A 135109-nucleotide genomic window follows, 5' to 3' on the forward strand; every position below is an offset into this window, starting at 1 on the left:
CAGGGGGACGAGCTTCGGCTAATTCATGGTATTTGGATCAACAGCAATTACTTCACTAAATCACATATAAGCCTGTCCGTGCAGCGGACAGAAAAACCCAGGGATATCGCTTTGGGCTTTGGAGCTGACTAACAAATGTAGTCACTGCTGACCGAGACTGGACAGTGATCAAGAACTAAGCAGAGGCATTTGAATGTATTTGTGTTTTATTGTCTACACTCAGCAAAAATACAGTTTCACGGCATGTGCCATTGAGGGTTCCCCAAAGTCATCCACAAGATTTTAGTTTATGTATGTAGTTAAACCATAATTGGGCGCCTGGCTATTTTCATAAGAAATACACAGCCAATGAGTCACTGCTAAAGAGCTTAAGCGGTGTGTTCCTGTGGCTTTACAGTACTTAATGTACAATAAAGCTACCTTCATTATTAGCCATAGCATCCCAGGGAGTGCATTTATTTTGTGTTTTCTTTTGTGTTCTTCTTTCAAAGACAGTGGGTGATTCCAGACATGGACAGCAGCTTATTACATGAGCACGTGATATGGAAAGCAGATTCATTGCTTTCAGTCTGGCCATGGGCATACATTACGCTTGCATTCTAACAGAGATATAAAGGGTTAATAAGGACACTGACAGTTCCTCAAGACTCCAGCTCCAACTCTTTGAATATGTGAAACAGATGTATCAAAACCAATTTTCAGAGGCAAAGGCTAAGTATGGCAAAAAGGCCCCTTTTTCCTCTCTCTAATAACGTCCTTGCCTGGAATCATTGAAGGCTAATCAAACTAAGTCCTTCCCTTAAACCTGAACAGAATACTAAGACAGGTACTGCTAACTGGGCCAAGATCCGGTGGTATGGATTTCACTGTGTGCAGTGCCTCTGGTGTCCACTAGGGGAACTGCATCATCACAGTGCATGTACCTACAGCCTTTCTGCTGAAGTACAGGCTGCATGGTAAAACTTGAGCTCTTGTCATAAGCACTGCAAACCTCAAGCTGTTGTGAGCAGAGTATTTCAGTTTTGCGCACATCATCTTTGTGATCAGATGAGACCAAGATCAAAACTCGATTTATTTAGGACTGGGGTGAGGGTCAGGGACCTCTATCTGGTCTGAACAATGTGATGAGATTCAGTTATGTACGTAAACTTCCTGTGGCTTGGGGCCGACTGCAGGAGCTCCGGCAAAAGCCTCCAGCTCCACCCCGGAGGTAGACCCTCTTTATCCAGCTGCGACTCAAAGGGCCACTGAGCATAAGTAAGACTTCCCTCCCTTGGGAATCCCCAGTCTGGTCATCGCCAGATGCCAGCAGTCTGGATATTCGTGGGCTGCGCTGTGGATGCTGGATGGTATGCATGGGCGATTCAGGACGCAGGCTTTGAAGAAAAAAGGGGGAAACCTTGGCCTGGGGAAACCCATAGCCCTTTCATCCACAACACAATGCTTTTTCAGGCCTTCAAAAGAAACACTATTCCTGCACTTATCCGCTGTGATGATGACTGAACGCTTTCTCCCCTTCTTTCCAGTGCATGTCACACCAGTTCCTGAGAGCAGGGACCAGATATGGCGCCTGTTCGAAGGTAGAGGCTTTTTTTACTGTTTCTCTTGACCTCCTACACGCATTAAAAAAGCTGTTGCCAGGCACAATATTGTTTCATATACCTTTTTTTTTAAATTTTCTTCCAAACATTCGCTAATCCATAGCTACTCATGGACCCCATGGTCCACTAAGGATTTACGGCTTGCTGTTCAGCATTTGGCCAAAGTACAAACACGGCGCCCCGCCGATGGGAAGGGACCACACAGCACAGTACAGGGTCCATAACAGCAGCTTTTCTTTGGCCGGTTTTTAGGCTCACACCCACCCGTGAGACCCCCAGCCCTGTAATCAGAGCATCTGGATGCAGCATACAAAAGTGTGTGGGTTCCCCTCTCTCACAAAGAGGCTTTGTTATATAAGGAGAACCTGGTCAAGCCACAGCGGACAGAGAAGAAGAAAAAAGTGGGATGGCTTGGTTCCATATGAACCTGACCCTCTCTGCATGACGTGGTCACACTGGCAAATCGAGCGACTCTGTATTCTGATTTCAGCCAACGAATAGGCCAAAGGCCAATGAACAGATCACCAGCGACACCACACAACACTCGTTTAGCCCGATTTCCCCATCTGCTAATGAGTCAGGCTGATCCATAAGGTGGTGTATTTAGTGGTGTCAGTTGTGAAAGACTGTACTGATGTGTGAAATTCTTGTTGCCCCAACACCCCCGGCCTTTCAGACGTGTACCTGTGTGCTGTAATGATCTGCTCTGTTGGGCTCATCTGCATGTTTCTGTTTGCGGTGATCATCACCTGCCAGTACATCCACAGGAAACAGAGATTGAAAGGTAAGCATGAGAGCCCTTCTTATGTCCCACTGTCTGTCTAGGAAGCAGGTGGATAGTTTGAATTACTATAAGCCTGTTTTACTTCTTGGTTCCACAAACAAGCTTGATTCAAAGAATAATGCAGGATAACAACTAGCAAAGAACATGTCCTGAATGAATGTTTTTACGCGACATTTTCCACAACAGTCATTGTAAACAGGTCAGTTTGTTCATTGAATAAGTAACGTTATTGTCTTGTTCCTTTATAGCCAGCTACTATTTGGTCAAGAGTCCTCAAAACAGGTGAGAATCCTACAGCTCTGTTGAACACAATGACTTGTATGTGAAAAAAACAACAGGAGAAGAAATGAACATAGAGACACAGAGGTGATTTGTTGCAGCTGTGGGGAATGTTTAATTAGTTTTGGAGAGGCAGCACGTGTGGTGACTCGTCAGACTGTAGGCCGTGTTGTACCGCACAATGGTTCCCATGGCAGCCTCCCTCAGCTCTGTCCCCTGCTGAAGTAGCCTACGCCAGACACAACGGCACATCTCAGAGACAAGCTTCAGGGTCTGGTTTGCCATGACGGCAGCCTGCGAGCTTAAAACATCTGCATCTGGCAACTAGAACCATGCAGGCCATAACATAGTGTGCATCTGTAGATTACATCAGTGTCTGTCTGTGAAATGGCTGAGAACACATTTTGAGAAGTCAGATTAGGAAATGAATTTTAAATCTTGGCATCAATTTGGGATGCACTGTAATGTATTAGAGAGTAAAAGTACAGTATGCTTTTAAAGTAGCTGTTTACCATTTTTATATCTGTCTGTTGGTCTGTGTATCTGTTGGTCTGTCTATACCTTTCTTTTTATCAACAATATATGAACCTTTGTTATCTGAGGGGTAAAACGTTTGTTTGCTTGATATGGGTTTTTAAATACTGCAGGTAGGACAGAAATGTTTCATACAACAAATCATACAATTCCACTTCCTGTTGATTTAAAAGTAGAGCCATGGTATAACTGTAACTCACTACAGCCAAAACATTTTTTAATGGCTCGGCTTCCTTTGGTACCAATTCAGCTCAGGGGAGAACGTTCCGGGCACTGTCGGTTTGTCTCCTGGATCCCCCAAGAAAGGGAAGAAACACAAACAGACCCCCAAAGGGCTCACCAACGAGGCACCTCCAGAGGTACCAGCTAAAGGTAAGTAGTTTTTCATTGCACAAGCCACAGGCATTATTGAGAACAGCTGAATGAGTGTTAAGCTTTTTCCACAAACTTACAAGTTATTTTAATCATTTTTCCCATTGATTCCAAAGGTTCAAAAGCAAATCAATTCCACCATAAGTAACCAACTATTAAATCATACAGCCTTTTTTGTCATGCGGCTTATTTCCTGGAGAATGTTTCAAATTCTTCAAACTTTGTCTCTCTGTCTTACCATTCAGTAACAACTGACAGGGTCACATGTCTGCATTCCATTCTTGGTGTTGGTGTTACAAGAGGAAAACCCTGATAACCAAGGAACACAGTATATGTAAGACATGTACAGAGCCAAGCACAGATTTTCTGGAGGGTGCGGGCTCATATAAAAAAGACAAAGCCTAGCACTGGCGGATCTGGCAGGAAAGGGCACTTTTTCCTTTAGGACCAAAAGGGCAGGGGCTCAAGCTCCCCCCACCCACCCACCATGCATGTGCCTGTACACATACACAGGTAGTTTGTGTCGGCTGTGTCTGCGACATGCATGTGAATGCTGACACAACTGTATCATACTAGTCTGTCTCAGTCCGCTCTGAAAAGTATGGTGGACAGATTGTGTTAAGCACCAGAAACCTTAAATAGTCTTGCTTTTGTGAGTAGGGTCTACAGAATCTAAAAAACAAAAAATAAAAAACCAACAGACACATGCGTGAAAACATACTGTACTTCCCCCAGCAGTCTGTAATAAATAAATCATTTAGAGTGATCACGTCCTCATTTCCATTGTAACAAAAAGCAGAAGGCTCTATGTGTGGGGTCCGTCAAGTGCTCAATGTTGTCAAAATGACTAGCTCATCAGCCTGATAAAGTAACACTGTGACAGCAGTTGCAGCATTTCATTGGACATCTTGACTATTTGCCATTACAGTCTGACTGTTTCCTCCAAAAATCTCTCTGTCCTCCTACTGTCTCTCTAAATGTCTAGACGGTTACAATATTTGGCTCATTATGTTATCGTCAGAATGACGCCTGGTTCTCATGGACTTCAACATATGTTTCTCGTTATATTAAAAATGTTTACGTTTTATTCTCAAATCATGTGCGTCTTGTTATATTTCCCAGTGCCAGTGGCAGATAAACAGCGAAGGCCAAAACTCTTGAAGGTTCAACCAAGAAAAGTGGTTTTGGTAAGTTCTCAAAGTCGTTCGCTAAGCGTCATTCTTACTGTGTCACCAAAACATGTACTTTGAGAGCAAATGAAAAGAGAAAAAAGTAAATGAATTCCATATGTAAACAGTTCTACTGCAAAGAAAAAAAAACATAACAGGGTTTAACTAATGTTATTATTTCCACTTATTCGTTATTATGTCCACTTATTTTCAGTTCCAGTGATAGCAACCCAACCAAACCAAAGCTTCAAATGTCAAAACAAACAGTTTGCATTTAAAACAGCTCACTGTTTACCTTTACAATTCCTACTTACTTTAGTTTGGGACAAATGGGAGCTAATTAAACAAAATTAATAAAGTTGAATTATTGAATTAAAAGTGTTTTCTTTATTGCGTTTCTTGTTTTATTAATCATTCTGATGTGTTTAATCTTTTTGCAACAAATTGTATAATATTTACATTTTAAAACCTCTGGTGTTTTTCCTCATATTTTCAATTGAATTATTACAAGCAAGAAAATATGCAAGGGGGAAATTATATGGCTTGTTTCATAGTGCCATATTGTTTATAGAAGTTATTGCTGTACCTCCTTGCTATTTATGAGACCGCTAATTTTATTTTGTTTTATTGCTTTCCAAAACACAATTATTTATTTAGCATGCTTTGTCTTTATTGCATTACATTTGCTATAAAAGTATCATAAAAAACATATCAAAAAAGGCAGGATCACCGAATGCTGTGACCCATCTCGAGGAATCCAATAGTACTGTCAGGTCCCAGCCTAATCTGATAATTGGTTGTATAGAGGTCTAAAATGCACCAGGTGTGATTCAATTTGGACTTAATAAAATGAGGCATGTGGCCAATGTGTTTCCACGATGGCCGCTCATTGGATTAGTGTGACATGGAGGAGATCTGAGGACACCAGGCCCCTGATAGGCCAGGGGTGGCTGTACACTCTGTTCTCTGGTTTCAATTCATAGAGCCATGAGTCTGTTGGATATTCCCTATCGATTTCTTGGGAAAAAAGAGAGGAAAATCCAAAGAATTTCATTGACTGGGTTTTGTGTTAGAATTCAGGTAGTGTTGAGATACGTTAAAGTGCTCAAAAAGGCATGTTTAATCTAATGAGCTGCAAACTTCTCGCCAGAGGTTTGGAAAATCTATGCTCCTTTAGGAACACAGACATAGCATTGTTTGAAAATTAGGACCTGTTTTCTTTGGGTGAACTTGTAGACAGAAACACTGAGGAGTAATGCTGTCCCTTGTTAGAAGCTCTAATACTGTGTATAGTACATTCCAGGTCAACAATGGCCTTAATTCAGGATGCTTTATGGACATCTTACAGAGCTAAGCAAAATGAGACTACAAAGACCTCACAGAGGGTTATAGGTGCTGTGAGCTGTGAACACACTTTTAAGTGTCCCCTTTCTTGTCCTCCAGCCAAAGATCACAGAGGAGAATTTGACGTATGCTGAGCTGGAGTTGGTCAAACCCCAACCGGAGACCAAAACAACCTGCACAGGGACTGTGTATGCTCAGATTCTCTTTGAAGAAAAGCAAGTGTAAATACAACTGTATCATAACTGTTTCATACCAAAACTGTCTATTTATAAAACACACTTTATTAATTTGTATGTTTTTTTCTCTTACTGTTTTGTGTCGTTTTATGTGTTCTAATTGAAGTTAATGGCTAAAAAATGTTTTCTATGCTTAACGTGCAGAGCAGAGAAATGTTTTCTGTGCTTAATGTAGCCAACTGAGTAAATGCAAATCATTGCTGGTGTTTTTCCCACAACAGTACTCTACCTTTAACACGAGATTCGCGTGAATTTGAAAGAGAGCCGGGACACAGTCCACAATCAGATGGTTGCTTTTGTAAATTACGCGACACTTGCCATGAAATGCGTAAATGATTGCTATTGGATGATCCTTTCTTGCATGCTATTCAGCACCGCTCACTATAACATCATTTATGTGTTAATGCAAGAAATATCAAAAAAAGAAAAAACCGTGAGAGCTGAGAAAACTAAATAATAAACTAACAGTAAGATCTAGTGTAAGTCCATTTAACATTCCGTCTCTAACGAGGCTGATGTTGATAATATGTATGCATTTTCCTGCCATGTAAGTAAACAACAATATTAAAAACGAATTCTGGATGTAAACGTCATGTTTGCGAATTTACGGAAACAGTAAAGCCTACATGCTGAAACGAAATCATGAATTATGATTACGTTTTATGGTTACGAGTACTGATTTTACAAATGATGGCTAAAAAGTCACTTATATTCAAATATATGGTACGAGCCAAAATCCAAAATCTTAAAAGCTTCGGTCATTGTTACAGCCCTATTTGTAGGCTACGTCTCATGGTGGATTCTAGAGTCCAGCCCATATACTCCCCCCAGCCCCCGCCCCAGAGCCAGCAAGCATCGCCAGTGACTGTGATGAACCCGCTAATGGTTACATTTATTAAAAATTAGACTAATTGTAATCATGCTTAATAATTAGCTTTACAGTGCATTATAATTGGGTTAGACTACAAGATGGTTCTGCCTAGGTGCCATAATTTATTTGATTTAATTATTCGAAGGAGCCCAACATTTTGACATTTAATATCGTAAAAACCAACGGCGCGTCGAAAGTGAGACGGCCATTGTCTTTTAGAAGGTCATTTGCTTCTTCAGCGAGATATATGATGATTATTTTCCAGTCTATTAAGCCCCTCTACTTAGCGCAATTAGCAGTATGCGCAGAGGTTAAGGAGAGCAGCCTCTCTCTTCATTGCGGTCGCAGCGCATATTTATCTCCGGCAGCAGCTGCCCTTTTCCAATAAGTGCACCGCTCTGAGGAGGTGTCTCTATTGGTTCAGAGACCTGCTAAGGCGCAAACGCCGCCTCATGTCACCGTTTGAAGGACATCCTCTCCAGGAGTCGCATCAAACATCTAAACGCTAATTATCATTCCGATCTCGCGCATTCCAGGGGCCCATTCGAGTGGCTCGGGTAACCTTGTCTCGGACATTGTTTTTCTCTTCCGTCCCTTGGGCACACCGGTTTTGGCTTTTCTGATTTTTCCCTCAGAAAATCTGTGGGTCTAAGGAGACGCACGAAGAGATGTTTTGTATATGAGTTCGGTGTGTACCACGTGCTCTACTTGCAGAAACTTCAAAGGGTTGCGCTCACCAGTAAACACGACGGGGCCCTGGGCACATGGTGTAATACGATCGTGTTACAGTCGAGGTGACAACAGAGGAAGACGATACCAGGGCAACAGTATTTAAGAGGGACAGGGTGCAACATCATTACATGATTGTTTTTTTCCCCTAGAAATTCATCGTGCATTATTTTAGCAAAGGCAGAAGTGACGACCAATCCCCGTTTCTTTCAGAGGGTGCCAACAGACGAGACACGCTTTGTGTGTTTGTTACATTGTGTTAATTGAAATTTAACTTTTTAATGAACTCTGAATGTCCAGGAAATGTCCAGGAAAAATGCAACTGACATAAGAGTAATTCTTGGAATAGGTATGATTTCTTGGGAAATTGTTGAACCATATAGAAAATGTGGGTTTGTCACGTGTTTCCTTTTTCAGGGTGCCTCTCAAGCTATTGTTTCATTGTCGTATTTCATGTTTAAGTTTTAAAGCAAAAATAAGTGAATGGGTATTTCTATCAATAATAATAAAAAAATATATGATTACTTTCTACTCATCTTTAATCCACAACGAAGGTTTGCTGTACGTTGAAGTGGGAAATGACCTTACTGCGAAGATGGTGTTTTTGCGTTACGGTTTCACGTTGCAGCCTCCATCATTGTGACTGCACTTCCTTTTCTGGGATGATTCATAAGTCTTAATGACGGTAATTAGGGAATGCAGCTTCAAGGGCTGGAAGTAAAGCAACAATTAGCCTTCTCCCCCAGGAAGCAAGCGGAGCATGCACGGAGGGAGTAACCTCTCTCCCTGTAATCAAGCTGGCCCTTTCCCCTCCCCAGTCTGGAAAAATTAGCCCTTCAGAGTTCGCGTTTTTACTGTCACTCGCTGTACTGGCAGCCAGTACGTCGGAGACACCAGCACACGCTAACGTTAGGATTACGTTGCCGTTGGTCTTACCTGTGTTTGGTTATTAACAAGTGAAATGCGGTCAACTGATTTTTTACAAAGAGCTTTGCATCCTAAGGTGCACATATGGGTTTGACTGCGTGGTCGGTTTTATTTTTTTTTAGAGTTTAATGGCCCCTTGGATTTAATAGTGGAAAAACAAAACACTTAAACACCTACATGCTTTTTTCTTTCAGTGACCTAAACCAATGATTCCATAAAGAAACAAACTGAAGGCACCACTTGAGTTAAAATGCCTTTTTCTGCATATTGCCTCACATTGAGGGACAGGTTGTGATTTCACAAAGGAATGTCAGGCATTGCCAGAAAGCCAGTTTTAGCTGCTAGCTTATGTGACAGTTAATGTCCCAGAATTTCCTCAAGAAAGGGGACTTCTGGAATGGTGCAACAACAAAAAGTTCCCAAATCCCTCTAACATTATGGGAGGCTAGTAAATAACAAGCATATGCACACGCTAAATTATGTGAATCTGTACATACAGAACTTCTTCAGAAACAGTGTTTTATATCTAATAATTTTTATTGGATATAAATTTTCATTTTCACTTTACGTAATTTCATTTCTATATGCATATATAAGTAGTTGCATACTCATGTTGAAATGAGCTGGCATATAATATCAGCATATATATTATATACAGACATATGAGATCCTTCACCTGTAGGCCATAAACAGTTTACAATGATAATTACTCATTGTGCTGGCATTGTATCTTTACATCATAATTGACAAATGGTGAAATATCCTCCATTTGTAGGAGCCTCTACATATCCTAATAGAAATGCATTTCATGCTCTTAAGTGGTACCCCAAACTGAAGTTAAAATACCATTTGCAGTGGTATTGCCTAATTTCTCTACTGGATATGTGTGACGTATTTCTGTGTGGTCTGGAAAAAAAAAAAAACAGGAAAGGTATCCTCTTTCAGCTGCAGCCCAGATGCAGTCTGTAGTCCTCAGAGGCATATTCAATACACCTCAATGTCTGTGCTTCCTAGTTTCAATTTATTGTGACAGCCCTGCACTACCTGCCTATTTGGTCCAGTCCTCTGTGAAGATGCTGTTTGGGGCTCCCAAGTGCCTCAACTGGCAAAAGGTTGGGCACTATGGCCTGCGTTCAATCCCAGCTGCGTCATCAGCCCACGATGAACAGGAGTCCATAGTGTTGGAACAAAATTGGTTTTGTTCTGCCAGGGGATACAGGGAAGGGTTGGTTGGCTGGGGGGTCCGCTCAATTGCATATCAGCGACCCCTGCAGGTTAGTCAGGTGCCTGAAGTCTCCCTGCAGAAAGCTGCATATGAAATCTTGTCCTTCAGGCCTGCACAAGCTTAGCATGGGAGCTTCAGACCCTAAGGAAGTGACAACTGACATCATGTGTTTCAGAACAGGGTATGCGTTTGTGTCACCTTCCCCTATGACAGTAGGGTTTGCAGTAATAGGGGCAGCATCTACAGATATAATTGGGCATTCCAAATTGTGAGAAAAAGAGGGAAAAGAATTGGGAATTCCAAATTTTAAAGAAGTTGCTGCATGATGTAAAACTAAGCTGAAGTTTGTCACTGATTTCAAAATGATTGTGCTAGGTTGCTACCAGGCCCAGTGACTGCATTTTTAAAGGGCCTGGAAAAGGGAATGGGAAGTGTTGCTGTAAAGCACCATCTAAGTGATTTGGTGGGGTAAAGGTTTGAAAAACACTAGAAGTGGTGTTGCTTAATCACAGTATAGTTCATGGGTTTTTGCAAGTAGTTCTGCCAGCCTATTGTTCCCGCTACTGTCTGGGAAGTAAATCCCTCACTCTGAGGGTGGTGTCCTTGAACATCTTTTTTATGCCTTTTCCCTTGCTGGCAGCGCTATTTTGGAATTGCCAACTGTATGCTAGGATCTTCTCACTGCAACAACCACTACACTCGCACAGGAGCACTGGAACAAGACATCTGCAATCCTCCAATACACTTGCATGCAGCTAATGGCTGTTTTTCCCACTACAAGTCACACAATGCACTACAGTGGAGTGGGTGCTCATTGGAGGATACGCACTACACCACTGCCATAATCTTAGCAATTCACAGGCACCTGATGAATTGCAGGGTGTATTTGAGCAGAGAGATGAGCAACCTCTGTTGACATACCCATTGCTATTCCCCGAACAAGGCCATCTTGATCTGCTGTTGTAGATTGCCCTCAAGGTGAGCACCTTAACCACTGAGCTGGAGCCCTGCCCTTGAGTGTCTTCTACTGCTCATCACCAGTTCCAACTAGCCAACCATCAGCGAACAGCGAACACAAGTACATTCTTGAATGGTAGCATGTCACAGTAGTAAGGGCCAGTTACCATCAACTGCACCCGTGTTAGCTTATGACACAAGAACCAGAATACCAGTTGGTTCTGCCATTTTGGCTGCATTGTCTACCATCATTCCTGTTACTGATCTGATCTGCACTGATAAATTCTCATTTTGGCAATATGAAATTATTTTCATCCTATTCCTGAGACACTGTCATTTTGCAATGCTGCTTGGTCAATTGAACTTCAGAAATACAGCCATAAGAGTTTAATTATGCACCAAAATGCGGTTTCTTAATAAAGGAAAGGGGAAGTCTGGCAGAGCTTTCAGCTGTTCTTGTGGTTGTGCCTGAATAAAAACTAATTATGGGCGGCATGCAAGGCCCAGACAGGTCGCCTGAGAACACAACGAGTCAGAACTGAGAGAACGGAACGTTCTGAACTGAAGTGTCAGCGTAACTGTAAAAACAAAAGCACTCGCCCAGGACTTGGGAAAGTACACAAACTTGACAACGTAACAAAGACAGGAAAGTTCCTGAAATGAACAAGAAGAGAGTGACATTCATTTTCATTTTTTCATTTGCCCTCTTTGCATCTTGCATTCCAGTCCAGTTCTAGTCCAGACTTGCATTGATATCATTTAAATATTCTAGGTATTAGGCATCGAATGTTGGTCTGTGAGGGTCAAAGGGCATGACCGAAGGCTATTTTTTCCCTTTTGTAAATCAGCAATCATGTATTACATTCCCTACAATGTGTTTCTGTCCTTACAGTACAATTTTCTTACATGCAAATGCTCAAGAAGATTTCCATATTTCCTTATTAATGAAATCAACATTATCTGTTGATTACAAACATATAGAACTGATGAAGATCAACGACTACTCATCATGACTATGATGATTATGATGACTGGCACTGTGTATCTGGTACTGGAATGATACTGTACCTCCTTGGGTGGTTGTCTCACTCTTGCATGTGTTATCACCCAATTTGTTCCAGTCCTGACCATTCACCCACAATCCTCAGGACATTTCCCCTTTTGCCATGACCAATGAAGTTTGGTTGCCATCTCCATGTTGACTGCAGCTCAGTGCGAAAAGACTACACAGTCATGCTGGATTTACAGTAAATGGATTTATTTACAGTACATTCAATAAAAGAGCAGGAATAACTAGATTATTTACACACGCAAAGCTCAAACATACGCGTAAACATTTCCAAAAAACAGAGCACTTCATATTGACCTTGATGCTGTAACAGCTGATAAACGTCAGCAAAATGAATGCACGTTTGTATCATTACCGAAGACTTCATTACTGGCAGAGTTGTACAAAATTTTGTTTTGGGTAAAATGATCATTTTCAAGACAAAAACTTACACATTATCAAAGAGCAGAAACCTGCTGCCCAGAGAGGCTGGCACTGATCTGTCGACAGCGTCGGAATTAATCACTGGATGACGAGGTTGGGGTGGGAAATAACCCTATGACAAAAACTACAATCAAAACAATAAGTGATTCTCAGGCAGGGTGATTCGACACACAGCCAGATGAATTGTTTATAAAATAAGCAGCACTTTGGGCTTATTGCACTCCAGTGAGTGGCCTACGCTAGATCATACCTGCAAAACTTCAGCATCTTTTATTTGTTAAATGCTTGGTTTAATATTTCTCTCCCCACCATCCCCGCAATGCGTCCAAGGAAGCATGTGTCATCTCTCAATCCTGTGCTGACTTCATCATCATCAGATGAGTTTATTAACCTTTTTTGTAAAGAGGCTGCCCAGAGTGCTGGGCTGACCCCCCAGAAGCCTGTTTACCAACCGTTTATGTCCTAAAGGACATTTAACAATATTGAGATGAATTTGACATTTTTTGTAAATATTGAACATTTGAAAACGAGCCCTTGGGGGGGATAGTGGGTAAGCGCTCCCCACAAGGCAGGCTTATGAATGTGCAGTGCCTGTGCATCCATGCACACACTTTTTGTGGGTTTTATTTGGTCATAGAACCATCCTTTGTGCCTTTTAATGGGGGAAATGAAATAGATATTCGAGCATGCACAGAGCAGGGGTGGGGGAGGAGGGTGTGTTGGGGCTTGATGTCCGGGTTTGCGGAGAGTTCGGTTTTTCCGTCACTAACCCTCACAGGTCCAGCAGAACACCCTCCCCCAAGCATCGCCCACCAGCAGAGCGCCGTGAGACCTGGAACGGCACACATTAGGAAAAGAAACAATTACCAACCACTGATTCAATTAGAGTATTTACCCAAGGGTGACAGTGCACAAACCACTTCAGACAATTACCGAATACGCGGTAATTACCCTAATAACGGAGAAGTAACGTTCAAATGATGTTCGAATATTAAATTAAAAAGGGACATATCTCTCCTGTTGTCTCCATTATTAGAAATATGTGTGAAAACAATGACTTGTCAAAGCGTTCGCTAAATTTTGGAATTGTTTTAATTTTTTACTTGTATTAATATAAATCACTGAGTTTCATGAGCACATTTTTCTCAACTGAACAGGGCTGAAACTTTCTTTTAGTCTATTTTCCTGTATGATGCAATACATTTATTGAAGTGGTAAATATTGTCTGCCAGAAATGCCGAAGATGATGTTCATGTTCTACAGAAAAATGCCCATATAATGCCCCCTCCTGGAGTCTTTGACCTTTTATAAACGCCATCTGGTCTCTGGTTCATTAATGGGCATGGTTTGTCAGTGGTCATTCGAACCGTGGGGAGTCACTGTACCTGGGTATGGCCAAGGCAGTGACGGCAGGGTTGTTTTTATAGCGTCGGCGGGACACCGCCTGACTCCGGTTCAGTTCCAGGCACAGGACCAGGTGTCTCTCCCACCCCTTACCTGGTCCATCTGAAGAAACCCAAGAAGAGCGAGAATTAGAAGCTGTTTTTATTTATGGTCAGCATGTTGTTAAATTGAGAAAAATACATCTAATATAAGCTTTCAGCGTTACAAGAGGGGTTGTCCCAATTTAATTTGTACATTGTGATACTTATATGCGCTGACGCTGTGCTGTAACCAATGTGCGCTAAATTGGATTTGGGTATTATTGCTTTCTAAATTGCATGCCTAGTTCAGCAGAATTGCTCATCAGTGTTTACTGGCTGTATGTTTAATAACTTTCCCCATAATTCCTTGCACCGAGTCCTAATGCCTCTGCGAGACTGGCACAAACATTATGAACTTTTATCCGGATCTCTTGCAGTCAAAACTTCAAGCCGAGCGCTTCAAAATCACTACCACAGTTAAGTGCAGATGTAATTGGATTTATATGGAACATTGCTGAAGGAGGAACATAACCCCCCCATTATTTCACATTATTTCATATACCACTTGTATATTAAAAAAAGCTATATATAACAATTCTTATCAAATCACAGACATAAACTTGTTTGCCCCATGATCACTGAAAATCTGTGGGTTTTATGGACCGTGTTTAATTCCGTTTTGTCCACGGTCAACTGATTTTAAATAGCCTCTGCGAGCCTCCGGGCTGGCCGCACTAATATTGTGTGCCGGGCTGCCAGAAAACGCGATATAACTAAAAGAGCTGGGGGGTGGTGGGGGGGGGGGGGGGTGGAACGGAGGGAAATGACTTTTAACTATCGTCCCGAGCGCGCAGCTAACGTGAGGCGTTATTAGTATTACCAGCTTTCCCTGGTTCCGCGGGCCGATGGTCCCCCTGAGGTAGGGGCTCCTCTTGATGCGCAGGTAATTGTGCTTTCGTGTACTCGGTCTTCCATATCTGTACGGGAGCACAAAGGGGGTGGGGTGGAGGGGGGAGGGAAAAATCTAACATAATTTAGTACATAATCATAAATCAACTCTTCTGGCTTCTGAAGTAAGAGGGGCCAGGCTCTCATTTGATGCCTAATATTGAAACCGTTATGATTTAATAACCACACTTGCGTCGAGTGAAAGGAGCACATGGCATTATAAATGCATTACCGAGCATCTGAAGTTGATCCATAGAATGCTGCTCCAGTTTAAAAGTGACCCATATTCTAGTATGACGCCACACTATAACTCTCATGCTAGAGTGTTCCGTCTGATCTCCGACTTTGTGATTCACGCAAAAAAAACTGCATCTACCAAACAAAATATTCATGGGAGCATTACTGCTTTTCCTGTGATCTCTCTAATTAGCAAACTTTTGGTGCTCATGGTTGCTGAGTCAGCCGGATTTACAGACTGTTCAGGTTGACTGGGCGTTCTTCAGCGGGTTTCATTCCACAGGCGCTAGACACAGAGACACAGCAGGGAACAGGGTGGGGGTGGGAGAGTCGGGGGCTGGGTGGAGGATTATGATTCACGTCCGACGGCGGCCCTCTCACCCGCACGATCCCGTCGGCGCAGCCGGTGATGATGACATTCCGGGAGTCCCACTCCTGCTTCTGTGTGAAGCAGCAGCACAGGATGTCCCCCTCGGGCCCGAAGGATGTGTCGATGGAGGACAGCAGCTGCCCCTTCATCGTCCACAGGTAAAGGTGCGCCCCGGCGCATGTCGCAATCTCCCCCTGAAAACAGACGGGTGCGTTTCCAGGCCCTTGGCTTTTACAAGCATTTTAACAGTAGGTTCAAAGTACATTTAAACAGTGCATTGTGAATACAATGAAAAAAGTTATACATAGTAGAGGCCTTTTTTTTTCTTAGAAATATTTCTAACATTTTCTTAATGAGTCTTGTTGGCTCTCCTGACAGATTATATAATATGCTAATGTGGGCTTTTTTTTCCTACTGTGCCCTTCAGAGGTTTTGAACAATGCCAAATTAATTGAATGAATCAATTAACGCAATTAGCCACAAAAGGTAAAAACAAAATTCCACTTTGGGACATTACTGCGGAAAAGAAAAGGGGTTAAGGACAGACTGAGAGACTGATTTTTTTTCCCTGACCATTTTTAATAACACCTGCAGAAAAGGGTTAGACAGCAAATAAAAAGGAGTCAGCCTCTGACAGGGGGTGCGTGCTGAAGTTGGCAAGCTTGGTAATCATGCCATAACAACAAACCAAAAACAGAACAAAAGCAGACTCAGCAAATTATAAGTTGAGAAGTAAGCTCTCATCTTCCTTTAAGTGCTTGTTCCCTGGCTACACCTAGTTATTTTAAAAAATGTATCCATTTTTGCCCCTTAAATTATAGTATCTTCTACAATATGAACATAAAGTGCCACCTGAGACTGGAACTAAAAGCTCTGTTTTATATATATTCAAAAAAGAATTTATATACATTTAAACAGTCCTTTTTTCTATTTTGTTTATTAAAATATACGACTCTTTTATGAGGGCTATGACCCATAAGTGCTTGCCAAGCGGGTGGGGAAAGGGATGTATCTGTTGGCTTGGCTGGATTCCCTCCCTCTTCCTTTCCTTGACAGCTGAGCTAACAGTTTGGGAAAGGCTGAACACGTGCAGTCCTCTGTCTGCTTGTTACTGAGGGAAATCGCATACCTAATTCCAGCATTTGTCAATCAGCCACCATTGCCACGGCTCTGGCAGTGTGTGTGTGTGTGTGTGTGGGGGGGGGGGGAGACAGACAAACGGACGGGAGGGGGCTCACAGTCAGGTCGTTGATGGCCAGCGCGGTGAGGCTGGTGGAGTGCCCGGGCAGCTGGGTGATGTAGCTCAGCTCCTCCAGGTCCCAGAGGATGCAGGTCCGGTCGCGGGAGCCGCTGACAATGACGCTGTAGGCCTCGGAGGCCGCCAGGCACGTCACAGCATCCACGTGGCCGTACAGGGCCTGGGTGGGGAAGGACAGATGAGCGGGGTCTGATCCTGCTAGTTCTCACTCTCCTCCCACCCTCCATCCCTGCTGATCTCAGATCAGTGCCAACCATATCACACACAGAGGGTCCACCCGCTGGGTGCTGATCTGGGATCAGTGGGGAGGACTGGAGCAGTTTGGGATGATCCCACAAACATGACATGCAGTGCTGCTGCTAACTTGCATCTTAAATATCCACTGACATCAGTGATGTTTTAGTACAAAATGGCAGAAAATTACAGCAACATTAAGGCATGAAAATGGCATGCACCACATCATCACAATCACTTTAGGCACAAACCACCATATTTTACAGGCAAGAAACAATGTGTCTGACTGATTTAGCACCATGCACTCCTTTGATATACTCCACACAAAGAAAGCATGTGTATGAGGACACACTGAGGCCAGCATGCAGCCGCCCACCTGTTTGAGCCTCATGTGCTTGAGCTTGTCCTTGCTGATGGAGATCTCCCACACGCACACCACGGTGCTGGTGCCCCCCGTGATGATGGTGGTCGGGTTGGGGCAGGCCGCACACAGGCTCTCCCCCCAGTCTGTCAGGCTCTCGCAGACAGCAAAGTTCTGTGGGAGTGGGAGCCGCCATCAATTGATACCCATGCCCCCCCAAGAAACATGGAAAGTCAATTTTCAACAGACAACTTGTGTGGCAAAAAAGGCACTTCGGATTTTTTTGGTGTGTTGTACAAATGCATTTTTTGTCTTGTTGACCCAGTTCTGTATGGGCCACCCCACTGGTTGATTATGGCAGGGCCATATCATTGTATCTACTCAGCAGAATACCTAGCCTAAGGGCAGAGGATGTCTAACACAGTCTCTGCCTTCACTGTCAGAAGGACCAATAAGCTTTTGGAGGCTGAGGTGTGAGAGGGCCCACTAAACCCAAAGTATTCAGCCTTACAAACCTTTTCTGTTGCGTGGTTTCCAAAGGCACAAGTGTTGTCGTGGAAACCCCAGGAGAAGAAAGTGTTCCACAGGGGAGGGATGAGCAGTTTATTCTTCTCCACGGCCAGAATCTCCTTCTCTCCGCACACCATGTGACCCACAGGCCCTCGGATGAGCTCTGACCCCAGAGAGGAGAGAACCATAAGAGGCCTCTTACACGAACAGCACTGCCGCTAACCATCTTACTGACATCAGGAGCTGAACTTGTCCTCAGTTTTACTCATAATCAATTTAATCTACAGTTACAGTCTACAGTCCACAGAAACTCAGTGAAGGTTTTGGTCGGACAGTCAAAGTATATACAGTAAAAAAGGCCTTTTAAGGGTGTGTTCTGAATCCCCAGCCCTTCAGCGTGGCTCACGTTTATTATTTCGGGAAAACTTCAGTTTAATTTTGTACTCCAACTGGATACAGAAATTAAGTGATGACTAAAATACTACAGGTTGTTCATAGCGCAGACCTAGGCAACCATTACTGCAGAATTGTGGTCCAAAGCTGAGCATGCACTGTAAATCAAATGCAAGCACTTTGAGGCATATGAAAAACGTTGTGCGCGTGTGTCTCTATAATTGGCCAAGTCATGCAGATGCGCCGAGAAATCACTTCCCACCACTAAAGTGTTTACTGAGCGAATCCCTTGAATATTCTCTCAGAGACGTCGCAGATTTTTTTTCACATTAACCTTAATATTCACCCTCCAATTTATCTTTATTTATTTATTGATCAAATGACAAACCGAAATGCAATATGCAAGGAGCGGCGCGGCAGAGGGGAAATTCATCTCATTTTCCTGGGAGACCCTTTTGAGATATTCAGATTATTAAATAAGCCCCACTCGAGGCATCATCAGGATGGGGCCTAACAAATAGGCCCGCGCCTGCTCTCCCCTCTCTGCCCCGGGAAAATGATCCCATGAAAAGTCTAGCCAGCATCTTCTTCCGCAGCTCTATTGCTCCCAGCGGACGCAGACTCGTCTCACGCGCAGTAATTGAAGAATGGGATAAAAAAATAATAATAAAATAAGGTGACAAAATTATTAAGAAATGGGCTCCCTTTTCAGAAACTCTCAGCTGGTGTACCTGGAGCGGAGCATATTAAAAGAGGAGAATAAACAAATGTACCTTTCACCGGTTGGACCGATGGCTTCAGCTTGTCCAGCCTGAAGAAGAACGGGGATGGGTGATTGGGCCCCGACGTCTCCTTGGCCACGGAGCCTTTGTGGGCCGTCCGGGGTGGGTGGGGCTTGGTGAAGAGCTGGGAAATGAGCAGGCCGTGCGTCTGTTAATCTCACTGTGGGTGCGTTAAAGGACGAGGCAGGGTGTGCTTCACCGCTCATCACATCAATTTAACATGAGCAGCTTAGTCATTCTGATATACACACGCATTCTGTGCTCAAAACTTAATCTATGAACACGTGAAAATGATTTAAACATCACTTAAACAATTTAATAAAAGCATCTCAAGTGCTTATACACAGTAAGTTGATTCTCCTGTGATTATCGTCATTGCTATTATAATCACCTACGTCATCATCATCATAACTGTTATTACACTGTTATTCTCACATCTTCATCTTTAGTGCTATTATTATGTCATAACTATCGTCACAATCATTACTATCATTGTTATTGATTTGTGAAGGAGACTATTGTTTTTCTGGTTTACTTATTTGCTGGTTGACTAACAGAACATTAGAAAACTCTCAAATAAGCAGCTGATGTTATGGATGTTGACTTGCAATGCTGAAGCGCAGCACTAAATTTAAACAGCCCAGTGTAAGCAATGCTACAGCATTAATTCACAATTACAGGCTGTTAGTTAGATCCCCACTGTGAGAGTGAGCATTAGCGCATCCAGTAGCAGTGCAGGAAACACAAATTACAATCAAACAAGTCGCAGGCCAGGGAGCACGGCCAGCAGGAGCCATAACCCGCCGCCGCCACACCTCGCAACGCTCCCCCCCACCTGCTTGGGTATCTGTCCGAAGTTGCTGACGAAGCCCAGCACGGTGCTCTTCTTCAGCGGGTCCTTCAGGCTGTCCGCGTCCATCCTCTCAGCGTAGAAGTAGGGGTGGAAGGTGTTGACTGCCTCCACAGCGGCCGGGCCCTGCTGCCTGAAGCCGAATATGAGGTCGATCCACAGGTGGAGGTGCGCGCTGACGTAGTCACTCTCTAGAGCCTGCAGGGGACATTACATAACATTTACATTAAATTACGTCATTTAGCAGACGCTCTTAGCCAGAGTGAATTCCAAATAAGCGCATCATTATGCTAAGAGTAGTTATCGAGAAGTATTACAGGAGGTCAGTAAGATACTGAGTTAAGTGCTAAACTACTGTAGAGTGCTTTTTTAAATAGAAAATAGGGATAGATAGGATAGATAGAAAGGAAGGTAGACTGGAGATACAGCTTGAAGAGATGAGTTTTCAGCTTTCTCTTTAAGGTACCCAGGGAATCTGTTGTACAAATCTCAGGAAGCTCATGCCACCAGTGTGGAGCAAATACTGAGAAGGGGGACACGGCCCCCCCACCTCAGTCAGCAACGAAATCAGGAAGCACACGGAAACAGCCAACATTGCTTTACCTAAACGTTTCTCTACTGTGGGGAGTGAGGGGGGGGGTTCACAAACCCCTAGGAGTACTTCACGGTACTGTGGGGGGGGCTTCCAACATTGTATGAACCATAAACATACAACTCATGTAGAAAAAGAGTTAATTACAGCCAAATTTACAGTAAAAGCTCTCCATAGTCTAGGTTTTTGTATATTTTGTCACTTGAGTAGGTAGAGGGCCACTTAACAGTGGCAGTTGCCTCTCTGCCATTTGCATTTGGAAAAGCTGGTTATTTGGTTACAATGCATCTTTGAGCTGTGTGGAAGGTTCAACACAATAAGCCCTGACTCACAAAGCAATATTACCTGTAGAAACCTGTAGCATTGTGCCAACCTGGTTCCATGGAAACACTGGACATGTATGGACTCATTAAGTATTTAAAAGCACAGGGCGGCTGTCTGTATGTGGACTGGGGTTTTGCACAATACAGCTAGAGGCAACAGCCAAATTAGAGTGACTGACTCAAGTGACAACAGCTACAAAGCCACACTGGGGGATGACCAGTCACAAGAGTGACAACTTGGGCATTTGTGGGAGGATGACTGAAATCAGACTGACCCGCACTGTAAGTGACACAGACACCAACAGCAGTATAGCCTGGGCCAGTGATAAGAGTGACAGGCGAAAAGAGATGAGTGTGGCAGACACATACAGGCATTCTGGATGTGCTTGTGACGGTTTTCAAGTCATAACATTACTTTACATGCATTTAGCAGATACTCTTATCCAGCACATGAGAACAGAAGCGTATCCATCCAAGTTACATGTACTAATTCGCATACTGTGGCGATGTCAACGCCAACTGATACCAGCGAATACTATGTCAAGCGCTTAGCTACAAACACTAAACTTCTTTAACATACTGAAAATGGGTGAAACCCCCCCCCCCCTCACAAAAAAAAAGAAAAAAAAACTGGGAATAATAGCACTCTGTGCAACTTCTCCTTGTCCTCTCCAGCTTGTTTGCATATGAAAGATGCAGCCAGGCGAAACGGCTCGTCCTGCCAATTGGAAGTGATACAGATATTGCTAGCACGATGGTGAATTGATAAAGCCCGGGATGCGTGGACCCTCCGGGCCGAACGGCACTGAGAAAAGGGGGAGCATTCATTCCAATAAGCGGCACGCGGCAGTAATGGAGTTATGAGAGAGTGCAGATATTGTGCTTTCGCTGAATTGGCCTGTTATCGTGTAATGACAACGGCGCTAGGCAGAGTAATGGGGCTTCCTTGATGAACACAACAAGTGCTTATTATCTCCGAAACATTAAAAAAGTGGAGCTGGTGTGACTTTAGAATCATCTGAACCACCCCACCCCCCATCTCTTGTCCCCACTCCCCCACACCGAGTTTCACAAGTTCTGTAATTCAGTGGAATGGTCTGTTGAGGCGTAGGTGTAAATGAGAGATATGAATAGCAAGTGGGAGAAAATACAACATTGATTTCATTTTATGTGGACTTTATGCATGGATCCCATTCAAAATTGATACTGTCATGTTTGCAGTGGTCATATCCAGACCATAATATCCAGTCAACCACTGGTAGAAGTCTGTTTCCCTGTGTTCTATCCCTGGCTGACAACCCCAGCTGACATGTCTCTTGCTGGATGAAATTCTAAATGACGAGGCACAGTTAAAATGGAGGGGGAGGGATTAAGGTGGTATATACCGCATGTCATTACAACAGATTCAGTTGCCATTTTACTTTTTTGGTATTTGTCCCCCTAATCACCCAAATTTTTTGCAATCGCCACCTGTACATTAGGCTCCTCTCACCGTGATACCCTCTGCATTCCTGCAGGAGTGCAGTGCATAGTGAACGGCACCCTACAACACATACACATGCTAACTGTGACTATTTTTCCACACTACAAATCCCACATTGCACCAGGGAGCAGACATTAAACAGAGGATATGCGCATCTCTGACAACATTTGAGAAACTCATAACCAGTATTGGCTGGATTTGTGAGTGCCATTTGTCTTTTGAATTTTGTACACAAACGTTTTAAAGCTAATACTGTGTATTATTCTGGATACAGGTCTCTTCACTAAATGAAGCACAGTCATTTATTAATATAATTGTAATATGAAAAATATATTAATATAATTTAATATATAAATGGATATAATTATAATTTAATTATAAAATAATATATTTTGTAGAACTGGAGTCACTGACCTCCCTGTGCATCCGGATGAACTCCTGGGGGTCACCTTTGGCCCATGGTGGCAGCACAACATCTCCAAGCGAGGTGCCATCCTGCATCCGACCTTTGGTGACACATGACACACAGAGCATTAAAAAAAAAACAACAGCCACAAACTTCTCAGCTCTGTTGCTGTCACCATGGATCATGCCTAGACCCGGTCGGAGTTTCTTGCCCCCCCTCAACGGGCTGGCGGCAGGACCCACCGAGCTCAAAGTTGTTGGAGTTGACGAGGAAGTCTGGCAGGTAGTAGAACTCCGGGATGAGCTCACGGACGTCACTCATGTTCTCCCTGGAGGCCGACTCCCACTCCGTCTTCACGCTGTGGAACATGCGGTCGGCCACGTCGAAGGATCCGCCCTGCGGAAAGGATGGGAGAGGCGGAGAGCGACGTCAGTGTCACACACCGTCACACTGTCGTCAACCTCACATACAGCTGCTGTAACTCCCAAACGCTTTCTCCAACACAACACGCACACAGCATGTGGTAAAGAAGAAGGGCCAGGGGAGTGTGATTCATAACGACGGAGACAGACAGCATAAGGCAGCCACCAGAGCAATAATGATAATGAAAATCAGGGTTTTCCATTATGGGTACTCAGAGAAACAATGCACTTCACCCTGCTGGAATGATACGCACCCAGTAAGTGATAGTTCACTTTGAAATGGAAATGTCAATAAATTAGGCCACGATATATAATTCTGAGGCATATTAAATATCTCACACGTTAAATTACAAATGGCTAGATTTGCCAGCGGCTGATTGAGGCTTTTCTCTTTTTGCAGATTTTATAAGTCCTGATAGAAACCTCCTGAGAGTGCCATAATTTGTGGTAAAAAGATTACCTATATTGAATGAAAATAATATATACATGGTAAATGCTGTTAGTGCCACAAATCAGGTTATAGATATTACAGCACGGAGGAATGCGATTTTACTGCAGCCAAATACATTGTAGTGCACCTAATACCTTTATTGTTTTATGCCGGCGATTAAATATGCATGACATTTTATTTTAATCAATTGGATCACACTGCATAAATGTGATACTTTTAAGGGACGAAACTTGATTTTTTTGCATGCTTTTGACGCTAATACATTTATTTGCATATATATTGAAATCGTGTTTTTATTTTCCAAAACAAAAAAAAAAAGTTTATAAAGAATCAGAGGAAGCCGAGACAAAAAGGCAGCGATTTGATTTAGGAAGCTAACGTGCAGAACGGTTTCTTCTCAGGGAAATTCTGCAGCACTCCCCCCCCCCGCCCCCGCCCACATTGCCGAAGCTGAAGTGTGCATCCTGCACTGGGGGCTGGAAACTAGTCAGTCTCATCAGCCTGTCTGGCCCACTTTGCTTTGCAGACAAGAGGAACTTTCTTTTCTGCATAATATGAAGACAGTGAATGAAGCTTTTGACTGGTAACAGGACAGGCTTCATGATCTCCCACCATGGGTGGGACTGATGGGTGTGTGCTGTCAATCACTGATCCATAAGGACCAACCAGAAGACTGTGGTTCCTATACCAAAACAAATGATTGGTTTAAATGAGTGAGTCATTAACAGTGCATGGTTGCCTCCCCCATGTTAGAGTTCATAAAGCCCCACTCCCTCATCATGACATTTCATATGGTACATATGGACTGTAAGCATTGTACTCAAAAATGTCACAGGGCAGTATTTTTAAATGACAAACCACGAATTTGCAGCAAAAATGTTTAAAAATTCAAAATGTTTTTAAAATGTTTGTCAAGCATTTCTGATGCCATATTGGAGGCATCAGAATGTAAAAAGCATAAGGGTTAAAGGTTAAAGGTCATGTGATTCTAGAGGAAAGTCAAAGCTAAGGAAAGTATTTAGCTGAATGGGTTTTATACCAGCATGGAAAGGGTCATTCGTTTACTGTGTGCTTCTGAAATAAATGGCTTAACTGAGGCTTTCCAAATGTGTCACAGAAACACACAGAAATGATTTTAAACTCCAGTCAGATGGACATATTAAACAAGTGCTGGAGTGAGAAAGCCAAACAGCCCTTTGATGATATCATTTAGATGTCCCTTTAACATGCCGTTTGAAAATGAGTTAGGGTCTTACCTGCAGAGACAGGAAAGTCTGTGAGAAGGGCTCCATTCTGACCAGGAACAGGGCCACAATGATGGCAGAGGAGTAGTGTGTGCAGTAATGGCACCGCGCTGCCAGATCACCTGTGACAGAAACACAATGAACTGAGAATGTAACCGGGTCTACAGTAATGGCACAGAGTTGATGGATCACCTGTGACAGAAACGCAATGAACCAACAGTGTACCTGGATCTACTGTAATAGCACTGAGCTGCCAGGTCACCTGATTTTTATAACCGCAGTAAACCCCCAGCACTGCTGCGGTGTAACTGGATCTAGTAACGGCACTTTCAGTTACACTAAATATGCGAAAGAACAGTGAACATGCATGAAAACAATAAAACAAAAATACCCTTTTGAGAAATTGAGAAATCACTGAATCAGTGACTCTTATCCCATTCGTTAACTGGGCCACAGAGGTCTTCCAGTCATCTCCTTCACTTGAACCCTTGCCACCTTCAGGCCCACATCTTTAGATCAGACCTCCAGACGTCTAGTTGTGTTCAGTTCAGCTTCTCTTGGTCGTCCCACACTCGCACTGTACTTCAGGACTGTAATCAATCTACCCCCCATTCAGCAAAGCCCTGGGAGTATTTCTATTAACTTAAGTCAGCAGAGTATGCTGTCCTCGTGACCTGCGGTAAGACCTCATTCGTAACGAAGTGAGCTGGTGGTACAGCTGTGCTGCAGGCTGCGCTGCGCTGTGCGGTCCCTTGGTACCTCATCTAGCTGTAATCCAGCCTAATTTGTCAAGCCTCTTATTTTGAAATGCAGCTCTGGCTGCACTTATGAGGTAGACATCTAGAGCGCCATGCCTGGTCTGAGAGAAGCGCGTGTCTGATGCAAATGAACAGCAGAGGTGCGAAAGCAGGAGAGGCGAACTAAGATTGGAGATCGGCGTTGGCAAACGTCTCACCCTCTGTGCCTTCCACATCGTTGTACCTCTGGACAAACTTCTCTTTCCTTTTTTCAGTCTGGGCGCCCATGGGCTTGGACAAGTCCCGGAACGTACTCGGAGAGGTCAGATCGAGGGTCTGGTCAAAGGGACAGGGGAAGAGACAAGATGAAAAAAAAACACGGTCACACAACGAATAGCACAGTAACACTGACACGAACACCAACCAGGCGCCCGCTGGTGGCACAGACACAGCATACCCAGATAACTAAACTCGGAATGGCATATGGTGGGAATTGACCGTGAAAATGTCATCTCACCTCTGAGTCGTAATCGGCGAGGACCCAAGGGAACACGGGATACTGCATTAAATCATTGTATGTCCGTCCGGCCAGGGTGTTCAAGTGCATGAGGTACTCAAAGTTGCTCATCTCTCCTTTCTGGAAAGAACAAATGCAGGCAAAGAACAGTCTTAACGTGAACCACAAAAGGCATTCAAACTTTCCCTTTAAGGGAGAGACAGAGACTCAGTATGACAACCAAACAGTAGTCATGGTAACTGAAGGACAGATGACAGAAACAAACAGTAGCCACTGTCAACAATCCACATTTCTGATGGGAAATAGCCATAAATTTTTACCAAGCAGTCAACTGACCCAACCTGAAACCACCAATCATTTGAAAATGATTTCTTAAATGGGATATGCTCCTAAAATGATAATTTAACGTATTCTTTATTTACTCTTTCCTATCTTTCAGAATTACTTGAATATCAAACACCAGAACCATCTTGTTTTGTTAAATCATTTATAGAATCGGCATCCACTACTTCCATCTTCGGTTTGTTTGAAATGTTGTACTCAACTCATTTAGCTGGGACTGCCTAACAAATTGATTAACCAATCCCAGTTAAATGAACCGACATGACATCACCACTCATAAACAGAATTTTATATTGAGAATATGTATATATATATACATATATATATATATATAAGTATGTAAATATGCCTCCATATGTAAATTGGGCTGTTTTTTGGTATATTGCATTATATTGCACATTCTGCTTTGCATACAATTTGCAACCATATATTTTTCAATGTACTACACTATATTTCATTTTTGCATCGGCAGATAGCAGATTTTTGCATTTTGGAGTACCCAAAATGAATAAATAAATAAATGAATAAATGATGGATTCATGTACAGCATACAGGAACAATAAGTCATTATTATGTTATCTTTCACGTGTACATTACACATGTACATCACAAGGGTGCCATGAAGCGAAGCAACATTTGTGGTTTACTTGTATCACAGTTTCCCAATACAACAATATGATCATCACGGGTGCCATACCTGCCATTTATGTAGGGCCGTCTTGTCTCCCCCCGCGTTCTTCCTGTGAACACAGTAATATGGAACATGAAGAAGAAGGTAAGTCCAACAAAATAGGACCAAATGACTTCTTTCATACCGTGCATGTGAAACTGTCAGCAAAAGTAATTACAAAACAGCATTAGTATCGCTTTTATTCAAAACCGAACCGGGTGTTTCTCACAAATTGACATTATATAGCGCTCCCACGTATGCACGTATCCCATGTATTTTAATCACTCATATTCAACTATGTTGCGCAAGTACTAATGTACAGATTAAGCAAACAAGCGAGCAAGACGTGTATAAACACCATTACTAAAATATATGTTGTGATAGTTTTTTGTTTGTTTGTTTTCTGGTAAAATCATGATCGCTCACGTAGGCTAATATACAATATCTGCTTTCAACATTGGCTGTCGTCAAAATGTTCTCACCAAGAAGTGATAACGTTGTTTGCTATTACAAAAATAACCAGTGAAGAACGGAGTGAGTATTCCTTCCTCCGGCTGTACATCGAGGGGATGGAATTATACTCTTCCAGTAAACTCGTATCGAACTAGTCATCAAACTGCTCAAAAGGCGTTATGCATCCCAAAGGACACGCTGGCGTCGGAGTATGCTCCTCTTCACATACTTGAATATGATTAATGAGCAGCTAAAAGCCCTGAAGAGCTTACAATAATGCCTCTCTTTTTTAAATGATCTGAGGCAGAGGGGTGGGGGTTGGGGGGGTGAAGCACAAAATAAACAATGCCACTTTTCCAATCCGTCATTTATCAAAGCCCTGATCCGACTTCCTTCGCTTCAGTCCGCAAGTGTGAGGGAAGCCCGCAGATCAATCAGCCGCGACGCTTGTTTGTTTTAAGCCCCGCCGTATGTGTTCTTTTCCCTCGTGAAATTACACTCATCGCTTCCCTCGCCATCATTTTCCGTGTATTAAAACCTTAATTAGAGCGGGGGATTATTTTAAACTATCCCCCTAGGCTGAGATGGGTGAGCGAGCGGGACTGTCGACGTTACACCTCTTCTTCGCTGGAGTGGGGCAGGTTTTCCACCGCACCGCTGTTACAGCGCAAAACAACAGTGGCGCTCAAAACTTCGCTGGCATGTCGCCACGGCTTCTTTAGCAGGTGATTGGAGGGGCGGTGTTTTGTTGGTAATTACAGAGCTGGCGCAGGAGTGATCCAACAGACTGAAATCGCATTCCATCCGCACGGCGTCATTGCTACAGGGAAGCTGCTGTAATGGTGATTCAACAAATTGAAATCGCATTTTATCTCCATGGCGCTATGGTTAATAAGGGACCACTGAAGGGGAAGATCGCTCTAAAATGGCTTAAAAAAAGGAAACACTCCGAGGCTGACCGTGGACAGCGAGCGTTGCCTTTTCTTTAGAAAAGCGGGCGCGGGGTCCACAGGCGGGAAAATGTTTCGTTCGAATTCTGATAAATCTGATAACAGCGCTATAAAAAATGGTCACATAACCGCCAGAGATCTGTGAGAACGTCAACCCTCTGAAGGGGACGCTTTCTCTGTAAACAGTCAAAGGTACAGAATTTGGCATCACAGTCCACTCTGTCTTTACCAAACAGATGTTTGCGTAACAAAAGTTTGCCAGAGGTGCTGAAGGCCTACAGTCAGATAGCTGCACAGCCCTATATGTAGGCGTACCTGTGAACTGACCACTAAAAGGTTTCCACTCAATGAGGCCTGAACACAGCTATTTATAAACATTAAACCCATACTTTTTTTTGCAGTTACGTCATGTTCTTTGACACCTTGCCCCATACTACAGCCGGTCTCTCCCGGGCCAGTTTCTGAGACAGCAGACCAAATATACATATGAGGTATCCTTTTTCATATTATTATTTGCGGCGTGAAGAAATACAGGGTTTTCCTTAACACACGCATCCTATGACCAAACAATGCAGCAAAGATGTGTCTGTGCTTTATTTTTTACTGTTTTATAGCGAGAAACATCGTGAAATGAGGTAATGGTACAGTCCTGCTGCAATGGACAATGGTTTCCATCACAATGCTGTCACTAGAACCATCAACAGACAACTGCACTGCATTTTGAAGGCTTTACATTCTGTAAACATTATCTGTAAAAAAATAATGTTCTGACAAAAATGAACAAAGAGTATTTAACAAATAGAAATCAAACAAAACAGCCAAATGTATGTATCTCTAAATGAATTTATAAAGTCCATCACTTCAAGTTTATAAACCCCTACCTGTCCTGTATACCACGGTGAAGCCCATTGAAGCCCAAAAAATAGTGCAATCAAACAAACTTTCAGTTAGGTGAACTTACACATAACTGCACTAACCTCTACCTGTACAACAAGGCCTGTCTCATAAAACAGTGTTTCCTGCTGTGGGTCTGGGCATTTTCACATCTCTTTGTGATTAGCATCCAAAGTAGCTAAGTAATATGGCTCTAGCTATGAACATCTGTCTCCTTTTGGCAGCATGCCTGTAAGGTATGCAAAAAGCTGGTTTAAAAATAAATTTATACATCATATTTTTTAGAAATGTTAAAGGACAGTGGAAAAAGAAGGTACACCACAACTTAAAATCCTCTCCATTTCCCTGTGCAGGCCGATGACATGGCAGTAAACTTCAGTCACAGCAGATTTCAGTTGCTTAGTAACAGTTAAACAAGACTGAGCTTGCTTTGTGCGGTCTAAAATGTGCGTGGGAGACAGAGACTGGACATTATTGGATTGAAGTCCTTTCACCTCGGTCTAATACTGCGACTTGCAGCCCCCCGGTTTTATACGCAGAGTTCTCAGATGGCCTTATGGGTAGGCTAATTCGCAGAAGCAAAGACGGAAGAAAACTCTCCCAGGTTGTACAGTACTTTGGGGCACCATCCAGACTGTTAGCGTCAGAGCTTGATTCCTTTTCAGCTTGAGAACTGCACTGGGTACCATAGGAACACCTGGTAGGAACCGTATTTTATGAATTAACGTCTTAGTTTATTATGTAAATTAAATCAGTTTTATTTTACTTGTGAACTGACATAAAATCTTAGCTTAGACTCAGTCAAAGCAAATTTTATGTTGTTAAATAACAGGCAAAGAGCTGAGCTAAAGAGAGAAGGTCCATAATAAACTGCCTGAAAAGAATGGCTTTGTTCAATTTTAAAAAGCCACGTCATGATTTAGAACAATAAACAAATTTCTTTTTCATTCAAAAGATCATGTTATGTCCTTGAAACAAACCGGACCATGCAGTACTTTCAAAAATTAAATGTGCCATGTTTGTAATATTATTTTTCAGGATTAGATGATAATTACATGGCATATTTCAACAAGGAAATCAGCTGTTCTTTCTCATTATGACTTATTGTATTTTTATTTTGCATTGATTTGATTTACTCTGATCATTATTTAATTTTGAGTGCAAAATTGTGTTTGACTATTCCTATTCAAAAAGCCTGCTGTTACTGATAATCTACGGTCACATTCAGTTCACATTTTATTAACTGTGTGGCACAGCAAAGCCCGTGTAACATAACAGAATATAGCATCAAAACAAAGCTGAACCAAAAACCGACTTGTATCTGAAATGGTGATTTACAAAATTGTTTTTAAAAGCCTGTTCAGTGAATAATCACATACGGGGGAGTCTGTGAATTTTGCATGTGTACATGCTATTGTTCCATATACAAGGATATTATCAGAATCAGCTTAAGATGCATTAGCTCCTCTTCATGCACTTGAATATGATTAATGAGTAGCCAAGGGCCCTGAAGGGCTTATAATAAAGCCTCCTGTTTTGTTTTGTTTTTTTTTTTAAACGGGGAGGTGTAAGTGCAAGATTTCATATCAGTTCCCCAGCCGTCATCTATCAAAGCCCTGATTTGACTCACTTCACTCGCAGTCCCTTCACCCGAGTGAAGGAAGCCCGTAGATCAATCAGCTGAAACGCGTGTTTGTTTTGAGCTCCGCCATCAACAGCCATTTGTTTTTTTTTCTACCCTCAAAATTACACTCATCACTTCCCTCACTTGCGATTTCCGTGTGTTAGCCTTAATTAGAGGGGGGGGATCGTCTTAAACTATCCCCCTAGGCTGGGACGGGTGAGCGAGCGGGACGGTGGATGTTACACCTCTCCTTCGCTCGGAGGCGCCGCTTTCGGGTGTACACAATGCTGCTGTAGCTGCACAAATCGCGCTGCCGCTCACAACTCGGAATTCTGCGGCAGGCTGCCACGGCTTCTTTAGAGGGTCATCAGAGATGCCGTGTTCGCTGGTAATTACAGGGTTGCAGTGGTAGTGATCCGTGTTTCATCTCTGCAGGGCCATGGCTGTGGGGAGGAAGAAGGGCGCTCCGAAAGTGAAGATCACTCTCAAAATGGCCAAAAACGCCCTGAGGGTCACCGCGGATGGCAGACAGCGTCTCGACCTGAGCAAGCTGGGCCTGGACGCCTTCCCAAAGTGCATCCTGAAGCTCGCCAATGTGGACGAGCTGGACTTGAGCCGTAACCGCCTGCGGACGCTGCCGGACTGCATCGAGCGCTTCGCCAACCTCCGCCGGCTGGACCTGCACAGCAACCGGATCGAGCGGCTGCCAGACGCCATCGGCCGGCTCCAGAGCCTCCGCCACCTCAACCTGTGCGACAACCGGCTCAGCGCCGACGGTGTGCCGGCCGCTGTGGCAGGCCTGACGGAGTTGCGCTCGCTCAACCTGGGCATGAACCGGCTGGAGAGTGTGCCGCCCGCCGTGCTGGGCCTGGCGGAGCTGCGTGAGCTGGGCCTCTTCGACAACCTGCTGCGGGGCCTCCCTGAGGGCCTCGCGGGCCTCCCGCACCTCTGCCGGGTTAACGCCGCCCGCAACCCCGTTGCTGCGCCCCACGCCGGCAGCTGCGCCCAGGGCGCCGACCCCGCCTCACGGCCGGAGCGCCTGTACCTGCCGGACGAGGGTGACCTGTGCAAGCCCTGTCTCCAAAAGTGCAGGGAGGCGACGGCCAAGCTGCACGGGAGGGGGCACACTGATGCAATCAGGAGGCCCGATTTCTCCAGGCTGAGCACCCCGAACTCTGTGGCATGGGAGACCCAGGCGGTGTGGAGGATGAAAACTCCAGCACAGGGTGACCGCAGATAGCTGCACCCCTGCAAAGGTGCTCAGCTATGGGGATGTGCCAGCCCTTAGTATGATTTGTCAGTCATGTCTGTTGAGGAAGCAGTCTTTCATAGAAGTTAACATGATGTGCACAGGACGATTGTGGGGGCTTTCCCCAAACAGAGCTAGGAGTCAGAAAAAGTGAATATTTGGGAAACCCAAGCACTGCAAAGAATGAAAATTGCAGTGTAACATTACTGTAAATATTTAATTCCAGGAACTGGTCAGGCTGTTTATTATGTACACTATTCTGTTCATTATGTACACTGTTCTGCTGAACAAATACAGATGCAGATAAGATTTGATATGTATATACGTATAGTGTGTACATTGACACAGACACAAACACACACACATAGCAGATATACTACCCTACCACTTACCTAACCAAATGATTAAATATGTATAAATATTCCTATATATTGTATACCAAAATACAAAACAAAAATGTAAAGAGCTTGGATTGTGGGGGGAATGTGGGGGAAATAAACTTCAAAATACAGGAAAATTGAAAAAAAAACATTAGCTAGTTATGGCAAATTTTATATGCTATAATAACAATATAAAGCAGAAATAACATAATTCAGTAAAAAGGGCAAAATCTAAGGATTGTACCCAATATGATGTTGAGATGATTATGTTGAGTCAGTACTAATTTAGTGTTCGGCACACATAGGACCTTTAAAAGATTTAAAAAATTGCATGGATAAATTGAAGCTGAAAATGAAAATGAGTGGAGACTCAAGTGTTCCCTAAAGCCTTCAATGTAAATACAACAATTTCTTTGTTCTGTTTCAAATAATCACACACAGAAGCTACTCGGTAATTACAGCAAAACTGGAAATATCCTAAAATGGAGTTTATGGCATACCAACAAATAAAGATTACAGAGTATAACTGTTGTGGTCTGTGGCCAATAATGTGGGAGATGCTAAATCAAGCCAAATTTCAGAGTGGCGATTCCCAGCTTGAGTGACACCGGTCCTGGATTTGTGATTTCCCAGCAATGATTTGCAGTGGAGCTGGAGGCTCTTATTCCTGCAGATAACAGCTCCTAAAATTAAGCTCGAAACGGGTGGGGGGAGCACAAGATTGAGTTTGCAGGAGAACATTAAAATGATATTTGAAGGGGGGCTTACCGCACCCTGGTAGACAATTACAGACTTGGAATGCCAAATTTGCCGGGTCCTATTGCTGCAATGAAACATCTGAAGAATGCTCAATGGCATTTTTTTTTAATTGGGAGAAAATTTTCAAGTTATAGTGGCTATGTATCAGCGTAATGGCTAGCTTCTACTAAGGGAGATAAGCCGTCAAGGGTTTCTGATTGTGCTTTTGTGCCAAACATGGATCCACACCCTCGCACATGCGCACACACACACACACACACACACACACACACACACACACCCATGCACACCCACACGTGCAAGCATACAAACACACATACACCCAAACAAACACATATACATTTGCACATGTACACACAAATAACAATGCACACACTTCGGCATGCAGGCACACACGCCAACACACGCGCGCACGCGTGGATGTACATCCAGGACCTGCTCCACACAGATTGCCTAACCCAGCTCAAAATAACTACCTGGCTAGGCTGGCTGCTGTATAACCACACACATCAAAGCCATCCCAGGCCAAAGTGCAGTGGCGACCCCAGAGCCTGAGGATCACCTATTGGTGTAATGATCAGCCAGCGTTGGGGGGGGGGGGGGGGGGCACTTACCTCACATTAATAATGGCTTCTGTGACCCCTCTCCCTTTTAACGAAGGCACAACAGAGCACAGCCTATGGAGAGAGGAGAATCAGTGACACCCCGCCCATCGCCAGACACCCTGCGGTGGCCAGAGGCGGTAGCAGCAAATGACGTTACCGTTTGAAAGCAGGTATGTGCTCCTTGTTCTGAAATACCAGGAACGCAGACTGCCCATTCCTCATCAATATCTCCAGTGCATTGTCCTGCAGAAATAAAATCGTTGCAACTGAAAGAAAAACTCCCTCAACTCCACACACTGTAACACACACGTTCAAACTCGCATGTAGAATGAAAACCATATTTATTGGCCACATGCTACCTCACTCTGATAGTTTGTCCAGAATTCCCAGAACAGAGAGCAGATATAAATTCATGTGGTGTAGGCACTAGCCCCCCCACTCCCTGTTCTCTTTAGATGAAAAGGCACTAGGAACATTGGGGGGGGGGCGCATTTTGCTACAATTAAATAACATTTTGTATGTGAGCACAATGATTCCTGTCTCGTAATGTCGTAATGAGAACACTAAAGCAAATTTTAGCAGAGCCGTAAGTGCAGGGGAATGAAAGTGGGTGTTCAGTCATTTTAGGCACTCCGCGGCTGCCTTGGGGAGAGGCTCGACCCCTCTCCAGTCTCCTCTCCCCGTATGAAGCCTCACCTCAAGCAGGAAGCGCATGATGTGGCCCTCCTTAATCTCTCTGTATGGGTAGCGGCGGCAGCTTGGGCTCGATGCAGGGCTCTCCTTGCTGAACATACTGCAGATGAAGGAATCCCGGACACTGCTGTATAAAACAAAAGGAGTAAGAAGAGAAAAGTTGGCTTTATCGTCACCCATCACGCTCACAGGGGCAGGGGACATGTCACTATCAATGTTTCAGTGGGGAAAGGCTAGCAGCCACCATGAAAATATTTCCTTTATTATGCAATGGTTTGATAATATTACATTCAATTTTTGCACAGTTCTGATCACTTGCAAGGCTGTAAAGTTTGTGGTGGCTTTAGTGACATCTGTGTGGCTGGGGGTGGGGGGACACTTTTGGGCAGGCGTGCCGCAGTACCTGGTAGGATGGTGGCTCTTGCAGCACACATCTCCGGTCAGCGACAGCGTGAAGCCCTCGCAGATGTAGAAGTCATTCTTTCCGAATAGCAGCACCCCCTCTGTGATGATGTGGCCGTTGACGATGACCACACACAGCTTACCCTTCACCTGAAGGAGAAGAACTTTCCAATGAAGCGTGGTGTGGCAGTAAGGAGCAGGGCAGGTATATGCAGAGGTTGCCGGTTCGGTTCCCTGCTGGGGCACTGTTGTTGTACCTTTGGGCAAGGTACTTTATCCAGAACTGCCATAGCAAACTTATAGTATATGTAACAACACTGTATAACAACTGTATAAATAGATTAGATGTAAAAACTATAAGATATGTATGTTAATCTGGGTAAGAGCTCCTGGTAAACAACTAAATGCAAGTGCAAAGAAAGCCCCACAAATCCCACATAAGATAACCCCCCACCCAAACTCTATGGCCTTCTGCACATTTCCCAAATAAGCACATTTAAAAACATACACATGTACATTTAATACATTCCATACAGCCTTGATGTGTGAATAACATAATTTTTGTCAAATTCCTTTGTTTATTCCAAATATTCTGTCCTTTTTGGCAGTTCTTCCAAATGTATAGTCCTCCCATTTGGAAGGACTGGCAAAATTAGGCTTTGATCAGCTTCCAGAGGAAAAACAAACAGTAAAAAAGTACATGAAAAATGAAACAAACTAAAAAGGTAATTTATCCAATTTAATTCCCTAACTATCAATATAAAAACAAAAGCAATGATGAGCCCTAAATGCTTCTTTAATGTTATCTGTGAGCCATTTTCAAGTACTTTAATTTATTCCACCTCTTTCTCATAGCACCCTCCAAAAGCTAATCATCAATCTATGAGCCACGACCACAGGAATTTCTTTTTTTATATTGATATACAAAAAGTAAATCTCTTCCAAAGAAAGTTGCATCATAAAGACCAGAGAAAAGTACCGACACCCTGGCTAAAAGTGTTTAAACAAATGAATGAATGACTTGGAGGGGCCATTAAAGATTGGGTCAGTAGCTGACCCTTAACATGGGACAAATCTCTTTCCACTGACCCTCTCGCTCGCTTCATGACCAATTGTTTGTAGTGCTTCATTGTTAAGCAAGTGGGCCGCTGTGTCGCTGAAAGGGGAAACGGGAACCGATGACCAAGCGTCTCGATTACGCGCGGCTAATTTTCACGTCTCCCCTCATTTCACGGCGCTCGGTTGCACCTGGCCCCCTCCTCCCGTCAACTTCGCCCGTGCCCCCCTGGGACACCCCTTTCAAAATACATCCCAACCTCCTGTCCTCATCCCCGGACCATATGGGGCACCATAGCACCCGCGACCCGCTCGGCGATTAATACAAATCAAATCAGCCGGCCTTCCTCCAAAAAGCACTTTTTGGGGGGTGGCGAAGAGAGCTTGCCGTTTATTGCGAGAATTAATCAATGACACGCACACAATGGAAACGTGCTAATTGATTACAGCCCTTTCTGCGCAAAGCCCCCACCTGGCATCACATTCTTTCAGCTTTTGCTGTGTGTCTGTACGACACCAAATTATACATTATCGGTCGCTGCGCTAACAGTGATTATCTAACATGTGTATCAAATTGTAAGGCGTAAATCTAACTCGAAATTAATTCAATGAGTTTGTAGGGGGAAAAAATCAGTGAGCATTCGAAAAAAAGAGTGTTAAATGCTTAGTTGGAAGTAAATAATAATAATAAAAAACACTTAGTTTACAGACCTTATATCAATGTAAATGTTCTATGCATCGAAACAAAATCTTTACCTAGGTCTTAGTGACTCACAGAGACCTTGTGAGTCACTAAGAGACCAGTGTCTTTGATGCCATGCCAAAAACACATTCCTGTTGCTAATTGAATGTTTATATTTTTATAGCATTTGATTTCAAAAGCTAGCAGAATTATTTCAATATGTATGAGCAAATGTAATATTCATTTAGCCATTCAGATAAAAAACAATGTATTTACTGTACAGTATGTATGCTTTATAAAGGTCAGCTAACACCGGATAGATCTACTCTTCTGTGACAGCCCAAATCCTTGAACAACAATACAATTTCTACATAACCTTTAATTTAGTTATTGTTTTATTTGTTTTGCTTAATTTATAACCTGGTTAATGGTTTAGGTTTTCTTTACTTGTACATGTGAGAATTTACATCAATAAAAATGGAGGCAAAGGTATAATTCATTTTAGTTTCTTGCACTACGAGGTGCATCTTTTCCAATGAGGTCTGAAAATATAAAACGCTACATTAAAGCCGCTGCATTTTCAATTGCATCGCGTCCTTCTATCTAATACTCAATATCCAAACAATAGTGACGGCTTTCTCCATTTCAAACCCGGCTCCGTAAATTTGAATTTTAATAGGCGCACCTGACTACGTTAAAAAGCACCCCCCCCTGAGAAGGAGGGCGTGCCCGCGCCCGTAGGTTTCTGTGCCCATTCATTACCGTTATGAAAAAGACACTTGAGTAAGTCGTCATCCGCCACGAGTCTAATTATTCTAAGAGACGGAGGGTACCGCGCAAGACAGCGTGAACTGTGTTTGTGGATTAACGAGCATGAAAGGCACTATTCATCTGACAGGCGGGCACAGCAGGACTAAAAACCTCTAAATGAATACAAGACAGTTGACGTCACCCCCTACCGTTTTTATTAATACTTCTGTCAAAAGCCGTAAAAAAAAACAACCCTGTCGGTGCTGTGCTTCAAACAAGGTCCTGGTGACCTGTGGAAGATAGGAGGCCTTTTTAGGCCCTTGGTAGACACTCTGAACTATGCACCTGCTGGTCTGAAAGGACTCAGGCTGACAGGTTGGCACAGGTTGGTTATAATTTGGAGGACAGTTGCAGAGAGAGTGAGAAAGGGAGTGTCAGTGGGAGGGGCTAAGATGCAGAAGCAAGAAGAGGTTATATTGGTTATGCAACTCAGGATGAGAGTGCTGCCAAGTGACTGACTGTAAATGTAAATATCCATGCTCTGTGAATGGCTGTCAGACACTACTGGATCACAGCATTGGTGGTGGTGATGATGATGATGATGATGATGGGGACGGGGCGTTTCCCACGAGTCCCCTGGGAGCGGAGCTTACCTCCTCACCCTCCACCAGCTCCTGCAGGATCACCTGCGTCTCTGTGCACTGCTGGGCGAAGTCAGGGGAGTCCTCAGAGATGGGGGTCGCATCACTCAGCGAGGGGAAGAAGGTCAGCTGCTCGCAGTCCAGCCCGTTCTCCTCCGCCTCCTGCCCCGCCTCACACAGGATCCTTACCTCTGCCACACACACACAAACACGCAAAGACACACACATACACGAATTATAGCACACCTAGGCCCACTGTGATTTGACCTCATCTCCCCTTTTTAACCAAAACCTACATCATGCTGTGTCACACTTATTTTTATTTTTTTCATGTTTGAGTCACACCATAATGCAGCCAGATAGAATTCAATCATTTTTTATCAAATGAATTCAAGTACTTTCAAAATTAGGTAAGTCCGCTTAGATATTCACTTTCATTGTTCAGCATTACTTACATAGCATAGTAAATAAAACATCTGGGGAGGTTGGGGTGGTGAGGAAGGAAGGAAGTGAGGAGGCAAAAGCAAAGGATGGCCATATTTTACCTGAGTCAGGCTCGCCACTTTCAGCTACGCCTCTGTTCTCTTCCACAAAATTACACTTCATGTACAGGCCAAGATTGGATGCTGGAAACTGGAGAGGGACACACCAGCGCATGAGTATCAGTAAAACAATTCTGAATCATACTGAGACACCCTTTTCCCAGTGTTTTTATCTGAGCAGTCATTAAGAGACACCCACAGTAGGGGTGGTTCCATGAGATAATGAAACCAAGGGGAAATGCTTGGTGGGGCAGGTGTTTATAAATCTGCCTTGAAACAGCTGTTGGTTTGATGTGCAATCTAACGAAACACTATTCCTGTTCCTAATTTTCAAAATACTTGCAAAGAAGTCAGAAAACTGGAAGTCTGGGGTCTAATAAGATACGGATTTTACATAACAGTAACGCAGACAAATTTTCAGACGGTGACCCTCGAGACCCCTTTAAGCAAATGTCACAAATACCCCTGTCAGGTTTATGCTCTGTCTCTACGCCACCTTTTTGGATCGACGCGCGGCTTTGCGGCGAATCCGAGGCCTCATTCGGTTGGGCCCCTCGGCCGTGTCCTGCACCCATCCCCGTTTCAGGAAGACACCCGGGCCAGGCCCGAACAGGCCCCTCTCACGGAGCAGCTCCTCCTCCGCCCTCTGCCATTGGTCGGCCATCCGGTCATTCTCACAGTGCAGCATCTGTCAGGGAGCCACACGGAGGAGCCTACTTTGAGTTCCACTGGCCGCAGCAGGGTCTCCGTTCAGTCTAACCACAATACGCATCGTCCCCAACTCTAAGGAATATCTGCGAGCAAGACTTACACTATTTTGATTTATTCTCAACATTTTCCATAAATCTCAGCAGGAGCCGAGCTTATGATGTTGTGTAAGTATGTATACATAAAAAAAGTATTTATTTTATTCACTTAAAATCATTACTCTGAGTTAACAACAACAAACGTTGTGGTTAAACTGAGTATAGGCAAGATTTTTCCAACTTGTCATATGTCAAAACATATGAGAGTAAGAAACCGTGGCAGGACCTGAATGTGGTTTTTCAGAAGGCTTTCGAACATTTCCTGGCCGGTTTTCCGGTGGGCCTCCATGCACATCAAGTATTCCTTTAAAAGAAAGAGCAAAAAGGCCAAATAATTACGCAAATGAGGTTTCCTTATACTGATTCCAAATCGTAACATTCTCTGTGCACCTTCGTCCTATTATGTCACCCAAACCCGTCTTAATTGTTCGTAAAAGAAAGCCTTGGTGTCATTAACTTTGATCATTTAATCCACGCTATGAGTACATAGTTTGTGGTGATCCGTGCATTACCATTAGTTACCCCCCCCCCCTTTCACTTGGTTTTGCTTGTATTCTTATGTTTGTTTTCCTTACGCTAAATTACATTCACCAGGCAAATAACCCACTGGCTACGGGGCCCACAATAAAACCTGTCTCCAAATCCAATTGTTTTCAGTGTGATATAATTAAGTTAAACTATAATATCACCGCGGCGCAAGGTGGCTTTGGGCTCCTTGCCAGTGACGGTGTCCTGCTGATATATCACATTGACTGGCATTACGCTGCGGGAGACCTGCGCTGTGCGCTGACAACACACTCATATCCAGTTTGCTTAAAGGGTCATTAAGCCAATCATCACAGTGGTGTCCTCTCAGATCGAGTCGGCTATCTGCACGACACCGCCATAAAGCGTAACCTGGGAAGCACATTTCCTCAGCTGCGGGGGCGGGTTGAGGGGGAGGGGGGGCAGTGTGGGGTTGAGGCTAAAGATGCATGTCGGCAGAGGGAGGAGCCACGCAGCTACGCGTGGCCAGTGGTGGTGAAATTGGTAAATGTGTGGCTAGTGTGAGGCTCTTGAACATTTCGGAGGTCTCCTGCAGGCTATCGTATGGAACACTTTCATTGAGAGGCCTTACGATGCCCTGTTAGATCTGAAGGAAATGGCGGTGGAGGGAATGGCATTTGCGAGTCAAACCCGTGACCCCTCCATCCACAGGCTAGTGCCAATGTTTACCCCAAAAAACAAAACAACTGATCAATTAACAAGGGCACCACTATTAACAGGCCACACCAGGAGGTCTGTGGATCCACGACTTCTTTTTGCAACCCCATGGACATTGCTGTGGCCTGCACCATGCATAAAGCCCAGATAAAAATGACCACTACTGCTCCACAACAATAGAAATGTGGATGTTTAAAAGACAGAAATCTCTAAGGGAACATGACATCCTCTAGTGTTTTAGGGGGAAAATAAAAAACTTTAATATTCTATTCTGAGTGGGCTGCTTGGTTATACAGCATCTAAACCAACAGCAGATTCTTTATTAAACTGCTGTTTTCCCCCAGGAAAGCAAAGCATTTACAATACTGTTATAAAGGTAATGCAAGATATTGCACACAAATATAATGTTAAAACTAAGTGAAAATAATGATAGGAATATAAAAAAATATGCTTAAGAGTTTGTAGACAGGGAGCAATCTGCTCAATATTTCACTGTGGTTTCGGTCAGCAAACCGTGAGCACGAAAACAATGTACTATTTTGTCAAACGAATTGTTGTTAACATTTAAAATCCCAATCCTTTATTGAGGAAAACATAAGTAACATATAGTTTCAATTACCATGTTTATTAAATAAAAGCTCCATTGGTTCTATAGGCATTTTGCATTAAATATACAACTTAGCATCCCCTGCACAATTAACATCATGCTAATTTACATTTTAATTACTTCCCAAGAAAACACTACCTTTGTTGATAATGCAACATAACGTAGACTTCATTGTGTGCTGTTGGTGAATGTGTAATGAACTTAACTTGATCATTAGTGATGTTAATTATCTTTCTAATATGAAGATAAGGATATGATTATGCAAATGGTACATTCGTTTCTGGAATAAATCCCTTTAAGGTTAGTGCTAAAACACTTCCGAGAGTAACTTCTATGGGACATATAGCATCTGTCTCACATTACAGACTAAAAAACATGCAGCAGATGCCATCTCACAAGTGCACTAATGGGAGACATTTATTTATTTTAAAAAACAAACAAGTTTGATGGTTGTCAGAGGCGATATTCAACTTCAGAAAGTCAACAAGACCCCACTTAGAGCAATTTTTAAATCCATCAAATGTCTACTTTTACTTCATTACTTGGCAGCAGAGGATCTGGTTGGTTTCCCATCTTTACGTTGTGGTAAACAGAAAACTCAGATATCCAGAGGTCGCATGAACGTACAGGATACAGATTACATTATATGATGTGAATGTCCTTTTTTTGACCACAGAATATAACTATGAAATTCCCAAACAAATTTCTCACACTTCTCAATGTCCCACTGATTTGTTCAGCTGCAAGAGCTGTATCCATGTAAGTTCAACAGCTAAATTACCATTGTGGTTTTCAATAAGAAACAAATACTCTGCAGAATCTTTGACTGTCAGTTTAAATGAAGAATGCAGACATTCTTGGGAAATAATCACAGAATCCCAAAACGTTCCAATGAGATCAAACACAACTGAAGTATAAGAACCCATCTGTAATTTCCACTGGATAAAACATTTAGTATAATATAATAAAGTTTACATTAGCTTCATTTAGCTCAACTAAATAACAATATACTCCACTTTCTTACCAATTAGTGCTAGCGGCACAGAAAATAATCATTTAGTGGAACAAATAACAGATTTAATTTCAGAGAGGAACTTGAAATAAATGTAGTTAAAATCACGTGTCTTTCAAGGGGCTTTTTTTCATTTTCAAAGGACAGCCACACAACATGACTGCAACTTCCTAAAACCAAGTAACAGAATAAAAAAAAAAACACATTTCATTCCGGTACCACACTTCGGAGGGAAACAATTTATCAAAGTTGCTGATAGGCTGTCAGTGGTTGATATGATAAAGAATAGCACAAAATGAATAATGTTTTCATCAGATTGGGACTCCTATAATTACAGCCCCCCGTTTGTCGGGGAACAGAGACAGCAGTTGCAGAAACACCAATTTCATGCCCTTGTGCCTGAATAATATCTCGGCGCTTCCTTTTCCAGATGGCAACGTTTTCACAGGAGGAACTAATGATGTGGGCACGTTTAGGGGGAAAAAAACAACAATAACAGCATCTTTAACCTTCAACAGCAAACTGTATGTTCTACAGAATGTTCCCTGGGAAAAATTAACAAATATCAATTACATTGCTCACTGAGGTGTAATCGGCTGTAATAATCAAAATTAATTTAAAAAATAATTAAACAGACCCCAGGGCAAGTTGCCCCCACTCGGTGGTGTGGCACCGGGTAAGGTGGGGTGGGGGGGTGTATCAGTGCACCCTGTACACCTGTGAGTGTGTTCTCACGCTGCTAATAACCCCTGCGTCTGAGCGGACTCAACTTCCACCGCCTGTCCCTCACAAGAGACACGGGCCGTGACAGAGGCCCAGGCCCGGGAATCGAAAAACAAGGCCAGGACGCATTTTTATCCGGGTGCGTGTTTGCTTTTCAGAGCAGGGCAGGAACCAGGGGAGAAATGACAACATTTTTTTGCTTGATTGAAAAAAATGTCATTAATGATATATGGGCACACGCTTTCCGCCAAATGGCCATCCTCAAATAAAAGATGATTGCAGTCTGGGTAAGTGGGAGCTCGCCGTTCCATCGGATGGGATATTACTATTACGTTTTCCATTCAAGTCTGCACAGCTCACAGACAGCACATTGCACGCAATGTCCACGAAACCACAGGAAAATAAGTAAAAAGCATGCTATTTATAGCATGATGCATCATGCAATATACTTTGATTTGGGTTGATGTTTGTAACATTTAGTCAAGTATATGGCAGTCAAAATCTAAAACTGATGCAAAAATTAATTGTTTAATTGAGAGATCTGGGGTCTTTCTGAGAATCAAATAAACCTATGGAAAGCCTTTGGTTGGACACATCATACCAAAGGTCTACAAATCAGCTCCATGAACCTTGATATTCAGTTGTCGGCATGTGACATGTCTTTGGCACACATTCCCTGAGTTTAATAAAGTAAAATGTTGCTTGACTTCACTCAAAAGGGTTTGGATAAATGGCAATCTGGAATTCCATGTTCTAAGTTTGAATGCAGAACAGACTCCTACCTCCACTGTACAGGTGGTGTCCTTCCCTAGTTTCCTCTGAGCGGATCGCATCGCAGCACTGAGGGCACTCGACTTCTTCTGGTTGGCATTGGCCATTTTCTTCTTCTGAGAGTCTGAGGAAGAAACACCCAAACGAGCCAAAACAAGCTGTCATCATAAGAGCAAGGTTTTTAACACTACATGGACTATTTAGTCATGCAGGCCTTGTGGTCTGACCGTAGCTTTTTCATTGCTTCTACAACTATTATTCTTTGCCATACATACATTATTGGGTGAGCAATGGAAAGGAGTGGCATTGGCTTTAGAACCGATAGCCTGGGTTACGGACAACTGTAAAACAGGACATTTGAAAAGATCTCTTTGCTTTGACCAGAACACTGGCTCAGCACCAGCCTGAGAGCTCTCAGGAAGGCTAGATACAGCCTTTTGTGTAACATGTGCTTCACTTTGCAAATGTAGGCAGGTAGATATGCAGTTATTTAACCACTTTCAATAAAATTCTCTCACTGTAAACTGCCTGTGACTGAGTGCTGTCCCTCAAGAGCTTTGTGGCTTGCAATACACTATAATCAAACAAAAAAATTAAAAAGACGCTATTTTTTTTTTTACTTCTCAAAGTAAATTAAAACAACAAGTGTATGTGAAGACCACTTATCAACCACTTCAGTGGCTGAACTTTAATTTGCTAAATGGGCTGGCAAAATGTCCTTCACATACTGTATACTCATTGTCCTAACTGCCTTGTTTCCTGTGCCAGGCATCCAAAAAAACCGTACGGGTCACAGGAAGCCATTGTCTCTGCATTCCCGACGCATTCCACTGTCATTGTCTCAGCACTCCACATGCTTGGAATGCCTGCCTAAGGGCTGTCTGACCAGAATGTTTGCTTTAAATCTGCTGACTATAAAAGCGCTGTCAAGGCCCGTGTTTTGAGACCTCGGCGGTTCGGTGGTGGAGGCGGGGTGCCGCGGGGGAGGACGGACCTATGAAGAGCTGCCAGGCTTTGAGCGCCGTCTCCTCCCAGAGCGGGCTGATGTCGCCGATGCCCAGCGGCCCCTCCCGGACTCCCTGCTTGGCTGACAGCTCCATCTTGTAGGCCTCTTCCAACGAGTGGCGCCTCTCCAGCATCAGCCTGCTCCACGTGCTCTCCAGCAGGGCTGCCAGCTCTGACTCGACTAGGGAGAGGGGTGAAGAAATGAAATTTGGAGAGCAAATGTGTTACCTGCTGAGCGACAGCATTCATGCCCATGCTTGCATGCTGCTTTGAAATAATACATATTATCAGTAATAAACAAATCTCTGTTCCTCAGACAGTCATTTCATTTCAGTAAATTTAACTTAAGTTTAAATTCCGTTAGATGAAAGGACACTGTAACAGAGAAAGTTTTCAAAAAACTAGTGGAAAGTAAAAAAAAAATTCAATTAAAACAAATCCCTGTATGTGCAATGGTAGTTTTACATATTATGCTTCAGAAACATAATACACTTGGAATAATTTAATCTGAAAAGATCACACATGTATAGCCACAGAACAATCAGGTTATGCTCTTGGCCTTACTTTTTAGGTTTTGAATTTCACACCACACAAAGCCTTTAAAAAATGACACAGAGTGATGTTTGTGCTACACTGAAATCTGATCATGATGTCGTTCTTTAAGCCAGCATTAGATGGTGTGGCGTGGGGAGAGGGGGTATTAAACAGTTGTACTTGGGCTCTGGGCAAGAAGAAGGGTTCACCTCATAACGGCATACTTCACGCCCCTTGGCCTCGGCCTGTTCCAAACAATGGGATGCTTTTCTCACCTTCAGCCAAGTCGGGTGTCTCAACCGTCTCCCCTGCCTCGCCTGCCTCGCTCGCCTCGCTCATGTGGCTGTTCTTGCGCGGCAGGAGGTGGGACCAGATCTTCTTGTGCTGCTTTTTATGGGTCTCACACCCAAAGCCATCAGGGTAGCTGGGGAAATTGAAACAATGGTGTTTACAGAACAACCCAAGGCCATTCTCCAAAAAATAACTTACCAACCAAATCATAATTTAACATTCTTGAAATCAATGCATTTTATGGAAAACACTTGAACATGGGAAGAGTGTTCATTTTAAATCTGAAGTCTTTAAAGTTGACTTACAAAAGATTGTCAATGGAAAGAGGCTCATTGACAAATGCTGTGTAAAGGGCAAACACTCTCCCTGGGTTTGAATTCCCTGCAGTATCACCCCGCGGTGCCCTTAGATGAACGCCCCATTTTGGGAGGCGTCAGTGTGCGGACGCACCTGCCGGACTTGAGGAGCAGGAGGCAGTGCAGCAGGCAGGTGAGGAAGTTGACGTTGGCGTTGTACGTGGCCAGCAGGACGTCCCACTGCTGCTGCAGCACACGGAGCGCCTGCACGGTCACCTGCCGCTCCGCCAACGTCTGCCGCGGCCGCGACAGGAAGTAGAGCGTGGCCCGATTGGCGCTGTTGTACAGGACGCTGATGGTCTTCTCGCGCAAGGACTGTGCCTTCTCCATCACCTGGGAGCAGGGACATAATCTGCTGAGGCATGGCTGAAGTGTCTCGTGTTTATTGTTGTATGGATAAATCCAACAATGCATGTTGCATGAGATGTAATGATACATATTGGAGATGTAACATACAAGTTGGAGATGGAAGTGTGTCTGAGTGTCACATCAATGATTGGGCATGGCTGGGTGTCACACATTGCCAAAGGACAATTTCAATGAATTTCATGAAAAAAACTAACAATCATATAATGAGAAAAAGTGTTAAGCATTGTAATATGCAGTGTAGTGCAGCAGTTAAGAGACTGGACTTGGAAAGAGAGAGCTGCAGGTTTGAATCCTGGGTGCCAGATGAGATAATGCTGTTGTACACTGCAGCAATTTAGGAATGTGGCTTAGGCCACCTTGCGGAATATCCAGCAACGTGAATGGTTAATTTTTAAAACATGAATGCCATCCCTGATAAGGTTCTCTGGTAGGCGAATAAATCACATAATTTAAAGAGATGCACATAGGTCATTTCATAGGGTCAAACATGTTGTTGATGGTACATTAACTGTAATTTTCTTTCCCAGCTGTGTGGAGATATATTATCTATGTATGTATGTATTATCTATCTATGTATGTATACACACACACACACACACACACACACCGTATATATATAAATACACATTTCTTTTTCCTTTGGCAAAAACTCACCACTACAATCTGCTCGGCAATAAACACCAGAATCTTTTCCGGATCGGCTACAAACATTCCTGAGTAGAGCTTCTCCACCAGTTTTTTGCTGAAGAAAGCGACATTCTCAATCAGCGTGGCAATCTTCCCATCTTGTCTAGTATTGGAGGCTTTGATATCTGTACAAATAACCAAAGAGAGAAACACACAATTCTCTGGTCAAACATTTACAAACGTATTGCTCATCTCAGTGGTTAAAACAGTCGCACGCATGCACAATAACTTACGTTCAAGCAGTTTACAAAGACTTATAAATTCAGAGGACTCAGAAATGAACAAATTTCAGAAATTAAACATGTTAAAATGCAAAATTTAAAGCATAGAAAATATGTATTTTTAAATACATTTCCAAATATACCGGATGTATTAGAGATTTCATGCAAACGGCTTTATGCATATATAGTAGAACCTCAGAGATCCAAACACGTCGGCCTGGGGATCATTCGTAACTCTAAAATGTTTGCAACTTTAAAAGTGTACCATTCAAAATTGAGAGCTCACATTTCACCATGTGCTGACATGTGTGACTGTTTGACGAGGGAAGCGTGAGTAGTGAATTAGCCCCTGTTAAAATGGTACTCTACCGTCTCTGGCCACGTGGGTGGACTGGCCCTCCTCCTGACAGGTCATGTGCACGATGTCCATCAGAGACTCCAGAACCTCTGTCTGGAAGCTCTGTTTCTGCTCCTGCGTGGCCGCCTCGGGGGAGAACTGAAAGCAAAGGCCGACACACACATACACACACACGCACGCACACGGGCAACCGCATGCATGCACAGCAAAAAATGTTTATGCCACGAAAGGAAAGTTCCTCCTATTGCGCGTAATTAATCAGCAGAAATTGTGTTCGGGTGGCGATAATTGCTGGCAGTGCTGGAGGCTGGGTCTGTGTGCACCGGGATCTCCTGTCAGAGCAGCTCTGATAGGCTCCTGAGCCCGTGGAACAATAGGCGCTGGGTGCGCTGCCTCAAAACTGAGGAAACAGTGGCACCTGATGGAGAAAGGCTATCACAGCCTGCTATAAATGGCATGCTGTTGTTCAGTTTAATAATTCTGTACCTAGTGAATTTGTACCTATTGAATGTCTTTAAGGTCAGGGTGTTTGTGTCCTGTTTATCATTTGCCATGTGGTCAGCATGTTGTGGACTCTAGCCTGTAAACATGCATCCTGTTTCTGTCATCCTACCTCTGTCTCCCTGATACCAGAGCCAATGTCTTTTTCAAGAAAAACAGGGAGAGAAGCTTTTGAAACATAAACGTAGACCACACGTATATGTAAGTGTGTATGTGTGTCAGAGTATATAGTGTGTGTGTATATGTGTGGGTATGTGTGTGTGTTTGTGTATGTGTGTGAGTATGTGTGTGTATGTGTGTCTGTATGTACACGTGTGATTGTATCTGTGTGTGTGTATCAGTGTGTACATGTGAGATTGTGTCTGTGTGTGTATGTGTGTGTGTGTGTGTGTGTGTATGTGTAAATCTGTGTGTGTGTGTGTGTGTGTGCGTGTGTGTGTGTTTATGTGTATCTGTGTGTGTGTGGTTAATAATAGGGAAGTTGGCTCAAAACTTTGTCAGCACACAGTGCTGCCACAGCTCCTACTTCCTTTCTCACCCCTGCAGGGGGCGGCGGGGGTGTGTCGCTATGGGGTTTCCCTTCCCTGCAGGAATGTTCAGGTTTCAGGCAGCCAGAGAGGAAGTGCTCTCACCTCCAGGAGCAGCACGAAGGGGTGCAGCCCGTTTTTGGCGGAGACATTGATCAGGCTGTCCATCAGCAGAATGCGAATGAAGTCAAACACCTGTTTCCGGGCGGGGTGCATCGCCCGGGGCAACGGGGCCTCCGGAGGGGGGGCGGTGCCATCGTCCTGCCAGGGGGCAGCTGTGCAGCTCTGCAGGATCAGGAAGGACAAGGGGTTTCAAGGTGTTTCCATGGCTACAATACACCATGAAACAAACAGGTTAAGCCAGAGGGTCGTCTCACCTCTTGGGAGTCAGGCGGGAACACGCTTTCCGCCAGCACTTTCAGAAAGTCGGGGGAACCCCAGAGGGGGTCCCTTGGGTGCAGATTGTGAACCAAACAGAAAAACTGCATGACGCTCCCCGGGTGGCGAATCTCCCAGGAGTCCTCTGTTCCGCTCAAGGGCTTCGCGGTCAACAAACCAGAGACGAGACAACAAAGTGGAAGTGCGTTTGTTACCCCCAAATTTTACTCTCGAAAAGTTCACACATATGGAATAACTTTGTGCACTTAACAGAAACATGCATGCAACAGGTTTAAGCAAAATAATGTGATTACAACAGGACCTGCTGCATACTATGCATGAAGTACAGTATGCAGTTATCCAATATGCTATTCTGTGGAGCTTAGTGTACAGCAGTGGTGGCTCCTCCGGGACTGCCCTCCGATTTGTGCTGCATTAAGACTTGTGTAACATGGACGCTCTCCTCAGTACAGTAACTGGCCACTGAGCCCGCATCCGTTCATTCTCTGAGCTCACCTTGCTTATGATGGCCTTGACCAGCTCTAAGAGGACGGTGGCCGCGTCAGCGCAGAGCTGCTGGCCGCTGGCGTCATTGGCCCAGTCGATCACTCCCTGCAGGACCTCGTCCAGCTCCTGCTGCGGGTCAGAAGGACAGGGTGCCATCACAAACAGGGATGTCCCAGCACATTACATCTGTCTGCTTAGGAGACGACCCTGCGCAAGTGATTTACTCTACCTACAAATCTGATTGTGCTCACTCTGCCACCCATCCAGCTGAAATACTGAAATATAGAAAACTAAACAGTGCAGTGGTATGGTGTAGTGGTACGATGCAGGGCTTGTAACCAAAAGGTTGCTGGTTCAATTCTCTGCTGGGGCACTGTTGTGTTACCGTTGGGCAAGGTGCTTAACCCACATTTGCCTCAGTAAATATACAGTTATATAAATGGATAACATATAGGAATTGTAACCTATGTAAGTCACTCTTGATAAGAGTATCTGATAAAATCACCATTAGGTAAATATATTTTAAATGTATAATTATGCATACAAAAGCAGCACATTACAGATATACAGATAAACAGCTAGATAGATAGACAAGGTTATGGATATAGATATCTTCTGTATTTAATAATGTAACATGTAACTTTCCCATAATACTTTGCTTAAAGAAACAGCAGTAGACATATAGCCATGGCTGCTATCTGGCCGTACCACTAACTGCAGTGTTAGAAACAGCTTCCATACACCGATTCACAGTCAGTCACGCCTGGCCCCAGCTGTGCCCCGCGGCCTGAAACCCGCAGTACCTCTCCGGCGAGGGACTCGTATCCAGTTCTCCGCAGGAGTAGCGCTGCCAGCAGGGCGTAGATCTGGGGGACTTTGGCATGGCTGATCAGAAGCTTCCGGAGCACATCGAACCCTGGGGACGTGTAGCTCACGCACTCGAACGACCAGGAGTGGGTCTTCAGGTTGTCTGCGGCAATATTCATCAATAATATTATCAAAAGGGGGGGTGACTGCAGTTTGACATTGCTCAACTCCTGATGCTGCCACTGCAGATTTAAACACACTTACACAGTATACAAGGTGCTCACTGAATCGCACCATCGCAATCGAGTTTGACTGAATTTTGTTGTTCTCAAAACTTTTCTTCATAAATACCTTACTCTATATGTATGCACTGTATATATCTATATATGTCTTTATATTTACACAGCATCTATAGATGCCCTTCGGAGGACAACTTACTGACCATTGCTCCACACTGCTGCAGTAAATATAATAATTAATTTTGCCATATGTATCTGAGAGCAGGTTGCACTTAGCCTCCAGTCAGCTGTAAAAGATCCCTTGAAATTTGAAACCCGTATAATTTAATTAAACCAATATATCTTTTTCAAGCAAAACTCAATAACAGGTGGGGTTAGACGTACCCATGACAGCCAAGGGCTCCTCTGCCATGTTCTCCACCAGCGTTCCGGGGGAGATGCCCTCCCTGAACTTGGTGACTACGGTCGGGTGGGACAGAAATTCGGTCAGCAGCCGGAACCCAAGTGTGACCGTGCTGGAGTGCAGGTGGCTCTGTATGAAGAGCAGGAACCAGTCTGGCCCAAGAGCGAAGAAGATCTCCTCCTGCTGCCTGCAAATGCAAGCCCACCCACACAGCAGAGGCATCAGAGATCCCTGCAGCAGCTACAACTGCAAGCATTCAGTGTGGGCTAACGTATTTAAAGGGATGGGTGGTGTTTGCTCAGAAGAGTTACTGAATAGTTTTGCACTGGTACATCCATGAAAACTTCTCCTAGGGGTCATTTTCAAACACTTTTCAAGGACTAAGTCGCTCCAATTATACATAAATGTTCACTAATAACTTTAAGGTAAAGTACTGATAAAGTACTGTAATACTGATAATTCAACAAGCAATCCCAGCCTTCACCAAAGAATCTGAAGCATCTGAAAACCACGTTAGTGCGCCGTTGACACTTACTTCGCAGACAGAGCGGTGTCGGAGCTGATTAAGGAGAACAGCATCTCCAGCAACTGGTTCCGAATCCAGACGGTTCTCGCAGGTGTTTGGCTCAAGGCTACAGAAGTCAAGTCCAATAAAGTGCTTGAGTTACAATGCACAGACTGTGGAACTCCGCTCAAGAATGTGCTTATCAGGAGAAGCCAATTAAATCAAGTTAAATTAAAAAAATATTTACAAAATGGAAAGGAAGGGAACGTTTTTCATTTTGAACTGTACATAGTACAAACTGTACATTGTACAAATTTTAAAGGAAACTATCAATGCTGTTCAAATGGTTGGTACAAGAGCCAAACAAAAGATCTCAGGAAGTTTATACTGATTGGAAGTGTTGTCAATTTACCTTGAGAAGAGACATCGAAGACGATGCCAGAGAAAATGGTGTTCTCATTCAGTGACGGAGGGAGCAGTGTGTAAACCAGGAACAGGCCAAGTCTGGAGGGACACACACACACACACACACACACATTTAATGTGCAGTTGGACCACATTAAATGGAAATATTTGGACAGTGGTGTATAATTATTTTCATCAGTTAGGGCACTAGGGGGAGAGGCAGATCCTCAATGTGAAAATATATGTCCATGAGCAAGATAGCAGCTAAAACAAAAGCATGACACAACCAATCTTCATTTATCTCAATAAACAAGTTCTGATGGATAGACATAGAGGACAACTTTTAAAATCAGATCATTAAACTGTAACATGCGCTAAATACTAGAGCCTGAATTCAATCCTTCTATATAGCATTTTGTTCACAACTTTGAGCAACCGAGAATTATGAGAAGTTTCACCATTTCTCATAACAAACATGGCATTCATCATTCATTTCAGTCAAGTGTTGTGTATATAATGCTGAGAAGAAACAAGCTTAAATTTCCTATTCAGAGTTAAGGACAAACTGCAATGTGATCAATGTGTTATGTAAATAACAATGAAAAGAAACGTGCTTAAATGTCTTATTCAGAGTTAAGGACAAATCACACACTTCTTATAAAGGTCATGTGGGCCTGGCCTAACACAGACTGCAGCAGTCTCCTTCACCTGCAGACGTCCTTGGTGTTGAAGTAGCCACTCAGCAGGCGCTGGATGATGGTGGAGATGAGGCTGGCCTTCCGGCAGGTCAGCGTGGGCTCGTTCAGGAGGAAGAGCAGCTTCGTCGTCACGTTGAGGCGGTGCATGACCTCGGCGTTCCGGGGGTAACTCCTGGAAGCGAGGACAAGGTGAGTCACCGTTTACGCGCAAAGACCCCCCCCCCCCCCCCCCCCCCAACCATCCTCCCCACCATCACTCATCTGCCAGTCAACTTTGAGCGCTGAGACTGAGTCAAAAGCAAGGCTCCGCGAAGGAACAACCATACTAGTTTTTCAATATTTCCCCCCAGAGGTATCAAATTCTTCTTCACTGTGGTAACTTCCATCCACAAATATCCCCAATGATATGATTTATTGCTTTTATTTAGTTATACAAGGATTCCGATTTAGCTTTAATGTAAGAGGTAATTTTTTAAAAAATGTCCACGAGCCTGGGGCATTTATTTTGTGGGTGTTTGTGTTACTTTTACAAATGCCACATACCTCCAATGCACCATAGATGGAAGTAACCACCAGTAGGAGGTTAGTTCCTACTATTCTAACTGAAAAGCCAGGATGTTGCGTGGTAATATAATTTCAGGAAACTGTGATATAATCACGAGCGTTGGGACTTGTCCATGGAAAGTACCTTGAAGACTTCAGGATGTCAGCGAAATGATTCAAAACCAACAGGTCAAGATTGTCTGGAGCGCTCTCCCACACCTTAGAGAGACATGACAAGACTTATGACAAGTCTTAACTGCAGGAAATAAGCAATATTTAGACATGACGTCAGAGTAACTAAGAAATGTAGATATTTTTTTAAAAGTGGTGAAATGATAAGAATGTGTACATTGTTACACAATCAAGAGAAACACAAATTGTGGATATGCCTGAACTCTAATGACGTTACTATAATCATAAAAATACTGTAATGCTCTACATGTTTCCCATGCTCACATGTTCATGGTGATACTCAGCACATTTTCAGCATGTACTGAGCACGTGCTTCTTTAAGTTCAATGTCCTAAAAGAGATTTTTCAACTTTAACCAAAGCTCCGGTTCAACCTGAGCTCTCTTCTAATTTGGGCTAACAAATTGAAGTAAAAAGATCAAATTTGTTAACTTCCACAAACCGTGATGCTGCAAAAGGAACTCTTGTTTAAATTTGTTAGCCATGGCTCTAGTGCGGGACAAACCACCCTGTGGCTGGACTGGAGCTGGGTTGTGGGTGACGTTGTGGATCTTGGTGGCCCTGGCACAGTGTACCTCAAAGTCGCAGAGGATATCCCGGAACGCGTTAAGGTTCTGGACGCAGATGGAGCTGCTGCCCAGCTCCAGGGTCCCCACGATGGACAGAATGAGCTGGAACGTCCTGTGGCTGATCAGACCCGACTTCATCTTCAAGAGAAAGGCTAGAAGCTGGACGGGGAAATAATAACAATAACTTTATTTATACAGCACTCTTCATATACTGCATTCAAAGCACCTTCCAAAAAAGATTAAAACATGAAATACAGCAAGAATAGGATACAGTAAAATAACAAAAGAAATTAACAAAAACTTTATTAACAGAAACACAACTGCAGCGATAAAATAGTAAGAAGAGTAATATATCAGCCACCACTACAGTGTCATCCTAAGTACATACAGCATCTTGCCCCTGTTCTGGGCCTGGGATATCGCAGGGTATAATGGTAATAAGAGAGTATCGCATTTGACACGTCTGTCTGCCTCACGTCTCAGAAAAGATTGGGTCTTTACATTTCAGATGCTACTGCAAGGAAGACTGTGTCAAGGGGCCTCCTCAACAATGGTATGAAACTATGCTGGGCATCCACCTCTTCAGAACCAATTAACATCCAGCTCTGGCAAGTGTGAAATGCTAAGGGTTTACTAATGACACAAATTGACCACAAGGGGGTGCCGGCACAGAATTGAGTTGAGTCAGGGGGTTACGGGTCTGAAATCTTTCAAGTGCGCAAACGCACTAACAAGTTTCACTTGTTTGTTTTGTTTAGCTACTAATTAAATAGCCGTTTAGATTTCTTGGTAGACCTTGAAGATGGAAATGTGTGATTGGAAATGTTGTGCCTTTACATACTTATGTAATAAAGATGTGTTAGAAAGAAGTGATATTTCCTCTCAGCTCATTTTGTGAATATTTGTTGTAATTACAGAGGGCTGCTGCCCTTAATTTGTTTATGATAACTCTAAATTTATAAGCAAAATCATTACACTTAATTGTTTTACTATGATTTATTATTCATTTTAATTACCAGTGAGAAAATGTGTTGAGATTATAATAATAATAAAAAAGTTTTTATTAGCACCTTCAAATAAACATTTCTTTCTTCAAGGACATGATAGGAAAGGAAATCAAAGAAAACATATAACCACCAAGGACTGTCAAATCAAATCAATATTCATACCCCTTCGATACAACAGAATAGATTCTGTCCCTCTATAAGGGTGCTTTCACACTAGAGCTTTTGGTGTGGACCTGAGTCCGCTTAAGACGTTAGTTTGGTTCATTTTGTTGATATGAAAGCTGTTCTCCAAAGTCAGGTGTGCACCACGGGACCATACCCAAGTCCTCCAGAAAACTGGGGTCTGGGGTACAGTTCACCTGAACTCCAGCGCGGTTCGCATTTGGTATCCGATCTAAAACCAGGAAGTAATAGTGACAAGAGAACAGCTATGTGGAAATTCACGCTTGTTGCATCTAAAAACTATTCAGGAAATAATTGCAGGTAGCCACACTGTTCGCTCACCTTGAGGGTATGCAAGTATGCTCTGCAAACAAAGCTGCAAATTCATTTCGCATTGCTGCCTGTCTCCGCAAAAACCTCCTTATCCGAGCAGCTCGCATCACTCTCAGACAGCGGCATAGTGGCATAGTGAAAATGCCGAACACGGTTATTGTGCGGACACCATATTAACAAAAAGATAGTGTGGCTTTCCATTTTGCCTCCCTTTTGCGTTGTTGCCTAGTGACATTGGTAAGTAAAAGCTGCACGTTCCTTACTTGTTGATGATGTAAACAGACCACGGTCTGTAAACAAAAAATGTAATGTGAAAGGAGACTAAGTCTCAAGAAGGTCACCAGATAGGGTAGTATTTGTCTAAACTGGCCAGTAGGGGTAGTAGTACCTTATACCCATGGATACGATTCATTTCCTTCTCCAAGCTGGGACTTGTGCTCAGTGCAGAGAGCAGGACTTTGGTCGCCGCGTACATGGAGTTGTCGTCCACCGCCATGGCGACCAGGCTGAGGATAACAGTGGGGCCGCCAATGTGCAGGAAGCTGTCCGCTGCACTGGTGGAAACGAATGTCCGCACCCCTGAAAGGCACACGTGTTAAAGATCACAACCAGGGAGATGTGAAGGCACATCTGAGAGATATAGACATATAACAGTTACAGTAACGACCTGTAGGAAGGACATTTCAGGTTTGATTCTCAGGTGGGGTATTGCCACCGGACCCTCACGGTAGGTGGCTCAAACACATCACTTTCATAAGCATTCCGCTGTAAAAATGGCTAAAATGCAAAATGTAGGTCAGTCTGAATAAGACTGTCGCTTCAGCTGATTACCATGAGACAAGTTGTGATGCCAATATATAATCTGTCTCAGGAATGTTCACTAGAAGGACTACATTACATTACATATTTGCTAAGCAAGTTGCACATAAAGCAACCCATTAATACAGTGGGACCTTCACTAGCTTGACAGAGATAAAGTACTTTGCTCAAATGCAGAATGGCAGTGCCTGTCCAGGGAATATGAACCCACAACCCTCAGACCAAGAATTCACAGCTATAACTAAATGTTAACGCATTATACTATTTGCGTCCTTACCAAAATGCCCCACCAGGGCGGCGCCAATGGTACGGGCAGTCCCACTTAAATGCTGGGCTATGTTCCTGGCTAGGTAGACTGGAGTGCAGTTATCCCGTGATGTGATTCCAATCTAATAAGAAAAAACAACCATGAAAAGCCAAAGCTCATTATGACTACTAGATCCAGTAAGAACAATCAGTGAAACAGAACAGGCTTTTGCCCTGGCCATCTGGCTAAAACACAAATGAGAAACAGGCACCTTGGGTCACTGAACCTGAAAATAAAACCCAGGGAAAAAGTTTGGTCGGATGTGAAAAGGATTTATACATCTAGAGCAAATATGTGTTATGATACATCCAACTGAGCACTCCCAACTGTTCAAATTTAACCTTTTCCAGTGTAAATTTGCCTCAAGCTCAAATTATATATACACGTTAAATAACATTTATAAAGTGACGTTCTAGATGTCACAGGTTTTCAAACATCATATGAAAGATCTGTATCATTGTATGCATGATTTTGCACGTCACAAAGTGACGGTGAAAAGTGACCATGCAACAAAGGACAGCAAGGTCTTCCTCATATATTTGGTTTCCTTTATTCCGCTTCTTAACGAACAAAATGAAGAAGTCTGACCTCTTTGGCTATGAGGCGACAGTCAACCTCATTGTAGAGGTCTCGGATCTCTGCCACTGTGGTGATAGTGGACACTGCCGGGTTAAAGCCAAAGGAAATTCTCTCCTCTGGGACGATTCTGAAAGGGGTTGCATCACTGTCCATGCCACTGACTGAAATACGAGACACCTTCTTAAACAAATGAGTCAATACTGAAAACTAAATTGCAAAGACTTCAAGCAATGCTGACAGATATGACAGGAAATAGCATGTTTTTAGTCAGTTATCAATCCATATCAATCTTCCAGCTATTCAACACAAAGTCAACAGACCAGAAATCTTTTGACCAGTTCCTTTTACATAAATCTTACTGGCTGATTGCATGACATGAAGGAAAAAAAAAGAAAGGCTCTCAGAATTGTCCTCTTTTCTGTCCACAGTGTATCATCCACTGTCCACTGCAATACACTTTTAATGCATGTTTGGAAGGCTCTGAAGATTCAGTTACCAGGCGCACCTTGAGCAGTCAGGGACAGGTAGTTCCCCAGGTATTTTGTGCCCTGAGTGTGCATGACCTCCACAGACTCGGGGGTCAGCGCTTCCTCAAACAGGTAGGTGGGGCCAATGCGCCAGATCAACGAGGCCTGCTGTTTCCATAGAGACGGTGTGCCGATGATACCACAGACATCAATGACCGCGGTGGGGTCCATTGAGATGCACTGCCCAGGGAACGGCTGAATGTACTTCATCTGTCACAACAGACAAGTACAGTCAAAACACTATATGAAATAACGCACAAATGAAATAAGAAGCATATCATTTTATCATCATTCTTGTTGCTTATTGGAAACCAAGTATATTGGCTTATGGAAGGCAAGTATAGAACTGTCTGTATTAACAAAACATGAATTGAATTTACAGTGAGCCCAAGGTATTTCTCTGAAGAACCATACTAACTCCTTTAAATAGTATTATTTCATTATAACTGTACTATATGACTAAGAAATTGTTTAATTTTTGGACCAAATGAAATTGAAAATGAGTGCCTGAGAAAGTGTTTGGTTGAACATATCAAGCATGCAGTAAGCAGATGACTCATTTAAGGTGGATTTATTAATGCTTGGTATAGCCAACTAAATGCTTCCCTTGGGTGTCATATCTCTTTCACAGAAGGCTGGTGTTCTGTTGTGCTGAGCAGGTACTACCTTCGCCACCCCAAACATCTTCCCATTCAAATAGGCAGTGAGTTTGCAGCTTTTCTTGATGTCTTTGGCAAGGACGACAACCAGGTGGTGCCACTGGCCGGGGATCAGCTGTTTGGCACATTTGAATCTCACACTGGCCGGCAGGGGGGTCGGAGTGTGGACCTCTGGCTCCATCATATCTATTGCAACAAACATGCAGCAATTAGCCAGTCAGACTGCCACAGAACTAAGGACTCTATTCAATCTAACTGCTATGTGCTTTCTCCTAACCTCTGAATAAAGCATTGCAGCATGCATTACTTTTTTGTCATTTCTGAAAACAGCAAACTATAAGAGAAAATGATGAGGAAATAAAACACAACATTCAGGGAAAACTTGTTGCTCAGCAATAAGAACAAAAAGCATTGCAATTAGACTGAATAGTGGCCTATAAGCCTAAGTGCAGAGTTTCAGTAGAGACCTTGGAGATTAGATGGCAAGAAACAAATAGTAAAAAAACAGCTGCCCAGAGCACCATACCTAGGAACTGATACGCCTCCTCCTCCGTGGAGATGACAAGGCAGCCGTCGGGGGCAGAGATGCTGATGGACAGACAGACGAACTGCTGCTCAGCGCGGGACATGTGACGCACCACGGTCAGGAGCCGGATGGGGTGCGAGTCGCAGGCCGAACTGAACCTGCCAATCAGGAACCAGCAGGAGAACGACAGGCCTGCCGACGGGGGGAAGCCACGACAGTCTAGAGGGAGGGAGAAGGGTTTCCTATTATTTGGATTAGGCAAAGCGACACTCTCTGCACAACATATAGTACCTGCTGTTCAGTCTACGATCTCCATTTAACACGCCTGAGAAGCTCAGTGAGTATTCGAAAATTTAATCTGGGGAATTTTTTTGTCATGTTCACGTATACCAAGTATACACCAAGCAAATAGACACTGAAAGGCACTGAAACTCACATCCAACCAAGCACTTTCCCTGTTTGCATTTCTCACGGGAAAAACCCTAGCTAAACCAGAGAATGGGAAACAGGAAAAACACTATCTGTGACCCTGAGACAAATGTCACATTACTGAGATAAACCCAATGAGACATTAGAGAGGAATGTGATAGTAGATATTACAGCCATTAACAGAGATCTAGCGTGCTAGTGTGCTAAGGCACAGTGACCACATCTACAAGACACATGGTCACGTGACCCTAGCCACCATCTGTCCCTGATCACAATCTGTTGACCCATGTGACTTTCCTTACCACAGCCAATGCCACCAGTTGAGATAGAGTCTGCACTGACACCCTTTACAGTGGCCAGAGATGGGAGGAAAAGACATCTGTAAATGAAATGGCGTGTTGTTGAAGTTATGAGCTACACACAAATGAGTGCAAAATCTAAAACAAATACAGTAAAAAACTGAAAATAGACACTTTGATCTTGCAAAGTATCTCTGGGAATGGTGAATGGTGAAAAATTCAACTGGAAACTTGCAATGAGTCCAAACACTACTGAAACATTTTTCATGCTCTTTGATGTTGACCATGCCCTTGACATATCTAAGTTTGCATCTCAGCCAATGGTTGAAGACATGGGGCATCCAATGGCAGTGTCACATCAGATGGTGATGATAGAGGAGAGGGCTGGGAAAAGCAGAGGAACCCAACCTTGGCCATAACTGAAGGGCTGGGATTAGCCTTTGAGCTTTCAGATGCATTTAATAATTACTAACAAAGACAACAAATCAACAGGGCAACTGGGAGAAGGCTTCCCTGATTACATTTTTTTGATCTCATTACTAAAGGCAGTGGGGTTGCAATATTCTCAAAAGGACACTTTATATCAAAATTATAGCCCAATCTCATTAAATACAGAGATCAAAAATCCTTCTGAACTAAGAAATAAAACAATGCATTACCCATATCCGCTGTCACTCATATCAAACTCCACGAAGGACGGGGAAACGGACAGCTTGTGCGGCCTGAAACTCCGGGGTGAAGTCATAGAGATGAGGCTGATGATCTGATGGGGGGGTATGCCTGGCCCCACGTTCCTGTTCAGTAAACTGAAACTGCGCTTCAGGTCCCTGCTCGACGGCTTCGCTTCGTCACTCACGGGGACACCTGTCACACCCACATCGTGCCCTTAAAAATGAAAACTCCAGTCATGACATGAGAACTGCAAAATTTCCCATCATGCAGCAGAATACCAGTCCACTACAAACATCGTATTTGACAGAATTAAATATATGTGAGTTTGGGGATACATTTCTGCCACCTGTATTATCCAGACTTAACATGACTGACATTATGTCTGTGGCTTGATCAGACAGGGCAGGTAGGAGCTAATCCACACGGAGCGGGATTAAACGCTCTCTTTGATCATGGCATTAAGTTTTACCATTAGAAACAGGAGCGGTCATTAGCGGGTCAGCCTTTTGTGTGGAGGGGAGGTCGTTTTCGGCAGCACACATGAAAGGGTGTCCCAGGCACAGAAACTTCCTGACAAGGGGAGAATCGCATGCATTTTTAATGGTACAGCGGTGAGCATTTTATCATTAGCGTTCATTATTCATGGGGGCCCACTGGATGATAAACGACGGCTGACCTCAGAGACACGTGGTCGATGGCCTGGGACGCCAGCTTCTCGAACACGCGCACGACAGGCAGGTGGAGCGGGTGGTCGCTGCTGATGAGGACGGCCTTGCAGTGGGTCAGGAGCGTGAGGAGCAGGCCGGACTCGCACATGATCTGCCGGTTCTGCTCAGACTTGACCAGGGACTGGACGTAATCCGCCACGGCGAACTGCAGCTCGGCAGATAGCTGGGGGGAGGGGGCAGAGGTCAGCGCGGTTCACTCCATGGTAGTCCGAATCAAAATGGCGTGAAAAAGGATGACGCAAAGAGGCAAGTTGCACATACGTCGCTTATGTGAGCGTCTGCTTATGAGAGCCATCTATTTGCACTGCTTACGCATAGTGAGTAAAAAAATCACACTTTATCAACTTTATTTAAAATCGTTTAAAATGATCAAATGAGTAGAATTCAAAGCTCTGATTTTAATCCATTTGTGCAAACCAGTCCCTTAGGAATTAATATACAATGGAAAAATACGATTCATATGAAATTGGCACAGCATGCCCTTTTTTTCAAAATCAAAATGTATGCTTTCAGGACCAAAGGTTAAAATAGAATCAAGGTGCCACAACATCAGTGCCTGTACATTTATCTTTAAGCTTGTTTTCATTTTTTCATACATTTTCATTTTTCATTTTCATTTTCATTTTTGATTCTAACCTGCTAAACCAGATGCAACTTTATCAGGTTTCTCTGACACCCATGCAGTATATGATACAGATATCACAGAAGGGCGCTGAGAGTAACTATCAATGAAATGCACTGAATTTACAAGCCTAATCAGAACCCACAGTGTAAACCAGCTGGCTAAGCGGAAAGCAAACCAAAGAGCAGTTCATTACGGACAGTTCATTAAGGAAGTGTACCTGAGGGTCATCCTGACAAAATATTTTTGGGAGCACAGTCATGATGACACAAACAGCCCCGGGATGAAGGATTATCTGATCGAAGGTCAACCTGAGCAAACAAAAAAAAAAATCACTGTCATTTTAACTGCAAAAATGAGGAAGTTTGGCTTGTAAATGTCACCACCCTTTGCTTAAACAGCTTTCTCCTTCCGGGGCTTTGACGCTGATTGTTTATATTTAACACCATTGAGCAGGTGTGCTAACAACCCCTACCTGTTCCCGAAGTCATTGGTAACTGAGGAGGCACTACTGGAAGGACTTCGGCCCCTCCACAGAGGATCTTCTTCGGCAGGAAGGTGCTCCAGGGGAAGGTCCTGTGGGCACTCCGGATTCTCCTCTGGGTCGCTGGCAAAATCCAAGCTGACGAGTGTCCCGGTGGCGAGCTGGTCCAGGTAGCTGAGCAGCCTGGTACAGTCCTGCAGGGGCGTCACCATGGCAGCCCCAGGGCTCTCCACCACCTCCACCAGCTCGTGGAACGTCCTTGAATGGTCGGGGGTGAGGTCGGCGCCACGCGCCCCCGAGCCTCCCCCCTGGAAGCAGCCCAGCTGCAGGAGGGCGTCGGCCATCCTCTCGTACTGGCCAGTGGTGTGGAAGAAGTGCTCGTTGACAGGATGCAGGTGCACGGCCAGGGCAATGGTGTGGAGGGTCAGGAGGATGAGCTCCATGATGTCGTTGCGGCGGAGGGACGCCCACGGGCCCGGCGGCCGCGCACTCAGGGCCCCCTCCATGTCCACGATGACGGACAGCAGCCCGTTGAACCCGCCCGCGTTCCGGAAGGCGTTCCAGGTGCTGGGGTTCTTCAGCACCTTCAGAATGGACTGAAAAGAGACACAATCAGAAGAGAAATCAGGATCCAAGAAATTAGGACACGAAGAGGCCTAGTTTGCTCATATGCCTGTCAAGGTCAAATATTAGCATAGCATACCTAATAAGGTGGATGTGGGCAAATTCAAATGAACAACGATTGTTAATTATGTATGTGTCTGTTGTTATGTCTTCGTGTTAAATTATGGACAAAAAGCTACACAAACTTGTTTACATTGCTTTTTATATTCATACTATAAATCCAAAAAGTAATAAAATGTCTCCTTTTACACAGAAATAATGTACAACACTGTACTGTTTGGACTTTTCTGTTGGAGAAACAGCAGTACTGCTAATTTTGCTGAAGCCACAAAGACAGACACACAATGGATTGTTTTTTGGATGTACTTCAAGCCGACGGTGCAGCTCTGACGCGCTGGAAAATCATTTAATTCTCAAATTATGCTTTTTCTCCCCCGCAGTCATTTAACGCAAGCAGGGTCCGACTTCAGGGGAAAATAAAAAATAAATAATACATTACTTTGGGAGAGGTTTTTTTCTGAGGTCTGGGGAGAATTCAATTAGCTTTATTCAATTTAACGCGATAATATATCAAATGGGCGATGTGTCATAGAGGAGGAGGAAACGCAATTAACACCCGAAGAAGTAATCAGAATGGTTTTGACACGTCTCAGAAAAGGTCGGGGTGAATCCGATTGCCACCCGCTTTAACTGAGTTACAGTTTAATCGTCTCTGAGTTAGTATTCCTCCAGCTCGAATCTATAAAAACGCATGTACAGTATACAGTTGCACCATAACTCGGTTAAGCCTAATTGAGTTTATTTCACATTCCGTGATCTGATATTGCTCATAATTTTCGGTGTGTCGCGCGGGAAGGCTGGCGGCGTAATCGAATCTGGGCCTGAGTTAACGGCTAAACGTATATTAGCAAATCAATCTGAATTTGTCCGTAATACAATCAGGCTCCCGGAGGCCAAGATAATAAATTCACTCGCTTATTATGTTTTAAATGTGTTACAATTTGTTAAAATTAGATAGAAAAACTGAGTTTGCGCATCAATCTAGAGCCCTGCGTGTTGAACTGATTTTGAGAGACTTCTGTTCCGGCTTAAAACAATAGCCCCACGTCTTTCGTGACAGCGACCGTAGCTGTAACTGCTCAAATTAATGCGCAGCATCAAACGAAACTCAGACGGCTAGCTCTGAGATACAGTTATCATTTGTAATATAACACAGTATCATAACACAAGCAAATTTACACAGAAGCCCTTGTGTAACACTGAGGAGTTGTGCAAAAAAGAGAACTGAAATACTTTAAATATATAATAAAACATACTGTAAACCTATTACAGGTGATGCGTATCTAATCACCTAAGGCAATGAGGTAGTTATTATTCATTTTGATATCAACGTTTTATATTAGGTCTCATTAAATCGGATATATTATTCCACAAAATTGATTTTATTGTAGCATTGCAGTAAGTAATATAGGTATGATACACAGGGATAACTTTAGCCCAACAATATATTGTACTGCATTTACAATATAATTCTGATCAACCCTGCAGAATGCTAGCTTTTCTATCACACAAGATAAAAATAACCTTTACACATTTGCAGGAAGCCGTTCAAATGTCAGTATCTAATATGCCATATCTAATATCGAACAGATCAACTTCCCCATTTTATAGCTTGTTTTATGTGTACGTGTGATATGCTCTGTGTGTGTGTACCTGTGTGCATGTATGCATGATGAAATATATTTGCACATGTGTGCATGTGGTTTATGTGCTATGTTTGTATGTGTGTGAGTATGCATGCTATGTGAGCGCATGTGTGTATGAGAGTGTGCATGAGTTTGAGAGAATGTGTGGGTGTGTATATACAGGCATATGTTTTTGTGCATGGGTGTGTGTTCTTGTGTGTGAGTGCATACATGATTGTGTGTAAATGCATGTGTGTGTGAATGCATGTTTTTATGCGTTTGTGTGTACTTGTGTGTGTACAAATGCGTCTGTGTTAACATGTTTAGGTGTGTATACGTGAGTATGTGTGTGAATGCATGTGTGTCGGCATATGTCTATGTAAATTTGCGTGTGTGTGTGTGTGTGCATGTACGTATGTGAGTGTGTGAATGTATATGTTAGCATGTGTATGTGTACGTATACGTGAGGGTTCATGTGTACACATGAGTGTATGTGTGTGTATTCATGAGTGCATATACATATATATATGTATATATATATGTACATATGCGTGAGTGCACATGTTAGCGTGCAATAGAGCTCACCGCACCTGCAGCAGGCTCTGCTTGAGGCCCAGCTCTGACTCTGTGGAGGAGCACAGCGCCCCGATGGTGGTGCTCATGTACTCATCTGCGTTTATCTCTGACAGCTGCTCCAGGACAGACAGTGCGTGCCCCCGCAGCTGCTCGTCATCCAGGAAGATCTTGATGTAGGGAATCATTCCATAGTCCCTTATGGCCACTAAAAACAGATGCTTACTTCGTCAGATTTACACATATAGTAGAATCATTGTCACTGATAGAAGTGGACATCATTGGTTGGGTGTACTAAACGTTTATGAATGAACTTTGTAATGGCCACCTGCATAGCGTACGCTTGCTACATGCAGCTTGCTACATCCAGTTTCTCTGGATGTCATTCTCTAGTACACAATGAATGTTTTCAGGCAATAATGCTGCACGCTCCTTCTCGCATACAAATGTAAAATAACAGTAAGGTACAGCAGTGGTATTTGTCAGACAAATATCCTAGTATTGAGCTACTACTAATGACTCAAAAGGTTACTTCTCAGAAACTGTGAAGCAATACCCAGCTTTACATGAATAATTGCAAACGCCATGTCTCATATCTGCTGAAGTGCAGGAAATCAGAGCAGAATTATAACATGGTTGTCCTTACCGGTGTTCCTGACTGATTTCATTGCCAGCATGGCTACCACTTTCAGCATGTTCACGGTGAGGGTCTTTTCATCTCTCTTCACATCAGTCTCCTGATCATTGTTTCCTAAAATAGACGAGAATTCAATCGAGTCAATGAGTCAAAATAACATTGAGTTTACAGAGCAGGCCAGAAATAGCCAGAGCACTCCATAGTCTACCGCTCAGAAATATGACGAAGATCCATTCCTTCTCTTAAAAGGCAGTTAGGACTATTCTCTAAACAAATTAATCCCAGAGTTGGTGTCCAGATGGACCCACACCTGAAAGCCCTTTGTAAATCGGTTTTATGAAGGCTTTCTACATCCGCTCAAGCACTTTCCCTGGGTATCCTTTCATGTTCATTCAATTATCAGTTGAAGCTCATACTGAAGTTGAAGCTCATGCAAGTGTACAACAACAGCAGCAAAAATAACACTGTGACAATTTTTTGAACGTCTAAAAGTAACAAAGACAAAAAGTGGTCGGAGCCAGGCGAATGCGGCAGTGGCGTCAGCATACCGGTGACTCCCGCCTTCCTGAGGACTTTGGCCTGCTGCTTGAGCTCGGCCAGCAGCAGCTCCAGCATGCCAGAGTCGCTGAGCACCTCGCAGAAGAGGCCGCTGCGGCCGCACAGCCGGTGGAAGCAGTCAAGGGCAGCCACGTTGAAGGGCACGGACAGGCCCTGCTGGAAGACGCCCTGCACCTTCTTGAGCGTCTCGTGAGGGATGTAGGACAGCTGCGAGACCACCGCTTCCACCAGCTCGAAGAAGAGCACGTGGACGGGCGGCGGCTTGCGCCACGCGCACTCCGCTAGCTGGGCCAGGGACTGCAGGGTCCACTCCAGCAGGAAGAAGTTGGCTTTGTCCCATGTCCAGATGTTCTGGATGGTGCGCAAGATCTGGGAGCAGGTGTACACGTTTTCAGAGCGCAGGAAGGAGGAGTGGATGATCCTGAAGGCCGTGAGATTTTTCACCGAGGACCCTGGGGAGACATGAATGCGCACGTGCAACAGTCAACACTCCAACAGTCCATTCAAGCACTTTCCCTTGGTTTTCTATTTCATATCATTCAAGTTCTCCAGAGTATGTCATTTCAAGCTCATACTGATATGCAAGTGTACCACAAAGATAGCAAAAATTTAATGGTTTTTGGACAACTGAAAAATAGCAATGAAAAAAGTGGTTGAAGGAGCCAGGCGTGTTTCTGAGAGACACAGCCTTAAATTTCACACAGGCTCAGATCTTACTCATGAACATCCACACAGTAGCATGTTTATACAGTGTAGCAGTTTTTCGGGAGAGTCAGAACTAAAAAAAGAGAACAAAAACTACACATCAGAACCAGAGTTGCAACAGTTCACAGTTAACTGATGAATGTGTCATTTCATAGTCAGGGGTGATTCATTTATTTGGCCACGGTTGTGTTTTCGTTTCAGGACCATCAAACCATTTTAAAAAGATACCATATGAAGAAGCGATAAACTCCTCAACTTAATTTTAAATGTAACACAGAGACAGGATCCATTCTGTAATCTGAGACTGGTTCAACCAAAAACACTGTCTGAAACCTACATTCCCTCAGGGGGCCAAGAATACATGAACCACAAAGCACTGTGACACTGCTGCTAACTCTGCCTAACCACCCACCAGAAATGAGGGAAGCCTCTGACAGGGCCGAGCTATGAAGGCCACCATGAGCCATGGCCCCAGTGAAGGCATGCCCGGGAGTGAGGTAACATGATCCAGGTTCAGCCTTAATTAAAATCAGATCAGAGAGGAAAACCGAATCAGCGGTGTCATGCGTCACCCATTCTCTGGCGGGGGGGCACGCATGACAAATGGCGCCATACTGCGCAGGGGGAGGATGGATGCGGCCGTGCCGTAACGCAGTTAGAGGGGGGATGCCACACTCCATCACCTGCAACGACACTTCGGGGTGGGGTGGGGGGCTGACGACATGCGCGAAGGGGCCATTATTCCCACCTCCTCCTCTCTCGCAAGGTAAATTTGGTCAGGACCGGGTCGAATTTGAACCCTGGAGGGTGGGGGTTGTTCGTGCAGACAGCCCTCCCTCTCTCCCCACCTACCTTTGGTCAGGACCGGGTCGAATTTGAACCCTGGGGGCTGGGGGTTGTTCACACAGACAGCCACCTTCAGCTCCGCCCTTCCGCACAGAGTGAGGGACGCTATGAGGTCCAGCAGCTCCTCCAGGGGCCCCACATCCTCGGCGGTCACTCCATCCTCACAGCTGTGGGACAAGGACCAATGACAGGTGACACACATGGCCGTAGCACTAATGTCAGAGCCTCAGCCCTCTGAGATCAAATCTGCACCGGTACAATGGTGCTGTACAAATGGTGCACTCTAGTTTCACATAAATTGCTCCATAAACATAAATTCAAATAAATGGTCAACGCTAAATAGTATGGATCAATTCTCACATGCAACATTGATGCACCTGTCCCATTGCTTTTGAATCGAGGCATCACTGCAGGTCGATGTATCGTAACACCCCTACTCTGTGCCTCATGCTTCCGGGATCAAATCCCTGCTGAGGCAATGGTGCTGTACCAACTCCAGTACAGACAGTACACTTTATAAAATCATCAGGGTGGATGTGATGGAGAACTTTCACCTGTTCCTCAGAACTGTTGATTTTTGAATTCTTAATTGTTTGAATGTTTAAAGACATTGTCTTTCTGTTTTCAACCTTCTCAATATTTGAGCTCATGTCAATCATTTTCATCTGAACAGGTTAATTGTTAATTGTTTGATTGTCATTGTCTTACACGTCATCTGTGTAAGCCAGCCATTGGTTACTTAGCCTCACCTGCCAACCCAGGCATATTAAATATAGGTGTATTTAAATATAGGTGTAATATAGTGGTGGCAGCAGTTCATAAAAGGAAAGCATATTCTCATGAAATGAGCCTGGGCTTCCTCTTAAGGGGCACAATAAAGAGCCTCTCTGGGCTGAGCCCAACCGCCCTCCGGTTTTTACTGCTGTCCCACCATGACCCTCGTGTTTCCCTGTGACATGGCAGAGCACTGTTCTGGAGGGTGAGGGGGTGGGGGGGCTAATGAGATCTGAGATCTCTTTGCACTCTGATCTGATTACGAATCATGAGTCATTAAAGGGAAAAGGCACACGGTGAAAGCAGGACAAGGAAGGAAAGTTCTGGAAATGTGTGCCACAAAAACTCACACGCTCGAGCAGTGACATCAGCCACTGCCGGCGCCGCGCACTGACTTTCTGGAGGGCAGGGGCTCAAATTTAAAAGGGGGCATGGCTTAGCAATGGCTTGCTAAAGACTTGATCTGGCAGAAAAAGGTCACTTTTGACATTAGGATCAAAAGACTCAAGTCCCCATTCCCCTCAAAGCCCCCCCAGTGCACATGCATGGCCACCTCCATTGGTGAAGCACTAATGATACCTTCATGAGAAAATGAGACCCACGGAAAGTGGTTGTCCATACCAAACACATACTGGAACCCTGGAAGGGCCACTGAATTGACTTGTGCTTGTCAAGCTACACCATTTCTCTGAGGTTCATTTTCAAATTATTAGGCTTTCTCCCAAAAATTAAAAATGATTTCAAACTCCAATCATCTATCCACCATAACGGAAGGCATCGAACATTTGAGACAGCACCAGTATTTTCCCCTCTGACATGTGCACAGTCTCACAGCCCACCCCTCCCATCCCTACTTGGTTGAGCAACGCGAGACCAACTTGCCGAGACATGATCATCTGTAGGACCCGGTAGCCCTCGTTGCTCTCGAATTCCTCGAAGAGCGCAGGGTTGAAGGGGTAGGAGTCCTTCACGAAGCTGAAGACGCTGACGGCCACCTCTGCCAGGACCGGCCCTGCCACCTGCTGGGTGATCTTCAGCATGTTCTGAATGCAGATCTTTATGCAGTTTTTGGCTGCACCAGAGAGGGGTATAAAGGACACAGGGTAGGGGCACATGTTTTGAAATGTTATTCCTATTCTTATATCAGTTATTACTGCCTTTTTGTCTCATATTCACATCTTGTAATGTGCAACCTGATATGCCTATATATTTATATATACTATGTACAACTCGTACTACTTTACTATTTACTAAAACATTGTATGTGTACACATGCATATGTATATATTATGCATACACATACCAATATATTGTAACCACTATAAAACAATACACACACACACACACACACACACACACACATCACCTGATTGTAAATTGACATCAGGCCCTTTTCGACTGTAATTGATTGTAATCTTCTGCTCAATTCGATCCACAGTGTTGCACCAGATTGAACAGCCAATAATCAGTATGCTGCGGAAGCTGAACGAGTTCTCAGCACATGCTGGGTATCATGTGAAATTAAGAGACAGGCAGTCACATGGCTATAAACTGCCCCTTCAACACGATGAGGAACCACCGAGCGAGCCAGGGAAGACCCTGGCGCTCCTCCACCTCACCCTGCTATTTATGTACTCCTTTGTACTGACAAATCAAATCATGCCCCCTTTTTCAATGACGTGACTCTGGAGGAAGCAGGAATGGCCCACTTTCAAAGGTTGTCCTCAGAAGACATGATAGCTTGTTTGTGCTGTGGCTGTCTATGGATGCATGTTTGCGAGTTTGAAAATAATTTTTCAGAAAATGAACAGGAATTTGAAAACACCCCAGGAAAAGTTCAGCTGGATGAGCCAAATGCATGTGAAGTCAGTAAGTTTTGAAGAGAATTCAGCCTTGTAAGAAGTTAAAATTTCTTGCATTGCCCAACCAAACACTTTCCCTGGGTTTAAATTTGTCACAGAAATACCATACATACTATCTATATTTGTGTATTTATCGCTCTCTCTCTCTCTACACATACATATATATATATATGTAAATATATATATATATCTCCACACTTTATCCACACTTTTGTGATTAATTTAAACCTGGGGATAGATGATGGGCTTGAGAAATAAGGAAATAAGCCAGCAGCAGTCCTGTGTTCATTGTGAATGGGCTTTGTGACTGTTAGCCTGGAGAGGTGGGCTTACCCTGCAGCGCCGGCACGGTGCTCCTGGCCTGGGCCGCGGACACAGCCCTCAGCAGCCGCGACGCCTGCCGCCTCCAGGCGGAGCTGCACTGGTCCCACAGCGAGGTGAGCGCAATGATGAGGCACAGCAGCTCCCGCGTCTCCACCAGCTCCTCCACACAGCACACTTGCCTGCACAGCTGCAGGAGCACCTGAGGCGGAGAGAGCCAATCAGCATGCACTGCTAAGCATTGTCATGCCTGGATGCCCTGCCCTCTTTTGTTGACCTAGGGCCAGCGACCCTGTCCATCAATGTTGAAACAGGGGGTGATGTCTTTTCTGTCTTTACGCACACATGGTTTATTAACCTATGATTGGCCCAAATATGTCACATGGGTGCCTCCTGATCAATGAGAGGAGAGCGTGCATTGTGCAGGAACAGAAGAGCGACACACAGACGTGACACACACCCTTCCCAACACACAGAACCAGGGCTGAGAGTAATCGATTGGCACACATGTTTATCACAGTCAACGCATTCCACAGCTCTCTGCTGAACACAGAATCACGTGACCTGAGAGGATCCAATCAGCAGCCACCCACTCACGCATGACTACCTCCTGAGGACAATGAACAAGTACCACATGATCAAACACATTCATCTTATGACCGTGATAATAATCAGACAGCCTGAGGAACGGTAGTTACCTGAGTGAAGACCTCCTGAAAGGAACATGAGGCAGACTCCTCTTCTGCATTGCCCTTCCTGGGAGGCAAGGCCACAAACAGATACAGGCACTTGACAAGGGCAGCTGGTAGACCGCTCTTAATGATGGTGGTGACTATGTCCTGAAAACACACATAAATACAGGGACTGTTCGGTGGCTTCTAGGACTGGACATGTCAACACCAGAATTGGATAGATGGAAAACCCACACGGAAATGTCCAGTACATTGATCTCTCAGCACATGCCCACACTGACACATGCAGAAGGCAGCGTTCAAAATTTAGGTCACCTCTCACAGCTGGAGCTCAAATAGGGAACTAAACTGTCATCTTCCCTCGCAACAATTTTTTTCGGGACTGCCGAAAATCCCCTGTTAAACTAGGTGAATCCTGCAGCATAACGGCTCTTCCTCCCCAAGGGAGTGTTTGTCAGTGTCGATTAAACTGCGTCTGCAGCTTAAGCGAGGGCAGCAATTGCTTCGAACAGCAGGCTTGCTTCCCGCCATGTGAAGACACAGAACCCCTCACCAGGACCCCCTCTGTAAGTTCACACGCACTCTCCTTATCACCTCCCTGCCGAACGCAGCAGGCCACGCTTCCCAGATGCGCCAGCGGAGTCGGGGGCGGCCGGTAGCGGTGGCGGCGTGCAGCGTCACTCACCGACTCGCCAGCGGACAGGAGGGACAGAGACTTCAGCAGTAGCCAGCCTCTGGTTTCTCTCACTTCTCCTTTCCCCTCAAAGAACTGCTCAACTTCATGACGGGCCTCTTCTGTCATAAAAAAATAAAACCATGACCCAGCAACAGAATTAAAATTAACCTCCTGACATTTACGCTCCCATTTCAAACAGTTGGGGCATGGGGGTTTGGGGGGGGTGGGGGGGATTATTCATACAAATGTTTCCAGCCAGCCTTGAAAATAACTCTATGGAAAGGCAAATGTTGTGTAGTTGCTGACGTCAATGTCCTGCATGTGTTTGGAGGAGACATGCATATGGATCTTAACATGCATTGATTCAACGTATCTTGGGTAAGACCAGGTTATTTTTTGTGTTAATGACATCTCAGATGGTTTTGAAAACTGTGAAACCAATTCATTATTTTAAAATGTCAGCTCAAAGCCCACGTGAATTCTCTTTCTTGTTGATGCTCAGGCCTGCTAAAAAAAGAACCAGAAGTGCCCTACATATCAATACCTATAACCAAATCTAACAAGCTAATAGACACGAGCAAGCTGCCAAAAACAGAACTAGCTCACTTCCCTAAAAAAGTACCTCAGCCCACTGCCATTTGCAGCTGATATAACTTTGCAGCCATTTGCAGCTGTAATCCCATTATAATATGCTACAAAAATAACTTATAAGCAATATAATAATTAGCAAGATATAATGTGAGTGTTACACTCGTGAAGGTGGTTCCTACAGTCCACAGCCAATCTGGAGGGCTGCTTAAGAGCATCTGATTCTGAATCATTTACCTTTAACATTTTAACATTCACATCTCAATGCAACTTTGAATTCATTAGAAAACTGCTGGGGGAAAAAAGCCAACAGGTATTTGAAAACTTTGGGAAAAGTGTTTAAGCAGACGTATGGGGAACACACCATAACAGTGGGCCTCGCAAGGCTGATTTACTAACCCTTGGTACGTCCAACAAATAACTTTCCCCAGGTTTTATTCCCTCATATAACTGCCTCAACAACCTTTGAAGCTTTCAAAAAGGTGGGACAGACAGAGGTCCCAGGCCTAACGCTGATTTAAACATGCGAACCAGACGAGGCACCTGCAGGCTTTTCGGAGAGCTTCTGCTGGATGCTGAAAACCACCACCTCTGCTACTTGGCTGGCCAGGCCCTGCAGGTTCAGCTCCTCTCCTTCACCGCTCTGGGACACCTTTGGGACAGTGAACACAGCACATACAAGATGAGAACTCACTATCACACACCGTATCCCAGCTGGGGGGCAGGTAAAAATACACTGCATAGACGCTTCAGGGCCACGGCTCTGAACCTTTTCATGACTGGCATTCACACCCAGGACTCACTATGAGGTGTTATACACGCCCTTTCAATGACAACTTCTATTTTTATTCTGTTACATGTATAAAAAGTATACACCCAACGTACCTTCAGATCTAAGAAACATTTGTCATGAATCCTGATGGGGCTCCACGAACCCACTGGGGTTGCATGTTCCCCTCATTCGTAACTGCTACTAGAGGGTTTTTGTTTCTATTTCTGGGTGGTACATATGCTACAGGGATAAAGTCACCCTAGATATCCCACATGGTACAAAAGCGATGTTCGGCCGATGTCTCTCTAATGTCAGCATCTACTTCTGACCGGCAAATTCAAAGTGGGAACGTGCAGGCATTTTGTCTTGACAGACCTGCATCAGAGTTCACACAGTGTATTTATAACAGACACACAGATGGAGGTTTCATTTCTCCATTCCTACTGTGCAGAGGCAGCGGAGCACAAAGCTGCCCCACAAACAGGGTACAAACATGCATCTGCTGTTAGAAACTGGAGCAAACAGGATTTGCCGTTACATTGCATTTGCTGAGCAGGCACTCTTTTCCAGGGCGACTTAGATAGCTTGTAATTATTACATTATCTGGTTATACAGCGAGATTTTTAATGAGGCTGTTCAGATTAAGTACCTCACCCATGGGTAGCATTCCGTCTGCAGAGTAATGCCCTGGAAATGTTATTTTACTATTTCTTTTACTATTATTATTACGTTATTATATGTTTTTTTTATTTTATTAAATGTGTGGGCTTTGTATTAGCAGTAGTCATTCACCATTCACCACTCATTCAGTACCTCAATGAAAAGAGGCAGAACTTTGAGAATGTCGTCCTCGCGCTCCTGGATCGGCCGCTGGCTGTTGGTCTCCAGTTCAGAGAGCTGGTCCCTGAGGGTCAGCGCTGGACTGGGATCAGCAGCCTCAGGGCTAATGCGGTGGGGCTGGCCGCAGAGATCCTGGTCCCCCATGGGCCCTGGAGGGCCTGCAGTCTCTCGCAGGGCGCTGAGCTCACCTGTCTCTTTATTGATCTCCGCCATACAGCGTCTCCTTCACTTCCCTTGCAAACAGAGTATCACAATGTGGGATTTAGCATTTTGTCATGGTAAGCATTGGACGAAAAGAATTAAATAAGCAGGCCACCACTCTTGTCAGGGCTAAAGCACCTCTCTTACTCTGGTTTTGAGCAACTCCAAACTCCCTGAGGCAAAGCTTGCGCCCCAATGTTGTTGACCCCCCCAAAGAAGCAGCTGAAATCAGGGTTCAATCTCAGCCTTGTTCTGGTCAGTATTTCCTTAGGTTATTATCCATTAGATGACCATGTCAAACAGTATCACATCTTTACATGTACCATCTTTGTGCAGAAAATGAACTCATGAAACCAATGCAGAGCACTCACACAAGACACTTACGCATCGCCTCATGCCACCCGCTAACACCTCTATTCAGATATGTTTCAGATAATTAAAAAAAAACATGAAATGTTCAGTCTGTGGGTGTGAGGATCATCTGCTGCTGAGACTTCCTACTTCCTGTTCAGAGAGCCTTCCCCTGCGTCTTCACACAAGTCAGATACAGCTGTCCACATTAGACCTTAATGTGATCTTGTGATGCCCAATGGCTCGCTTGTTTCTCTCCAAGGAAGGGGGAGAATGTCTGTTCCTAGAAATTGCTATCTTTGCCTCTTCTGGTGACGTCCCATTGTTCAGTGAGATGCCCAAATACAGCTCATGTGTAGAATTGCTCCTGAAATTTCACACAATCATCAGGAGCATAAAGGCTCATTTGTCTAATATAATGCCTTATTCTTTTCCTCTTTTTAAAACACTAATCCATGCCTGCAGAAGTGAAGTAAGCATAATCCAAACTGTAAGCAGAGCCTACCAGCACAAGCCCTGTTCAAGAAATACTTAAAACTTCTACTTACATCCAGTTCAGCCACACAGTTGTTTAATTTCGAAATGAGTTTGATGCCTCTCCTCTTCAAGAAATAATTTTGCCTTCAGTGTTTCATAATGAAGTGCTCTTTCACATGCCTTTACAAAACTGGTTTGTACTGACATCATTTACCAGCGCATTCCTACAATACAATCCTTTGACAGCCACCGAGGGCACAGTTGCAAAAGACAGGAGCGCGTGAGAAATAATCCATAGCCCAACTCTGCTGCCAGAACTTGCCGAGTTTACTGTATTAAAAACGCAGCAGTTCGCCGAAAAACAGGACGAGAAAGCGAACACCTCCTACCTGTGGGACTCATCTGGATGTGCGCGGAAGCTTGCGGAAGCGTTGTCCAGACGGAAAGGGGAGTTGTCTTTGCTTTCCCATGTCAGTACATGCCGGGAGACGCGCTGAGACACGAGTGCAGCCTGCTGCTCTCTTAGTCAATTACGTATAATCTGCTTGCTGCCTGAACTTTGCTCGACGCGAAAGCCTTACATCAGATGCACAAGGTCATGTGCCTCATTTCCTAAGGAAAAGAAGAAGTAAGACCTCGCTTTTTGTGCTTTCTTTCGTCTCCCCCGTTGATTTAATTAAGAGTAACTTACTTTGCCGCCGAATATAGTCGCTCAGACTGCACATTTTCAGTGCAGCCTTTTCAACAATTGTTTCCTGTTATCAACACTAAACGCAAATAGTCCACCACAAACAGCTAAGAAAAAATGTAAATACTGTAAAATCACACAGGCACACAAACAGAACGTGATACAGTAATAGGGGCTGCAATACCTTTTTAGTATTCTATAGTGATTAGAATACGTGCAAGAGATATAAGTAGATCTTTTTCAATAAATTGTATCGCTTAACTTTAATACGCTTATCAACCGTCTGACAACGTTGTTATAGCAACAGTATCATACAAGTATTTTCGTTTTCTCCTGTGCACTAACCGTGCATAGTTTTAACTGAGGAATTATGGTTGAAAAACTTGTCATTTAAACAACCAACGGTTGAAACCAATAACCAGTTAGGGTTAAGTGGGTACCTTTTTCAGATTTTAAAATCCCACACTGCGGTAGACAAAAAGCTGCCGCACAATGGAAAATAGTTTAATAATACAATATTTTAACGTACAGTGACACCTTGTGGCAAACTAAATAATTCATTTCAGTACAGCCTGAATTCAGTGTACATAGATATGTATTATATCTCATCTTTTACATTCAATTGCTTGCCTTTGTTCTTCTTGTTGTGTTCTCAGATCTGAGCTCAGCCTTGTTTTCACATTTAATTTTTATTTTTGTGTTTAATTTCCTTTTTTCCCTTCACGACACTCCTGTGACTACATAAACCTAGTCTAACAAGAAAGTGCTCTTTCAGTTCTCAGGCTCAAGCACTTCTTGGCAAATGAAGCCCTACAGAGTGGTGCAATTCTGAAGAGCACAAGAAGGCTAAAGGACTAATCCATTAAAAATTATGAGATTATGTTCATTTGTATTCATTCATAAACTAACCAATTAAACTGCAAAAAAGGACTGAGGTAAGAGGAACAATTTTGTTTTCTTTATTTTTATTGTTTTGGCCAGGGTACTGTACATACACTTCTTTGACAGTGGATTTTGCATTCTAGATCCAGGAAAACCACACTGCAATGTAATTGAATTTTTGAAGAGTCTTATTTTTGTCTAAATTTGTCCCTGTGGAAGGATAATATAAGTTCAGCAGGTAGACAGGGTAAAAACTCCAGGGTCCAGGGGGCTAAAATGTGCTATAATGTTGACAGTGTTTTCACAAATTTACAGAACATTTCAATAGTTAACTGCTATTAAAACATTCTGTTTGTTACAACAATGGGACATTTCATATGCGTCATACAAATGCATCAGAGGTCCACTTCAGGTGTGGACGGCTTCAGCAGCTTCAAAAGATGGAACTGGGTGGAACACAAAGTCCACTCAATATGTCACTTGTACAAACAAGAGGAACTTTTCTCGTTCTGTGACCCTTACCATAAAGGTTGGCTGGTCTTCTCCAGCAGTAACCCCTTGTGAATTCTACTTCTAGATGAGAGCAGTTGGTTTACTCCACCAGGCAATGCAATACAAATCATTGAATTTTCCTTGTGAAAAGTAATAAGGCACACTAATCTACAGCAAATTCCACTTTGTCTTCATCACCAGACTCATGTTTTGGTGGCCTCACTCATCTCTGGAGTCAGACAGTGCAACACAGTGTCTATTCCATAATCCCATTTGATTGGTTCAAATGTGTGGGCTTTGTATTTATGTTTTTTTTTTCATACCACGTTGTTTCCAAACAGATTTGGATGGTTCCTATCATGCTCTCCAAAGCATTTGTTCCAACTCTTAATGTCTTAGGACAATTTGTTGTTGACCTCTCTCACATTCCTTTCCTGCTTTTCTGAAGGAGCTTCAGGCTACGGAAGCATGACGCAAAAAAAAAAAAAACTTGGCTCAAAAAACGTACCTTTCACTCTATACGCAGCTGTTTATGAGGGCGTGACAATGACTCTGACATCTGTTGTTAGTTATTGGTTAGTTTTGGTGGTTGACTTTTGCATTTGTCGTGTAGCTGGCGCTCTTACCCAGAGCGACTTTCAACGTGGGAATACATGGTGCATCAAATAAAGTAGCATGACAAGTTTGAGTTGCCTGTTACAAACAGTTCACAATCCAGGCTGCATGACCTGTCCAAATGGCGTGAATAAACCACTGAGCACAGCTGAATAAACCTACTGCCAGGTCTGACCGGTGACCCCAGATTGTAGCTAGTCCCTACCTTGCAATAAAAGCAGGCATGCCAGTACCCTCTACTTAAGACAGGACCAGTTTAGTCGTTTGTAAACCGTTAAATTTTGACATTGTAAGATTACATCACAAAATCCTTTTCTGATGCATTTCACTCACTATGCACACAGTGCTGTCAGTTCCGTCACGTGACTGGTGCAGTCTGTAGCTCCTTACACTGACAGCACCACATGGTTAATGCCATATATATTGCTTGAGTGGCAATGACCTACAGGAGGGATTTACCCCGGCTTCAAGAATGGCCTTTGATTTAACTAGTTTTCCCCTGCAGCTCTGTGGATTGCTTAGTCATCAGTTAGAAAATCCGTTTTGCCCTCTGTTAACGTCCATGATTTTCTGTCGTGGATCGTATTTAAGAACCGAACTTCCATAAACGGTGGTCAGTTCAGCTTTCAACGGGAAGCGATGCAACTTCACAGTAAATATTGCAAGACGGATTTAGCTCAACACTAGTTAATGGGTTGAGCAATCAGCTTTCGTTTTGAGCACACGTTTCCGTTTTATAAACAGAATATCTGTCTATCAGTATTGAGTCCGCATGATGTTTTTTTCTGGCGCAGGCAGTGACGGAAATAACAAGGAAGTTGAATGTCACGGGATGGGACAGATATCTATGGTGACAGAAGGCTCCACCCAATGGCGGGGGTGAAGGGCGGGGTTTACGGTAATCAAATAGCGTTTCCCTGGGACTGCCCTGCCCCCATTTTAACACCTTTTGAGAGCTAAGGTATCAGTTGTATTCATGCAACAATGTACGATGCAGCTGCAATGTATCGGAAAGCCGATTGGAGGCATGTAAGCAAACGGCGCAGTACGTATGTAGGTAGCTAATACATACAAGAGCTGTTGCTGTGTAACGCTGCGTCTTCACGGAGCTTCACAAAGCAGCAGAGGACAGACGATTGCTATTTTTTGGGTGGCTGGTTTAGTTTAGTTATTGCCTAGCATGCTTCCTGTAGTTGCGTGTACCGACGCTGGAGGTGGTGACATATTTGACACAATTCAGAAAGGAAATATCGACCAGTGCGCGCACATCATTCAACTCGACCGGTCGACGCTGAAACAGAAGGGTGAGTCCTGCAGAAATGCACTTACTGGTTCGTCTTGATTTAGCTAACTGTATAGTTTCGGTATGGACAGTGGGCTGGTAGTTAATGCAAAATAACTTGCTAAATTATATTTGTAGTTATTTTTCTTGCGCCTTTCTTGTGAATGCTGTTTGATGTGGCTGCTTGAAGCTCGTTGTTTATAGGGTTTTAAGTCACAGTCGTTGCTTTATTAACTATTCATAAGTGGCTAAACCTGAAGAGTCAGAAGATCCAACATCCAAGATCAGGTTGTTGCACAGGAGGGATTTTGTTCACTTCAGCTATCTTGTACCTCTTTTCATTTGATGTCAAAAAGCAACGCACTATATAGCTACATTCATACAATACGTTGTTTTTGTAATGGCTATAGAAAACATTATATCAAACCAAAAAAAAAAAAAACAATATCGTGGTAACTACACATACCCAAAATTTAAGTGAGCGAACTGGTAACTGGGGAACTCAAGCATTTGTTTTGGCGGTGAATGGACAGTTTAACATACCGTCTACATCCCCAGATATGGTAAGGTCTAGTGACAGAGAAGTAAGCCATTCCCCTGCATAAGAAGGGATGTTCTCTAACCCTAACTAAAGAAATGGCCAACCTCTCAGCGCCGTTGGTTTAGCCTGGGAGTTGAGCACATACACACATGCACCCCATCCTCGCAGCAGAAGTACGTCCCACCTAACCTCCCCACCATAACCCTTACGTCTGCACACTCTTGACAGCTGCAGTCACTGCGGAGTCATTTAATGAGATTAATATAATTTTTATGACATTATTATTATTTGGTTAGCAGACTTGCAGAGTTTACGCATAGTCCATTCATGCAATCGTATATTTACTGACATTTGAATCATGTGACCTCGCTCAGGGGTGCACCAGCAGTGGTTAGCGAGCCCTGCTGCGTTATGTTTATGTTGACTCTTATGCACAGAACCTAAAAGTGCAAGTGCTGTAAAAAGTCCCAGAGGCTTATTTTTTTCTTTTTTCTCTTCTAACTGTGGAACAAAAAGAAGCCTGTTGTGTTGGTTGCCTGTGGAGCATTGACAGGCTTTAGACAACAGTGCTCTTTTATGACACTGGAGGAGAATATGGCTCCTGCAGGAACCTCCACAGGAGCACCAGCTGGCTTGTGGCGGTCCGTGCCTTCATGTCGTAGACCAGAGACGGCGGCACGCTAACGCCGAGCTCGCCGCCACGGCCGGGCAAGGGGCAGGGGGTGTGTAACGTCTGTGTGTCGTTCCAGGATGGGGCGGGTTCACACCCCTTCATTACGCCGCCTTCCAAGGGAACCGGGCCCTGGCGGAGCTCCTGCTGAGCAGCGGCGCCGACACCAACGTGCCCTGCGACGCGGGCCAGACGCCTTTCCACTTCGCCTGCAGGTCTGCGGCTCGCTTCTCTTCACTGATGCTGTTGCTTAGGGCCACACCGGCTAACGCTTGCATATGCCACGTGCTGCCGCACCAAGCTCGTGATTGGAACAGATTCATGCTAGAGCATTGATTTCTTCGCTCTCCCAGGCACGGGAACATTTACATCATGCACCAGATGCAACAGCACGGAGCTGACCTCCGCCTCGCTGACCACCAGGGGAAAACGGCCTTCCACCATTCGGTCGCTGGGGGAAGCATGTGGGTCTTTGTACATTCCTCTCCCCACAGGTGGCTGACTGCAGTCACCCGTGGTCTGACTATGCATGTGCTCATCAAAGTTCAGATCGCACAGTCTTGATTGTATTGATAATACTATGGTTTGTTCGTTAAGCATTATTCCTCAAGAGAAAATGCAGTGATGTGATTTATCAAGATGAAGATATATGCTAAGAGGAGATAAAACAAAGAATTACCAAATACTTACAGCACAAAGCCCTGTGGGAAAAGATTTAGCACATAGTCAAAACTTTGGTTATATCCTGTTACACATAATCAAATGTTGTTCAGCACACCTTATTGTACACCTACAGGAATCCAGTTACATTACATTGGCTTTGCAGAAGGTCTTATCAGGAGTAACTGGAATAGCTTGTATTTGTTAACATGCTGTCCATTATATAGGTGGGGGACAATCTACTGCCTTCGGTGCTTTGCTGCCCATTTATATTTTTTGGAAAATTCTAAAGCAGCCTCTTGATTCTTTCTTCCTGGTGGGCGTTCCTGCAGCTTTGCCGTTCAGTACCTGAAGGAAACGGGCATGTTCAACTTTTCGGACACCGACAAATTCCTGATCACCCCGCTGCACCTGGCGGCCTCCACAGGGAACACGGACGTGGTGAAGTACCTGCTGCGAAATAACGTGAGCGCCACACGTTACATTTCTCACCAGTCCACCAACCCAGTGCCAGCGCACAGCAGCTCACACTGTGCTTTAATGCAGGAGACCCTCGCCATTCCCCGCAAATATCACAAATACAAATACTGATATCAATAACAGACTTGCACACATGGGGAGGCTTAACAATACAAATAAAACCAAAAAACCTTTAATAGAGCATAATAATTCAATGAACAAGTTATTGTGATATTGTTTAATATATAGAATAATAATAAGAGTGTACAGTAGGTGTTGGCATGGCTGGGGAGTGTAGGCCGAGGCAGGGAACAGGCTAGGAATATCTTATATTCACACCTTGCTTGGTGCAAATAGCAGACATTCAAAAATACAAATGGCCAACCTGTGAATTGCAAGGATCTCCTATTCACATATGTTGCTGATGCCACTCTTCTTTTGCTGTCATGGTTTTAGGGTGTGATTCACATTCATTGGCATATACATTCATGTCTTACTTTTTAACATGCATGGGGAAACTGCCAAATGTAAAATGAATCAGTACTATTCCACAGCAAAGGCACTTCTGTTCTGTGGGAGCACAAAATGAAGGGAAAGCGGTTTGGCCATAACTGATGTATGAATCAGTCTGTGAGGGTGTGAGTCTCTTCTGCCTAACCACAGACTGTGGGATACGCTATCACCAAAAACATTAATCTCAAGCTGCAAGCGGAAATGAAGTGTACATAAAGTTATAAATGATGAACTACACAGATCATTTTTCAGAGAATGACTGAATGAGCCAAAAATAACAGCAGAAAGACTTTATTCTTCAGGAGATAGGGGTTATGAGTAACTGTTAACATGATCTTTCCAATATGTGATGTCTGCATATTTGACCACACAGAGAATGATAACTTTAAAACAACAGTGACCACAATCTGTCATTTGCCAGAGGAGAAAGACATTCTTGTGCAACACATCTGTCGGTCAGTACCTTAAAGACTTCTATCTCTGTCATGGCCTCTGTGTCATTTTTTAAATATAGCACTGAATTATTAGATGCTGCCGGAAAATTGAAACTTGTGGACAGTCGCTCTGGAACCGATACGAACGATAGCCACTGTTACGGTGCAATGTCGTCCGTACAGCTCCTGTTGTGCCGTGACCGGCTCCATTCATTGGAATTTGAGCCAGCCTGCATATTTTCACGGACGCACGTCAGAACGGTTCACAGCGTGACCGGGATGTACGGTTTGCGAGCCGTGGCTCCGTTCAGAACGCGGGACGGGGGCCCGATTAGCCTGGCTTGACCCTGTGTCGTCCTGTTCTGTCGGCAGCGCTGCCCAGCGGACGCTGCGGACCAGCAGGGGATGACAGCGCTGCATGTGGCAGCGGAGAAAGGCGCCATCGAAGTGAGCTGGCTGCTGCTGCAGAGCGCAGGGCTGCGCATACTGCACCTGAGGAGCCACAGCGGCCTCGCGCCCTTAGACCTCTGCAGGCACGGAACCACTTTCAGGTGCGTCCGCATCGGCTCCCACTGCGCCAGAGGCGCCTAGAGTGGATCTGTGAGACAGTAAAACCCAGGGACGGCGCTTGGTTAGACATGCCAAGTATTTATACGTTTCAAAGGCTTCTTAATAGTTTAGTATGATCAGGTTAAGGCTTCAAATGCTTGTCTTCCAGTAAACGTGATTAAAGTTGAAAATTTTCAATGAATTAAAAGCATCCATTGCATGTGTAATTGTAACAATAATTTTGGAGAGTTCTGAAATACTTAGAAGGATACAGATGTTAGCGGATATTTTGTTTTTTACAAGCTTTACGCTTTCTTTCTGTCCTTTGTGATGTATGTGATTGTGTGCCTAAATATGGTTTTTGTTGTTTTTGCAGACATCAGGAGCTGACTCAGATTCTTAATCAGTTCATCAATGAACCAACAGATCAGAAACCCAGGGAGTCATATGGTAATGTAATATGTAAAGTACCATCAGTGATTGGGCAGCTTTATCACCTAAATATGTTGGGATTCAAAGTATTCAGTAATTAGACGGGCAGACAGGTTTAAAGGCCCCTAGGGTAGCTCAATTATTAATTCGCATCCAGAGAAAGTTTTATTGGACACCTTGAGAAACTGAGAAAGAGAAGTGAAAAAGAATCGACAAAGTTCATCTGGAGGGGCTGCTTATTTGTTTTGTGCTTCTTAAAGTTTGTTTCACATACTTACACTTCAGTTATGTAAATCTTATCTTGGTAGATTTTGATTGATTATGTCCAATGAATACTTTGCAAATGACCAACTCTCAAATGTCTGGAATTAACACCTAATGCATTCATTTTGTCATTATTAGTATTTATTGCTGGTGGATAGCTCTGCTAACACACATTATCATTAACTTCTTGTCAGAGTAATGATGCTATTCCAGAGTTTGCATCCATTTACATAGTCCTATACATCCAATAGTGAGTAAAGCTGTGGGATATTTGAAAATGATTCCATGGAATGAAGTGAGGATATATCAGCAAACACACAGACATAGCTAATAATGGAAGGAAAACCAATTCTGCTTCGACCAGTTGATAAAAACCAGCCAATGAAATGGCAATTTCACCCAGTAATTGGCCAGAGGCGAGAGACTGTAATCTGATGCGCACTTGCAGCATCCTTCCACTAGAGGGCAGCAAAGACAATCATTGCACTTCAGTGTGCTTATTACCGTAGAATTCCTCTTATCTGTGGTGTGCTGCTGCTCTGATGTTCATAATGGTCAAGCTCTAATTGTGTGCTAATGCCGTAGGGGCTATTCTGCTATATAAATTACACTTATATGATTTGATTTAATATTCTCTCCTTAGTTATGTACTACTGGACTCTCCTGTTCCCGTCCGTCTGTGGTGCTGTGATTCTTCTCATAGCCGCGGCACTAGGAGGCTACGGTGGGGTTTTCTGCGGGCTGCTGTTCCCCTGCTTGGGGAAGAGCATTCTCTCCCAATACCACAGGATGAACAGCTATCAGGGGCAAGTCAAGACGAGCTGCAACACTTCATATATACACCGCCAATGGGGTCTGATAGCTCTTACATAATTACATAATTTGGCAGACCTTTTACTTAATATGTGCAAATAATACATCAACAAGTCTCTATTTCTCCACTATAGTCATGAAATAAATTACTTTGTTTTTTTTCTCTACAAAAAAGCTCAGATGTACATGCGTGTGGCTTATTATATAACTGGACCGGTTTAGCCTGTGAAAGCAGCTTGAATTAATGTTAATCTACACTGGTTCTTCAGGGAGGGGTTTTGGAATGCCATACAGCTTAAGTGCTATCTCATGCAGGCTGCTGTCTGTCTTCATGTCTCTGAGGTGCACATTACATTCTCTTCCCACCCTGAAAAATAAATGGCTTATAAATTAAGGTCCTTCTGAACAGGGTGTAGAACCAGAAAATAATCTTTCAGTTCGCCAATTCAAATGAGGCAATTCAGCCAAGCATTTAAAAAAACAACTTCGTATGGGTGACAGATTCATGACCTTGCAATCATGAACTTTTTCTGTGCTTGGTACGTCCAACTAAGTGCTTACCCTGAGTTCATTCTCAAGTCCCGGTTGACTTTTATAGAAGTACTTAGTTCTTGTAGTGTACCAGCAACTGATCTCTACTGTGGCAGACAATCTTAAATTTAATATGAAGCAAACGGAGATGTCTCAAAAGTCAATTTGCGTGTTTACTGGGTAGCTAACAAATCCAGCAACACTATTTAGAAACTAATTGGGAAGTTGCCATCAAAACAGTAGCACAACAAACTAGGTACCACTGTCATTGATGGTTTCATGTAATCAATACAATTTGTTAATTTACTTTGTGTAGCCAAGTAGTTAATCTGAAATTCAACCAATTATGAATCCAAAGCAATATAGCACAACTAGTGGTTGAACATATGTATAAAGTAAAGAAAAAGAAAACATATTTAATCATGTTATATTTTTGTGTGCATATCAGCGTTATTTGTTCAGGGAATAATGTTTTGTGAAAATTTTGTATTGTGTACTCCATTTTGTGAAAAGTATTGTATTGTGAGTTGAAAGTATCATCTCATGCTTGTAAGCTACTGAATGTTTCACAGGGAATGACCCCAAGTGCTCTTTAATTCTCATACTCATGTAGTGTTTTATGTGTTGCAGGTTGCCAAACCCTGTTTACCTCGGGACCCTTGGTGCAGGAATATTCCATTCGTTGGTCTGCTTTGTCTGTAAAATTATGCCAAATATCCTTTGTCATAGTTTGACAGTCTTCATTTGATTGTTCACCTGCATCCACGACTGTTTGTTTGGTTGCTGGGTCTAGACCCCACGCACACTTGGAATAGCGTTTCCGGTTGAGTGAGCACGCCAGTTCCTTGACATTCCGCACATATCTGGCCGGCCAACACCCTGCTCCATGTGTCGATCGTCCACTTTTTCGTGGTCCTTTGGATGTTCTGGAAGGTTCTGACCAAAGATCCAGGACAGTTACACGAACCAGAAGCCGACCCCAGGTTTTCAAGCATAATGGACTTAGTGGAAGCGAACCAGAACCCCAGCAAGTTCTGCATCTACTGTGAGGTGAAAGCCATGTTCTCCTTCCTAGAACAAATGTCGTTCTTCCCATTAAAATAGACAATAGAAAAATGTCACATTTTGTAGTTTCAGTTATAACGGACTCTCAGGTTTCATTTCTCATTTCAGTTCATTCCATACTTACATACAATTCTGCCACTGCTGATATGGCCATAACGAGACCTTTTTCATAAACAGTAAATCCATAAATCTCAGAAAAACGGATGACTAACTGGGTTAATAAATTATTGAATTGGGGATGGCAGTGTGGCCTTGCTGTTAGTGAGCTGGCCTCAGTGTGTCATGGCCCTCATACCCTACGGCAAGATAAGAATGGTTTCATTTCATACCCGGCTATATGAAGAGGTAATACTTAAACAGACAATGTGGGTAAGGTTTCTTCTATGCAAATAAATAATAACTGATCTGTGGAACACACAAAACCCCTTTTTTCACTGTAGAACTGGGGTTAGGCTAGCAGGAGCTGTAGCAAGGCTTGCTGATCCTATACAACATGGTTGCTTTTCCATTGCATTAGCCGCAGCCAGAGCTGCAGGTATTCTGTCACATTGAATCGCATCTGGCTACATTTAGAAATGCTTGGTTTTTGTCTGGAGTCAAAGCTTATTTTCCCATAAAGACTCATGCTGCATTGCTTTTACCTGTCTCAGCGACGGCAGCATGCTTCTTTCTCACGTGCATGTTTATCACCTGAGTTTTTAGCATCAGCAGTGGTGGAAGCAGCATACTGTAGCTTAGACAGCTACCATGACTCCACCCACAGCTCGCTTGTATGCAGGTCAGCACCGGTGATGACAATGACTCAACTGAGCTGCATGGAAAAAAGGTGACCAAAAACCACCAGGCGTCAGAACTAATCAAACCAGCCTGATTCCAGCTCTACAGTGGAAAAAGGGTATGATAAGGATGTAAAATACACCACCCTTCAGTTCTGAACAAACACGCTTATGGCTTTTTTTGGTCTTGTTTTTGTAGCTATTCCAACCGGAAAACTGTAAGCACTGCAAGCTGTGTAACGTGTGTGTGCTGGAGTACGACCACCACTGCCTGTTCCTCAACCACTGCGTCGGGAGGGACAACCACCGCCTCTTCGTGGTCTTCATCCTGGCCCTGGCGGTGGCGCACGCACTCTTCATCTGCTCCGCTGCATGCTACCTGTCCGGTAAGTACCCGGGCCCTGGCCGGCCCGCCTGGACCGCGGTGGCGGGGGCGGAGGCCTGGGTGCTGGTGCTGGCCATCATGAACCTCCTCACGGCTGTCTGGGAGGGCTGGCTGCTGAAGGAGCAGCTCGAGGCCATCTCCGAGGGGACCACCACGTACTTCCGGCACTGCGGGAGTGAGCGCCGGCCCCTCAGGCAGCGCTGGGGTGCGGTCGCCTCGTTCCTGCTCCAGGGCAAGGTGCCGAAGCGGCAGCGCAGGTCACCGGTAGCCGTCTGAAATGGCGCTGTGCCGTGCGCCGTTCCGCGGTCCTGGTATATGCACAGGGTGTGTGTGTATACAGTGCTTGTGTGGAGGATTGAGCTGTGGTCCAGCTTCAGCCCTCCATTTCCTCAACGATGGTCTTAATTTTTTCTTACTCTACTTACTGTGAATACCAAAGTAGATGGGTTGTTGTCAGTCTTTTTTTAACTATGGAAACAATACTGTTACAATACTGAGGCCTCAGTTCTGAGTACCTTTTTATGGGGTACTAAGGGACAAGCAGAATGGGACTAGGACTGTGAAAATGGGACTGAACTTGGTTGCCAGGTGGCTGCTACTAACGGTAACCTCACATAGTCTATGTGCTGCCTATATCTCATCAGAATGTGCACCCCCACACCCCCAAACAAAATAACATGCTCTTGTGTAGTTTTCTACTGTAGATACACACATATGTACTGAAGAATCCAGTGTTTTTAATACTTTAAACAGACTCTGAGGATTTTATTTTGTCATACATATTTTATCAAACCACTTTTCAAAACCACTTTTTCAAGAAGCACTAAATAAAATAACTGACTGGTCCAAAACCTATATCTGGTTGGTTTTACTTGAATTTCATGTATTCATTTTAATGTATTTAATACTGTAACAGACATTTCGAATTTAATTTCTGTTTGTTGAATAAACTGAATATACTGATTGTGTCTTACTGATTATGATTGATAGTCAGACTAATGTAGATATCCATTTACATGTAGTATGTCTCATTCTATTCCATAGATGCATTCTATTCCCTGTGTGTGTGAGAAAAAGTAGCTTTAAGGGTACTCATAAGGTTCTGCTAGTACCACCTTATCCAAGATGTCTGATTTCACACATTTCCCAGAGACCATCTGGGAGATTGACAATACATATTTGAAGCTGGTACACAGGGTACTGAAATGGTTTCCAATTCTTTATGTTGTAAAGAAATGTTTTATTACAATTTATTTTTCATAAAAGTGAAGTGAATTTAATTCCCATTACCTAGCATACTCACATATTACCTAGCATACTCACAGCTTTGATTCTCCTCTGAGAAAAGCAGAGAGAAAAATTTAAAACAGAACAGCTTTTATGAGTTCATCAGATTCTGGGATTCTAGGCTTGCAGTAGAAATTTACCAGGGTTTATCATTCTGTTTTCCAGCAGGCTTTTATCAGGCTTGGTGGGTCAGGGAGAAATCCTCAATCATCTCTGTGGCCTCCGCTTATCATTGATTTGCAGCAGGAACGCCAATCATGTGATGAGCATAAATTCAGAGACTATGGGCTGGGGTGAAATCAAAGTGCGCTAATTGCGTTTCATTACAGCTCGGATGCCGCTGCCCCGTTTCCACAATGAGAGCTCTCGCGGCGGTTAATGGAAGTGATCCAATTTTGTGTCATTCCTGGTAATGGGTTCCTGTATTTTATTTTTTGAACATCCCTGAAAGGCATATATTTTAATTAATGCCAGAGTTTTATATTCCCGTCTTTTCATTTTTCAACCTTGCAGGCTTATCTGGTGAGTAGCACATGACTAACTGTGCTTTCATGTCGCAGGTGACATTTTTTAATGCATCCTGCATAACCTGCTATACAGAAGTGGGTCTAATGAGGAGAGAAACCCACCAACACTGCTGGACAGAGCTTAAAGGCTCAGTCGCCTTGTGGCTCTTAACAAAATTTGTCTCCATACCAGCTGACAGGCTTTCTTTTCTTTTCCGCAGTCAATCATTGTTATGGACTTTAAAAGCCATCTTTACAAGAGGCATAGCATCTTTGTCGTGTCTGCCATGCAGTTGTTTCATGTCCATTAGGGGAAGATGTGATATTTCAGTGTAATTGCACATAATACATTGATTTAGTTTGCACGTTCAACCTCAAGGTATGCTGTGGGTTATGTGTCAGTGTGGACCGGTTTGAAGCAGCCAGAGTAGTGCTCAGCCGTTTGGATACATTTCCTCACACCCACTGGGGTCAGAGCAGTAATGGACTCCTGTGAATACACCTTCTGCCAGCTCATATGGATTTGTTTGCATTTGATATAGAGTATAGAGAGGAAACCACCCCCACTCATCATTGACAGGACCTTTGGCATCAGACATCCCAGTAAACCTGCTTATACGGGCCCACTGTGGACTTTCAGTGGGCAATGTGGGTTAGTCATCACCCATGGTAAACCTACAGTGGTTTAGCCCACAGGTGGCCTCTAACACAGTGCTGCCCCCCTTAAAGCTAGCCCATGGTAAACCAACATTGGGAAAACCTTAAAATGAATGCAAACATTAGCAGAAGCTTGAACAATTTGCCCAGGATTTAAAGAAAAAACACATTTTATTCTTTAAGGGAAACACACTTTACTTGCCCCTTTAGGTCACGGGAAAACGGAAAAATAAGTAAATATGTATGGAAACAGAACGATTGCATTAGCAAGTGTAAAACTATTTTTATTTTCTATTCTATCCATTGGTTGAACGGTACGAATTCTTCCATTCTTGAGAGACTGCAGGCCGAATTAAAGTCCTTGCTCACAATACAGTTCAAAGACGCATTTTGGAACCTTACCACAACTGTATAAGCAAGGGTATTCCCGCCTGATTTCTTTTTTTAATTTAGACAACAACCGACAGCGTCTGACGGATACCGCTAAAATCTAACACCCGCTCTTCGCTTTGCCATCGCTTGCTTGTTCTGCATGTGAGAAGTTAATAATATCGGTGAAGAAAATCGTACAGCAAACGCTGCAGTTTTCACTTCTGCATTATGCGACTCCAGTTCCTCGGCCTCCGTCCCAGACGCTGGGGGGCCCAGCTGCCGTTATCAGCCGCGGTCCAGGAAGTCTCATGGTCGTCTGTTACGCCTTTCGTCTTTTTTTAATGTACTCTCTGGTAACAAACTTAACATACTGGATGCAGGCGCACGTCCTCCGTTGGCACAGAAGACCTTGAGAGTCATCGAGGTAATGTGAGAGGTTATTTCACCGGTTGGTGTGGACTCGGGTGGTGTTGAAACCTCATTTCCCCCGCAGTTTCATGTCTTGCTTCGTGGGACGCTGATGTGTGTGTATACCGAGCTGAATTTACAATCCCCTCTTGAAAGTTATCTTGGTGGAACATGGACTGTGGTCCGTGAAGCAATTGCATCTTTGGACATTTTTACAGAACGTAAAAACATGGCTTACTGTGATTTGTTTTCCATTTTCGTTTCATTCATTTTCTTCCCCTTCTATTTTCCAGTCTTTCACTAACATGGATCACTTCACCCTCGCCCCGAGGAACGTCTGAAAAAAACAGTAAAAACTTTTAATGGGATATTCACTCCATCCTCCATGCTGCTCCTTCTACACAATCCTTGGTTCTCTCAACACCAGTTGACACACAAAATGATGGACAAGCAAGCACAATGAATCTCCAAAAATCCCTATCAGCTGATAGACCGCGGAAACTTGCAGGTAATGAATGACGAACACCGTCTCCACATCACTCCTTATAAGGTCACACCCTCTGGTCACACCCAACTATTTCTTTAACTACAGCTTTAATGCCTTTAACTGTTAAATGATAAATACAGAGTTATGCTATATACTGTATGCCACATATAACGTTACAAATATGTAATGTGCAGAGATATGGGGTAGTCTATACTGAAAACTCACTGAAGTGCCCATATTCTATCTTCTGACTACCTACAACATTCACTTCTCTTTCGTTTCTCTTGATGACATCAGTGACTTTCAAATCATGGTGATACTAATAAAAGAAGTGCCCTTTGCAAAGACTTGTGATGCCGAAGACAAATCTGCAGGAAATGAAGTTTCTGTTCCCCAAAATGAAATGTTTGACTGTACTGTGTGCTCCAGCAGACTGGTTTGCAAACTTGGGAATGGCCCATATCGGTTATGAATCTGTGATATTCGGAAAACATAAACGTGAATCAACGGATACCTCCGGTTCATTTAATAAATTATGTAATGTGGTTAAAACCGTTGGATTGGCGTTAGTGGGCGCCTGTCATCTCAAGATTTCTCGTAACGTAGTCGCTGGACTATTATTCGCGGTACTGTTATCTGTCGAAAATGGGTAAATACAGAACACTACTTGTAGCGGAACAAAACACAAAAAACAAGGCGGTGAATCCGACGACGTCACGTCTGTGGTGTGGCTCGAGCACTGATGGGTGCAGAATTTTTAAACGACGATTTGCTGCCCGACGCCTTTTGTATCGCTTTGACCTGTCTTTACCCTGCTGTGCTGTTCTTTAACGCAGCAAGCCAAGGCTTTGCCCAGACTGTTCCCTTGCCTACGACCGATGTAGTCTCAGTAATTAAAGTAAGAGGGAACAGGCCCGGATGTTGAAGGTTTGTGTTTATGCCTCATAAGTAATTAGTCCGACCACTCCAGCTGCTTACTGCAGCCACAGATCTGCTCTAGCAGAACAGCCCGTCAGCCTTCCCAGCAGTGATGAGGTGGAGTTTCTGAGAAACACGGCCTTCTCCGTAAAATATCAGTACACCAGAAAGGCAGATTTTGTCCTTTGGGTTTGAACAGCATGTCCCCAATTTCTGCTTTGTGAGGGCGCCGACATTTGAGACCCAACAGGCCACGCTTGCTAGCTATGCAGGTGGTGCCCGCAAGCGCTGACCTAGGACCAGCTTTGCTGTTTAGCTCATAATAGGTACGGTTAGAAGTGTGGATAGGGAATCTGGTCCTAGATCAGCACTTAGGGGCAGCTTCCTCCCAGAGCCACGCTGATGTTATGGGATCAGATGTTCCCTTCATAAACAGTAGCGGGTGTAGGCTGAATGCATAGGTGTGTGGTGTTATTGGGAGAACAGCGGTGCCCGGCCCTGGATGTGGGTGTGGTGCAGGGTTGTATTGTTGTTCAGAGCCAGCCGGTCGCTGGTGTCCGCCCCCCCTCCCTGGCCCCCCTGTGGTGAAGCTCATGCTGGCCTGCACACTGGAGCGTGCGCTTGGGGAGGGATCAGTAACCGTGCCTCTCTCACTGGGGCGAGGGGCATAGGGGAAGTGCCTGCTGGCGCCAGTGTGCCGTGGACACATTCACACAGGGAGCAGCGGAGTCACAGAGACAATGAGAGAGACACACACACCTACATGCAGTCATACACATGCACACACACACGCACATATACGCTGTCAAACACACATGCAGTCATACACATATACACATGTGCATACACATACACTCCCAAACACACACATGCACACACACACACACACACACACATACACGTGCATACACACAGTCTCATACTCATACATGCACACGCACACACATATACACGCAGGCACACTCATGCTGATGCAAATACACAAATATGCACACACACACTCTCGTACACACACATGCACACACACAAACACACACAGGGGACGGTCAATTAAGGGAGGGAGGAGGAAGCCAGCCACGGTCCCTTCTGTTTCTGCTCCAGTGAATTATTGACAGTAATCATCCAGGCCCTTAATGGCCGGCTTGGAGCGGAATTAATTCCACTGTAGGTGGGTGAATAATGCAGCAGGGTGGACGTGCGCAAGCGAGCAAGTGTGCGAGTGAGAGAGGTGGGCCCCTCCCTCTCCCTATCTCTCCCTCCCTCTCTCTCTCTCGCTCGTGCTTACATGAGTGGGCGGGGCCGGGAAGGCACTCATGAGGCTAGCGGGATGCAGGAGAGAGAGAGGGAGAGAGTGAGAGGAGAGGGGAGGAGAGAGAGAGAGAGAGAGAGGGAGGGAGGGAGAGAGTAAGAAGAGAGGGGAGGAGAGAGCCGGGTCAGACGGGATGAGGTGCAGCAGGGCGGGGCGGTGGGCAGCCTGAGGGGACCGAACATGCCGACCGGTGAGGGAGCAGCCCAGCCACAACAGCCATGCTGAGTCCCAAAATCAGACAGACTCGGAGAGGTGAGCACGTTCCCCTTTCACTTCAACCCCCGCTCCTCAGGGCTCGGGGGCTACACTCACGGCCCCTTCTCTGTGGGCTCTGTTGCTAGCACTGTGCTTTGAAAGTGGATCCGACTGTCAGCTCGGCTCCTCCAGTGATGCTGAGCTCACAGTTCGCCGAAGGTTGTCTTGAACTGCACGTATCGTACTGAGTCACTGAGCATCCTGCATCTAATTTTGCTATTGGCAGCTGGACACCCTGTATAGTGTTGTACCATGCATCATGCATTGACACCAATGTAATCTGGCTGCTGGAACTTGCTACATATGACATTTGGGCATACCGTCCCCCTGATTTTATATTATGCCAGTCTAAACTTGACAAATAACCTTGCTAAAAATGCTGTGCGTGCAGCTCGTTAATTTGTGATAAGATGAAGTGCTTCTTGACCAGCGCCGGTTCATTTGCAAACAAAATATACAAGTGTGCTTATGCATGTTCGGTTGTGATTAGCTATTGATTGCTATTGACCCTTTTTACTCGTTAACATACATTTTGTTGTTTGGGCATAACTGCACTGCTCATGTGTGGTATTATATTGAGTGGATTTATGATTTATTTGTTTAGTGGATTTATGAATGAAGGTCTATGAAATCTGGCTCATTTGATGTTTCAGCTGTTATTTCGACTGTATGTTTCATATGTTTCCCGCCCCAGTTGGAAAGCTATCAGTTTTCGCTTGGTGGATGATAAAACATCATAAAAGCTGAATCTCTAACTCAGAACACTGTCCTCTGAGAACTGAAGACTGACCTCAGATTCAAGACACAGTATGGACAATTAAGGATTGTCTGGATTGAAGATGCAAGGATGAAACGATCAACCAGTCTGTTAACTTCCTGCATAAAGCTTATCTGAGCCGTGGGGCAGGTGATCACACACCACCAGGTGTGGTGGACTGCAGCCACAGCTGTGGGTGATATTCAGGGTTGTGGCTGGCCAAATCAGGCGTAGCTCTTCGCAGTTATTTTAGAGCAGATTTGCTGCTTACTTTAAAGACTCTCCTACAGAGAGAGGCTGAGGCTGACAGCCGCCCTCGTGTCATCTGTCCGTGTTGCAAATCACGCTAAAAAAAGAGTTTGCCTTCCACGCTGGGGTCTTTAGCGTGAGGAGTGACTGACACTCAGACCACCTCTTTTTCAGGGGCGTTCCTCTGCGCTAATAGGATTCTCAGCTTGTCTGGCCTCTCTCTTCCTCCCCCACACAACACAACTCAAAGCAAATTGAGGCCAATCGGAAAGCCTTTTTTTAATATAAGGAAGAGTGCCCAGAAGCACCATCTTCCAAGAAATGACCCCCCTCCATACTGTAGCTGTAGAATGAAGGTATGAAAATAAATGGTCTCACATTACCTATAGGATATTTAAGCATGATTTTTTAAAAAATGTTACAGTCCATTAATGGCAATTAATCTAACATACAGTAAAGTTATACATCAAAACTGCAGCTGTTCCTGAATGCGCTTGACTTTAATTAACGATAGATGACTTATTTGTGTCTAAATGGTGTGCAAGAACATGGATGATGGCTAAGAGGTAATAGCTGACATAATGTAGTGATAAGCTATCAAAGCAGCTCTTTTTAATTGATAGTGCCGTGGTGCGTTTGGTGTCAACCGTAGGGCTCTCTTTTGATGGGGGCCGCCTGTTTGCGGTGTAACCAAGCCTCCCTGCTCTGATGAAGCTCACGGCACGACAACACCCCTCAGCTTGCAACGCCCATAACAACAGGAAGTGTGAACCACTGAACAGAGAAATGCGTGAGGGAAAAGGGACTGGACCGCATTCTGGTCTGCACTGTTTGTGTCATTTCAATGTACACATTTGAGCATTGAAGCTGCATTGAAGCAATTGAAGATAAGATAAGATAAGATAAGGCAGAACTTTATTGATCCCACAGCGGGGAAATTCACATGTCACAGCAGCATTAAGACAGAGGTAGAAAGCTGCATTATGTATGATAACAGTAATAATATGTAGTCACGACCACACACATGTATATATATATATATATATATATATATAGAGAGAGAGAGAGAGAACATGGGAACATTTAGCAGTTGCTATGCTAAATGCTATATGCTGTAGACCACACTTTGATGGATATATTCTCCATGGCAGTAGGAGAGACTGGGGATAGTGGTTATCTGGGTAGGCTCTCACATAACTGTGTAACTAGGGGGTGCTATTGTGTGACGCATAGACTTACTGTCAGCGTGTGCCTTCTTGTGTTGACCATCACCATTTGGTGTCAGATCTGTCAAACATTAAAGTCTGACAGAGTTTAATAATAACTCTGTGTAAGGTTTGTTTGAGTGGCTTATTTGAGTTGAGTTGTTTGAGTGGCTTGTTTGAGTTTGCTTTGTTCAGTTCATAGGCTTTTGTTGAAAAACTAAAAACAGTGGGCTGAGAAATGTATTTTAGAGTGTGCAGTTATTTTTACTGTGGTTTTGGCGGGTTGGCACGTTAGTTTTTGGGGCCAGTTGTCACGCGTCACACCTGACCCCTGTGAGGGCAGTCAGCTCAAAAATATACATTTACCACCTCCCTGTTGGTGAAGAAATCATTTGAAGCCTGTTTAAGGAAACAGAGAACAGAAAGGCACAACCATATCAAATGTAATAATGAAACCAGAACGGCAATTACATGCAAACCCTGTAAGTTCAATGGTAAGGATATTCTGTGTAAGGGTAAAGTGAACAGTCAACAGGTGTCAAACACAGCAGTCATTCCAGAGAAAGCCGGGGTCCCAGTGATTGTGCTTGAGGAATGCATGGGCACACAGTGTGTTAAAACCGAAATTACTGTTGTTCAGAGGATTTTGGAAAATGCCTCACTTATATCTGACAGCTCAGCAGTGCTCAACTGTCTCAGTGCCTCCTTGTGACTGCTTGCTCTAAATTTAACCACATGTGCATTCAAGTATTATAAGTGTTGTGTTGAAGGTAGAGGTAAAGGCAAAACATAACTGAATATGCATAGCAGGAATTGATACTTTAGTTGCAAAAAGTCTACAATTGGATAATTAGTTGGTCTGTTTGATGTGTAAATATTGCTATAACATGTACATTGAGACATGTACATATTTTAACTTGTTTTTATAATTTCTATTTGATTTGATTTGTTTGTTTATGGTGGCATCTTGTTGTCCTCTGTTTCTGAGGGAGTTCATTGTCTGAAATGTTGAGTGTTCCTTTTCCTTTTCCTGTTCTGTGTTTACAGTGACATGTCATGAAATATCATATAAATTGTGGTGTGTGTAATACCATCACAGGTCACATTGTGACAGGAGAGTACTATCATTTCAGCTTTTTGATACTTGCCTTCAGGCTTGTCATGTTGATATGAAAACGCTCCATCTTACTGTTACAAGCTACCCATGCATGGATATCTATCTGTCCATCTGTTTGTCTGTATCTGTCTTTCTGGCAGTCTGTCTATCTGTCTATCTGTATCAATACATCTGTCTGTTAGTCTATGTTTGTGTGTGTGTGTGTGTGTCTGTGTGTGTGTGTGTGTCTGTGTGAGTGTGTTGCTTGATCTGTTCCTGTCAGTCTACAGTACATATATGGACAGGTAGATGGACAGGCCATAAACACTTATAAAATGAAAGCAAGGGGAAGTGTCTGGCTTGCTGTCTCGCGCCTGGCCTGTCTCGCAGCGTGATGACATTCTCAAAGCTGCATCTTAATGTCAGTCCCTTCTAAAGGAGCGTCCGGAGGGTTCCGGGGAGGAAGAATGGCAAGCGGAGAGGCTTTATCGCCACGTCCTTTCGCTCACTGATATTAGGTGGCATTTTATTTGCTGCGGCTCCCGCTGCTTTTCCCTCAGGAGACTCTGAGCCTATCTGGATTAAAGGCTGAGCTCAGTGTGGTCGGGAAGGAGAGGAGGGTGATGTGGCTCTTTATTGTTAGATGTGTCAAAAGGGGGAGTGGGGGGGTCGGAGCGCTTCAAACTGAGATAACTTTGTGAAGCGCTGAAATATTCATGACCAAATGCTTCCTTAATTTTTTTTCTCCTCAAAGTGACATCATTAAACTTTCAGTGATTGAAGACCTGGGCCAGAAGCACAGGGCATTGGGAAGTGGCGTCCTAAACAAAATAAAAATAAACAATACATTATTTTTGGCTTTCTGTCATCAGGCTGGTGGAGACTACATTAATGTTTCAGACTGTATTCTTTGTCCAAATGTATTTCGCAGAAGAAAAAGAGAGACATTAGAAATAATTTTGCAGAAGAAAATGAAAAAGACACCCTTTCTTCCAAATGGGAGAAATGTTCCAATGTGGCCTTGATTAAAAATGCATCAGGCAACCGAGCCCGGTCATGAGTATTTTTAGACCGTGAAAACGGGCTGCATCTCGCGGTCTCGGGAAGAGGACCGTATAAATGAATTAATGTGTTGCCCAGTCCTCACCCCTCCCCAGGCACCCCTCTATTGCCCCTAACACACGCACGCATGCACGCACGCACGCACGCAACATGCACTCGTGTGATTGATCCGGCTGACATGTTATGATAGCTCCATTTTATGACTAATAAGCAGGAACGTCGTTTATCCTCCCCTGTGAGACTCGTGTTCGAGCGAGAGAGTGGTTTTCGAGTTTGCCAACCCCCCCGCCCCAACACCACCATGCAGCCACCCGCCCCTGGCTATGGGATATGCACTAACTCTAATGAAGCTTCCATTAGCCTGGCCCCGTGATTTAATAGGATCCAGGAGCCTCTGCAGCATATGTGGAGACAAGCAGGATAATAAACGAGCGGGCTCCTCGGATGAGAAAGGCCCATTATGAGCATTGCTTATGGAGGCAGAAGAAACGGCAATCATGACTTTGCAATAAAGGACATGAAGGCAGACAGAGTCCAGCACCCCCCTCACACACACACACACATACACACACACACACGCTCCCGGGCCCCTCCTAGAGGCGTTTTTTTTTTCTCCTGCCATCAGCAGAAAGAGATGCAACAGCAAAAAAAAAAAAAGCTATTGATTTTTTTTTCTAAGCTGTACAAGGATTGATCCATGGTCCCTGACACAGGGGCCTTGCAGAAATACTGTCCTACATTGATTTTGATAAATAATCCATGATAAAATGGCTTTGTTATGCATGTCTTAAGCTGCTGTTGAGAGGGCTGGGCTCTGTAGAAGGGGCTGGTAATGAAGGCTGTCTTATTAAAGCGATGCTGTTCTCCCAAGCCTTTGTTATCCACTTCTGGACTACTGTGCACAATGTAGAGAATTTCTGAAAGTCAATTGAACTGTCTCCTCTGTGTTGCGAAAAAAGATGAATGATGACTGCAGGGACACAGTTCTGTCAGGTGCACGGTGACGTTTCTGATCTGGACCTGAAGGTGAGACTATTGCAACAACAAAGATAAAGGAGTAAGAAGAGTTAGAGATTTACAGTCGTGCAGGGTAAATCGCAACAATGTAGACATGTGTTAAAGGCCATTTGCTTGGTAAAATATTCTGTGCATTCTGCACAGAAATGCATAGTCCAAAATATCTCTTACTGAAACAATGAGCTCTATTTGCAGTTGTAACATGGGGAAGGTTAAAACACAGTGCCTTCCCGGCAAAATCATGGATTCTGCCTTCCTATCTGTCCCTGATAATGTGTTCTGTAATACCTCTGCTGGTAGCTGCTCATTAATCATAAGCAGAAAGGCAGGAGATGTAATTTGGTGCTGAATAATTAGCTTTTTCAATAGCACTATGCATATCTATAGCAATTAGAGTCCGAACCAAACCTCCATATTCATGAGCACCTGCCTCCATTGGATCCCTTACAGTTGAACAATACAACATTTAACAGTATTTTCCATGTTAAGGATCGTCTGAAATTACTGTTGATTGAGGATCACGGGTGATCACTGGGAGAGCACCCCTGTGGCTTCTCAAATGCAACACACCCGGGTGCTAATGGGACCTGAAGTACAATACTGGTGTAAATTCACTTTAAAGCTTATGGACTGCAGACTTCACTTCCCATCACCACCTGCATAAAGCACCCTGCCCATTGTGTTCACCCTGGCTGGGTGGGGATGTGAGCATCGCTGTGGCAGCGGCAGAAGCCTGGCCGCCACAGAGGCTGTTCGTTGAGGTGCTGCTGTCTATGTTGTTTTATTGCTGTCCATAATACTTTGCTCAGCGCTTTTGGCTGCGAAATGTTGTACGGAAGGTGGCACGTGAGTAAATGCTATTGTCACTGTGCTTGCAGCCAGGTCTAAGAGCATGGTGATGGGGGAGATGTCCCGCAGTTCCAGCCGCCCGTCCTCCCCGGGCCTCCAGGAGAGGGCGCTCAAGGCGGGCTGGCTGAAGAAGCAGAGGAGCATCATGAAGAACTGGCAGCTGCGCTGGTTCGTGCTGCGCACCGACCAGCTCTACTTCTACAAGGACGAGGAGGAGACCAAGCCGCAGGTACCCAGATGTCTCCGAGTGGGAGCTTTCCGGCAAAAAAAAAACAAACCCAAGTACGCTGTTCCTCATCTTGCGGTTTAGAAGACGCGCGAGCTGAAAAACAGGGATCCAGTTCGCAGTAGGGGAATGGTCATTTACTTCCTCAATTCTGTTCACGTTCAGTCTGGTGACACTGCCACTGTATAATGCACGAAGGGGCTTTGATTTCTGACTCCCTTGAACATGTTTTTATTCTGTCTTCATAAGATCCTTCATAAGCTTATGCAGATGGCTGTTTTGAAACATTAAAGCCATTTTTTTAATGTTGATATTTCAAATGTTATTTCAAAACGTCAGCCCCCGGTCTTCAGAACTCACTGTAAAACTGGTCTCACCCCTTCTGCTGGTAAGGACAGCATTAGCATACCGTTAGAATGACTTTGGATTGTCACACGGTAAGACACAAAACAGCACAGTGCAAGAATGCACTATCTACAGACCAGCTCTGCTCTTAGCTGTGTATTTAGTGTCTGTGTTTATGTGCATAAATAAGCAATGACCTTTTTTAAAAGAATGAGTAACTGTGCAATTTCAAATTCAGTCCATAAAGAGAAGGAGTGCAGTGCATTCTGGGCTTTTTATGAGTCAGACAGCATTACACAGTTTGGCAAACCACAAAAGATTAGTTCATCCCAGCTTAGCTATCAAAGCAAACAAAGAGCATTTCAGTACGGATAACTATATAATAAAACAAAGGAACAACTTAACATTTTGAATTTACAGGGAATTGATTTATTTGGTGGTTTTATTGTATGACGACCCTTTAAAGTTGAGACACTCACTCTTAAAACTAGCAGCCTGCATGTTTCATTTGACATGTTGGTCCTACTGGAGCTTAAAGTTAATTTGAGGGTCAGTAAGTAACATTACTACATTAACATTACATTGAGCTTTGCACCAAATGCACACCAAGGAAAAGGGCCTTACTAGGCTGATTTGTGAATGCTTGCAGAATGGATGCCTTTTAAATTAAAATGCAGTGCGGGAGAGCAGCTTGAGATATGACAGTTTACATACCATTAATACTTTTTGATTTGTCCATTCCTGGTGGCTATTCAATCTAATGGTTCAGAGTTGCAATTTTCTTTTGGATTTAAATGAATGTTAAAGGATTTATATTTGTATTTTATAATATATGTAAGAATATTTATAAAATTTTAAACTATTCATGAAGTAGCATACTCTAGCCTGCACCCATCAACAACCATGCATTAAAGTAAATAAGGTGGTTAAAATATTTAATATCTCTTCAAATGGCTGCACAAGTCTTCACACTGATAGCTAGCTATAGATTTTCCACAGTGCAAATTCAGCAAACCACCAAGCTTTTCTTTTCTCTATTGCTAATCAATATGTCATGCCTTTCAGTAATGCAGCTCTTAATTCTCCTAATTCTGAGATAGCAGTAATGTTTGATTGCCCCTATCTACTCTATAAATACTGACAGGTCTCAGTTTGGCCCTGGAATGACTAGCATTAATGTGGACATGTCAATCTTAAGGTTTTGTTTAGTTTAAAAATCAATCGGTAAGAGCTGCCAGCTTTATTGACAAAATAGTGAGGCAAAGCAATGCATAACAAGCACATAAAACTGGAGATAAAACAGTATTTAGAGGGCTGTTATTTGGAAAAATAGACAATTAGTGCACCTTGCAATTATCAATAGCATGTACTGTATGTAATTTACACATGCTCATAACATCCAACCATACACTTTCCGTTGGTTGTATTTTCACATAGATGCATCCTCTGTGCCTTATTAACAATAAGTACTTACGTAGCAATATTTAGCTATCTCTGTTTAGCTTACCTCCAGCAGGTATTGCTTTGTATGAACGGAAATGTTTTTGGACTCGAACAGCTGTCCCCGGTGTTTAACTGCTGCTATTAATCATATGGCCAGGGAACGTCCTTACCCGGGGTGATTGTGATTTGCAGTTGATGCACGTGCGGCAGTGAACAGCAAAAGCACAGTCCAGGACAAAACACAAACAGCATGCCCTTGCAGGTCAATATTACTCAATCAGTAGAAGGTGTTTTTGTGGCAACAGACAGGGTCAGTGTGTAAAGAAAGGGGAGGTGGGGCCATGTCTTACTCAAGGCCACTGACCTGTTGTGAGGTCACCATTTGTGATGACAAGCAAATTGGCAAGGCCTTGCCCTCCTGCTTGACATTGTTGTAAGTTGTACAGTCGTTTCAGCCCTATGCGTGTGTGCAAGTTTCTGGACCAAACACAATACATCAAGACTCAATACATTTTCTTAGCAGGATCTTTTATCCAGAGCAGCTTACACAGCTAAGAATTTTTTTTTAACTCTTATCTGTTTATATGGCTGGATGTTCACTGAGGCGGTTCCGGTTAATTACCTCACCCAAGGGCACAATAGCAGCAGCCCACCTGTGAATTGAACTGGAAACCTTTGGGTTGTGAGCTCAGCTGCTTACCTCTGTACCACACTACTGACATGTCTGGTACCATGAGCTGGTACACACAGAGAATGGAACAGGCAACCCCACTTCATTTCCACTCCACACACCCTAGAGAACAGTGCTGATGAGAACTGCGTGATGCCGAAGACCCAAGCCCCATCACCGCAGCCAGACTAAAACGGCTCATTCTCATTCGAGGAGGTTCAGCTGGATGTCTTTTTCACAAACATTTTTGCTGTCATCTGCCCTGATCAAGTGAGTTTTAGATTTAGGTACTGCTATCGGTAGAATTTGTCCTATGGTGCTCCATGGCAAATGCTGTTCTTATTTCTTTTTTCCCCTCTTCTCTTTCTCTTTCTCCTATATATGTTTGCCATAAGGTTGTGAAGAATATACTATAAAGTTATGCATCTTCTACCGTCTTGGCTGCTGCTGCATTTTACACACCAAGTTACCGTAGGTCATAAATCTGAGCCCTGTTAATGTGGGTGTTCAGTACATGCTCTGAACAGGAGCTGATGAGGTAGCAGATGGGAGCGAGTGAGAGCAAGTGAAGCTGTATCAGTGTGTAAAAAGGTAGATTCAGCCCAAAGGCAGGACATACTGAGTCCCCCGATGATGTTGAAGACGCTAGGCAGGATGACTAGAGCCACTGCCACTATAATGCAGGCCGCATTGCGCCTAAATTAATTGACTCATCCTGGCTCATCCGTCACTTAGACATCATTACCCTGCCGTTCCCAAACCGCGCTGGGATGGGATCAGAGATGGATCTCCAAGCCGTGGGCTCCCGCAGAAAGAAACTCTCCCTTGGGGGGGTTTAGGGTTGACGCACAGAACCAACCCCCCCCCCCCCCCAGGGGACACAGGCTATGGAATGCAAACACATGGCGTCTGCAATGACTGTGTAACATGCTCAACTCATTGCTTTTCTGATTTTCTCATTAGCATTCTTATTCTTACTCTCAATCTTAATTCTTATTCTCGTTCTTTTTTCCATTCATTTTTTTTAGTCTCATCCTCATTCTTGCTCCTAATAGTTGTTTATAAGACAAATGCCCTCGTGGCAGTAATTTCAGTAAAGCAATAGCATTTAAGTCTTGCATAGTGTTGAAACAGTGTTTACTTTATCCTCTAAAGCCCCATATTTCATATACAGTAGCTGTAAGTTCAAAGGATTTCTTCCAGAGGCTGGATTTAAGTAGATGCATAATTTATGAGTGAAATTTATGGCTTATGTTGATTGTCCCTTATTCGGCATTCTGAGCAGTGAAGAAAAGTGCCTATGCAGCCATCTGTGTAATCTTTCTAATATATATTTCTAATATATTTTCTTGGGCTGGAACTGAATTTAGCAATAATAATAATAAACATGTTTCCAATTGCAGATTGAATCCAAAATAAAATGAAAATGAAAATTAAAAAAAAATATGATCACACAGGTATAAAAACATAAAAGTAAATTGCTAAAAATGGGGTTTTATCACCAGACCTATGCCCTGGAGACTCTGCCCTGGAGGGCCAGCGACGTCCATGCTTTTCGTTCTGCCCAAAGTCTGACCTGCATAATTGGATCCATTATCATGTTAAATTAATGCAGGTGACCCTGAGTGTTTGGCAGAACATGGAGCGACCCCCCCAGCACATGGTGAGCTGCAGTCATGTAGGGAAATAATTGATCCGATTATGTGATTATGAGCGGGGCTGGAACAAAAACTGTAAATATCTCGGGCAGTTCAGGACCGGGACTGCCAGCCCCTGCTGTAACACTTTGGGAAGCCCCTGGCCGGTGAGGGAGAGCATTCCAGAGGCAAGGGGCATGGGAGCTATAATGGGAGTCTCCTGTCGTGCATACAGTAGCAAGGTTCTATGTACATATAGTATCTGGGTTAAATGTGCATACCGTAGCTGGGTTATAGGTTTATGCAGTATTTAGGTATTGCTCGACCTGTGAGAGTGTAGAGACATTTGAAGAGCATTACTTCCAGGCAAGTAGGGACAGTGCCTTTTAAAGTCTTAAACACGGTAAGGTTGTATAAAATCTGTTTTGATTTTAACAGGAAGAATTTAAGGACAGGATTAATGTTTTTAACATGAATGTTTTTAACTTTTGCTTTAGATTACTAGATGCCTTTAAATACAAGTGTTGTTGATATGCACTGCAATTAACTTATAGTTAAACTCTGCTAAAATGACAATGGCTCACTTTTAATTAATTGTGCCTCTAACACTTAACTGTGTGCATCTGTTTTGTTGCAGGTTATGTTTAGAAATTAGCTGTTGAAGGCCTAGATCTGTTTATGTTGAGTGATATCTTTTGCTAGCCATTTGCCCCGATTTCATCCAGTCTCTAGACCTGAAAATGATTGTGTAAAACAAACTCTAAAATCTTCCTGTTTTCTCTTTTTTTTCCATCTCTTCTGTGTTCACGCCATCCTACCAACCACAGGGCTGCATCCCGCTTCACGGCAGTCAGGTGAACGAGCTCTCGGCCAATCCAGATGAGCCTGGGCGTCACCTGTTCGAGATCGTCCCAGGTGAGGTTTTCCATTAGAAGCCAAGCAAGTTACATTCCAGAAATGGTACCTTCAGAAACCCGGTTCTCCCTGTTAATTAGTTACTTTTAGAAAGCTTGATTTTCTGGTCGCTTTGTTCATTGCTTATCCAAATCAGGGGCATAACACTTTACCTCCAATGTCAAAGGTAACTCTATCAAGCACGTATATTTTTTCAGGTGCTATATTGTAACTTGAAGCATTTGGATGATTTTTTTCATATTGCCTATGATAATGTTCATTTGCCTGAATTGTGAATGCACACCACCTTCAGCTAGAAATCTCACATGGCGGTTGTGTCCACTGAAGATACAGAGGTTTCTGGTCATTCCACATCAACTCTTGCGTAATTGTATCCATCGATTGGATGGGATGTTTAATAAGCTGATGTTCTCAGATTCAATCAGCTCCTGGTTAGCATCTTTAAAACCTGCAACTTGAGATCAATCAATCTGAGATTCTTTTTTTACTGCTATTATCAGTCAGCTGGAGTGCACACAAAACAAATAGTGTGACCTCTAAAATTGAAATCTAAGTAACAGCCACAGATGTAATGCTTTGTACTGTAGGTTATCAGTTTATTCAAGTCTAGTTTTTCTATTTTTCTCAACGGCAACACATGAATATAGTATTTTGATAGTATTTGTCTGAATTACACAAACATTGACAGATTATACATTAAAGTAGTACATGTCATTATACATGACATTCCTAGACTGTGGTCATGCTGAAATTTCTGAAAGTAAATTTCTCTCACTGATAGCAGCAATCAATCTGAAATTGCCAAAGGCTACAGCAAAAAAAAATATTTGCAACCCAGGCACAAAGCATCTGATATCAGGTATTTGAAAGCTGTGCTTGAGAGAGCAGATAGATGTACTGGGGTCAGTTTCCCACGGGACGGTCACCACTGAATGCTGCAGAGAGCTCTGGGAAAAGCGGCAAATCGCATTTTCCATAATAGCTGTGAGCAGCTGTTCTCCATGCAGCTTCCTCACCATTATTTCTTGGTTGTGGTGTCAAATGCACCATTTGATTAGGAAAAAAAAGCAATAACTGCAATGAGAACTCCTGCAGCATTCTGTATGGTGTTTATACCCAAAATAGATTCAAGGACATTTTCTTGGGAAAAAAAACAGCATTTAAACTGGAGTCATTAAACACGTGTTTCAGATTAGAGTCTGAAATTCATTTGTCTTTTTTCTCTCAGCGGGCATTCGAAAAAGAACCCCCCCCAAGGGAAAACCGTTTCGTTCCAACCAAACACTTGCCTTGAGTTTATTTTTCAAAAAACGGCCCTGGATGTCCTTTAACCCAGTCCGGTGTCGGCGCTCCCGTGCGGCCCTCCCCCTCTCTGCAGGGCAGATGTGGAATCTAGAACCGGGAGCTGATGGCACGGCGGGGTGGCGGCTCGACCTTGGCAGGGTGCCACGGGAGATGGCCCAGAGTTCATCGCTGCCTGTTTTAAGATCCCGCCCTGTTTGTGGAGGCGACATCTCGCTCCGCCGACAGTGGCCTAGAGCGAATCCTGACGCACTGCTAGGGGTGTACTTGATGTTGTACCGTGACTGCAGGAATGACATACAATGTTAACTATGGCTGCGCTGGTAGGGCGACGTGAGGCAGGGTGTGGAAGTAAAAGTTTAAGGTTGTATGATCTTTGTATGATCAACAGAAGGTGATGGCGTGTTGTAATCAGTGCAGTGCTCATTAACACTGCACTGATTACGAACAGGATAGCATTTGTGGTTAGCATTGTAATCTGATATCAACCAAAGCAACTGGCTGGATTTTTTGTTATCAATGATCTCATATTGGATGCTGATTTAGATTCCTGTGTGATTGCACATTGTCAAGTGCCTTCCTTAGCCTTGTAGCTCCCTCAGACAAGGAAAATGAAACAGCGAAAGTGCTTGGTTGGAAATAGGCCAACGAAACACTTTCCCTGGGTTTCCTTTTTTTTTCAGAAAACAGCACTAAATGTCCTTGAAGACTATCCCAGGGTACTTACACAAGGTATTTGCTCCTCACAGTTTTCTCTGGCCAGCTAGTGTGTGAGTTCCTGAATATATAACAAGTAAATATCACAAGTAAGTGTAACGTCCATCCAACCTGTGGATTTGTGGACATATATTCTCTCCCCACTTCTTTCCGAGGGCCAAGTTGTTTTTCACAGTTTCTGTGCAAAATGAGGCGCTAGGAGGGTTAATATTTTATGTTCTCTTCGGTCATGTGTACACTCACCTTATTTGGAAAGCATATTTTAAGATGTCATAAAGAATTTCCCCTTAGCGGCTCCTTTTTTCCTACAGTATAATTATTTTATATTTAAGCACTAAGTGCTCATATATGCTTTGTAATTAAGAACCACATTTCTGCAGAGCAATCACATCCCGAAAGAAATACATGAAGAGAATGACCTTTTGAAATCGTATTTCACTGAACACTGCTAAAATGGGTTTTATATCAAAGCAACACTTCTGTAATATCTTTTGATCATTGGGAAGTGATTTAGAATCATGACCTCGTATATTATACCTTTAATGTTGTCACATCAACCTTGGATATATGCTCATTTACTCTGACTGTCTATATCTCTTTTTAGTTTATAACTCAAAATATGTTCCAAAGCCATGGGCTACCGAGAGGCCCGGGTGGCATGACATTAGAGGGGGATGTATCTAAGTTGGGAGTGGTGCATTGTGGGACTTGTAGTGTGAAAAGTAGCCTTTGGCTGTACGCAAGTGTGTCAGAGAATGGCAACCTTGGTTATTGTTGGCCAATGACACAGCCCAGCCTCGGTCTTGAGAAGTCCTGGGCTGTAAGGGTCAGCCTGTGCTTGGAAAGAGTGCCTCTGTTGACTGACCTCCTCGGGAGCACCCTGTTAGTTTGACGGAAGATGGCAGTCAGTTTGTGATTAGCGTGTGGAGGAGTGCCTGTGGGTTCGCACCATTGACTAATGTGAGAAATGTTTGAGCTGCTTTTCCTGTGCGTGCAGCAGAATCTTGTGCGTGCAGAGACCCTCAGATCCTTCAACTCGGAGTGGAGGAACACGGCACTTCTCCACATGTCAAAGCTGAAAGGTTAAGTTTCCTTTGCTCTGACAAATCTACTGAGTATTTTAGCACTTGCAGATAGAATGATTCAGCTTCCGTTTGGAAGTTGTAATTGTTGTACTTAAAACACGGTACACCAACTCAAATGAATAAACACAGTTCTCAGGTTTCATTTTGGTTTTCTGAATTCTCAGTCCTTCACCTTTTTACCTCTGATTAAGTCTCTCCGTTCTCTGACGTCTTTGTGTGGTTAATGCAAAAATAGGCACAGGCAAAATCGTTTCAACCCCTGAAGAGTGAGCAGCTACTTCCTTAATGCTAGTATTTCATCAGAATGTTTGAGAAGTGTTTGGCAAAAGCCATAAGACATGTATTCCCATTCACTTTGGGCATCGCATTCAAAAATGGAGACTTTTTCCAGCTTTGCATATCTCTTTTCATCAATGTCATCGCAAACCTAAAATGGGCCGAATTGAAGTCAGTGAGAGAGGCACTTTCCTCACAATTTCCTCATGGTTCCTCATAAAGCAGGCTTGGACACTGAGAGATTGTCGGAATGAAAAGACTTGAAGACTGAGCTGCCTTGTTTACAGGTCCCCGTTCCCGGAACTTCTGGGCCCATCTCTCTGCACGCTGTTTTCCCGGCAGGAAAGGCTCCCAAGATGCATCAGGAGGAGCAGGTTGCCGCGGTGCAGAGCGAACAGCACCACTTAGGCTAATTAATAACTGCTGCCCACTTGATTAGCTGCTGCTGCTCACGGCCCTCATGCCAGGCTGTGTCGGCCTGCCACCCACCCACTCAGCCCTGCCCACTTTTTGGACCTGACAAAATTAGCTTTCGGCATGAGGTGAAAGCCGGGCAGCGGCCACCCCGGCCGAGTGCCTGCACTCTCCCCCAGACAGCCGTTTGCCAAGTTCCTGCCCCTGCCTGCCTGACAGCTGCACTGTTCTTTTCCAAAGGAAGGTGCAAACGCTGTGTGCCGTGACCAAATGCAGTGCAGAATCTCGTTCCTCAGCGAAATAAACGCACTTTACAATTTCTCATCCCCCAAAAGAGAGAGCATTGCCTCGTCTTTTTCCTCCAATGCTAATACCGGATAACAAAAGCACCATGACCTGTGTTCACAGCCCCATGGAAACCGTTTAGTGCAAAATGCATGGCCTCAATCAACTGGTTGACTTTGGCCCTGGTCAAGAAATTCATCAAGGGGCACTCTCCCAGTGTAGGGTGTGAACGCATTATCATCATTAACATAGTGTAATATAACTTGAAAATGTATAATTGTGAGCAACCTAAATTAACCAACGTAATATCTATGCACAATAAACTGGTGACTTTTCTGATCCATGGTATGGTCTGAGAAGCTGTGCATGGTTTCATTCTGCAAAATAAAAGTGCAAATGCATCTCGGCCTTGTTTTGTCCTTTCTCTGAGCCCCAGATTGTATTCTGTCTGCTTCATATGCATAAATGTCAGTGAGTTCAACAATGCCCCCCTTTATCACTGCACTGGACAAAACAGAGCTGTCAAAGAAATGGGTAGGAGTCAGGGAGTTGCGTGATGTAAGTTTAGACTGAATGTTTGCCTACCGCTGACATTTAGCCAGAAGAGCTGCTGTCGTAAAGTGTTGCTCTTTACATTAAAATCTTGGACTCGACCCTCTAGCTACAAGCAGAAGCATCTGCTTAACACATACAGGGCCTGCTCCGCCCCCATGGTTCAGACCCCTTCAAAGCGGGGAGAACTTAATTAACGAGCGGTTAACTTTAACAGGGGCATTAAAAAAATCCAAAGATCCCAGAGACACGCTGGGATCTATGCGTCAAGGCAGCGGAAACGGCGCCCGGGGAGAAAGAGAGAGAGGGAGAGGGAGAGGGAGTGAGCAGGGAGGCAGAGGCGATCCCCGGGCGGCTCTCGGATTGATTAGCACGGTCTGTTTGTGTTTGGGGATGTTCGCGGCAGTTTGGCAGGGATGAGCCTCGCAGCCCATATGCCCCCGTCAGGCAGGCAGGCAGGAGAGAGCGAGCGAGGGGCGAACGAGACCTGACACTCTGGAGGGATTTCGCCCCTGCCAAAGAGCCTGGGAAGAAAACGCCGCTCTCTCTCCCTCTCTCTCTCTCCCTCTCCCTCTCTCCCTCTCTCTCTTTTTTTTATGAATGAACGAGTGAAGGCAGAGGACTTGTTTTTCGGGTTTCTGGCTGGGATGGTGGCGCGGGCTCCCTGCGCGTACTCCTGGCAGCGTGCGGCCTTGGCACATACCTGCGTGCGGATTTACCTCCAGGAGGGCACCGCCGGTGTAATTGGCATGGCCTGGGCTGTGGCCTCTCACTGGCTCTTTTGACGAGCAATATGGGACTCGGCTGCTGCAAGCTAAAGGAGCACCAGTCCGCTCACCCCAAAGGTACAGGAACTTTTTTTTTTTTTGCTTTGCAAGCAAGATTCTGGGTCTGGAAACAATAGACTGTTTGTCAGATGTTGAAGCTAATCAGTGGTTTGATGGATTTGTGGGCATTTTGTTCATTTGGTTTCTTTCAGCTTGAAATCCTCCCTGTTGGTTTATTGTTGAAGGAAAGTTGGTCAATTCCTGGAATGTTAGAGGACTCTATAATCCTGTTTTTTGAAGTTTTAGGTTTAGGCTGTTCATGTGTAATTCAGCATTAATGATGATGGAAGTGTTGTGCATGAACAAAGGAACCTCTAAACAAAAATTCATAATGCTGAGAGCATTGCCTATACTTTTAATTCTTTTCTTTCCACAAATACATTCAACTGATTTTGCCTCTGTTTGATGGATTTTATGACATGACATTTGCCATCTGTAGTGTCATTCAGTTGTGCAGTGTTCATGGTTATGGTGGATATCCCTACAAGGTCAGCTAGAATGAATTTACTCGCTGTCCTTAAAGCAATCACTATACATGTAAACATGCACCCCGCATGTTACACATTGAAACATACTGAATGTGTACGTCTAAACATGTCCAGGTGTGAGTGCCACCAATAGCCAAGATCAGTTCACTTTGCAGTATAAACACTCCTCAAGGACCCCCAGCAATGGGGGCAGCTGACATTTCAGGAGGCGTTTCCAGGAGAGACTGCAGAGCGAGTCTTTGCCTGTACAGCTGTGGTGTACTTTCGGCGTAAAATGAGATCTTCCAATTCATTATCTCCTCCTCATGACAGACCTACTTTGGAGTTTTTGACGTGAGCAATTGATTTATCTTGAGCCTTCCCAAAAAAGGTTTTTTAATTATTATTCTGTCTCAGACAGTCTGGTTTGAAGACTTGGCTTCTTTAACGAATGAGGTCTTGTTGCTATAGGCTTAATGAAAGGGAAGGTCAGTGGCCTCATTTATTTTCAGCAGTTTAAAGTTTCAGGTTTAAAGTTAGAGAAGTCATTGGACCTCTTTTCAAAGTAAATTGCAGTATGCTTGGAATGCAGTTATCTTTAAATACCATATTTAAGCAATTTTTTTTACTATATTTTCCTGACTGTACACAATTTTTAAATGCATTTCAGTGACCAAAAAACTCATAATGTTGTGTACTACAGAAAGCAGTGCCTCCTTTAAGTTGTTACTTGTTAAAGACAGAGTGCATGGCGGTTAGCATGAGCAGTGGCCTCAGAGGGATTAGGTCTTCACACTGAGGGTTGTAGTTGGGGTCGTAAGACAGACAAACCTCTCCCTCAGACAGCAAACAAGCCTCCGCTGATACCAAACAGATATCCGCCTCCTGCTGTAAACACACTTTGAGTGGTTTATGTAAAGAAGGAGATTTAAGGGGGCAGGTCTGTTGACGCTGACCCCAGTCTGGTGAACGCAATTTCACTTTCACTGTCTCATAAAATTGATGTCTGCACTGTCTCGGTGCTAAGGAACCTTACAGCTAAGCTATGCCGGCAAACAAAACCAAGTGCACTGAGCACTTGAGGACCTTGTTAGATTAGTGAAACTGAGAAAGCGGAAGTGGAAGTTTTGAACTCTGCTCATACTGAAGAGTTTCCAGGGCTCAGCCACCTCTGCGCTCTGTCAGTAAAGTCATGCTAACTCTGCTAACAGAGCAGATGTGCTAATGGCATACAGTGGGAGGAAGCAGTTAAAGGCTGATGTAACTCAGTCTGGAACATAGGTGAGAGAGACCTCTAGCCAGCTTCCTTATTATGATTTGCAGTGTATGATAAAGAGTAGCTTGAGTAGAATCGCTGAGAATCACTAATGGCTGAGAGCTAAGTGAGCTCTTCACAGTTTTTTGATGTCAAAGCATGATTGTGGGTGTGCCTGTGCGTGGTAAAAGGTAGGTTGAAATCGTCGTAGGTGGGCCGGGGGAAAGTTTTGGCATTGTCATTGTCAGTTCATATAGCTGGCTTATCATAATCATTCAGAGCCAAGTGAGCTCCTCACAGTTTCTTCCGATGTCAAACCATATTGGACATGTCTTTAAGGTGGATGTGTCCAAAAACGATGCAACAGTTGAATTACAAAATATTACAAAATGGTTTTTAGCTGTTTCAGATTAATTAAAAAATAATAACTCACAGTATCTGTCATCGCCTTAAGCCTGTAAGCCGTGGATGCTCTGTATCTAATTTTGTTGTTTGGATATGAGAAGAGGCTGAACTTGAATTTGTCAGCTGACTATAGACAGGTGTGAACACAGCAAAACTAAATCAAACTCAATAAATAAACTCAATTTGTTGGCCTTGACATATGTCAAAAGGGAGTCATATGATCCCTAAATTCGCATAGCCAGGTATGAACTTGCAAACCCCTGTGGAAAATTAAGCAAATTAAAAACAGAGCCCCCATATTCAAAAGATCTCCCTTAATGAAATGCAAAATCATATTAACAAAGTGGCTCGATCCCTCCTGCTGTTGGTTGATGTCAGTATTTTGTGCTTACAATAAAAATCAAAATAAAAAAAGAGATCACCTCAGACTAAATATCAGCTCCAAAAATAATTGTGTCCTTTGAAAGGTGCTTTCACGCGGACTCAGTCTTCGTCCTCTGTAAATTTCCGAGCGGTGCGGAGACATGGCATCACGCCACTCGTGCGTTAACCGTGCGCGCACTCATTGTTCAGAAGATAAAAGCTTTTCATCCAAAACCCAGGGCAGCTTTAGCTTCGACACATTCCTGCTCCTCCGTCGCCCCGCCCTGCGCTCTCCTGTAATAAGGTCTCTCTGGCTCTCCCCTTAGCCAGTTAGACAAAAGGGGCTTTCGCCACCCAGGAGCGAGACGTTCGGTGTTGAGGTTGAGTTGTGCATTTAATGGGGGCATTTTTCTGCAATGCAGGAGGCGTGGATGGGGTCAGTTTCAGCTGGAGCCTCTGCATCTGACAAGGAATTTTTGGCAAGGTTTACCTATCAAAATGAAATGGATGCAAATGTGTTTTAACAAGCCCACAGCCCGTGCAAAGTCACATCTTCCCAGCATGCCTGTGTTCCTAGAGTAGCCTCTGCCAGCTGCACGGCTGTTTATAGCAATTGCTAGCAATTGTTTTACATTTAGGAATGTTTGTCTCCAGGTTATTCAGCAGCTTAGAACATCTTTTTTATGTGTAATTGAAACTGTAGCAGCAATGTGTTTGATTTTTTCAGTCTCCTGTGGTGATTGGCCAGAGTCCATTCTAATCTATTATTGGACAGATCTGAAAGCCCACGCAGAGTCCACAGAAGGAGCGCTCAATACTACAAAACATTACCATTTTTTATTATTAAATTATGTCATAGAAAGTACAGAGACGTAACCATTTCAGTGGCATTGTTAATGACCAACAGGATCAAGATCAAGCTTGCATTCGAGGCAGTGGCATAGCATTTAGGATACCGGTAACCAGGGGTTTGCAGGTTTAAATCCTGGATGGGGCATAACGTTAGTTAGAAGCAAGCACGGTGAGTCTGGCTTGCTTCACTAAAGCCTCCGGCAGTGTAAATAGCATATATCAAACATAACATATATAGTCTCATTGGACAGGAGAACAAAAAAGTAAATGCAGTGAATGAGACTGGGTGCAGACTGTGTTCCAGACAGATAACTTCCTCCAGGGCTGGAGACTTGGACCTCGTTACAGCATGTCTGCAGACGAGGCAGCACCGACACATCTCGCAGGTGAGACCTGCCGCCATATCCAGCTGTGAGCTCAGTAGACGTCCATCCAAGATGCACGCGTGAACCCCACAGGTCAGACATCTACAGACATTCCTTTCATGAGCACCGACGGATTAGGGCATGCTCTTATTTAAAGACAGCAGTTCAGCTGGGAGAGAGCGTGTCCTCGCACCCGAGAGGGAAGATGGACACTAGGATATTAGCGCCCAGTTTTAAGCAGACTCTCAATAAGCCCTTATCAGATTCACAAATGGAGTTTGCAGTTTGTGAGGAAAAAGGTGATAATTCACACATGCTGAAATTGTCTAACCTGGACAGTAATGTTGATTCAAGAGTGCTCAACAGAAGACATAGTTGTTGATTTATCTGCACTTGGCTTATGCATAAACTCCCCCATTGCTGCTAGATTCGTGCCTAAAAACTGCAGAGGTAATGGAATCATGTCAGAGATGACACCATGTGCCATGTTGATGAAAATGCGCTGGAAGTGACCCCCCTCTGTGCAGGCCCCCCGGTCCGAGTCACAGAGTGCTTAAACACTGCGTAAACCGTCCCCAATTGCGTTTAAAATTGTGAAATGCCTTACTGTCATGTTTAATGGAGCATTGAGAAGAGTCCTGTTGCACACACTTCTCTGTGTCCATTTGACCCCACGTACGCCATTGGCCTCACAAATGGGGGCTGAAATAGGGAAAAAAAAGTCATGCATGTGCCTAGCTGTAGTGGAATTTGCTTACCAACCATTTTAACTTTGGCCTGCTGGAGCAAAATACAGTCCCGCTATACAAGATCCGACGACAGTAAACAAATCTGTTCTTCTTCATCCCCACTGGCCGCGGGCAAAAAAAAGGGCGGGAGACTCCATCGCAGGAGGGCTTTGTGTCAGCTGCTCACGAATCGCCCAAAAAATGATTCCAACTCCCTTGCACAGTCAGGCCGTAAACATGACCTTCTCTCTCAAAAGGGAGAAAAATGGTGGATGTCAGAGCTAAAAGCGGCACGCACAGTAACGGGACTGTGGAAGAGCCCTGGAGGGAAAGGCAGGTTACGGTCAGCCCTTGGCGCTGTCGGCCCCTGGCCGCTCAATTCGACTTTGACCGCAGATGAAGGGCAGTGCGTGCTTTGGAAATAGTTTCGGCGCTGTTTGGCACTGCGGCGCATTTGGGGCAGGGGACGTTTGTGTCTGGCGAATGTTGTGGCCGTCCCCTCGGTGAACCTGTGGTGGTAATAAATCTTGGAGTAGATGCCTGACTACTTGGAAATGTGTGCGGCAGATATTGTGGAAAGGGAAAGTGTTGACCCCTAAGCAACCTGCATCCACAAGCTTGCAGAAGCAGACCTGGCTGTGTGTAAGCATTTTCACCGATTTTAAGCAGAGGACTGACACTTTTGATCTGGAGGCCTTACCCTTAATTATGTCAACCAAATATAAATGGCTCCGTTTAGATGAACCCAGTAAGGCCGGGAAGGTCACAGCAATCCTGTCAATTGAATGATTTAGTGACAGTCCAGTCCAGCATCAGATGTTCAATATTGGCTTGCATAAAAAATCAGCTGAAAGGCCACTTCAAGGTGTACACAGCATGTCATTTTAAGAGATAAATATGAAATGTTGGTGCCCTTTTATGAGAACAAACAGCATGGTTCAAGTCTATCAAATCTCCTAATTGAGCCTTTGCAAACAAATTAAGGAAACCTCACAAATCGCCTGTGTTAACTGTAGAATAAAAGACTGTTTAAAAAGGAAAGGAGGAGCCTAAGTGTGAATTCTGATAATGAATTGGCCGTGAACTGGAAGCAAAACATCATTATAATTGGAGTTCCAAGTGAAGAGCAGGGAGGAGAATTCTCAGGTGTTCCCTACGCAACCTAGACAAACCAGTCCCGACTATAAAACCTGTACTTGCCACTTCCTTTCCATGTCAGCTGTACACAGCATCCCTCCTCCACCCCATCTCCCCTTTCTCTTCCCTGTATATGACGTCCACATGGGGGGTCAACAGCCTTGGTCAGATGCCATCCCTTTGTCATACTCCAAGCCAAATAAAAGTACAGCTATAACCACATCACATTCAGCCTTCACACTTTGATTGGTGGAAGTTCATACCTACTGAATTATTGTTGCTGTTATGATTATGTACCTACCGTACAAGCACACAGTACACAGTAACATCATATTTGCACTTAGCATATGTTCACACTGGTTCTAAGAAATAATTAATATGCGCACATATTCACACCTTTCATGTGCTTCAGCTGCGAACTTTCATGCTTAATCATGAGCCTGACTGCTGAAACGGGTAATCTGTCTCCACGTCTCTTGGTACTGAGCTCAGGGAGAAGAGCTCTGGTTTTATCTAAACTTGCTGAAACCGAGAGAGATTAATACATGCCCTGTAATCTTCGCCATCCATCAAGTTACCCCTCTTCTGACGTGCTCATTTTAATTTGTAATTTAGCTGTGGTTGAAACGAGGAGAGCTGGCGTGCCCCGCACAGAACGTGCAGCGATAGGCCTTGTTTGCCTCAGTCACCTGGGGTGAAGTGCGATTTCACATGCAGCTGGTGAAGGGGGTAAGGACCAAGCTGAAATGGCTGCTCTGCTCCTGTGCGAGAACTGCAGCCTATCAGGGGAAATGGCGCACACCGCCACACTCCTGTGGAGCGGTCAGCCATGCCTCCTCTCACTCGTGGTAGAGGTTGCGTGGCCGTCTGCAGTGACGCGGCAACCCCTGCCCCCCCACTCCTGTTTAACCTCCGGACCTCAATTACCACCTTGGGCAAACGGGGCAAGCGAAGCGGCGCTGGCCGTGCCCCCGTGTATCAGAGCTGCAGGGGTCCAGTCAGATTTAGAAACTGTGTAGCAGGGAAAGAGGTCCGCAGAGAGCAGCTATGTAGGTCATCCTTCACAAAGACAAACTCTCTCACAATGGGCAGGTTATTCTGGGGTCTGGTTCTGCCGCTGTAAAGCAGTAATGTGAGACCAACACACAGCCCAGGAGATAACCGCATGCACTTCCCTAAAACTGGTGGTAGGTGCAGGACTAAAATACAACTGGAAAAAGAGAGTCCACACCCTATTCTAATGCCTCCAAGTGGTTTTATGAGCATATACAGTTAACTCGGACAATGTTGGGGATCTCAGTCACAAGCATTGTTCATACCCACTGCTCACAGCTAGCCAAAAATACTTACCCACATCCTGTATTAACGCTATTTACATGCTGCAATGTGAATAGTGTGGTGACCCACTGACATTGGCACAAGCCAACATGGATATAGGACTACACATGTTGCGTTTCATGCCCAGCCTCAAGTGTCATATTTGTGTCAGTATTTCTGGGTGATGCTCCGTCTGAATGATGGACCGGGCACGCAGGAAGTCAATTATCTTAACAAGGCTGATTTATGGATGCCGAGCGCATCCAATCAGAATCTTTCCCAGGGTTTCGTCCTTGTGCCCGTCTAGATGACTTCTAAGCTGAGCCAAAGACACTGACTCAACATGAGGGAGAGAAGCAATGCATGGCTGTCTGAGCTCAGCTTTCTTTTCTAGATTTGAGTTATCAAACAGGCTTCAGCTTTGGGCAAAAACATGACCACAATCCACATTTATCTGTCTGAGGCTAGTGTGAGGACTGCCTCAGATCCCAATACGAATGGTAATGTGTGAGCTCATCCGATAGATATGATGTTACAGGATGGGAAACATTCCATTTGATATGCATGATGTTTCTCTCTGCAATATGGCATTCTGACAGACAAAACAGGGAACAGCTACCTGAGTTTTTAGAACCACAGCAGGCTTTAGCAAAGATCTAGAGTCTACAGTTACAGCAGGACAAACCATTTAGTGTTGCTGCCCACCACACAACATATATTTGTCCTTTGATTTTGAAGTGTGAGGTTGAGCTAGTCTCTGTATATCCATGCCTCTGCCTGTCTTATGGATCCTCACTGTCCTGAGTTCACCTCTCAAGAATAGGAGGTCCTATGCTGCTTCACATTCTTATCTGATCTCAACTGATCTCTAACCGGCGCTGGGAGGCACAGACTTCTCCCTCCCTCGCTCTGGAGGGAGAATCATCTTTGTCTGTTGTCCTCGGGGGGAGGGTAGGACGTGAGGGAGGATGAATCTGTCTGCTCTGCCTGCCAGACCCGCGTGCACACACACAAACCACACATGCACATGCACCACACACAAACAGATGTCCACACACCACACACACGCACATCCACATATACACATACCTTACACGCATATACACACAGGGATAGTGAGAGCATTTCTAGTGCATGGGAAGGGTTTGAGAGCCAGCTCAGGTAAAGGGCACAGTGGCACTGCAGCGCACTGGGCATTTGCAGCATTTGCACTGGGGAGCGGATTCATTAGTGATGGGGGGAGGGGTGGTATGGCTATCCACGGCTGCTGCAGTGGCAGCTTGCAATTACACATTCCCCAGGGTCACAGATGTTCAAGAGTCAGAGACCCTTTCAGAGACCTCATCCTCCTACCTGCCTCTGATAAGCATTTTAGTCCAGTTTAATTCCTTGTGGTTTTCACCACTTAAGGGTTTACAGCAGAAACAGTTACAGTACACAATTCACCATTAACTGTGTGACATATCTTAGTATGTTTCCTGCCTCCTTGTTCACATGCAAGTAAGGGGAAAATGGTTGCAGGTTCAATAGACACAGATAATACGCAAGTTGCCTAGGATAAGGGTAAAGGGTGTGTGTCAAGCAAATAAATAATGTAAGACAGTGGATTTCTGAAGTCTTGGGAATGTAAAAAATAAAGTATATGGCTGATCCATAGCTATGTTGAGCATGATATATAATATATTTGTGCCGCATAGTAGCTGATGCTCTGAATGAGATTCCCCTCGTATTATTTTTCTGTCTAAAAAGACAAATATGGGAACAGGGATCCTTAGTAATTAACTCTAGGTGCAACTTTTGATTAGTTTGCGCTTGATTGTGAAGCCTGTAATAAAAAAATGTACGCCTTTGTGTTTTTGAAATGTGCATTATTTATTAAGTGTTACCCAGTGAGACGTGTCATTAACAAGCTGTCGGGTGATTGGACCCTTGTTAACATCCTGAGTATGACTGCAGTATCAGTTATTAAACTGGTTATTCTTAAAGGGAACAGAAATACTTTCTCCACGTCTGGTCTCTCTTCACCAGCTACCAGTAATTTTTATTTGCTTTTCACAGTCAGGCCCCTGACATCATCTCAGAGTGACCATCTTCATTTGAGGCTTGCGGGTTTTTGAGTCTGCTCTGAGGAGCCTCAGATGATGGTCTCCCCTCCCCCACCCCCATACTTGATTAAAAACACAGTGACTTAGCTTTTTTCTGTAAGGCTCTGAGACCAGAATACTCTAGTGCACTTTTCACAATCTCATTTTAATCACACTCATTTTGCCCTTGCTAGTCTCTTTATAATTTATTAATCGCTTTTTTGCCATGTTTGAAAAGTGTATAATTTATTATTCTTCTTTTTATTACGCTACTACTGTGAACAGTATCTGATCAAATGGGGTTTCTTAGGTCCAGTTTATTATTTATCAACCTTGAACTTTAGAGTTGTGTATTAGGTTGGGTGTAGAACACATTTGGGGCTTCGTTTAATTTTATTCAATCATGAATGACAGCGATACCATTCCAAGTGCTGGTCTGAAGAGAGAAATGCAACTTTGCCATCTAGTGGTGAAAGAGGCAAACCTAGGCAAATGCTGGAAGTATTCCATAATGTTCACATTGTTTTTTTGGGGGGTGGGGGGGGGGGGGGGGACTCTCAAAACTCATGAGTTAGTGTATTCATATTTTCATTGAAGTACAGCCATAATTGTATTAGTGTCCACATTTGTCTCTGCTGTTATAAACCGTTTACTAGAATACAAGAAATGTTGTCTGGATGTTCTGCCAATAGTGTCAACGTGTAGGATGTGAAAATTTGAAAATAAAATTGATTCACAAGCACCCTCATGCAACAAGAGTATGAAAATTCTTCAAGTAAACAGTTGTCCAGTTTGCTTGCTCGTTTGCACTTTTTTTCGCCCCCTCCCACAGAAAAGCAAACGTATGACACCTGCCATAGTGGTGATATGGTACACACACACCCTTGTGGCACTGACTGCCATACCACAATGCCCACCCTGGCTTACAGCGCAGTGCTGTAATACACATTTCTCTGCAGGGCCATACAGTCATTCCACTCCTTTAGAGCTGTACAATGAGTGAAGACTGCAATATCTCATCCTCTCTAAGAACGTAATATGGTTCCTTTAAGAGAGGACCTTATGGGTGATTTCTGCTCTGGATTTAACAAGCTCCTGTGAAAAATAGACACAGGTCCAACAGCAAATCCAAAATAGAAGGATATATTTTACATGTGTGTCAAAATGGCCTACATACATTTCATATATTCTTCATATATTTACTCTTCCTTTCATATTGATACTTTTTGGTTGAAGTTGTAGCTCATATTTGGCCATTTATATGCAATTACAATGCATTATATCCTCTTATAAGAATTGAAATGAATGAAATTACATATATGAAAGTTTTACTGATTTTATTTGCTCATATATGCTGTATCTATTTGGCACAGGTTAAAACATCCATTCCTTTCATTTTTAAATACCAATACTTTACCAAAATGGGTGATCCCTTCAAAAACAACCTTATTAATTAATGTAATGGAAGTCAAAGCACTGGAACACATTGTGCTGGGTAAGCATCAAAGTATGTCTGCAGTGGAAATCGCTTCTCTCTCAAAGCATCCTTCCAGTATTTTAATTTAAGTGTTACTGACTCATTGCCATGGCAAAACGTTTTACTTGGTCATCAAACTCCTAGTAAAGCGCCATTACTCTAATCCAGCATAATGAAAACATTCATTACGGGTTTCGTGCTTCACTTTGTTCGCATTGCTCCATGCACTGCATCCACTTGATACTGTGAGTCCTGATCAGGCGTCAGTCGAGGGTCAGAGAGTGCCTGACGAACCGGCAGACTGGTGCAGATGTGGGTGCGTGAATGTGGTGACGCATACAGTGCGATCGCCGTCAACCCTGAACCACAGAACGTGTGACGTCATTTCCACAAGACCGAGATTCAATCCAAATTTAGGCAAACATTACACTTTTAAAAATCTTATAGAGAATGTTTTGTTATATTTAAACAATGCTGAATCTGTAGTTTTGGCTAATTAAAGTGAAGCACCAAGTGCAGTGTGGTTTTCTGGCCTAAGTGTAGACTGTGAAGAAACAGAAACGCTGATGCCCTCTTGTTTTACCCGATTTATTAGCATGAGGGAACAATTTCGGTTCTGCCTCTCAGCTTTTGAGCTATCAATTTGTCAGGCGTCCCTCAGAAAAGCAATACCAGAAAAGCATTAGCAAATAGCCTAATGTTTTGCCTTTACGGGGAAAAGCGGAGTCGTGGAGGCCAATTACCTACAGGAAGCGCGAGATGGTCAATTACCCTTTGGCTTTAAGCAGCGGCTGCGGAAAAACCTGCAGTGGCTTCAGAGGTGACAGGGACCTTGCTCTTAATTGGCCAGAAAGGTCTGTTTCCGAAACGTCTGTGGCGTAGATCACCGGCCTGAAATAATTGCGGCTCACTCAGCGATTCCCTGCCGCGCAGGCGCGTTTGATTCCAGCGGCGTCTCGGGCGCGGTCTCGGCTGGTCACTTGTCACTGAAGTGATGATTGTCCTCATTAGAATTGACTGCGGTCCCGCAGCGGTAAATTGCTCTCTACCGCAGCCTGGGGAATCGCTCTTTTTAATGATTGTTTACGCGCTCGGTTACGGACGTCTCAGTCTCCTTAAATGTCATCCACAGTTGGGTTTTTTTACGTTCTTTGTTTAGTAGTCTTCTAATCTTGAAATGATGAAAAAGTGACCAGCGGGTTTGCTGATCACATGCAAATAAGGATGGCCCTGGACCTTTTCCTGTTAATGTTATTTTAAATGAGCTGTTCTTTCTGATAACACTACTTTTCTGCATGTATCTAATCCTTGAACAAAATTATGTTATTACACATGAGCATGTACACACGATGAATGCTTTTTGGGGGAAAAAAGAAAATCAATATAACCTAACAGGCTGGTAATCTGTACAGTTTCACAAATCAAGTATACTCTATAATATCTGTCACCACAATGGGTGTGGACATTTTCCACAAAGGCAAAATTGTATGTGGTTGTAATAATAAACCCTTTCTACTACTTTGAGTCAGGCATGCAACAGAGGTTTCAGAGATAAATAAGGGGCCACTTTGAAATGTCAAATCCTGCCTGAGCTGTAAACGCCATACTGTCGGCTTCACCCAACCGTGACAAATTCATTGTAAACCGTATCAGCCAGCAGGGAAACAGACTTCAGTGAGATAGCAGATGTGAAACACTGCGCAGCTTATCTATTAACACGCATCCCAATGCCCTTAGACTGTAGGGACATGTGTCAGAAGAATGTCCTACGTGCACAACGCGTTGTGACCATGTTTTCACATTGGTTTATTTCGTCTGAAGTGAAAGTGTTCTTGGACTAGGAATGCATGCAACACACAAACACACATTCAGTGAAAATTTTAGCAGAACTAAAATGTGTATCAGGTGCAAATTTCCCGAAATATGTGGCGAGGTCAAGATAAAACTGCTTGTTTGTAGTTACGAATATGTTTCTCTGCTCTGAGATACTATTTTACAGATAGTCTGCCTGGATTTTTAAAACATGGTTGTGTAGTATTTGGTCTTACATGGGAGACCACACTCTTTTGGTAGATATTTAAATTGAGCCTCAGAATCAGAAGTTGATTTGAATATGGTTCATGTCTGTCAATTATTAGGGCTGTCAGCCTCTCAGGGTGCCAGATAGAAATATTGGGACAAATGAACACGGCTTGACTTATTTCCTCATTTGCACAGGGATAAATCAGTCAATAAACACAGGAGTCTAACAGCCAGTTTCTCAAAGCATTGCCTACAAGGTATGCTTTCCCTTCCTAAGACTGACAGGTTTTGTGTTGAAAACATGATCATATTGAATAGGACTTGGACTGGCTCCGTTGGTTAAGGAGTGCAGTGAACATATTGTGAAGGCCTCATTGCCTTGATGAGACATTCAGAAATTGTCACCGTGGGTTGAAAAGATTGGTAAGGCCAGGGTGAGAGCTGGTCAACCATGACTAGACGCCTGACAATAACTTTGGAAACTGTGGTACTTTAAACGGCAGTCGTCATCAATTTTTTAACACGTTTTAACAGGGTTTCTCAAGCGTTATGTTTTTGCCTGTTAAAACATAGGCAAAAGTCTTTTGACTTTGCTGTGTGTGATCAGAGAGCTGTCCACAGAGGAGGGTTCTACCAGGTCATGGGCGCTTTTCCTCTCTTCCTAATCCAGCCATTAAGTGTGTAATGAAATCAGTTATTAGGCCTTATTAACCATAATGACCATATGCACTCAGTAATTAGGAATTCAGGGAGACTAATAAGATCTGAAGGAGTCAAGGAAATGGACAGCCTGGTGGTCTGTGGTACAGACACACTCAGACTCACCTTCTGTCCTCTCTCACTCTCTTTCTCTTCCTTCTCTTTCTCCCCATCCTTCCCATTTTCTTTCTGTTTCTTTCCCTTGCCATCTCTCTGTTTCTCTTTCTGTCTCTCTCTACCCTCCCTCCCCATTTTTCTCTCGTTCTCATCTCTCCTGTCTCTTCTTCCCTTCCTTTGTTTCTCTGTCTACATCCCCCCTGCTCTCTCCCTCCCTCTCTCTCTTTCTCTCACTCTCTCCCTCCCTATCTCTCCTTCCCTATCTTCCTCTCTCTCGGCTGCAGGAAGTGCAGGTGAGAAGGACAGGGCTACCATCAGTCATGAGGCCTACCTGCTCATGGCCAACTCCCAGAACGACATGGAGGACTGGGTCAAGGCCATTCGGCGGGTCATCTGGGCACCCCTTGGAGGAGGTAGCGCACACGTGCAAACACAGGGACACGGGCACACACACACGTACACACACACATACAGTACACATTGTCAGTCAAGCCTTCATCAGCAGGAGCTGAGTCATGCTTGTTCACTAGCAAACCGATTCAATAGTCAATCTCTTTTCCTCCTCAGGCTGAAATACACGTTAATTACAGGCCTTGATAGGAATGCCAGTCTGTGCAGAAATAGGCAATGCAGAAATGCCACTGTAATAACTGCAAGTGCTTGTACCTATTACAGAATGTGGCACCACTTTTATCCTTCTCTGTCACAGGAGAATGTGGTTTGATGTTATGTCATGCCTGTATATCAGGCATGTGTATGGCCACTCAACCACAGGGCTGATGGATACTAAATGATACAAGATTTGCAGTGCATTTAGAAGCATTGCATTACAAAGAGGAGTCATTGATGAAAAGGTGGTGAAATGGACAGAATCACTCTCAGAAGTATAATCAGGCTGCCTGTGAACCTGCCATTTCTGAAACACCCGAACTCATTAATACCTTGAATTTGGGGTTTTAAATCTGGCTTTCGGAACAGCATTAGGTTAAACGGGTTGGCATTTCTAAGCCATGGGAGTAACGTATTACTGTAGCATCTCTTGTTGCAGTATAATGCAGGCACCACTGCAATAAACAGAGGTTTGTGCAGGTTGTTTTCAGTGACAGCGAACTCTCAGAGTTATGGCTTGTTAGCCGTTAGGTCAGTCATACAGTTACACAAAAGTCCACAAATTACACAAAATTACACAAAAGTCCATTTGGGCCAGTGATGGCATAATCTGAGGCAACAAAAAAAATCACTCCCTCTCTTGGAGGGGTGGCACCAACCCCATCCTCTTTGTATTCAGGAACCGCACCACTGCCTGATTAGAGGGGGGCTGTATTGCTAGCATGAATGACCCTCCTGTTCTAACCTGTGGGCTCCCTGCTGTTCAAATCAGCTGTCTGTCTGGGCAGACAGATTGAGGGCAAGACAGTACCTGCCTTCCCCCTATTGCCCTTTGATGAGTTTTCAAATATTGCACTCAGCAAGTTTTGATTACATCTCATGGGGAGGTTCGGAATAGATGTGTCACTGCATGCTGTAGGGACTCCCCCGCTGCTCACAGACAAAACGGGACAGGACCGGGTGACCAGGGAGGTTGTTTGGTGGGGGTGTCATATCTCATGGTTGAAGTCCAGGCCCTGCTTCAGTATAGCTAAGGCTGGCTGATGTACTGTAATTACTACACACTCTTCGGTGTCTGCACTGTGCTGTGGTGGTGTGGGGAGCCTTGAGATGTGTGCAAAAAGCATCAAGTGCAGCACTAAAGAATGACACGCCGTGCTGTATTGTTAAGAGTGAATAACGCCTACAGGGAAATATGTTCGGCTTGTCTGTCCATTTCATGTTGCGTTGAGTGCACGTTGAACTGAAGGTGCAGATGAAGGTGTCCAACCATTAAAAAGACTCCAGCTGTTGAGAAACTTAATTACAAATATGAGCACAATGGATCCTTGTAGGCCTTTATGGATTTGAGACATAAAAAGCTATTTATTTGTTTGAACACACTAGGGTCTGCATAACACCTTAACAAATGTAACCTTGTCAAAGATTAGCTGTACAGCTCTACCCATATCTGTCGCCACAGGGATATTTGGTCAGAGGTTAGAGGACACGGTTCAGTATGAGAAGAAGTTTGGCCAAAGGCTAGCGCCTTTGCTGGTGGAGCAGTGTGTGGACTTCATACGGGAACAGGGTCTGGATGAGGAGGGCCTCTTCCGGATGCCCGGGCAGGCCAACCTCGTCAAGGAGCTCCAAGATGCGTTTGACTGTGGGGACAAGCCGATGTTTAACAGGTACAGAAGACCTTCCTGTGGGTCCAAGTGCATTTTTAATGAAGGGGAGCAAGATGAAGAATACAGTGCTGAACACAAATGTTTTTCAGTTGTCAGGTGTATCCAGGTAATTTGATTCATTGTTCAAGTCTTAAGTAAGCCATAGAGTTCGGGTTTGGGTTTATTCCAAATACACAGTTGAAAGTACTGAAAGTACTGTCATTGCTAGTGGTTTTCCCATATGTTTCTTTTAGGAAATAGTTTTTACCAGTCATTTTTTACAAATCTAGATGAATGTTTTCTGATTTGAGTTTTCGTTATCTTGAATGTGGATGCAGTAACACAGATGTCCACACGGTGGCGTCGCTCCTGAAGCTGTACCTCAGGGAGCTGCCTGAGCCCGTCATCCCCTTTGCCAAGTACCAGGATTTTCTCACCTGCGCTCAGCTGCTGGCCAAGGATGAGGAGGTGGTAAGTGTGTGTGTGTGTGTGTGAGAGAGAGAGAGAGGTGTCCCAACCCACCCCCTCTTCTAATTTATAGTTCACGGATAGATGTGTTGGTAGATCCTTTTTGTAGCATTTTGATTCTTCCTTGTCAACAGCTCCAGCCAAAACCCAGCACCTCCAAACAGAAAAAACACAACAATGGCATGCATGTGCTACAGTAGATGAATACACCTCTGTTTGCACAATTGCATCAACAGCAGTGCAAGTTAACCATTTCAAAACCACATATAAGCACATAGACCTTGTGAATCACTCAGCAGGTACTGCAAGGGAGAATGCCATACCTCACTTAAGTCCTGTCCATAGGTTACATCGGCGCTTTGTAAACTGTGAGTATGTCATGAATCTCACACCCTATTTTGGGAGCTAATACAGATGCAGGAAAAACTGTCAGTAGATTGAGTCAGTCATGAACCTTTATGTTTTATCAAAAAGCACCAAACAAATGCACTGAATTGCTGTCATGGACTTATTTTAACAATCAAAGGGCTGTTGCTCAGCGCTGATAATGTGCTTCTCTTGCAGGGAATCCAGGAGCTGGGGAAGCAGGTGAAGACCCTTCCCCAGGCCAACTACAACCTCCTCAAGTACATCTGCAAGTGAGGCCACCTTCGCTTCATTCTTTCTTCCACCTCTTCTCTTCATCTGGCCAAATGAACCCATACGTTCGCTGCATTCATCCATGTCCTACCATTAATGTGACAAACAGAACGAAAACTTGACAGTCTCACCCATTTCTCCCTGGGTCTTGACCTGAAAATACAGATAGCCGTTGTTTCAAATTGACAAGCTCATATTGACACAATGTTATTTTCTTGGTGTGAACATACCTAAATGGCACTTATTCACATTATTTTAAATACAATTATGGGTCGAGATGTCAGCCTCAATTTGAGCGGGTTTCAAGAGGAGCTGTTGGAATGGGGGCGCAGTCGCCGCTGCCTTTTTATTCCAGATGATCCTGTCTGCGCAGAACCGGAGGCGAAGGCGAGGCGGCCCTCCCGCGGGTCCCCGCTTCAGACGGCTCTCTCCGCCTCCCTCCCGGCGGAGCCGCGATCAGGGTGACTCGCCATCACCGCTAACTGTGCTTTCCTCCTTCGCTTCTATAAATACACCAGCCCGGCCGACGGGCGTCAGACGCCGCACGCCGGTGCAGCGTGGGAAGTGCGTGACTCAAGGGGTTCAAAACCTGTGCGAGGTTTACTCAGCCCAACAAACAGGGACTGACGCAAAATGTATGTCACACTTAGAGTGCGTCTGCTCATGTGGGAGCTGCGTCTTAATTCTGTCACATCTCCTCTGCTCCGCGCAGGTTCCTGGATGAAGTGCAGTCCCACTCAAACGAGAACAAAATGAGTGTCCAGAATTTAGCGACAGTGTTCGGACCAAATATCCTTAGGCCTAAAATGGAGGATCCTGTGACTATGATGGAAGGTATGTTTCATGCGGGTTTTAGCTACTGTGGGTTTCCAGATTAATACTCCAAATTCCTAGACTCTGAACTGGCTCCAACTGACTGCAAGCTGTGCCCTAAGGCCTGGGTTTGAAATTGGTCATGTGACCTCTGATAACATCTGTGGAATTAAATTGGCTTTGTTTCTCTGGGAATACGGGTGGGTAGGCCAGCCAGGGTTTCCTTGTCACTCACAGGTGCCCTGGGGTTCATCAGGTGCCTGCAACCCCAGAGGAGTAGCAGCTATCTTCCAATTGGTGTGTACTTCATTGTACACAGTTTGACTTGAAGTGCAAAAAATAACCAATAGCTCTGGTGCAAGTGTATCAAAGGATAGCAGTTGTCTTGCTTCAGCACTCCTGCATGAGTGCAGAGCTTGTCACCGTGACATGTGCCTAATTTCCAAAATGACTGTTTACAAAATTTGGTTGCATGAAAGGGAAAAAGCAAATTCCTACCAAGATAATGAGAAGACGCAAATTATTCCAATTTTGATGTTGTAATATTGAACTATTCAATAGGCTATGTAACTAGCAAGGTCTGTTTGACACGGAAACTTACAGTATGAAAATAGTTTCTTTTGGGAGACATTAGTCAGGTTGGTTAGAATGTTGGTTGAAGGGACTTTTAGCTGGATCATTTGTGTTGTGTAGTGTCGAAATGAACAGCCCGTGTGTAAGGTAAAGTGCATTACACTTTTACATGGAGTCATTCAGCAGATCAAATGTATAAATGTAACATGCAGCTGCATTTCCTCGCCTGGCAGGAACCTCCCAGGTGCAGCACCTGATGACGGTGCTGATCAGCGAGCACGAGCGTCTGTACGCGGGCGGTGAGGCCGACCCCCCCGCGGCCCCACGGGAGGCCCGCCCCCAGCGGAGCATGGTGGAGTGGATCTCCGAGGAGGACCTGCAGGGGCGGCCGTCCGCGGGCGGAGGCCTCAGGCCCGGCGAGGACACCAGCGGCAGCGCCACCTCGCTGGACGTCCACGTCAGCACGCCCACCCCGCCGCTGCCGCAGCCGAAGGGGGAGGCGGCCCTCAGTCCCAGCAGGCAGCTGCGCTCCCTCCCGGCCTGGAAGTGCACCTTCAAGGGCGCGGGGGCGCGGGCGGCGCCGGCCCGGCTGGGCGGCTCGTCGGTGGACGTCTCCAGCCTGCCCAGCGGGAACTGGCTGATGAACGGGCTGTCGTCGCTGCGGAGCCACCGCCGCACCTCGTCCGGGGACCGCGTGCGGGACGTGGCGGGCGGCTCTCCCCAGCGCCTCTCCACCTACGACAACGTGACGGCGTCCAGCCTGAGCGTGCCCAGTGCTGCCAGCACGCCCTGGGCCACCTCGTCCTGCGAGATCTCCGTGCCGGACTCCGCCAGCGAGTCCTCGGGGCCCAGCCTCGGGAGGGGCGGGGAGTGGCCCGACGGGGGGGCGCGGGCGCCGCCGGAGAGCAGCGGCGAGACTCCGGAGATCTGCATCAGCAGCGCCGGGTGCAGCGAGAACGGCACGGCGCCCCCTGTGCCACCGGAGGTTGCCGACGCCTGCCCAAAATCGCTCACCAACGTGGTGACGGAGCTCCGGGATGAGCTAAAGAAACAGAAGACGGCCTACGAAATCAAGATCAGAAAGTAAGGGCTGCATACTTACTGCTAGAAGGATTGTTTTGTTTAAGGAGATGTGTGGAGAGGCGTCTTTTACATAGTGAATTCTTATATGCCAGGGTGATTCTTCTAGTTCTTCATAGTTATCTATTAATATTCAGCTTCAGATAACACTTATATGAAGTGCATAAGTGCATACAGGAAAAGAAATCCACCATGTTATGAGTCTCTGCCCAATGTGAGTGAAAAACCCGCCGAATATATTATGTATATAAGGAGTTGATGGTAGAGTAGCGATTTCGACTGGAACTTGATTGATGTGTAACTTTTCTTTTTTTCTGGTAAGAGTGTCTTAACGTAATGTAATGTAATGGTAGAAAAAGGGAAAGGTGTGGAAATGTCTCGGGTTGCTCTCGCAGGCTGGAGGAGGCGAGCGCGGTGCTGGAGGAGGACCTCGACCAGGCGAGGAAGAGGCACCGCATGCTGGAGATCAAGCTCCGCAACTCAGAGCGCGCCCGTGAGGACGCGGAGAGGAGGAACCTCCTCCTGCAGAAGGAGATGGAGGAGTTCTTCTCCACGCTGGGAGACCTGACTCTGGGAACAAGGACGAGCAACATATGACACCTGGGGCAAGGGCTTCCACCCCTCCGAAAGAAGGTTCTCGCGGACTGTGTTTTTAAAGCCTCTTTACTCGTGTATCACGAGCGTATTGGGGCGACTCCGTGCCGCTTCACCCCGGCACCAAGGTCTCTGGTCTCTACCTGCTGTTGTGTATCAGGACCATGTCACCACACAGGCATCATGTACGCGCTGGGGGCACACCAAACCAAAGCATGACATTACTGTTAAACCCACTTGCGGCAGAGTATCAAAGTTGGCACCTGGAGCTGGCATTGAGTGTCTTCATCTCAAAAAACCAACAAAGCAACAGCAATTTTACCCTTACCGTGCCTTTAGGGTCATTGCATGGGGCAGAGAAAATATTTGCTTGACCAGAATAAGGGTTATGATCAATTTTGGCACCTAATTGCGTGTACATGCATCTACAACCTTCTGAATGTTTTTTCCCCCCCGGAAGCTTGTTTATTTCTGGGCCAGTATATGACCCGACGAGCCAAAGCAGCCAAATTAGGACGACTCTGAAACTACATGGACTGGGTTTTCAAATCTAACAGCCTACACTTCCTCAGTCTAACCCTACACCTTGCTTTAACCCAAGCCCACTGTCATGAAATGTATGCCAACAACCAACAGTAACTCTGTGGTAGCTGTTGGCTCGAAGTCTGCTTCTCCATGGGTTTTGTCTTTCCTTATCCTCCTCACGTAAGAAGTACTTGGAAACACTTCTTGCATTCACCTGTGAGGTTTTCGGCAAGTGGCTCCATCTTGTCAAAACAGGTGAAACACTGGTGAGAAAATAACAGGGTTCTATAAGATGCCGCCCTTTTCACTTTGGTGAAATTGCCATTATGGACGACCGAACCTTTATCAGGTTTTCCCCATGAAGGCTCTGTACCGTGATATTGTACAATCTAAATGGTCTGATGTAACTCTGTGTGTTATATTGTACGAGTTAACACATTTCTCAGGTGGTGCTTTTCAGAGGCTAAGTTGGTGTTCTGAGAGCATCTGTATTTGTAACTGATCTCAGTCGTCGTTTGAAGGAAAAAGGTTAAGCGTTAATCGTGACATGCTTGAATAATGAAGTGGTTTAGTCATACGTTTTTATAGCCCTATCAAACAGCATCAGTTTATTAAATGTTGGAAATGTCTTTGTCCCAACTGACTTTTTTTCAATTATCTAAATACTAAGTATACTTCTTATGTTGGTGCTAACTTAGACATTTAAAACCAGTAATAAATGTAACACCAAATCATGATTCAGTGACTGAAATGACAAAAAAATCCCAAACAAGGTAATGTTAATAAACACTGCTTGGTTATTATCCAACATGAATCATACTTCCAGGGATTTTTGTTGCGGTTTTGTTGATGCATAACAAAAAGTATCTCTTGATTCCAGTAACAAAAATCTACAATAATGCAGCACACATCATTTAGAGTACATTACAGGGTTTTCTCAGGGAAGGTGTCCATTGGAATTTTATGTAATTCAATTAAGCCAGCTGAAAACATTTGGCATTTCATTTAACAGCTAGGTGCTTTGTCCCTTGAGTAGGTTACATTTTGCCTGTCCATCACAGCAGCTGCTACACTCATACTGAAATGCAAAGAAAGAATGTTCAGTTATTCAGAGTTAATGGAAAAGTGCATCATGCTTAGACTGAAGAGGCCCCAGTGCCAAAAACAAAAAAAACTATGAAAATACACTCTCTAACTGACAGCAGCATATTCTTCTAAAACCCCCAGTATCATGTGTACATTCTTTGAAAGCTGCCAAATGGTGTCTACTGTAGAAGAGGCTGCAGTTCTCACAACACTGCAAATGCATTTTCAATGCCAGCTTTCACATAGTATCACAGTTGTGAGTCATGTACAGTATAAATTGCGGATATCACAAAACAGCAAACATACTGCAACTTATTTAGCAAAAAGAACTGCAGATGACAAACACAATCATATTCCACTGTTTATTTGAAACACGTGTTTCGAGCCTGGAATTTATTGGATTCTAGTGCATACATGACCAATAATGCACTCACTATGGTAACGTGTCTCCAGAGCTGCGTAATCCTTTGTTTAAACAGCACAGCTGGCCTTTCAAGCAGACATTACAAACCAGTGCCCATAATCATGTGATCCTGTTTTAAGTAATTTTATTTATTTATTTTTTTTGAGTTAGCCTTACCATAGAATTATCAGTATCTATCTGGCTATGCATGGTATTCCCTCACCGCTGCCTTGGTGCAAACACAGAGGGAAGGCAAGGCTGATTACATTAGTCATGACTATATCAAGTCACAGAAAATCTTTTTTTGTTTATTTTTTGTTTTTATATAAAAAGGAACACATGGATCGACAGTACCAAACATTTTTCTACCTTTAAAACATACATCTAAATGGCTAGATCCACCACTCACTACTTGCACGATTAACAAAAGTTATTGCACATGAACTGTAAAAAAAAAAAAAAAAAAAAAAGACATTTAAGTTGTCACTTCTAAGTGAAGTATACATTACATTACTAGGAGTCTCCTAACATGGACAATAGTACACATTTGAATAAATAAATAACAGAAAAAAAAGATTTCACATTTGCTTTCTATGCGTAATAATGTGGGCAGCTAAGTTTATATAAGGACGTCAAGAAATTTAGCTTGAGGTAGTTCATCAAAGCTTACTTCAATTGTGATTCTAACGTATTCTGAGAAACGCAATATAAAAACAAAGCTGTCCTGGTGCTCTACTCCATCTCCAGCAGAGGGATCAGAATAGCTAGCTAAAAAAAAATCAAATTAAGAGCACTTAAAACAAATGCAAATAAAACAAAAAGCAGTCCTATTTTAGAGGAATCGTCTCATCTGTTGTGTCAGATTCGTAGCATTGTAGTGATTCAAAAACGTTTTGCGCACCTCTGAACAAATAGATTTCCTTTACCTTCTACACCCTTCAACATGTTCCTGTGCACTTCACTAAATCACTTGGGTAAAGCAGTCTTCTGAGACAAAGAAAAAAAGCTTTTGGCTCTATTTGGCCTAACTTGCAAAGTGCTTTGCGTTCAAAGTTATCTCACAAAAGGTTCTTACAACTTTGGAACTATTGAAAAATGCTGCGTAAAAAAGGGAAAACAACGACCAACTTAAGTCTTACTTTTGCTAAACAAATATAAACACAAAGCACAGCAAGTCTGAACAGAGGTCAAGGTCCTCCACATCCTTTGTAATGTAACATTGATCAAGGGATTTAGAACAAGGTAGTGATGGTATCTTCATCTGTCACTTTTTTCAACGGTGAAAGTCAGACTACAAGCTGTCTATACCTATCCCTCATTATTATAAAAAACAATTTTACTTTGATGAAAAACCTTGGTAATACTGCCCCTTAAGGTCTTGAAATGATTGAACCAATGTGCTGTAACATTTTTGAAGCATACCATATCCTTCCAACATACCGATATATACCAAAGGCAGTACAAAAATAACTTTGGGATAAGACCCACCTTAAACCTGACGAAATATTCTAGGGAAGAATACTACTTTCACAAACTGCGTACCTTGAAAACCTTGAATCCTTGTCTTCTAGTGCTATAGGAATGAATGCACGGCAACTACAGGCACTTCTCCTTTGACAAACAAAATTATTTAGAAGAAAAAGAAACTCTGAGAGGACATCATTATTGCATACAATTTTGATACAATTTAGTCTGACTTCCTTAGTATTTACTTTTTATGTCACTTCCTGTGTTACACTTAGGGCAAAGAAAACAGATGTACAGTACTTACATTCATCTACATACTGCACTGAGGACTGCCACTGCTTATATTCAGATATCATGGCCATTTCTTTTACCCTTTTTCATTGAATCTAGAAAGCCCCAAAAGCTTGCCAAAACATACTGCAATCTCTTGATGCAATATAAATTATAACTATGCAGCAAATACTGAATACTACTAAAGACCAAGGTTCTTGAATTTTTTAAAACAGGATTTCTAAACAGTCGACATGCGGTGCTGTTGATTACCAGCATGTGGGTTATAAACCTGTTTTCCGTTCTTGTTGCTAGGCACTGTAACATCTTAGCCCTCGCCCCCGTACTCCAATTCCTCTCCATCCCTACTCGTCAACTCAGTAAACCGACATTGAAAAAAATAATGCCTTCACTACCCGCTCTCTCACTTCCCAAAACATTTCCATGAAGTAAGCGATTCCCCTTCCTGACATCAAAATTAAGGATCTACCTGGCAAATCTCTGTGGTTTGATGGCTTCAAAGTAATTCTCCACTGTTGATGCTGAAGAAAAGAATGACACAGCTAACAAATACTTAGGAATAAGCGGTATAATCTTTGTGCCTGTAGGTTTACTTTTTAGCCGTAGCTTTGATAGTTTTTTAAGCTAGCTTCCATCAAGTTTGTAAGTTGCAACTATTACAAATCACATTTTATATGTAACAGTTATAACTGGATTTGCAAGGTATGAGGAAACCACTTAACATCAGTCAATTGAGCTGTCTCAGACCAACATCTGAGATAATCTGTAAGTGACTCAAAACATCTTCAATCAGCCTCTTAAGACAAATTGACAAAATCTGAAAACATATTAAATTGAGAACTTATTACAAGAAAACAACAGCACAAAAAACATATCAATTAATTCCAAATTTATCTCAAGTGTCCATCATTTGGATATGTGCACTTCATAAAAATCCCATACTGTGATGACAACAGTAAGAACGTTTTCTGCCTTTACTGTTCTTAATGGGGAATACTAAAATAGCAAACGTTTCAATTGGGTGTTCACTTAAAATGTGATAAAAAATGGCACACCGCAAACTGAAATGAAAAATTAAATACTTCAAAAGTGTATTTACCATAAAATCTTTACAAATTATGTTCATCATTCTACAATAGT

At 43.9% G+C, this 135109-nt stretch overlaps 5 protein-coding genes across 8 annotated transcripts in view; 4 read left to right on the top strand and 1 right to left on the bottom strand.

Moving 5' to 3' along the window:
* The window catches only part of vstm4a (V-set and transmembrane domain containing 4a), an 11376-nt gene extending 5068 nt beyond the window's left edge, over positions 1 to 6308 (top strand). The window contains exons 3-8 of the mRNA XM_036547152.1: positions 1527 to 1580; positions 2278 to 2385; positions 2634 to 2667; positions 3449 to 3570; positions 4693 to 4757; positions 6183 to 6308. Coding sequence (XP_036403045.1) covers positions 1527 to 1580; positions 2278 to 2385; positions 2634 to 2667; positions 3449 to 3570; positions 4693 to 4757; positions 6183 to 6308 — 509 coding nt within the window. The remainder of the gene's footprint in view (positions 1 to 1526; positions 1581 to 2277; positions 2386 to 2633; positions 2668 to 3448; positions 3571 to 4692; positions 4758 to 6182) is intronic.
* Positions 6309 to 12457: 6149 nt separating this feature from the next.
* Positions 12458 to 75811, bottom strand: wdfy4 (WDFY family member 4). The gene is made up of 62 exons (XM_036546556.1): positions 75695 to 75811; positions 74250 to 74509; positions 73208 to 73316; positions 72086 to 72195; positions 71407 to 71547; positions 70721 to 70910; positions 69408 to 69597; positions 67758 to 67918; positions 66191 to 66652; positions 65652 to 65756; positions 65023 to 65213; positions 62115 to 62719; positions 61860 to 61950; positions 60966 to 61180; positions 60759 to 60859; positions 60277 to 60502; positions 59621 to 59697; positions 58890 to 59108; positions 58371 to 58549; positions 57674 to 57914; positions 57187 to 57338; positions 56569 to 56680; positions 55861 to 56051; positions 53977 to 54129; positions 53356 to 53429; positions 52678 to 52839; positions 51977 to 52068; positions 51595 to 51691; positions 51041 to 51246; positions 50414 to 50580; positions 49620 to 49739; positions 49103 to 49264; positions 48831 to 49010; positions 47709 to 47835; positions 47086 to 47243; positions 46157 to 46395; positions 45691 to 45839; positions 44871 to 45062; positions 43888 to 44000; positions 39787 to 39864; positions 39251 to 39442; positions 38758 to 38845; positions 38225 to 38403; positions 35085 to 35233; positions 34685 to 34808; positions 34146 to 34231; positions 33998 to 34060; positions 27102 to 27144; positions 26063 to 26182; positions 25764 to 25881; positions 24821 to 24930; positions 22934 to 23087; positions 22700 to 22791; positions 19873 to 20085; positions 19029 to 19161; positions 17868 to 18025; positions 17368 to 17526; positions 16738 to 16917; positions 15511 to 15693; positions 14825 to 14921; positions 13906 to 14026; positions 12458 to 13352 (listed from the first exon to the last, which is right to left on the bottom strand). The coding sequence occupies exons 2-62, from the start codon at positions 74487 to 74489 to the stop codon at positions 13286 to 13288; spliced, it is 9606 nt and encodes a 3201-aa protein (XP_036402449.1). The 5' UTR covers positions 74490 to 74509; positions 75695 to 75811; the 3' UTR covers positions 12458 to 13285.
* lrrc18a (leucine rich repeat containing 18a) lies at positions 30015 to 32235 on the top strand. Its single transcript, XM_036546489.1, has 2 exons — positions 30015 to 30071; positions 31431 to 32235. Exon 2 carries the CDS (start codon positions 31435 to 31437, stop codon positions 32233 to 32235), a length of 801 nt encoding a protein of 266 aa, XP_036402382.1. The 5' UTR covers positions 30015 to 30071; positions 31431 to 31434.
* A 3144-nt stretch (positions 75812 to 78955) lies between the features above and the next one.
* On the top strand, positions 78956 to 87924 carry si:ch211-223a10.1 (palmitoyltransferase AKR1). The gene is made up of 10 exons (XM_036546985.1): positions 78956 to 79286; positions 80555 to 80690; positions 80829 to 80939; positions 81468 to 81600; positions 82914 to 83092; positions 83467 to 83540; positions 84430 to 84592; positions 85761 to 85843; positions 85990 to 86180; positions 87171 to 87924. The coding sequence occupies exons 1-10, from the start codon at positions 79163 to 79165 to the stop codon at positions 87630 to 87632; spliced, it is 1656 nt and encodes a 551-aa protein (XP_036402878.1). The 5' UTR covers positions 78956 to 79162; the 3' UTR covers positions 87633 to 87924.
* Positions 87925 to 90157: 2233 nt separating this feature from the next.
* arhgap22 (Rho GTPase activating protein 22) lies at positions 90158 to 131356 on the top strand. 4 transcript variants are annotated; one of them, XM_036547215.1, is made up of 11 exons: positions 90158 to 90602; positions 90880 to 91094; positions 99820 to 100019; positions 104939 to 105026; positions 124057 to 124185; positions 125844 to 126051; positions 126369 to 126501; positions 127063 to 127136; positions 127850 to 127971; positions 128757 to 129606; positions 129999 to 131356. In XM_036547215.1, the coding sequence occupies exons 2-11, from the start codon at positions 91046 to 91048 to the stop codon at positions 130198 to 130200; spliced, it is 2055 nt and encodes a 684-aa protein (XP_036403108.1). In that variant the 5' UTR covers positions 90158 to 90602; positions 90880 to 91045; the 3' UTR covers positions 130201 to 131356. The 4 variants fall into 4 exon arrangements, with proteins under 4 accessions (XP_036403108.1, XP_036403107.1, XP_036403109.1 ...); XM_036547214.1 differs by having other exon boundaries at positions 90158 to 91094; XM_036547216.1 differs by lacking the exons at positions 90158 to 90602; positions 90880 to 91094 and adding an exon at positions 93405 to 93552.
* The last annotated feature ends 3753 nt before the right edge of the window (positions 131357 to 135109 follow it).

This window comes from Megalops cyprinoides, chromosome 15, assembly GCF_013368585.1.
Source record: "Megalops cyprinoides isolate fMegCyp1 chromosome 15, fMegCyp1.pri, whole genome shotgun sequence".
In the NCBI taxonomy this organism is placed as follows: domain Eukaryota; kingdom Metazoa; phylum Chordata; class Actinopteri; order Elopiformes; family Megalopidae; genus Megalops; species Megalops cyprinoides.

Excerpts from the sequence above, each read along its gene's own strand:
- lrrc18a (XM_036546489.1), top strand. The coding sequence starts at position 31,435 with ATGGCTGTGGGGAGGAAGAAGGGCGCTCCGAAAGTGAAGATCACTCTC.
- wdfy4 (XM_036546556.1), bottom strand. The coding sequence starts at position 74,489 with ATGGCGGAGATCAATAAAGAGACAGGTGAGCTCAGCGCCCTGCGAGAG. Across the intron at positions 60,860-60,965 it reads ATCGACCACGTGTCTCTGAG|GAAGTTTCTGTGCCTGGGAC; the intron begins GTCAGCCGTCGT and ends TCCCCTTGTCAG. Across the intron at positions 49,740-50,413 it reads ACGAGTCCCTCGCCGGAGAG|CAGGAGCTGGACGAGGTCCT; the intron begins GTACTGCGGGTT and ends TCTGACCCGCAG.
- si:ch211-223a10.1 (XM_036546985.1), top strand. The coding sequence starts at position 79,163 with ATGCTTCCTGTAGTTGCGTGTACCGACGCTGGAGGTGGTGACATATTT. Across the intron at positions 79,287-80,554 it reads GTCGACGCTGAAACAGAAGG|GATGGGGCGGGTTCACACCC; the intron begins GTGAGTCCTGCA and ends GTGTCGTTCCAG. Across the intron at positions 81,601-82,913 it reads AGTACCTGCTGCGAAATAAC|CGCTGCCCAGCGGACGCTGC; the intron begins GTGAGCGCCACA and ends TTCTGTCGGCAG.
- arhgap22 (XM_036547214.1), top strand. The coding sequence starts at position 91,046 with ATGAATCTCCAAAAATCCCTATCAGCTGATAGACCGCGGAAACTTGCA. Across the intron at positions 105,027-124,056 it reads CCTGTTCGAGATCGTCCCAG|GAAGTGCAGGTGAGAAGGAC; the intron begins GTGAGGTTTTCC and ends TCTCGGCTGCAG. Across the intron at positions 124,186-125,843 it reads CTGGGCACCCCTTGGAGGAG|GGATATTTGGTCAGAGGTTA; the intron begins GTAGCGCACACG and ends CTGTCGCCACAG.